We start from the raw sequence: 144,179 nt of genomic DNA, 5'->3' as shown, positions 1-144,179 counted from the left end.
ATCCTTGATATACACAACACTAGATATATTGTTGTGTATATAAATACTAAAAATAGGAAGATGAAATATAGTTTCCTAACTATAAATAGATCATGTTAGTAAAGCAAATGGATATTTATTAGAATATTCTATTTTTAAATTAAGTGATACATTTCATTATGACTATGAGACAAGTGCTATGCTCTGAATATTTGTGGCCTCCAAATTTCACAAGTTGAAACCTAACCTTCAAGATGGTATTAGGAGATGAGAGGTGATTAAGTCAAGAGGATGAAGCCCTAATGAATGGGATTAGTGCCCTTAAAAAAGTTTTTCGAGGCTCTGGGAGATACCTGTGACCAAGAAGAGAGCTGGCACCTGCTTCTCACAGAATAATGAGTGGAGAAAATGATCTCCTTATTTCAAATACATTCCCCTACTAACACTTGGGTAAGTGTGTTGACCAGTCTGGTTCAAAATGTTAAATTGTGTATTTATCTTTAAAGCAAATTATTCACTTCTTTTTAAAGATGTGGGGTAGCTGACAACAGATGAATAAACCCATCTAAAGAAAAAGAAAAGGCCCTGGCTGGTGTAGCTCAGTAGATTGAGCACAGGCCTGCGAATCAAACAACAGCGGTTTGATTCCCAGTCAGGGCACATGCCTGGGTTGAAGGCCAGTTCCCAGCAGGGGACACACGAGAGGCAACCACACATTGATATTTCTCTCCCTCTCTCCTTCTTTTCCCCCTCTAAAGATAAATAAATAAAATATTTAAAAAACATAAATTAAAAAAAGGAATAGAAAGCAGCATAAAAATACCATAGCAATAGCAGGCTTAAGGGGGCTATCTTAAGTAGATAGCATTTGGGGGAAAAAAGCATTGTTATCTCCAGAAACCAAACTACAGTTTAGGACACAACAGGGAGAGATGGGAGGCAGATTACAGGAGGTCTTAGTGAAAAACGATGGCCCGTATCACAGGTGAACATCTGAGGAGGACCGAGGCGCCTGGTTGCAGTGCAGACTGACCTCAGCGCACGCCCTACGCCCTACACGGGTTTGACTGAACAGTCACCACCGCACCTGCCCAGCAGGGGGAGAATAAACCCTCTTAAGAAGCAGGTGAAGTTATACAGAGCCTGTTCAATTTTTATGCACGATGTCCATATTTCAATTTTTAAAATGCACTAGGAATGTTGAAAAAATAGGCAACCATGACTGAAAATGAGAAATCTATGCATTAAACACTAAATCAGGTTTGATTCAGATATCGGAGTTAGGTCACCAGGACTAAAAAAATGGCTATGATGATGTGGTGCCTAAGAAACAGAACACCGGTGGGGACAAATAAATGAAAGGGTGGAGAGTTCACTGAAGAATAAAATCTATAAAATAATCAAATATTAAGAAACAAAACATTCTGTTGGAGAGGGCAGAAGTAGAGAGTCTGATGCAAGAGAGGAGTTAATACAAATGCCAATGATGATTTTATGTCTTATTTTTGTCACTGTTATGAAAGAATTAGGATTAGTCAAAGAACAGGAGTGAGTGACCCACAGACATGGACAGCAGTGTGGGGACTGATGGTGGGAGCAGGCTGTGGGCTGTGCAGAGAAGCACAAAGGAAGAAAAATTCAGACAACTGTAGTAGAATAACAATAAAGTGTTTTTGAAATAAAATAATAGAAGCAGGCAGAACTAAAAAAAAGTATTTTAAGAAAACTGCAATATGTGAAGTGGTCTTGACATCATATGAAATGAATAATATTAAATAGAACAAAAAAGAATTAGCTGTATACATATGAATGCAATCAGAGCACACATCATGGGGAGGGTCTCTGGAGGACGACTTTTGGAACTTTCAGCATGTGAGGGATGAGCATATGACAGCATTACATTGTAAATTGCAAACAAAGAAATTAGAGAAACTATTTATTTGTTATTGAGTTTTAAAACAGAAATGGGGGTTCACATCTAAAAATATGAATGAAAAGGAAAATACCTATAAATCAGGGTTTGAGAGGGGGAAATGACCCTGAATGATCCCTTCTGAATCTCTAGAGAAATATCTAACCCCACTGAGAGGAATTGGAACCCCATAAATTTTAATCCAGCTGTGAATGCACCTTGCTACCTCATGTTAATATTCCTGCCTCTCTTCCTGCAGGAAGCCTTCAAAAGTCTTCCCACTGGCTGATTGCATCCAGAAAAACTGCAAAAAGCATTAAAAACCCCCAAGAATGCAGTCAATTTTAATGGGAGAAAAGATGCTACAGAGACTTGGGACAATAAATAAGAAAAAATAAATAAATAGCTATACCTTAATGTTTATTCTCTACAAATATAATCTGAAACAAATAAACCTTACCACCACAAAATAAGTATATAAAAGTCACCATAACCAAATGTGTCAAACCAAAATATGGTCAATAACATTGAACTTTTTGCCATGTAATTAATCCTATCAGTAAAGAATGAAAAGGTTATACTTTTAAGACACTACTTGACATAATCTGTGTGGGAAGGAATTCAGTGAGATAAGAAGGAATCACAGTAACTCAATTTAAGAATAATACAATTACAGATGATACTCATCAGTCTAAGAAATTTCTCTCTGTAGTTAGATTATGGGACTGGTATTATCCACCCTAAAATCTTTAGCATTCTCTAGTTAAATCTAACCAGGGCTTAAACCACTTTGTGATTTAAAAAGTCAAAATAGAAAATCTAGCCTACACGGCTGCCCTGTAATGTTACTTAGAAACCTGTAATAGACAGAGGCCTGCTGGTGGTTTTTAAGAAAGGATTCATGATGGAATAACTGGTCCTAGGAGCTAAGGGCCCATATTTCAGGCTAAGCCATAGTGAGTACACTGCACACATAAGCCATAGGCAATCCTAGCAAAGTTTCCTTTTTGTCATCATAGGACAGCTGGGCTTGGTTGTCACCTAATGTCTCCCAGATGAAGATGATGGCGAAAATCTGGAGAAGAGCAGGGTTCCCCTATTTCCCTACCAGTGTTCCTAGGGTAGGGCGACTTCTAGATACCATGGGAAAATGAGTCCATTCAAAGATATCAATGATCTAATACTTGGAAACATAAAGGAAATATGCCTTCAGTGTAAACCTTGTGCCAGGTACCAACTGTAAGTGTGTTGGGAAAGCAAGATATGACTAACCCTGGTCAAATACTCACAAATACATAAGAAAATTAGTACAGGATGCCTAGAATGAAGGTGGCTCTGTAAGTAAATAAAAAATCATTCCTTTTGGGGGTCAGTGACAAGATTATTCGTGTAGTTGGCAATAACTTAATTTTTGTGTGGCTACTTAAGCTTTCTGAAGGTTATATTGCATATTGAAAAGTGGGAGTGATATTAATAACTCCAGTGAATACATCACAGAGTCTATACCCAACTAAAATGAGAAGAAAAGTATGCAAATACTTTTCAAGTCCTTGTTGTTCAATAGAAATATTATATGAAAACCATATATTTTCTTTCCATTGTCTAGTGGTCATATTAAACACATGTAAAAAGACACAGGTGATAGAAATGTAAATATTATATTTTATTTAACCTAATATATCTCAAATATTATCAGTTAACATATAATTAAAATAAAATATAAATTAAATATTGTACATTTTGTGTTTCATACAGTCTTTGAAATTCAGTACACATTATATTTTAAATTTTCAAGACATCTCGATTCAAACAAGCCATACTTCGGGCATTCCATGGGCACACGCCATCTGTGGCCATTGGAAGGGCTACTACGTGTCTAACACATAGAGTCACAAAAGGGTTCAAGAGCAATACCAATATGAATCTAGAGAGAAATCATAGCAGAGCTTTGGTCCATAAGTAGGGATATGAAATGATGTGGAGAGAGATAAAAAAGTGATTGTAGTCAATAAACTCAGCACAGTTTTTCTTTTCCCTTTCCCCCCCATTTTTGGCACATACTTAAATGTAGTATCATGAGGATGCTTCTATTTCTTTTCCCTTTGAAGATTATGTAATCCACATTGAAGGAAGAGCTTACGCATCTCAAACATGGTTCCAAGAAAACGGAGCCCATTGCCAATCTTAACATGTGCAAGGTAATCCGCTGTCTTTGTATTCTGAGGTTTGGTATCTATCTTAATTCTTTAACTTTCAGAGCACTCTACTGACACGGTGAGCCTAGACTTTTATTCTAAGATGAAGCAGATGTGCAATTAAAAATAATAATAAAATCAAGAACTTGTATTTGAGAGGAAATATGTTTTGTAGACGTTTGAGGAAGCTGAAGCTCCAAAATTATTAGCAGAGACTAAGGAGTTTCATGGGAGACTTTTGGGCAACATTTTACTAAAATGAGAGCTGATGGTAGCACATTTCAGACAGGAAGTTCAACCCTAATTACATTAAGAAGTAATATTTTATTGTGGCTAAAAGTACCCTGTTTCAAACCACAAGGCTACATTACAATTTTAGCTAAATTATTCACTAACTCTATGACACTGGGTGAACTGCTTAGCCTCTTCAATTATAAAAACATAAAACTATATACTTCAAAAAAGCTGCTTCCAACCTCCAATAAATATGTAACACTTCTGTTCACTACTCTTCTAGACAGTGTAAATCCAAAAGTAAACAACACAGATCAAGTCCCTCTTCCATGAGCATGCCTTCTAGAAAAAGAAGGCAGATAATATGTCAGGGACAAATGTCAGAATAAAAAATAAAGACATTATGGGAATAAACAGCATTAAGCAAAAAAAAGAGAAAAAGAAAGGAAAAACCAACACAAAACAAAAGCCTCATAGACAGACAACAGCACGGTCATCACCAGAGGGAAATGGGGGTGAAGGAGGCAGAAGAGGGTAAAGAGGGATAAGTGGTGATGCAATGGGACATGAACTAGGGTGGAGAACACACAATACAATATCCAGGTAATGTATTATAGAACTGTACCCCTGAAACCTATATAATTCTATTAACCAATGTAATCCCAATGACTGGGGGAAAAAGTCTGGCATGACATTAGACAAGATGGTCAGAAAATGCCTCTCTGTAAAAACAGAAGACTTGAGACCAGGGTACTATAGTATGAGTGGCACTGATAGGACCTTGAGTTTCATGCCCTAGGAAGAAATTCCCTGCAGGTGAACATCTGTTCTGCCACTTAATGGCTATGCGCACTGAGGGAGATTCTATTGTAACTTCTCTGTGATGTCATTTCCTGTCCAAGAAATATAGACAATAATTATACATCTCTCCATGGCTTGTTCCGAGGGTGGATTAAATGTTTGATTATGAGAAAAATCACTCAGGAAATATCTGTCACAGAGTAATAGCTCATATCAAATATTATATAAATGAAGTCATACCACATGTAACCTTCTGAAGTTGCCCTTTTTCTATTCAGCATAGTGCTCATGAGATCAAATTGTCATATATATCCATAATTTGTTCCTTTCAAGACAGGGGTGTATTCCATTGTATGTATGTAAACAGTTTTTTTCTAGCTTTATTGAGGTATACTTGACAAATTAAATATTGTGCACATTTAAGGTACACAACATGATTTTTATATATATTGTGAAACAATTAGTACAATCAAACTAATTAATGTATCCATTGCCTCAGATAATTTCTATTTGCAAACAATTGAGATAAACTCTTAGCAAGTTTCAAGTAAGAAAAAAAAACACAGTATGATTAGCTATACTTACCATCCTCTTCATCAGATTTCCGGACTTACTCATCTTGTGTAACTGAATACTTGAACCTTTAAACCAGCATTTTCCCACTTCCTTCAGCCCCTAGTAACCAGCAGCATACTCTCCGGCTCTATGAGTATGACATTTTTAGATTCCACATATAAATGAGATCATGCAGTATGTGTCTGGTTTATTTCACTTAGCCTAATGTCCTCCAGGTTTATCCATGTTGTTGCAAATGACAAGACTTCCTTTCTTTCAAAGATGGAATAACATTCCACATTGTGTGTATCTATTATTTATGACTATATATGTAATATATAATATCTTCTTTATCCTTTCGGCTGTCAACAGACACTTAGATTACCTTGATATTTTGACTATTGCTGCAACAAATATGAAAGTGCAAATATCTCTGTGAAATACTGATTTCTTTTCCTTCGGATGTAGGTCCAAGGACAGGACTGGGGGATCACAAAGAAGTTCTTTTTAATTTTTTGAGGACCTTCCAATCTGTCTTCCATAAGGGCTGCACCAATTTATTGATACATTCCCATCCACAGTGCATGAGGGTTGCCTTTTTCCCACATCTTCACCAAATTTATCTTTTGTCTTTTTCATAATAACGTAACAAGTGTGAGGTGGTATCCCATTGTGGTTTTGCTTTGCATTTCCCTGGTGATTAGTGTACAGAGGTGTTTTTTAATCCATTCACCATTTGAAGGGCATTTATGTTGTTTCCAGGTTTTGACTATTGAAAACAAAGATGTTATAAAGACTCCTGTGTGGGTGTTTGTACCTCTTTAAGATAAATATCCGGGAGAATTCCTGAGCCAATTGTTAGTACGTGTTTAACTTTATAAAAAGTACTAAACTGTTTCTACATTGGTTGTAATTGTTCAACATTACCACCAATAATGTGTGAGAGATCCAGTCACCTTGCATCCTTTCCAGAATCTTAGTATTTTCTATATATTTTTTACGTTTTCCATTAGGTTTGGAGCGGTATCTCTTGACGGCTTTATCTACATTTTCATAATGACTAATGATGTTAATCATCATTATATGGTCTTGTGGCACTCATATATCTTCTTCAATAAAGTGTCGAAGACTTTTGTTCATTTTCTGTTTGAATTATTTGCTTTTTTACTCCTGGGTTTAGAATTTTTATCCTATACTCTGGATGGAAATCTTCTGAGAGACATGTAAGTGGAAAGTATTTTGTTCTAGTTTGTGGCTTGCTTCTTAATGCTCTTCATAGGGACATTTACAGGGCAAGAGTTTTTTTTAATTTTAATAATCTGTTTATTGTGTTTTTTCTCCGTTGTCTACATGTTGTTATCTTGCTTAGAACACTTTTGCCTATCCCTACCTAAATAAAAAATATTTTCTATACTGTTTTCTTCATTTAAAAAATCATTATAGTTTGAGGGTTTACATTAAGATCTGTATTCCATTTTCAGTAAACTTTGCATAAAGTATGAAGTTGAGTACAGTAGAGTCTTGTGCTGGCACATCAATAATTTAGAAAAGTTGAAGAGAACTTTGGTAGATCAGTAAAGAAGCACACCAGAAACCAGTCTTTGGGGTCCAGAACTAAGCTATGGGCAGTGTGGGGTGTAAAAAATATTTAATTCATCAGGTTAGCAAAGTAGAGCTGAGCACACAGCACATTGTTATATTAAGAGGGGGAACTGTATTGAAATAATGAAACACTTCTATACTGAATAACCAATAAAGAATACTATTATTTCCTAAACAAGTGGTTGTTGGTAGAAATAAAAATAAAATAGAGACAGGGGAAATACAACCATGAGTGTCTGAAGAAATCATAATTCTCATTCAGGTTCAATTATACCCTTTGAACATCTGCTGGAACCTGGCACGGTAATAAGACTTCAAACAATTTAGCGTCCAACGTCTATGTATTTGGAATTTGAATGTATTCAAATCAGTGGCTCTGTTAGAGGAGTTCCTTTTCTGTCCACCAGACTAATGATCAAAGGAATGCCTTCGGTCAGTAGTATCCAGCCCTATCAATCAGATGTGTTCTTGCCTCATCAAATAAAGTTCTCCCCCATCACAAATCAGAGGAAACCATATGGTCATTTGTTTTTCATTTTTCTCAACCAGAAGCTAAACTGTTTCTATGAAGGGAAGAGCCTCCTCCCTCCCTCCCCCATAAACATTGTGAGTCTTAAAAAGGAACAGAGGACAGCACACATTATAAATATTAACACTGGAGGCTACCTACTTTCCAGGTCACCCTTGCAGATACCCTCAGGTTCCTGCAATCAGATTCACTTATCTGGAATTTAAATGGTTGTCTACACGCACAAGAAGAAAGGAACCCTCAGTCTTTTCCATCTTCACTGGCAGAATAACAGGAACAGTGTTTCTTTAGATGGAACTAGTTCTGAAGTTCAAGGACAAAAAAAAATCAGTCAAATCCTGACAAGAAAGCAGTATTATTTGTGAGAATGAAGATTATTGTTGATTAATGTAGACAGAAAATAACTGTATAGGGACATGAAAATCCTGATATAGGAAAAGTTACCATAGTACTTGATTAAGTGTAACAGCTCTAATAGCTAGAACAGGTTGTAATTTTTTTCCTTGGACAATTTATTTTTATAGTGTATGTAATGGTGGTGTTGTAACAAAAGCAAGCCTCAGGATTGCCAGAATTTGCCCTTTAATCAAATTGCTCTGTGTCTATGAATACACTCCATCTTTGAAAGTAGTTAAGACAATGAATTCTCCATTGCAGTAACTCAGATCTGACCTGAATCCAGCAAACATGAAGGTCCCCCCAAACTGCTACCCATCCACTGATGCCTGTAAGTGCATCCACTGGATAAATAGCAACCTTCAAAGATCCCGCAAGAAAAGCTCTTTTACGATAATGCCAACTCTCTGTCTTTTGGCCATTTAGTGTCTTCCATGACAGATTTCAGTCATCCCTATTGAGATTTCAGAGCCCAATTCAATAACATTGTTATACTTTAATGACCAGACTGAAGAGTCTATTTTAGTAATTTTCAAAACTACTTGCATTTTACTTTCCTATGCAATTATTAGTGATTGATAAAGGAATTGTGCTTTGAACATTCTCAGGGTATGTGGTAAAAGAATGGGATTCAGAATATATCACTTTAAATCTCTCTAAAAATCAGAGTGTATGTTGATTTCTGCACAATGTTGAGTATTAGTGAGAAGGAGCATTCTTGTTTATTCCTTATCTTAGAGGGAATGAAGCATGCACTCCCTAATTATCACATATAAAGTTAGGTATAAGGGTTTCAAAGATGTCATTCACCGGGTTGAGGAATACTCTTTATGTTCCTCATTTGCTAAGATACTTGGATCTTATTTCAGCAGGTATTGAAGTTGACGCTTGGGGGAAATGTTTACATGGATTTCTCTTTTATTCTGTTGATGTAATACATTCACATGTGGAACATGAAACCAACTGAATTTCAGAGGTTAACACCATCCTTTTGTAATAAAGTATTACTTTATACAATGCCGAAATTGATGTAAGGTGTTTGACATTTTTTTATGTCTGTATCCATTCTTTCTTGAAATATTTCCATCAAGGTCTGCTATCAGGAATAGGCTGATTTTGTTGAGTTGTAAAGTATTTTCTCCTCAATTTAAAAAAAAAAAAAGATTGGCAGTAATTCTTAAATGTTTAATAGAATGTATCACAGAAGCCATTTGGCTCAATAATTTTTTTAATACAAAGGATTTTAATTATAAATTTAATTATTTTCCTAACATAGAATACTCTTAATTAGTATGTATCTCTGTCAATTGTTGTAGATTTTATCTTTCAAGAAATGAGTCTATATCATTTACATTGTTGGAGTTACTAACACAAAGTTGTTCATAACATTACCTTATTGTGTATTTAGTGACTGGAAAATATGTACTGATGTTCCCACCAATGTTCACATGGACCATCGGTTGTTAGGTAGTGTGTTGTTTAATTTTCATGTATTTATGAATCTTGTAAATTTTCTTGTTATTGATTTCTAATTTCATTTTATTGTGTTTGGAAAACATACTTTGAACACTTCATTTCTTTTAAATTTACTGAAGGTTTTTCATGGCCGAAACACAGTTTAAATTGGAGAATGTTCAATGCATACTTCAGCAGAACAGGTATCTGCTGCTGTGGGTGAAGTGTTCTACAGATGTTTGATCATGCTTCAAGCCATTTAACCCATTTTTCCTGTGTGTACATTTTGTTTGGAGTGTTTAACACATTTATATTTAATATAATTACTTGCAAGTTAGGATTTATGTTTACCAAATTTGTATTTGATTTCTATTATGTCCTGTGTACTTTTTTCACTATTACCCTATTACTGCTTTCTTTTTTCTTGAAATAAATACATTGTACTGAACCATTAACTCACTTGTTATGTATTTACATTTTTTGTCTTAAGATTTTAACAGTTGTCCTAATTTTTAAAAAGTTAATTTTATAAGCTAATTTGTTTTATAAAAGTCAAGCTTTAATTAATACCAAAGTATTAATAATACATACCTAATTGTTACTACACATCTTTATTCATTGTCTCTTCTATGTGTTATTGGGAAATAAACTATATCTTTATTCATTATCTATACATCAACACAAAATCATAGATATTTATGTAGTCTTATAGATCAGGCAGAATAAGCAAAAAAATTTACCTATGTAGTTATTATTATTGCTCTTTGTTTCTTTATGCAAATTTGAATAACTTAGATTGGTTTTTAATTTTAGCCTGAAAGATTTTCTGAGGTATTTCTTGGAGGGAAAATTTGCTAGTGATAATCTCAGGTTCTGTTTATCTAAGAAGATCTTAATGTCTCCCAAATTTTTGAAGGATAGTTTTGCCAGATATGGAATCATTTGCTGACAGTCTTCTATTTTTAATCTCACAGGCTTCCAACTTCCATGGTTTCTGAATAGACATCAATGGTTAAATCTTATTTTCCTTTTTATATAGTATATTTTTATTAGTTTGTACTAATGCATTCTCATATTAAAAAGGCAATTTAGTACAAGAACCTTCCTTTTGATATTTGGATCGTCTGAAACAACACAGAACTGTACATTTAAAAATCCCTCATTTGGATAATGAAAATAAATGTTAAACAAAACATTTTTCTTTCTTATGGGTGGACATTGAAGTGCACCTAGTTTGGTTTTCTTTTTAAAAGCCTCCAGACAGAAGCAGCCCAAAACTTAATTAAAATAAATTGAAAAATGGTTTACTAAACTACCGGTCTCCAGCACCCTTTTCTGTTACTGCCGTTTTGAGACAGGCTCTTCTTTATTTCTTCTCTTGCTCTTTTTACTTGTCCAGATGTGCCATTTTTGTCACATTCATCATCACTATCAAATGTAGTTTTCTTGCCCCGAAATTGTATCTTTCCTTTAGCAGACCCAGTCTGGGCAGCTTTATTTCTCTTTCCTATTCCTTTCAATCTGCAACCTTTTGACTTCCATTTGTTTAAGGATTCCTGTTAATCTTCTATTACTATAGCAAATTAAAGAACAGTTAAAGATAAAAATAACAATACTTAGATTTTATAGATTCTACCAGGTACCAAGTATTATTCTAATTATACTACATATTTTATTTATATAATAGCTCTTTTGAGATGTATGATTATTATACATACTGTTTAGAAGAGGGAGCTAGAGTACAGGGAGAAAAAATAACTTGAAAAATTGCCTTTCTCAGGATTTTAATCAATTTTATTTGCAATAGTATAAAGTATATGAAATATGGACTAATTTTAAGTGAATACTTTGATTAACTCTAATTCACTCTAGTCAAGATTTGAAATATGTAGAAAAAGATAACCAATGTTCCAATCACTCCAGAAAGTTCTCATGTGCCCCTATGCTGTCCATCTCTTTGCTTCCCAGAAAACCACTAGTAATTTGATTGCCCTTGCTTAATTTTTCTCTTCTAGAATCTAAGTATACATACAGTAAGTATTCTATTGTATTTTGTTGTGTTTGGCATTTTCTGCACAACAAAATGCTTTAAGATTCATCCACAATTGTGTGTGCATATTGTGTATAGTTTGCTTTTTTAATTGCTTGGTAGCGTTACATGTTCTGCACACCACAGGCTGTCTATCCATTCATCCCTTGATGACCTTTGAATTTTTCCAAGTTTTAACCATTATGAATATAAGTGCTATAAATATTTTTCTAAGACTTTCCATTGAAATATCTAACCTAAACTGTTTACATCTCATGGACAAATGTCTGGGATTGGAATTGCTAGGCCATAAGGTAAATGCATTTATAAAAATTTATTAAGCTCCAAATTATTTCCCAACATGTTTATGCTATCTTAAATTCTCAGCAGCTAAATAAATGTTATAGGTACTCCACATCTGGGCCAGTGATTAGTATTGTTTTAGGCATTCTAGTGGGTGTAAATGATATTTTGCTTGGTTTCAGTTTGTATTGCCCTGATAACTAATGATGTTCAATAACATTTTATTGCTGGCCAAATTGGTCATCCTTATTCTCATTTATTCTTTCAAGAAAGGTCTGCTCAAGTCTTTTCTCCATATTTGGTTGTGCAGCATCTAGTTTCCAGAAATGGTTGCTAATGAAACATCCCTTCCAGTATTTATATCATTGATAATCTCCTCTGACATTGAATTGGGCTGGCCATGTGACTCATCTTAACCATTTCAACATGCTAGAAGTAATGATGTACTAGCCCTAGGTCTAAACCTTAGGAAGCTGAGAGCTGGACTTTTACTCAAGAATTCTGGGAATTTTAACACAGGCATTTTGGCCCCAGTCTCATCTAGTAATTGCACCTTTTTTTTTTTTTTTGCTCCAAAAATAGGACCCTATGGGAAGCAATCATTACACACTATTCTTGGATGTAAATTAAAAACTTCATACTTCTGTACAATTTATTTAGAATTTTAAGCTTGTAGATCCTTCTCTGTGATGAGAATAATTTGCCAGCCACTTCAACAGATAGCAGTGGCACTTTATTAACTGCCTAATGAAGTACAAATAAATTGTTATGTATTTTCTACCATGGTCATCACTTACAATGAACTCTGCCATCCCTTTTTCTTCCATTTCTGATACAAAAAACTGCAAGAGAACAAGTACCAAGGAAGAAGAGATCAATAACCTCCAAGATACCACAGAGCGTTCATTAACATTGCCCTTGGACTGCTTCCTTGAGATCAAGAGCTTGCTCGCATTCATCTTTAGAGCAAATACTGAGACATCTCCTTCTTATGTCAATTCATGACCCACTTTTTATGGCTTGGAAGAGCATTTGGGATTTCCTCAGGTGCACAAAAGCTCTGGACTGAAAACCAGAAAACACTGGTTCCAACTCATTGTCAGTACCTTACTAATCATTAAACTGAACCAGTTGTGTGACTTCTCAAAGGCTTGTTGCTTCTCTTCAAGTGACATTTTGGGATCTGCCATTGTTACCTTACAGGGTTATTATTAGGACAATGTGAATAAAGAATATAAACATAATTCTGAAATAGAAAAATTTTTAAATGTTACTGCAAAGAACAAAATGGCCCTGGTGGTATAGCTCAGTGGATTGAGTACAGGCTGTGAACCAAAGGGTCACCAGTTTCATTTCCAATCAGGACACATGCCTGGGTTGTGAGCCCCGTAGTCCACAGTAGTGAGTGTGCAAGAGGCAACCACACATTGATATTTCTCTCCCTCTCTTTCTCCTTTCCTCCCCCTCTTTCTAAAAATAAATAAGTAAAATCTTCTTTAAAAAAGGAATAAAATGTTTCACTCATCTCAAACTCTTTTTTCTTGCCATTTTGTTAGAGATTTTTCTAATAGAACCATCTAGTGTTTTGTCATGCAGATAAAATTTTCTATCTTGGCTGTACTTTCCTGTCTGCAAATCAAAAACTATATCTAAAACCCGAAATGAGCACCATTTATGTGCAAATAATGTGTGGTGATGGCCAGAGGAAAGAGGGGTGCTGAGGCTGGGCGGAGGTGGGCTTTTGTCTTGCCAGCCTTTATTTTACTTTAGAAAGATTTTCTTTTTTAAAAAAATATATTTTATTGATTATACCATTGCAGCTGTCTCATTTCCCCCTCTTCATTCCCCTCCACCCTGCACACTCCTTTCCCCCACATTCCCCCCTCTTTAGTTCATGTCCTTGTGTCATAAGTTCTTTAGCTTCTACTTTTCCCACACTACGCTTTCCCTCCCCCATTTTCTCTCCACCATCTATGCTACTTATTCTCCATAACTTCTCCCCCGCTCTCCTCCTCCCACTCCCCTGTTGCTAACCCTCCTTGTGATCTCCATTTCTATGGTTCCACTCCTGATCTAGCTGTGCTCTTAGTTTGCTTTTGTTTTAGGTGTGGTTGTTAATAACTGAGTTTGCTGTCCTTTCACTATTCATCTTTTTTATCTTCTTTTTCTTAGATAAGTCTCTTTAACATTTCATATAATAAGGGCTTGGTGATGATGAACTGCTTGAATTTGATCTTATCCGAGAAGCACTTTATCTGTCCTTCCATTCTAAATGAAAGCTTTGCTGGATAGATCAATCTTGGATGTAGGTCTTTGGATTTCATGACTTGGAATACTTCTTTGCAGCCCCTTCTTGCCTGTAAGGTCTCTTTTGAGAAATCCACTGACAGTCTGATGGGAACTCTTTTGTAGGTGACTGTCCCCTTATCTCTTGCTGCTTCTAGAATTCTCTCCTTCATTTTAATTGCAGGTAATGTAATTATGATGTGCCTTGGTGTGTTCCTCCTTGGGTCCACCTTCTTTGGGACTCTCTGAGCTTCCTAGACTTTTTGGAAGTCTATTTCCTCTGCCAGATTGAGGAAATTCTTTATTATTTGTTCAAATAAGTTTTCCACTTGTTGCTCTTCCTCTTCCCCTTTTGGTACCCCTATAATTCGGATGTTGGAATGTTTAAAGATGTCCTGGAGGTTCCTAAGCCTCTCCTCATTTTTTTGAATTCTCATTTCTTCATTCTTTTCTGTTTGGTTGTTTCTTTCTTCCTTCTGGTCCACTCCATTGATTTGAGTCCCAGTTTTCTTTCCATCACTATTGGATCCCTATGCATTTTCCTTCATTTCACTTAGTGTAGCCTCCATTTTTTCATCTAATTTGCAACCAAAATCAATCAGTTCTGTGAGCATCCTGATCACCAGTGCTTTGAACTGTGCATTTAATAGGTTGTCTACCTGTTGGTCGCTTAGAAGTATTGGCTGTGGGGCTTTAATTTGTTCTTCTGTTTAAGCCATAATTTTTTGTCTTGTTGCACCTATTACATATGAGGGGCAGAGCCTTAAGTGTTCACCAGGGCAGGGCAACCAAGTGGCTGGGTTGTGATGCTGTATGTGGGGGCAGGGTCTGAGAGGAAATAATGGTGCTTGCTCCACTCTCTCTTGGATTTTGGTCCCCTCTGCCACTTCCCACAAGCAAATTGGGCCCTTCTGGTCCTGGTTCTCAGGTGGTCAGGCTTGTGTATGTTCTAGGACCCTATGGGTCTCTCCAAAAAACTCTCCTGTGAGGCTGGGAGTCTCTCCTGGCACCTCAACTTCCACAAGGTTTTTCAATTGGTGCTTTTAGGCTTAATTTTCTGTCACTGGAGCCCTGGGTTTCATGGTCTGTCTCACTGCCCATTTTTTGCTTGGTTTATCTGTGCATGAATGTGTGTCCACAGTCAGCCAGCCACCTTGCACACCTTACTGGGTTTGCTTGTTGCTCCCCTGAGCCCAGGTCTGCCAACCACCGCTTGTTTCTGCTACAACCCCTCTCCACTGGCCACCAACTCTGCCCCTCTTACCAGTCTGGATGAATGGTTCATTGTTGTTGAACTTTGGTACAGTTCAATTTTCTGTCTGTTCTCATTGTGTTTTTGTTTCTAAATCTTTGTCGTCCTTAAATTTGGTTGTATGAGGAGGCACAGTGTTTCCACCTACACCTCCGTCTTGACCAGAAGTCTAGAAAGATTTTCTTGACTGACTGAAAACACCATCCCTCACACCTTTAACTCTGCTTCACCTATGTCTTTACTTTTAACATCATTTACTTGTTTGCAGTAGAAAAGTTTATGATCTTACATTGTTGCAAAAATGTCTCAATTGCTTAGGTGCTTTTAAAGAAGATTGGTATTTAATAAAATTCTAAATGCATTATTTTACTAAGTGAAAGAACAATCTGTCACATGATTTTACCTATGGCCACGAGAGACAGGAAAGACTCTAGAGGGCAGTAGTTAGGATTTAATAAGTTAAAAATACACATTCATGAAATGGTTGCTGCTATTATAAAGAACAATATCTTTCCCTAATGTCCCACTGTTATATGCCACATGGCAAAATATCTCCATCTCTCAAGAAAAGTTCCACTGGCACTTAGTTATTAACATTTACCTGTTCACTTGTTTACCCAACCTATTTACATGTTCTTGCTAGTGCCATTGATCTTTTCTTGTGTTGCAGCAGAGAATACATGCCAAACTACAGAGTTTGTTGGCAGAAGAGTCAAATAAGTAAACTTGGCTTTTTAAAAAATCCAAACCATTATTTAATGAAAGTTGGCTGAGTGATTTTCTCACTAATGTCCAGGCTCCTAAAAGATAAAAAGTTTACCTGGAACCAGAGATTTTTTACAATTGAAATGCAGTCTACAGAGAGCCTAGACTTTAAATTTATTCTACATGAGACCAAGGCAATCCACTGAGATATGCCAAGGAATGCTCCTGAGGTGACAACAGTGACAAGCAGGCAAGATTTTGAACTTCTACCTTCACACTGAGCAAAGCAGCTCCACTTTAATCTTTTTTATTAATTTTTCTCTTAAGATTTAACTTTAAAGTATGGAAGGGCACCAGCAGCATATGGGGAGAAACAGAAGTGTCTGGCATTGGGGTGAGTGCAAGAGAACAGTTTTCTCCTGGAAAAAACTCCAGAGGCCAGGCAGTGGCATCGTCTCTTTTCTGAACCCTCCCCCACACAGAGCCACAGAGCAGCACCACCGTATCTGAGACTCCATTAACCTGGTTCACACAGGTTGTTCTGCCCTGGTGATTACCTAAGGCTCAGCCTCATATAACTTACTGGTATGCTTTGCTACAATAGGCCACACTACTAAGACAGGGAGTCAAAACAGCTCTACCCACTACATTGAAACTAACATAGGGAGGCTGCCAAAATGAGGAGGCAAAGAAATATGGCCCAGTGGAAAGAACATAACAAAACTCCAGAAAAAGAACTAAACAAAATGGAGATAAGCAATGTATTATCTCCATTTCAAAACACTGGTTATTAGGATGCCCAAGGAACTCACTGGGTACTTAATCAGCATAAAAATACCCAGGCAGATATGAAGCTTACACTAAGTGAAATAAAGAAAAATTTATAAGTAACCAACAGTGCATGGGGATAAAGCCAATAATTAAATCAATGATTTGGAATATAAGTAAGAAAAATAATCAGAACAAGAAGAAGAAAACAGAATTTTTAAAAAAATGAAAAACAAGGCTTGGCTAAGGAACCTCTGGGACAAATTCAAACATACCAACATTCAAATCACAAGGGTGACAAAAGGAGAAGAGGAAGAGCAAGAAATCAAAAACTTATTTGAAAAAATAATGAAAGAAAACTTTCCTAATTTGGAGAAGGAAATAGACATACAAGTCCAGGAAGCACAGAGTCCCAAATAAGATGCATACAAAGAGGAGCACACTAAGATACATCATAATTAAAATGTCAAAGATTAAAGATAAAGAAAGAATCTTAGAAGCAGTGACAGAAAATCAGATAGTTACTTACAATGGCATTCCTATAAGACTGACAGCTGATTTCACATAAGAAACCTTGAAGGCTAGAAAGGACTGGCAAGAAGTATTCAAAGTGATGAAAAGCAAGGACCTACAACCTAGATTTCTCTATCCAGCAAAGCTATCATTTAGAATTGAAGGGCAGATAGAGTGCTTCCCAGACAAGATAAAACTAAAGGAGTTCGTCATCACCAAAGCATTATTATATGAAATGTTAAAGGAATGTATGTAAAAAAAAAAGGAGATCAAAACTGTGAACAGTTTAAAATGGCAATAAATTCACAACTATCAGCAATTGAATCTAAAAAAAAACTAAGCAACAGGCAGAACACAAATAGAATCATAGCTAAGGAAATCTTTTGGAGGGTTATTAGTTGGGAGGGGAAAGAGAGAGAATGGGGGAAAAGGTGCAGGGATTAAGTACAAATAGGTAGGTACAGAATAGACAAGGGATGTTAAGAATAGTATAGGAAATGGAGAAACCAAAGAACTTACATGCATGACCCATAGACAGGAACTAGGTGAAGGGATTGCTGGAAAGAATGGGGTGTACCAGGTAGAAGGAGACAAAGGGGAAAATTGGGACAACTGTAATAACTTAATCAATAAACTATATTTAAAGGAGCATAACATAGCCTTAACAAAGTTTAAAAATCAGTGATTGCCAGTCTTCTTTAATTTATAAATGACATAATGTAAAGACATGTTGTATCTTTTCTAGTGTTACATAGCTAATTATAATCAGTGGCAAATGTTTAGTATCACCTCCTGGTGTGGGATCTTCTTACAATTCTATGCCAACAACTCCAGCAACACTGCTCCAGGTTTTTCCATGTAGGATAACTGCTGAGTAGTACATGGCAATAATGGCAGGATATCCCTGAACTAACTTAGCCTTTGAACAGAAAGAGTTGAAATCTATGATGAGAAATCAAATACAAGAATAAGAAAGCTCCAAAAAACAACACAGAAGATCAGGTACTGGGCTGAAGAATTTCTGTCTGAATACACAGAACTAAAGAAATATCAAACGATGGTGGAAAAAGAAAAAAGAAAGTGATTCAAGAGACAGAGCCAAGATTAATTTCAAGAAAGCCATTTTATGATATGATGAAAGGACAGGATGCAAAATCCAATGAGGGACTGGAATTAGTATCCAAACTCCAACCACCAAAATACACAGGGGAAACAGTCTGGAAAGGAAATCTGTAATAATGAATGGTTCAATACCAGCAACACAGCAACACTTCATCTGAGAGCCCAGGATCAAGGTGAATTTCTGTTGGTGCTGATTTTATTTGAAAATTCAAAGAGCTAGAGCTTACTCTTCTGTTAGGTAGAAAGCCAGATGAAATTCATTCCTCAATTGCCAGGTGGTCTTAGGGTAGAGATCTTGGCTTGTGATGGATATGATAGAAGGCAATGTCTTGATTCCAACAAGAGCAAAGAGAATCCTTGGAGAATAGTAAGTACCTTCATTAAATCAAAACATTATAGTTTGATTTCCACATCTTGGCCCCAATGAATAATTTTCTTACTTATGTTGAGACAGGTCAACTATCTGAAGATCAATTCTGAAAGGCTGAGGAGCTGCTTAAATGCTCAGAGGTCAGGGCCACTGTAGGCAATAGCAGGCTATCTATTTTTGACAAAGGACAGGGAATAGCAGAGAATGTATGCTCACTATAGACAAGAACTGTAATTTACCTGTAGCTAAATATTATTCTGAAATACTTTGGCAAGGTCATTTTCTTAAGGTGGACTAATTTCTTCAATTTTACTTGGCTTTTATTACCTTCTCAAAATTTGGACATATAATATCAAACAGATGGCTTGAACCAGTGAATAAATAGGTCATAAAAGAGTTTTGTATACTTCATTGTTCTGGTTTATGGCTAAACACAGCAATCAAGCTCTGTTGAAACCTGGATAAAATTGCTAGTTTCACTTTGTTTGAGTTCCAGATGATCTGGAAGAAATAAAACTTCTCCAGGAGCAAGTGTTCTTGGAATCCCTTCTTTATGTAATTTGCCCAAGACATCAATTCAACCTCTTTGAGATTTTCCAAGCTATAGCTATTTTTAAAAAGTCCTAAGAGAATCATCATGTCTTTATTATTATTCATCCATAGCAAATATGCTAACTAATTAGTTAGCTACCATGAATATGCAATGGAAAGAATTCATATGACAGAGTGGGAGATAAAGTTATAAAAACTAGGTAGAGGTTGTGTGGACACCACAAATGCAGAGCTCAAATCAATGAAAACATATGATGAGCACCTACCAGTCCGAATTGATTCTCCCAGATGGCAATAGACCACATTCAAATAACCTTCTTTAAGGAATTGTATTTCCTTATCTCTCCACTCTGAGAACTGGATTCTGTATTAATTTAAAATTGTCAGCCATGGTCTAGGATCCTATGTCTAACTGAAGAGGTTCTTTACTGGGATTTTACGAAGACCATAGGAGACTGAGACACAAACCCATACTATACATTAAGCTATCTGAAACAGGCCCGTTAGGTAATATAATGAATTAGAAGATATTAGGGAAATGTGATGACAGTGGTAACCAGGAAAGTTCATGTTCCATCTACAGCAACCAATGCTGCTCACCTCTAGCCAGTGATGCCATGCATGTTGTATCAGAACTTCGGGTTTTTCAAGAGAAACCCAAAATATTGGTTTTCATATTCAGTTAGGTTAGAATAAGAGAAAACATGATTGACTACCCTTTAATTTTAAGTTAAGCTGCCCACAGGCAAACAGGTTATCTGAAACCTAGGCCTTAGGAGCCTCAAATCACTGAGTGAGCTCTGAGAAGAGCAATGAACCAAGGAGTATCCAAGTCGGAAGCAACCTGTGTCGTGACCTGGCCTGACAGTTCTACCCAGCTGCAATGCAATATCCCTAACAGGTAAATTGATTGTTCAACCATTGTGTATATGCCCCCAAGGAAATTTACTGTTGAACATATGAAATGCTTAGGTTTATGCACATGATATTCCCCTTGAAGCAACATGAACCACCATCAAGCCCTCTTACTGCTCAGACATAATGCAATAGAACCAAAAATTGATGGATTCAGTATTTGTATGCTCCTTGGAGAGATCTTTCTATCTGAAAAATGGTCACTAAAAGAAGTTTCCATTGAAAACCATATAATAAACTATAGTTTATATCTATATAATACTATACATTTTAATAAATACTATAGTAAATATCAAAATATTTATTTAATGCAATGTCATAGCTTGCATTGTATCCTGGAACATTCAAAACACTGTTCAAAATCCAAATAACATCTGTATTTTAGTTAATAATTTTGTATCATTGTTAATTATTAAATTATTGTGATTATTTAAGGTGCTGATATTAAGGTAGATAAATGAGGGGTATATGGAATCTTTGAAATATCTTCACAACTTTTTTGAAATCTTAAATTATTCCATAAGAAAAAAACAATATTTATATATGGTAAATATATGCAAATACCACAAGAATGTGGCATTGATTAACAGGAAAGTAAATTAAAACAAAATCTGGGTTGACACAGAAACATGAGAAGAGGTTACCCCAATAAGATAACCTGAGCTGTTAACCCCTGGCTAAATAGTGGAAGCACAAATTAATTAGACTGATAAATTCAACCAGGCCACTGTACAAATTTCCAGCTTCACCAGTTACTAATGAAAAAATTTATGAGGTTATTTACTTTCTATTATTAAATCAACCATTAAGGGTGGAATGTCTACTATTTGTCAAGATTTATTCTAGGCCCTGGGGGATTCAGAGTTGAATGACCTAAATAGACATAGGTTTCTGCCTTCATGGAGCTTAGAGCCCCAAGGGAGGACAAAGACATTGAACTAATAAGCACTCAAGTCAATTTGCATTAACAGGATAGCCCATGCTCCAAAACAGTTAGTGCACCTACAGAATCTGTAAGAAAATGTAAACTAGACTCTTCATCTCTTAATCATACTTTTCAAATCAATATATAGTCCACAAGGAAAGTAGGAAATTTCAAAGTGCATTATTCATTCTGTCCCATGATCTTTTCTTCTCCTGATTTTTTTCACTATTCTTTAGAAAACTTATACAACTCCATTCTCCCGATAGTCAGGGATTCTTTCCTCTTGGACTGTTTGTTACAGGTTTTTCATATGGAAGGAAAGAAAAAAGGAAGACAGGAGGAAGGAAGGAAGGAAGGAAGGAAGGAAGGAAGGAAGGAAGGAAGGAAGGAAGGAAGGAAGGAAGGAAGGAAGGAAGGAAGGAGAGAAAAAATGATAATATCCTATTTATATTTAAAGCCATACTTCTGGGGGGTTTTTTGTTTTATTTTGGTGTGGTCACTCTTATCACCTACTTTAAATTGGTTTACCCTCTCTGTATTGTTTGTATCACTATAAGCTTCTTTAAATCGTTTTTTTTTTTTAAAACTGGGAGGATGTCACCTTATCTACTACATTAGTTGCCTAGATCTGATATAATAAAATACCACAACCAGTGTAGCTTAAATTTTATTATCTCACACTTCTAGAGTCTAGAAGTCCAAAATCAACTGTACACAGGCCCGTGCTCTCTTTGGAGGCTCTAGAGAAGAATCTTTCCCTCACTCCCGGTAGTTGCAGACAATTTTTGGAATTCTTGACTTGTAGACGCATTCACTTCCATTTCTGTTGCAGTGTTCACATGGACACCTACCCTTTGCATGAATCTCTGACTCTGCATCTCTACACCCAAACTTCTTTCTCCCTTCTCTTATGATGGGTCCTATCCTAATCCAGTGTGACTTTATCTTAACTTTATTACATCTGCAAAGACACTATGTCTAAATCAGTTTACACTCACAGGTACTGGAAATTAGAACTTGAACATATCTTTTTGAGGGGACACAATTCAACCCACAATATTCAGCTACTCAAATGGGGGCATAAAAGCCAACATAGCCTTTCAGTTTTCATTGCTTCCTGTCTAAGCAGAAAATTTTCATTCTGATGTCATTCAACAATCATTTAACCTCACTGAAAGGGAAGCACTTATTTAGAATGTTTTGATATAATACAATGAAGTGAAAATTGCAGTGGACTTAGAAGCAGAAAAAAAACAGGGTTTCTGTCTGAATTTCCTATCTGCCATTTATTCTAAGAATCATAAAACATAAACCATATGTCAATGGAGTTAAATTTGGCCTGAACCCCAATTCCACCCTCTATCAAAGCCCAAAGCCCTCTGCATAACATTGCTTGATTCCCAGGTGCTTAGTTCCTCGGGTTTTTCTCCAACTTCGCATGTATCCTTCAAGGTTGTTGCTTCAGTGCCTCTCACTGTTAGAAAAACTTGTGAGACTTTCAAATGGGCAAAATGATCACCAGGTGTCCTATGCAGTGTACCCTTCTGGGTTACTGGGTCTTTCTCATCTTTCAGCTGTTTTACAATCTGCATCCCTAAGTTCTCACCACTAGTATGTAGTAGAATCAAAATATATCACTGTTCTACCTATCTCAAGACACAATACCTTTAAGAATTAGACTAAAATTTAGAATTAGAGGAATATGTGTGAAATGGAATTCTGACATTGCGCACACTGCTTGTGTACCTTTGTGCATATGGGTACATACACGAAGGGTGTCTTGTCATCAAGTATTACGGTTCAGTGGCAAGATCAGTGATAGCCTAGAGTTCTACCAACTCCAAAACATCAAGCTCCTTTATCAGTAATCTTGAGGACACTGGTCCCAAGATGTTTAAAAATGTATGTGTTTAGTATTTCCCAACATGGAGTGTCTCAATCCATGGTAACCCCTGTAGCTCTGTCCTAAGCCCCAGGGACAACAAAACCTCAAAACATTTCTGGGTCATTCCCCCTGTCAAGTTAGCACATTTTCACTCACAACTGGTTCAATACTAAAGAATTTGTGCTGGTATTTGTTTGCTGCTTTCATCATTTTGTTCTAGGGGATGCGGGAAAAGGCAAAATAAGTCTCCTTGATCTTCTGGGGTATTCTATGGATCAAGTGTCTCTGCCTGGGAGTGCTATGCATTATTGACATTTTCTTCCATCTAAGCCCTGAATTCCCATTGTCCTGCAGAGAAGACTTCTATTTTGTTCTGGTGAATGGCTTTCATCTAGCAACCACAGCGAGTGGTCTAACTTACCCTCACACCGGCCAAAGTATGGAGGCTAATTTCAGCCCTAACCAAGGCACTAAAAAAGTTAAGAGTCACTTGCTAGCTTCACAAACTAGCCATTATGTAAAGGTAAAACATACTCATATTTTAAAATCTTGGGAAACTAAAGAGATTGAATAAAGGGGCCTGAAAGGTCATAAACACCTGTCAAATGTATGTTCATGACCTAAAAACAATCTCTAGGAGTTTATGTCCTATGTTTGAATAATTAAAACTTATAATTTAACTAGCCAATCACTTTGTGGCTCAAGCAGTTAAATAGTTTTATGATAAGATTTTTAAAAATTAAATACCAAAAACCCTTTGGCCAAAAATAATTTTGGCACTAATATGGGAAAGCTGAAAAGAATTCTCCCCAGATGCATGTCTAACAAAATGAAAAAAAAAAATTATTGGGCTCTCCACCAGAGAGGCGCCCTTGAGAGCTGATGAGAGAATCTAACCCTCTGCCTCCATGCAGGAATGTAACAAGATCTGTATGACATTCAACTGTTGAGGGAAATGAAAGTATAGTGAACCACCAGGAACTTTGTCTACTTGACATCAACCATCTATATGTTTTAAAAATTCACTCTCCCATTTTTTTCAATCTCAGATTTCTTTTTTTCCTATGCACACCTTTATTCAATCTTTCAGTGGTTGAAAAGGCGAAAGCATTTAGATTCATTGCAACTCTAACATAAGAATTCTATTAGGAGCAATTCCTTGTAAAGTTATTAAGATAAGATTCATTTCCATGGGTCTTCAAATATCTAGATTTTTGGCATTAAGAAAAAAAATCAGATTAATTGTCAGCATTTTCCCCTAAATATCATATCCCTTATTTAACCCATTCAACAGTCACTTGTCAAAATATGATACATAAAATTTTCTAGGTATCTCAGCATGGAAGGCCAGAATGACTCATTCCTTAAGGAAAATATATATATACTGTATTTTGCCATATATAATGTGCACTTTTTGCCTGAATTTTTGAGGGAAAGATAAGGATATGCATTATACATGGGTAATACTGATTCCATATTCATATAAATGTTTTTAATTCCTTTATTTATTCTTATGCTGTAAAAGTATAACTCTAGAAAGCAATAACAATATCCATATGCAAAACAATACCTTGGAATATAGTAATTGGTTGTGTTTCTAAATATAAAAATATCAAAAATTGAATTAAAAAATTAAAACAAAGGATTTTTTTTCCCTGAAAGTTTGGACCAAATACATGGTGCACAGTATACATAGGAGTGCATTACACATGACAAAATATGGCATGCCCTTCAACAACAGGGGCTTACTAAGTAATTCCTCCTCATTCGGAATCCTATGGAAGTCAAGTAGTTAAAGTATTTTACTGATAGAGGATAGAACTGAAGAGAGTAAATGGTAGACTTTCACATTTTTACAATAAACAGTTTGATATTGTCTCAAAACTATCCATGGGCATGAATTATTTTCATAATCTTAAAAGTAAAAACAACCACAAAAATAGCCTTTTTTAGGAGTTTCCACCAACTGTGACAATCATCAAGGAAAACTTGTCTTTTATGAGCTCTTTTTGCTCTTAAATTTTATGAGTTACATAAATTGCCAAATCTCTGCTAGGTCTAATACACCGTGATTATTAGCTGTGGTAAGATAGCTAGTAACTTAATACAATTTAATGACCATTTATTGAGCTTTTACTATTATTAGACAAGGTCATGTGCCATTTGGGAGACACAAGAACCTTAAATAAAAACAGAAGAAATGAGTCCTACCATTGACACTGATGTCGCTGTTCCCTTGGAAAATGAGCGCCATCATTGATGGAAGGATTCTCCACCTGTACCAGCTTCCCAGGTAAAATCTAGAGGCAGGTCATTTCATTGTCTAAATCTAGATGACCAGCCCATGGCCCAGCTGTAAGAAGCCTGGGGGAAATGGCATCTGGAATTTCCAGCTTCTACAGTTGGAGGTAAGCTTTATTTTTTACCAAGATCACTATGAATTCCTCTTGCAAAGGAAAGAAATCCAGATGTTGGCATATTAAAAATTGACAGACCATCACCATAGTAATTTCCTTGGCCTGGCGAACATCAAATACGGCCCTCTTTCTCAGATATTTTCAACACATGCATACACGCACAGACACACTATGCCACTAAATTATATTCCTAATGAATACAATCATTCACCAAAGAAAGCAGCTCAATATTTTTGCAGTTACTTAATCTAGCATAAGACCTAAGAATAGAGAGAACAAAATACAAACACTCCAAAAAAAGCAAAAACAAATTTATTCAATCCCTTCATCAGACTACCTGACTATTTCTTGAAAGATCTAAAAATATATTTATTTCAAGGTTCTGAGCTTTGCTGACAAGGCTAACAATGACCAGGAAGAGAGATGTATGTGCTGGGGAAGAGATGCGTCAGACAATAAAGCGGTCCCCTCAGTTAACCTCTTCCCTCTCCACCTGATGCCCACAGCAGAGCACAACTGTTCAGAGCTGTGCTTACAACGCAGTGGAAAATTAGGGAGCAAGTGGCCAGATGGATTCCATGAGCAGGGGCAGTGGGGCAAAAAAGAGGTTCATGTCTTGAACTGTAAAAAAGACTCCAGTAAAATAAAAAGAGAAAAAGGGAAGTGTGCAAGAATCTGTAAAATGCTATTACTCAAGGAAATCAGGCCCAAACAGGTTTAACAGGTGTGACATCTCCAGCTGAAGTTTGACCCCCATTAGAGCCCAACATCCAACATTGCAATTATTTTTTTAAAAAAGTATATTGTCCCCTTTTCCTCAAAAATTAAACCCAGGCACTGACACTAGGCACAGTGGGCAACAGCCACTAAGAGAAACAGCCTGAAGGATAAAAAGACCTGACTTTGTAATAATTCCCATGAGAGATAAAAAACACACAACTTTTACAAAACATCTATATGTAACACATAGACAGACAACAGTGTGGCGGTAGTCAGAAGGACAGGCAGGTAGCAGTTGGTGGAGGTGGGCAATAGGGGGCGCTGTAAATGGGGACAGAAAGTTACTTTACTTTGGGCGATAGGCACACAATGCAGTGGGCAGCTGATATTTTGTTGAGTTGTGCACTTGAAACCTGTATGGCTTTTTTTTAACTTTGTAGGCAGTTTTCTTTTTTCTTGTTGTTCAAGTACAGTTGTCTTCATTTTCACCCCACCATGGCCCCCTACCCCACCCATTCCCACCTTCCACCCTGGGACCTACATCCTTTGGTTTTGTCTATGTGTCCTTTATACATGTTCTTCGATGGACCTTCTTCTATTTCCCCCCATTATTCCTCTATCCCCTCCCCTCTGTTTTTTTAAGCAATATCACCCGAACAAATTCATTTTTTTTAATGTAAGTTTAAAAAAACATACAGCCTGGTGCTATCTCAGTCCCCTAGAGCAGTGGTCCCCAATCTTTTTGGCACCAGGGACAGGTTTTTCCGTGGAAGGGGTGGGGGCAGCATGAGAGGGACAGGAGGCAGAGTGCAGGCTTCACTTGCTTGCAGCAGGGGGTTTCCCTCATGGCCAGGTTCCCAATAGGATCCAGTACCAGTCCAGGTCCAGGGTTTGGGGACCCCTGCCCTAGAAGAAGATGATCCTGATTTTTCAGAGAGCAATGAAGTGGAGGGCGAGGCCTTCACATGTCCTGATCTGGGATTCTTGTGTCTAAACAGACATTTTCTACTAAATAGCAAAGTAGGAATTTGAGACACCATTGAAAGAAAATCCCGAGCACATAATGGTTCACTCCTTGGGAGAGTGGACAAAGTGTTAGTTAAGTGCTGCCATCCGATGGGGCTGACTTGTCCATTCGAGTCCACTTAGCATCAGCTCAGAGGATGATTTCTCTGAACCTCCATAGCCAGAGAAATGACACACACTCTAAGGCAGGAAGTAAAGAACCTGAAAGTTTGGGAAGGGGCTTTTTCAATCATCAAGCCGAGCTCTGGTGTCAGGCTCAGTCATCTTTTCAGAAGATTTACAAGAATCTCATATGTTTTTTTCTTCCAAGTAGATTTCCATCTTATTATAGAGAAAATGCACTTCATTCAATGAAAATAGCCTTTGACATGGAATCAGAAAACTTAAGTATGACTCTAATGCCACTCACTATTCAATTATTTTTGGGCTTTGAGATCAACTTTTCAACACTGCATTTTCACACATTCACAGATAAAATAATTATGATAATGTGCTAATTATTTATGTGCATATTATGCTAAAATTTTTTCTCACTTTCTATGTACCACTGTGCTAAGGTACTAACTATATACACATCATCTTTATTTATATGGACTAAGTAACATCACCAAACTCATCTGACACGTGAGGAAATGCACAGAGAGTCAAGTAATCTGCCCAAAGGCATACAAATCAGTGGATTTGCCAGGACTGAACCCGAGTATGTCTGATCTCTCCAACCCATTTCCCTTGTCTGCTCTGCTTATCTCATAGATGTTAAGAGCCAAAAGATATAAAAGAGTTGCCTTGCCAATTATCATTCAAATATTAGATAGTATCATTAATATAAATAATTGTAGCAAACAAAAATGAAAATTATATTCCATTCAGAATAAGTCCAAAAGAACAAAATGACTACATTTATTCAGGCATTAAGCTGAATAGTAACAAAGCTACACAACAACAAATCTAAAAAGTACTGGAGCCCCAGGTGTTCGGTTGGACTCCAGAAAGGCTGCACTTGAAAATGAGGTTCACTTTGTCCTTACAGAAAGGGCTGCCATTGCTCTTTCCCAATAAAGTTTAAAAACAAGCTTGGCAGGAAAAAAAACAATTTGTCAGCAAATTAACTACATGCCAAGATAAAGCTCAAATTCACTAAAAGGAAGTCCAGACTACCAATAATGAAATAATTACAATGTCTCCCACATAATAATTTAATAATTTAAAGAATTATTTAGACATTGCAAAAGATAGAAAATAATTGTCATCATTTGGAGAGGGAGAAAAAGTCATTTAATACTGACTTAGCCCAGAAGTTGTAATTAACAGATAAAAAATTTTAAATGCTATTATAAATGTACTCAAAGAATATTTTTTAAAGGGTGGACATTATGAGTGAAGACATGAAGAATCTCAGCAAATAAATGAAAAGTATAAAAAAGTCAAATAAACATTCAAAGCCTAAAAACAAAATATGTGGAATGAAAAACTTCCTGATGAGTTTTAACAGTTTAAATATGCAGAAAAACAGATTCTTGTATTTAAAGACAAGACAATACAGAAATTATGCACACAAATTACAGACAGAAAGAAGACTAAAATATACATGTACATAAAATGGGTCTCAAAAACACAATACTGACCAAAATACCCAGACATAAAAGTGTACATACTGTGTGCTTATAGGAATACTTAAACCAACAAAAGGAATTTATGGTGATAGAAATCAACAAAGTGCTTATTTCTGGTGGAGAGGAGATTGACAAGGGCGGGACCTGGGGAACTTTTTCAGGTGCTTTTAATGCTCTGTATCTTGACAGATGTGTTGGTTGTATGTATACATTTATCAAAACTCATCGAACTATGCTCTCAAGGTCTATGCATCTCATTGTATGCAAATTATGTCTCACAAAAATTATAATGAGAGAGTAACAGGGACATGAAGTGGTCGTATAAATTAAATTGGTTTCGAAGAAGTAGGAGGATGTTTTGATTATTTCTGAGCGACATATACATCACTGATGAATTCTTAGGTTCCCCCATTTGACAGAGGAAATAAGTCTAATACTAAACTGAATATATTGGTAGGTGGGATTTGTCTTTGAAGTAATGGTGTATTTTCCAGACAGATGAGGAGCAGGCTACAGAGGGATGTGAAGTAGTAGCTTTGGAATCCCCATCTGCTCCCCACTTGGTATCCCCAGAAACATAACAGGATTTGGCACCAGGTTGACACACAGATGGAAGGGAAGCCCTGAAAACACTCTGAGGGGGAAGAGCCAGCGTGAGGCTTCTGAGCCCTACATACAGGATTCCTGGGATATCCCACAATCTCTTTAGCCAAGATTCCCCTTTAAAGGCTTCTCTTGTGCAGTCAATCCTATATGTTATGATTCATGATACTGCCCTTCATAATGATGCCTCAACTTCATGACTGTGTTATTGCCTAACAGGCCAGATTCTCATGCTCTGTAAAAACTCTGGGGGAATCCAGGATGGCCTGGAGCCCATGTTAGCAGAGCTGATTGCTGCAAATCTTTGTCCAAATGCCTGTGTCAATTTTAGGGCTCCCACATGATGTGGGTGGCCAGAAATACATTCTTTTGTGGCTACTAAGCCAACTAACTGCATGATTTCCCATTAAAATGTATTCCCTTAGTGACCATGAGTTGGATGCATCTAGACTAAGCTACTGTAAGTAAATGTAGCTGGTCTTGTCTACTGGTGACATGTGGCAAGTGATGTCTATAGAAATTCTATATTACAGAGCAAGGGGTAACTTGCTCTGATCAACTGGCTGCACCTTCCTGGGTTGCATTATTCATCATAGTCTGTCCAGACTTACAGCAAAGGAGATTGATTCACAGCGATTCCCACGTGGTAAAGTGGTAAAGAGAATGTCAGTACACCATGCTACCTATCTGCCATTTCTGGTACTATTAAGAGAGCACTGGACTTGGCCATGAAAGCACCTGAATTCTAGATCTGCATCTAACACTAAGTAGCTCTGTAACATGGGAAGTACGGCATCACTGTGGGTCTGATTTTATTCTCAGGAATAACAAATGGATAAAATAATAGTTGGTATCTAAACACCATTCCATCTAAACTATTCTGTGAATCATCACATTAGCACCTCTCTCCTGCTAGGGAGGCTCGTGCCTTCCTGCCTTTTCTTTCATCCCATAATGCTGATTAAGTTTATATAGAAACACAGGCATTGAAGGACAAATACCATATGATTTCACCTTTGACAGGAAGCTAAAGAATAAAACAAACAAGCAAACAGAATAAAAACAAAGACACTGAAATGGAGAACAAGTGGGCAGCGACCAGAGGGGAGAGGGATGGGAACTTAAGGGGAAAAAGGGGGAGGGATTTCGAGGAACAAGTATGAAAGACACAGAGATGAGGACTGGGGGGGGAGGGAATGGGAGGGAGGGGGGAGACCGGGCGGGGGGGTGGGGTGGGATGGGAGAAATAGATTAAAAAAAAATGTACTTGAAAAGTAACTAAATAAAATTTAATATAAAAAAAATAAAAAAAGTTTATATAGAAACAAACGCAATCAAAAATTTTTATATTTATTAACTTTCATATAATTACATTTACTCGATTTAAAAATCAACACACTTGGGTGAAATGTTTGGGGTTTGTTATCAATTATTTATCTGACCCAAATAGGGCTTATTTCAATCATAAAAGTGTATGAAGTTGCATGGCCAGTTATTATTATATCTCATTCTATAGGTAAATAAACCAAGCTTTGGAGTAACAAAGGCATTTGCTTCACTTGCTTTGGCTGATTAATTCAACTGCTAAGTGGCATTTCCAGGACTAGAATGCAGATCTCTTGCTGACCAACCTAAACATTCTTTGCTCTGTGAGGGTAGGATTTCAAGCCTTCTAACTTCAAGGCCAGTGGTGTTCCTGCCCCTTCGACTGCACTAGTTGGCTGAAAACCTAAAACAATTGGCCATGGGTCTGAAGTGATCAGAAGCTAAAAAGGCACAAGGTAGAGATTTGGTAAAGGGAATTCAAGCACTGAAAGAAAGGTCAAATAAATGACCTTTAAGGCATATTCAAAGCCTAAAATGCTATCATCAACTGAATAACAAAAATAAATATGCTTTCTTTCCATGTTATCCAAGTCATTTTTTCAAAAGTTTTGCAGCCCTTTACATTTGCTCTTTCTCTCTTTGCATTTGCTTTTCCTATAAGGTAGAGAAACATAAGTTCAGCAACTCACATGTAAAAAGCTTGGATGATCACCATGGCAAAGTCACTGGTATTGCCCATTCCCCCCCAAAATGAAACCACAGAGAAATTAGGAAGAATGAGGAGCTTCTATCAGCACCTACTGTTCATTGCCACCATCTGCCTCAGGGCTCTGACCCTCCAGGGTACAGAAGCAATGGCCTCACAGAAATAAGATTTGTATCTGTATGACTGGACAAGAGAGGAAAGGTCTTTTAAAAGTGCTTCTTGTTCCAAGACAACACAGACAGAAAGAGGGAGTGATATTAGGAGAGCAATAATTAACCTATTTAGCATTGTCTGTGTTACTTTGATCAAGTACATTTTGCTGAAATGCTGACATTGCTAGCATTGTCTAGACACTAAATGATGCCATCTCCTGGAACACAAATGGAAGATGGCTGAGACATTAGAAGACATCAATGGCTACTGCAAACGTATTTGTGTATATGTGTGTTGGCCATGGGGTGTGTCTATGGCTGTGTGGTTATTTTGGTTTTTTCCTTTAGAAAAATAAATTATTAGATGGAAGCGTTTATGGATTTGAAGAGAAACAAACCAACTCTCGAAATGTGGCCATTCTTCAAATGTCTGCTAAGATAACAAAAAAAGCTATCAAGATTATGGATGTTAGGTCTGAAAGAAAAAAATTCTTAAATGTGGGAAAGGCACCTTCAAGAAGAGGAACCATTCTGTTGATGACACGAAGAAATACTGTCTTCCAGCAAAATGCAAGAATGGCACATTAGGATGCCAACAAAGAGCATTCTACAGAGTGATGGAAGTGTCCAAATGTGTTAAGGGGATCATTTACCATTGAGCTATATGGTGGGAGGAGGTAAAATGTGAGACAATATTTATTTTATTATTCATATTTTTCCAGGTATAAATGAAGTCAGTGTTTAGACAATGTCTGCATTGAAAGCTGACTTCTATATTAACATGATTGTAGATATTGTCATCACATATGCCGGTTTTCATGGACAAAGCCAACCCTAAATATTATGTCATGTTGAATGAACCATTACACAAATGTCATTATTTCAGCAAAATGTAATTGATCAAAGTAATATAGACACTCTTTAAATGGAAATAAACCTAAATCAAAGAGATTAATAGCCCAAATATGGAGACACATAGCAAAAAATACCTCTATTATTGATAGACATATGTTCACAATGCAAACACACATAACAGCTGCATTGTTAATGCCCCTAATTATAAGTGTTTCACAGGTAGTGTTTATCTAATCACAAAATCTGAGCCACACTGAGTATAAATATTTTCATAACTATAACTTCAGTAATTGTATTTAACATGAAATTGTATACTGGGGGCTTTTTAACAGCACTGTTTCATTCAGTTTAGCTTCAGTTTAAAATTATTTTAAATATGCTTTAAATTGAAAGGATTTCCAGGCCTATGGCCTGTGCATCCCTGGCTATGAATGTGGCCCAACACAAAATCATAAATTTACTTAAAACATTATGAGGGCTTTTTGGTGATTCTGTGCCACAATGTATTTAATGTGTGACCTGAGACAGTTTTTCTTCTTCCAGTGTGGCCCAGAATTAAAGCAAAAAAAGAGATGTATCACCAGTAAGGCTTTCAAATGCACTATCCCTCTTCGAAGAAATGCAGAAGTCCACAGGAACATTTTTGTATTTAATGTTGCAACAGAATAGACACTGCTCAGCATGGGAAAATAGCACCTTCCATAATCACAGACATACAGTGAGTAATCTGAAAGCTCTGTAGCATCCAGAACTCCAAGAGACAATTATTTCTAAAAGACTATTTCTTTAAAAAAAATAGAGCCTAAAGTAAAGGAAGCATTATTTGAATAATATTCTTTAAAAACTGAATGAGTTTTATACCTTTGATTGAATCTTGGTAGAAAAATTAGACAATGGAAAGAGAGGGGCCTAAAAATGTCACTGGAGCCATAGAATGGGAAATTTTAAGTAACATATTAACAAACGTCGAGTGCCAGTGAGGTTGTGGAGAAAAGGCAACCCTAGTGCACCATTGGTGGAATGCAGACTGGTACAGCCACAGTGGAAAACAGTATGGAATTTCCTCAAAAAATGAAAAATGGAACTGCCTTTTGACCTGGCAATTCCACTGCTGGGATTATACCCTAAGTACCTTGAAACACCAATTTAAAAGAACCTATGCACCCCAATGCTCACAGCATCATTATTTACAATAGCCAAGTGCTGGAAACAGCCTAAGTGCCCATCAGTAAATCAGTGGATCAAAAAACTCTGGTCTATTTACACGATGGAATACTACACAACAGAAAGAAAGAAAGAAAGGGCTCCTACCCTTTGTGATGGCATGGATGGAACTCAAAAGCATTATGCAAAGTGAAATAAGCCATGTGGTGAAAGACAAATACCATATGATCTCATCTATAAGGGGAAAATAATCAACAAAACAAGCAAGCAAGCAAAATAGAACCAGAGACATGGATAAAGAACAAACTGACAGTGAACAGAGGGGAAGAGAAAGAGGAATAATAAGGGAAAGAAGGGAAAGGGTCAAGTCAAGGAACATGTAAAAGGACCCACAGACAAGAACGATGGGAAAAGGATTGAATGTGGGAGGTGGGAGGAGGGAGATGGACAGGGAAGGGGAGAGCAATGAGGGCGGCTGTGGAATGGGGACAACTGTACTGAACAACAGTGAAAAAAATTTTTAAATAAAAATAAATATGGACTCACTACTTTTATTCATTCATTCATTAAAAGATTTATTGAGCACCTACTATGTGGCAGGTACTATATGCTAGGGTGCTGTGGATGAAGTGGTGAACATGTTCCACTCAGTCATAGCCCAGCACTGCTTTCCTGGAGCTTTGTAAGTACAGAAACTGTAAAGTCTAAGAAACTTTCAGAATGAAATCCTGGTGTCAACATCAAGTAGTTTGTATCTGAACATCCAGTCAATCACTATTTCCTGCTTTTGACCCATTCTTAGCAGATATGGTAAAAATGGGAGCTGAGGGGTGGCAGGAGGAAAATTCTGTGCGGTGTTTTCCCAAGGTGGTTATTTCTGCTCACTATTAAAGTTTTAAATGAATAACTTGAAACCACACAATTTTCCTGTTACATTAGTTAACTTGAAATCTAAAATTAATGAATAACTAATTATCTACCATGTGCCAAATTTATAGCCACTCCAAATGACAAATTCTAAGATTGTAATAAAATTGACCTCAAATTACTTACAAAGAGATATGATCAGATTTCTAGCTTTGAAAATATCTACTCACCCACTGAACCAGACCCCAGTTTTCAACATCTGATATGATGAAATCAGTTAATCAAGTGATGTTCACCATTAAAAACAATCCCAGGGTGCAATGCTAACACTAACAAATTTACAGATCATTTACAGATCATCCACAGAATAAGGATGCTCCATTCTTTAGCAAAATAGGAACATGTTAACAACCAACACTTTCTATGTGACTGATTGGCTGCTCTTCTCCAGAGTAACTTCTGTCAGCACAGCTTTTGGTTGATGGGTTTTATTGTCCTATGAAAAAGCTAGTTTTTGTCTGTGAGCCTAAAGTCTCAGCATCTAGCTGATGGATAGATACATTTGCTCAAAAATAAGCAACTCCATTACTGAGCAGGATACTCCACATGGGATTATGGGTAATGACCATTTTCCAAGATTCCAGAATTTGAAGTCATCTATCAAAGCATCCTTGGACATTTCCAAATTTGGTAGCTACCCACAGCAAGCTCTTGTACAACAAGGCACCAGGCACTCTATGAAATCAGCAGTCAGTCTTTGTTGTGGCGAAGACCTCAAACCTCAGGCTCAGACAGGCTTTAATTTAACTCCTGGTATGCTCCTTACATAGTTAGAAGAGCCTGAATGAGTGACTTTAAATCTTTCAGCATCAGTATCTCCATCTTTAAAATAAGAATAATACCTTCCTTGCAGAGCTGATACAAGGTTTAAGTTACATAATGAAACACACTTGGAACAATACCTAGCACAATGTCCTGTGCCACGTGACTCTTTCTGGAGCCAGCAGGCAGGGCTGCCCCTGGCCTCCAACAGCCCTCTGTCCTATGAACACTTTATAATGGCACTTTATCACCCAAGATTTGCCACTTACCCCAGACACCAAAATAAAATCTAAATAAAGTAAATGGGATACCTCCAATGATAAAGAGTAAAAGGAATGTTTTTAAATTTTAATAAATTTTACTTAGTTATTTTTCAAGTACAGTTTTTTGTCTATTTCTCCCATCCCATCCTCCCCCGCCCCTTGCTCCCCACCTCCCTCCCATTTCCACCCCCTTTAGTTCTCGTCCCTGTGTCCTTCCTATTTGTTCCTCCAGATCCCTCCCCCTTTTTCCCCTTAACTTCCCTTCCTTCTCCCCTCTGGTCACTGTCCCCTTGTTCTCTATTTCAGTGTCTTTGTTTTTTGTTTTTTTTTCCTGCTTGCTTATTTGTTTTGTTGTTTAGCTTCCTGTTAAAGGTGCGATCATATGGTATTTGCAACAACATGGATGGAACTGGAAAGCATTATGCTGAGTGAAATAGGCCAGGTGCTGAAATAGTAAAAGGAATTTTAGATGGATAATTATGTGATTTCAACATGGTGGTGATATTATAGGAAGGGAATTCCTCTGCATTATTTTCTATATTTCAGCATTTTCTATAGTGCATTTCTTATTTTTCAAAATGAACAAAGTAATGCAAAGACAAAATCACTACTAAAAACACACTGCCTAGATTATGGAAGGATAATAAAATTTGTATAGTAACCTCTAACTCTCTCTTTTTCCTATTTTTCCCACTTAATAGGTAGTTCCCTATTATCTGACATATTTTTTTGCCATCTTAATTCTGTTACTTCTCTAATCCTCTGCACAGTGATGTCCATCTTCTTCTGAACATTCCCTAAACAGAGAAGAGAGTTCACATTGTACTCTATACATTGGGCTTCATGCCTCAAATGACCATAAAAAGTGCCAGTTGTGGTGTCTTTCTTCTAGTGCCCCCTAAATTACCACACTTCTGGTCTGACATCTCTGCCTCAAAACTAGCAAATTCCAGTTTCAGCCGATAGTACTACACTTGGATATATTCTCTAGCTTTCTGCTAACTGACAGTAACCCAGAAATGTTTCTGTCGATAATGGTAGAATGTCTAAAACAATCTTTCTAAGCGTGTATTTAAATTAGGTACAGGGGGCTGTAGCCTACATACCCCTGCTATCAGAACACCTGCCAAAAAACCCCATGGAGTAAGCAGCTTCCTAACCGGGGATGCTCTAGGAAACACACATTAAGTAATTAAATCTTCATGATAAATTCGTTTCTTGGGCAACTTTCCTTGAAGCAAGCACATTCAGGGACAGGAAACACATACACAATCAGGTGGAAAATATAGATCATCACTGAGAGTGAAACCAAACCAACCTTACTTTTTTTTTCTAGATATTTGTTCATTTTCAATAATATTCTCATAACCAGTTTTTGAGTCTAGAAATGTTTTAGATCAAATAATTCTGCTTATTAAAAAGCTATTTGGACCTAGAACTCGGGTCCAAATGAAGAAAGTCATAGGATTCTGGTCTAGGCTTTACCACACTATCCAACATCTGCCTGACATAAGTCAAAATACCTTCTTAATCCCTGGGTTACTTATGGGTACAATGAGAAGTTAAAGAAAATCCAAAAGGCCTTTGACAGCTCAAATGTGCTGAGCTTCAGTAGCATACTTACTTTAAATGACACCCAAGCAAGAGTTAAAATTAAAATAGCACATGTGATTTATAGACTCATATAATAAGAATTGTAAGACACCTCAAAGATTATCTAGGGATCATAAAATCTAACCTTGTCATTGGAAGATAATATACTTCTTTTAAAAAATATTATGCAACAAATAAATGTAGCCAAAGAATCTTAAAATTAAAACCATGTAAGAAGAATAGTTTTGGTTCTCCACTATTTTGTTTCTGAAAAATACCAAAATGGGGAGAAAGAAGTCTTGTCTATCATTTCACAAAGAGAACTACCCTTTACTTTCTGCTCATGATTATATGTGCATTTTCCCGAGTTTCTGACACATTTTAAAAATATAATCAATTTCAACAACTTTTGAGGTAGATGTTAAAATCTTCATATAATTGATCAGAAAAGTGAAAATTCAGAGATGTAAGGTAACACATGTAAGGTTCTTTAATCCAGTCAAGACTATATACCTAGCAAGTGGAAACCCTGAAATATTTAAACCCAGGTCTGTTTGACCCTAAAAATCGATGCTTATTTTACTCGATGACATAACTTGTCTTACTCTGAAATTTTCTTAACAATCATGCTTTCCCTCCATATGCAGCCTAGATATGGCTTAGCTTTGAAGCCCAGAACTAAGCCTCATTTTAGATGAGGCAGATGTCATTGCATTTTATTTTATTTATTTGTTCATTTCTTCTTTGGAAATACAAACCAGTTCACAGGGGAGATGATCTATTTAACTAGCATTCAAACCTCCCTAACTTCAAAGGTATGATTGTTTCTATAAAAGCTACTTCAGAGTTACATTGAAATCATTTGAAATTCTCATGTTTACCCTTCATCGGTTATTTCAAGTGTCTTAGAATTTCACAGTTATGTCAGAATGTTTATAGTCAAAAACCATAAGGGCATAAAGCCATATTCTTTAACTCCAGGGGATTTATATATACATTTTGCTGCAGTTCTGCATTTATTGTTTTATTTGGCATGTCCTAATAGCGCAAACTATACATAGTTCTGAAAATATCTTTGTGGTCATATGTGGACTAAGAGAAATCTATATCTCTGTTCACAGTCCTCTTAAGTCTGTGTTCTTTTTTCTTAATTATGTGGTTATTGAGAAGTTTGGGAATATAAATAAAATTATATCTGACCTTGGAATGCAAAGAACAACATATCTGAGAATGGAAAATATAAAATTCTTAGGACCACATCAAAACACAACAAGTTATCAAATTAAGATACTTATAAGTGAAGAATTTGAAGATTAACTTCTGGTTTTGGCAGTATAGGTTCCCTTGGATTTTGGAATGCCCATCATGAAAATAAAGTGATGAAGAAAATGTGTAAATGTATCTATGTATGTGTGCATATATATGTATAAAAGTTAATAGTAAGATTAAACAGATAATTAACATTAAATAAAACACACACACAACACATTCCTACACACACTATAGAAAAAATAGAGAACTCTAAAAAATAAAAGATATTTTAAAAATAGAGTACGGATCACCTAAAATCTACTGGTTATTATATTGACAGCTGACTTCTTATTAGCAACAATGGAATCTAGAAGATAGTGGAAAATTATTTTTAATTAAAGTTAAAGGAAAGTGACTCTACACCAATAAGTCTATACTGAGCAAAACTATCAAGAACAAAGTAAAAATATTATTATAAAAAGTTAACAATGGTTATTTCTGAATATTATGATTGTCATATTATGCTTATAAATAAATATTTATGGTAATATACAAGCAGTCAGTCCTAGCTTTGCACAATGGTGGAGGACCATAAAAATATTCTAGTTGAATTTCTGCAAAGCAATCTTAATAATCAATAAAAAAAATTGTAACTGTTTCATGATCTTTAACAAATGTGTGTCAAAACATGAAATACTTTCTTACTGTCAGTCATAAATATGTAGAGAAGTAAAAATATAGTAAAACTAATATTCAGTACACTGTCATTGAGTACATTACAAATATTGAGAAATAAAGTGTTTTACTTTTGATAAAAACTTATCAGGACTAGTTTGAGCATTGCTTGCCTTCTCATTTTATAATATTGACCAAACATCTTTATATGACTTGCTGAAGTGTAATACTCATTTCTAAGTTTACACCAGCTTCCCAAAGTATTCTTTGTCCTTTCAACATCATGAATTATCTCCAAGAGTTGGAAAAAGGATTGTGCTTCTGGCAGAAAGAAAATGATTCCAAATGGAAGGTCTGAGATGAAAGATAAAAGGAGAAAAATATTGGTAAATATATACATGAGTATCTTTTCTAAATGACTTTACTAAAAATGTGTAATGTGCAAGAACAAGACAGAATTATAATAGTTGACAAAAATTATCTTAATTTAAAAGGGTCATGATCAAAGGTAAATTGTTTTGATAGCTGTATTATACAGAATAAAAATACCAATTGCTTTATAAAAGATTGTAAGTATGCCAAAATAGCTTGGGTGAGCACTAAAAGAATAGGTGTAGAGCATGTACATTCCAAAAAAAAAAAAAATAGAGAAGAGAAAATAAGTGGAGAGAAATTAGAAATAATCTAAAGAAAGTAAGAAGGGAGGGGATAAATATAAACCAAAAAAATCAACCATAAAATAAAACTAACAATATCTATTTCACACTGCATGAAAACTAAATAATATAAAAGTGACAATTGCATTCCAGGCCTTTATCAGCTGTTTAACAAATGTAAGTTGAATCTGAATCAGAAGTTCATCATGCATATGCACTAGAACAAGGATCTCCCTACTTCCATATGTCTGAGATAGATATTGGACCCAGACCAAGCTTCAAAATAAGTGAAGGCACTATTCTACAAAATCAAAATGTGTGAATGTTTGTGTAACAAGTAGGATCTCTGTTCCATGTACAGTTTTCCTATACAGTGTATTTATGATGCATTCATTGATGTTGTACCAGCTGGCCATGATTATAATATTAAATTTTTAGAATACACAGACTCTGACTCTAAAAGTGACCATGAGTACTCCTCACTAGGCTGTGTGCATATCCAGTGGGAAAATGCATATATAGTGTCAACCTGCCCTTTCTTGGAAATTTAAGATTTGGGGCAAATAAAGTTTTGTTTCTCTTTTGGTGATGACTAGGGATTCCCACCTTAGAGTACACAAAATGACTTTAGATCTGGTAATGGGACTAAGTTCAGAGTAAGTTTTAAATAATCACTCAGCACAGCAGACTGGGTTGGAATGGACAACTGGAATAAGGCCCAGAGAAGTTAAAATTATTACAGTTGGGAAAAATAGCTGCCATGAGAAAGACAAAAGAACTTTGTTTGCTTATCCCAGGAAAAAAGGAATCAGCATGGAATGTGAGAAATTTAATAAAGATTCTCCACCCCACTGAAGACTCTTGGTAGATATTAAACAGCTTTGCATTCTCATTTGAGAATTTACATGGCAGTGATCTTTATAAGGCACTAAGCATAAATTCCTCGATGTAAAAATTAGCAAAAGAATGAAAGAACATAAAGCTCCTTCCTCTGAAGACTTCTAGGAAAAAAACAACCACTTTCCCTTGAGTACCTGTTCATTATGTGGCAAACTTTGCCATATAAGGTAGAGAAAGAGATATGTCCCTATCTTTGTATTTGTGTCTCCCTACCTATTTATCTTTCCAACCATCTACATCTATATAATTATTTCTACCTTTATATAGCTTTATCTACTGCTGTCTATATAGATGTATATACAAATTTAAAGTTTAAAACAACACTTTGAGAATGAAGAATTGTCTATTTCAGTTTACAATAAAGGAAACTGAAAACCAGAGATTTTAGCACTTAACACTTTGCTGGAGTCAATACTACTAACCAATGGAGAATCAAGATTCAAACTTGTCTCTCTGATGCCAATTCCTCTGCCTGTGACCCTGACCAATCCTGAAGGTCTGTTAGGGCTCATTTCACTGATTTCTCACTTCCCAGGGAGAGGTCGAGTGGTGGACAAGCTAAGCTTTCCTAAACTCACACTTGAAGGTTCTTCTAGTACAGGAAGTGGCAAACGTGCTCTGTAAAGAGTCTTTTACACTTCGCAGGCCATGGGGTCTCTGTTACAACTACGCTGCCATGGTTTCACAAAAAGAGCCATACAATCGTACATGAATGGGCATAGCTGTGCTCCAATGAAACCTTACTTACAGACACGAAAATTTCAATTTTATGTCATTCTCAGGCATCACGAAGTAGTATTCCTGTTTTGATTTTTTTCCAACTATCTAAAAAAACACAATACATTCTTAGTATATTAGGTATACAATAAAAGGCCATGGGTCACATTAGGCTCGTGGGCCAGAGTTCACCAACCCCCCTCTGGAACAAAGTCTACAGGAAGACATTGGCCTCTGCTGTTTCTATTGCCCAGTTTGTGGAGAATCAAAGCATTTATCCCTGATAAGACAGTTGAGAAAAATCTGGAGCAGAGCCTGTTGGAAAGCAAACCATTTTCATGAATAGTCTCCCTTAGGGTCTGGCAAGACTGTTTGCAGTCAGCCATGTTTCTTGAATTAAATTTCGCAGTTGGAGAGTAAACACACCAGGCATTGGTTCATTAGCTTCACAGTGAGACTCTCTTGGCATCAAATATTTAACAGTCTGATATGGGCTCTGCTAGAAAGAATGGACTTAGTCTTGAATCCTGAAGTCTTTTGAAAAATCAAAATGTCTATCTAAGTAAATATACATAAGAACTCACTTGTCAGAATAAAATAGTGCCTGAGTCAATATGAAATTAATGAAAATGAAACTTGGACAAGTATAGGCATATCCTGATCTTCTGGGAATTCAAAAGGAGATAGGCCGTTTTTCTTGAAAGGTTTGGGGATTAGGAAGAAGCACATCATCGTCAGAGTCCAAGTCCTCCGTGGTTTTCAAGTCTTTCAGCTCTAATTCAAACAAAACCTAAGACATGATTCAAGCCTCATGGGGTTTACAAGCAGGAAAATAGTCATTATAATTTTAGGTTTACCAGTTTGTTCACATCACAAAAGTTTTGGTATGTAATTATTATATAAATCCCCAACTCCTATTTAAGCTTCCACCTGCTGAATAAAATCATCTACCAAGTACAGTTTAAGATGTGCTGCTTCCTCTAAAATCAGAGTCCTGAGCCTAACCCAGTTTTTATTCAACAGGTACAAACAGCAATAACCCTGATGACCTAAACTGGGAACTACCTGTTGCTTATGCCTGTGGAAAAAGGCACCAGACCATTGCTGGCCTTAAACATCCCAGCTATGCATTCAATAAACATTTGTTGAACATCTACTGTGCTAGTTCAAACATATAAACAGATAATATACTTTATTACTGATACACAAACAGCTCATTTTCTTGCATTTGGCAGGTGTCTAACATTAATTGTTTAAATGAATAATTTGATTGAGTAGATTTGTGACTTCCCAACAAAAAGGATTTTGTTGCCAAGGCTGGGTATTTGGCAAAGGGTATACTATTAAAGCTGGCAAAGCTCCTCTTCTTACCGGAATTCTTATTCTTATAAATTGCTAGCAACCTCCTTTGTGCCAGAAACTCATTATCCCTGTGAGAGAGGTACTAATATGGTTCTTATTTTATAGATCGGCGATTGAAACTGAGAAGATAGGCAAAGAAGATAAGTGAACTGGCCCAGATTACACAGAAGGGATCAAATTAAGACTCCGAATTTATTTTCGTTTGAGTCAAAACCCTAGGGACTACTCTTGGTCCATAAACTTGCTAATTTTCTTCCTGGGAGAGCTGACAAGAAAATGATCACAAATACCTGCACATTGATTCTTTCACAAAGCCCGTTCACCCTGTTCATCTTCAGGGCATTTCTGTAGAAAACAGATGATACTCAAAGACCTGCTTAAATCCAAAGGCAGGAGAATAAAAGTAATTGAGCTACTCTCCTGGTACAGGAGTCTCTAGAATGCCTCCTTTTACTTTTAATGTTTTCTTCCATGGTAGTAACTATATATGGATTCCATTTGCCAATTTCCAATCCAGACCTGTCCTCACAGCTTTTTCCAAACATGCCTTTCTTTGTCTTCTTGGAGTTTAGTGGAAACAATCTGCTACCTTAAAATATTCCTCCTGGGCCCTGGCTGATGTGGCTCAGTACATTGAGTACCGGCCTGTAAAGCTAAGGGTCACAGGTTCGATTCCCGGGCTAGGACACATGCCTGGGTTGCAGGCCAGGTCCCACATGCATGAGGCAACCACACATCGATGTTTCTCTCAGTTTCTTTCTCCCTTACTTCCCCTTTTAAAAAAAAAAAAGAAAGAAAATCTTTTAAAAATTTTTTTCTGGAATGTGGATTCTAGTTACTTTTAAAAAAAGGAAAATCTCGGACCTTCCCCTAACTGCCTAAAAGAATTTAGATAGAGGATTTATTACAGGAAGGAAGGTATCATCATAGATAACTATAGTTTAATCTGAAGTAGACAGGGTAGACACAAGGAACCAAGCAAGGCCCATTTGATCCAAGTCCTCTCCACATCCCAGTGTTAAAGACGGTCCAGCAAACATTTATTTACCAGCAAACATTTATTTACCAAACACTTGCTTTTTCATCTACATATGAATTACCTTCCTGCTCTCTGATGTTCAAAGCCACAATCTCCCAGGCCCTTCTCCTTAGCTCAAGTTGGTGTATAAGCCTTAAATGACCAATGTGTCCTTGGGTCTCATATTTTTATGGAACCCCTGTATGTACATAATAAATTGGGTCATTTTCTTATGCTAATGTGTCCAATGTTAATTTGATGATTAGTCCAGCCAGATAACATAGAAGGATATAAGGAAAATTACTTTTTTCTCCACTACAGAGTTTAAGTCTTTCTTTTGGTCACTGAAGGGATAGTGGTAGGAAATAAAGAGGAACCATGATTCATTTTGCACTTAGACGAGGTCTAGCCAAGACTGGGATCAAAATCCATCGCATGGATCAGCCAAACATGCAATACATTTTGAAAGCAAGAACTATTTTTTATGTTGAGGGTGGAGTGTATAAAAAGCAGTAATTGTCTCCTCTGTTCTTAGGCATTTTTTTCCAGAAATAAGCTCATTCTTCCACAGAGAACGATTTGATAAACAGGGTGGGGTCAACACACCCAAATAAAGATACATTAGGCACCAAAGAATATATAGCTTCAGCCAAACACAACATTCAATAGAGATTTTTAATAAGAAATGAATTTAAAATATTGCTCCCTATTTCAGGCTATTATGTCCTCTGAATATTTTTTCTTTGAAGTATCTGTTTTATAGAATCTATATGATTGTTTTTGTACATTCTATGGGTTTGGACCAAATGTTAAAGGAAAAAGAAATAGTCTTCCTCAAGAAAGTTAATAATAGTACAATTATTCACTGTGCATTAATTAGGCAAAACAGAGGTCACAAAAGGTTAACCCTTTTGTGAGGTAACCCACGACCTTTTAGACTATGGACATGCTTTTTAAAGAACATGTTATTTTTTTCTCATCTGAGTTTCTAATGTTTAAAAATTACATAAAACTTCAGTTCTTACTTTTAAAAAATCTCTCACATGGTGGTTGCTGTGTGGCAACAAGTGGCAGAACTGAACTGAGACTGCCCCCTGCAGACAGAGTGGACATAGTGCAGGTCAGCATGATGCCCTGCCCAGTGAGGATATGCCCATCGCATGCCACGCCCCTGAAGAGTTTGAGTTTACAACCTCTGATGCCAAAAACTTAGGGATTTCTCATTAAATCACAGTCAGTGTGGGGAAAAGAGGAGATATCATTAGAATTTTAGAATTAAGTGGAGAAACTTTTCTCCCCATCTCTACCCTTGCTATATTGACTCCTTCCCATGTTGGAATTACTTCCATAAAGTGGGTCATATTGTTCAGGCTGATGGAAAAAGACTGAGAATGTCTTTAGATACCCCAATCAACCGAGAGATGGGCACACTTTCATATCTGTTCTTTATTCAGAATATTGAGGTAATAGCTTTACCTCAAGGATTATTGAATAAAATTCAGTTTGTGCTCTGGGTTTACACTGGCCGAGATGAGTTAACATGATTGCCGGGCACTTTGGGCTGATTCTAACACTGGGAAAGTAGCTTTTTCATAATAAAAAAAGTGAGTCAGAGCAATTGTTTGGAAATTTTTTCTATCATAGGAAATGTTTTCTCTTACAGAATCTTTTGTAGTCCAAAATGTAAGACAAATAAACACAAATCTGCTGTACTTGAACATGAGGGGGGACTTCCCACCTCTTTCGGAACACCTGCACAACTCCTGTGCTCAACAAATAACAGTCTGAGAACCATGGGAAAAGAGTATACATTATACTTTTAGGTCACTTTCAGTTCTAAATCTACAACTTATTAACACTGGGATCACATCTGTTTTGCCTAAAGTCCTCTTTCGACGTAAGAAACATCCAAACCTTTAGAGAATTTTTATGAGTTTTTTGGGGCCAAACTGATGACATATGCCAGAGAGCAAGATCTCAAGGGCTCCCAAGAATAACAGTTTTTCAGCTTCTTTTGTGCGTTTGAAATTAAGGAGGGGAGTAAGGAATATTACCTAGAAGTGGGAGAAAGCAAGGTAGGGATTGGATTACAGGCTAGTTACCAAGGTTTTTGTGCTTGCTTGAGGATGGTTATTTCAAAGTTCTGTTACCTGGATGCAGAGAAACAAGGGAAAGGGCTTGCTTAAGACAAAAATAAACCTCTTACTGAACAGGTACATGCCTGGGGCATGACCACCTACCATGGCATGCTCGGTTAGAAATTTATGATCAGATCATCCTGTGAGGTTACTTTCCATAGAACCCCCCTTTTCACCCACACCTATTACTACTCATGACACCTTAGGCAGGTAACAATGTCAGTGCACCTCCTTTTCATAAAATTAGGATAATAAAAGCTGACCATAAAATATACATACACGTACACACAGATTGAGTGTGTATATATGTGTGTTGTATATTTTGGGTCCATTTCCTTCCCAAATAAAGCTTTTGGCTGTCATTGCTATCTAGCAGGGTTGCAAAGCCATGGGTATTCCCTGAGCAGTACTGTGGCAGAACAGCAGAAATTTTAAAAGATCGATAGAAACTTAACCAAGGAGGTGAAAGACTTGTACACTGAAAACTATGAAATGTTGATAAAAGAAATTAAAGAAGACAAAAATAAATAGAAAAACACTTTTTAAATCCTCATCTGAGGATATATTTACTGATTTTATAGAAGGAAAAGAGAGGGAGAGAGAAACATCAATGTGAGAGAAAAACATCAGTTGCCTCCTGTATATGTCCTGACTAGGGATCAAACTCGTAACCTAATGCTCTGATTGGGAATCAAACCAACAACTTTTTGGTGTAAGGGACAATGTTCCAACCAACTAAGCTACCTGGGCAGAGCAATAGAAAAACATTTTTATTTCATAGATCGGAAGACTTAATGTTGTTGAAATGTCCATACTATCCAAAGCAACCTGTAGAATCATTACAATCTTTGTCAAAATTCCAATGGATTTTTTTGGGCAGAAACTGAAAAATAACCCTAAAATTTATGGGGAATCTTGAAGGACCTTGAATATTTGAAACGATCTCAAAAAAATAAAAATTGAAGACTTCGTATTTGCTGATTTCAAAAACATAGCAAAACTCCATTAATCAAAATGCTATGCTACTGGCAGAAAAACTGTGATACCTATAAACCCATAGGGCAGAATGGAAAGCCCAGAAATAAGTCTTCACTTATATGGTCAAATAATCTTCATCAAGGGCACCAAAAATACACAATGCGGAAAGGGTGGTCTCTTCAACAAATGGTATCAGGAAAACTGGATATCCACCCACAAAAAAATGAATATGGACCCTTACCTCATGCCATATACAAAAATCAACTCGAGATGGATTAAACACCTAACTGTAAAACATAAAACTGTAAAACTGCTAGAAGAAAACAGAGGGGGAAAGCTTAATGACACTGAGCTTTAAGCAATGATTTTTTTTTATATATATAACACCAGTAACCCAGGCAATGTAAGTAAAAATAGATAAATGGGACTAACGTCAAACTTAATGTCTACAGAACAAAGGAAACAACCAACAAAGTAAAAAGGCAACTTATGGAATAGGAGAAAATATTTGCAAAGCATAGATCTGATAAAGGGTTAATATCCACAATATTAAAGCACTCAATGCTTTAATTTAGCTTTCAAACTCAATGACAACTAAAATAATAATAATCTGATTTAAAATATCAGCCAAGGAAGGACTTGAATAAACCAAAAAAGATATACAAAAACAAGCATATGAAAAAATGCTCAACGCCACTAATCACCAGGGAAATGTACATGAAAGCCACAATGAGATATCACTGTCTATCAGTGAAAGACAGTCGATAAATAAATAAATGTATCAAGTAGCCCAAAGCACTCTTAGGCAAGAGGTTAATAGGCTGACAAGGGACACAGGCTTAGTCAATATCTCAACCTAATGCACGCATGAAACGATGCCTGAATCTTAAGAGGAGAAACAAAGTAAGGCTCGCGTGATTTCCATGCTGGAAATGCCAGTCTCCCATGTGCACAAAAGGCCCACACTTGAGAAATCAGCAGAGAAGAGCCAGGTAGAGATCTGCTTCACTCTAAAGGTATTGGTCTAGGGAAGTGAGTCTTAGGAAGCTTTCTAAATGCCGGGCAACCTGACAAGACAACTCATGGGTCTTTGAAATCCGGCACAACTTTTACAGTTGTAGAAAATGGGTAACATGACAATAAAGTCAACATGAAGCAAGAAAGAAGGGTGAAAATTTAGAAGGTAAAAAGAAGAGAAGGAGGAGGAGTTTAAAAAAATGAAGATTCAGAGGGAAATAGATAAAGAGAAGAAAACACTTATCTGTAAGTCATGAAGCTTCACCTGCTGACCAGAGAAGATTTTGCATTAATCCTTTCTTCCCGAGGTAGAAAAATGACCCAGTGAAGTCAATTGGATTTGGAGGCGGGGTCACCATTTTTCACTCCTAAGTCTGAAGCCTCAGGCAAGCCACAGCTTGGATGAGCCTTGGTAGTACAACCAGTGTAGCCAGTACCTCCTGCAGAGGATTTCAGAAAGTGTTCCTTAAAGTGGCAAGTGTGAAATTCATGACAAATGAGAGGGCTCACTAGGATCTACATGCCACTTATCCTGTCATTTGTCATTCTTCAGTGATACTTTTCTAGCTGCTGTTGGCTTCAGAAGACCCTCACCCTGCGATAAAAGGTTGATTTTTGTATTGTCAGCAACCAAGTTGAGCTCCAATTCACATTGTTCTCCATCTCACCAACCTAAAGCCCTACTGAAGTTATAATTATAGCATGGTGTAACACCTAAGATTTCTTTTTATAGTTTCAAATGGAGTATGGTTAAATTTTATTTATTAATTACATCCTATCTTGTTTCATAAGTATATCAAGTCTGCTTAAAAAACCATATATAGTAATAAAAGCATAAACCTAAAATTAATATAGCATGAGAGTGGAAGGAAAGCCAGGAATAAGGTTGTTGAAGTAGAGTCAGGAACCAAATTAAAAATTATTGTTATCACAGTACTCCAGGTTTCAGTTCTGAGCTTTCTGACAGTCAAATGTATGGCCCGCCATCTTCCAAAATGGGAAACCTGTCCATGAAATGAGAATGCAACAATTACCTACTGGAAAGATAGCCACTCTTGCTTCTAAGATCAGATGTGAAAATCTTGCCTGAAAGGACACTACATGAAATAATGATCGATGTCATTAAGAGACACACAATGGAAGCTTCTTCATAGAGTCATCAGTGTAGACTGTTGAATCACACCCAAATTAATTCAATAAAATCAATTCTGAGATGATGGTGGGGTAGGCCTATATTTTCATGTGCACCCAGATTATCTGTCACACTTCACTGAAATTCTTTTTGAGGTCATATAATGGTACTTGGAGTGGAAAATAAGAGATTTGCAGTGAGGCTGTTCTGAATTTAAACACCAGATTTTAGGTTCTCCCGGACAGGCAGTTTCTGGAAGGGCCCCCAGTGATCCCTGCCTGCTGCCCTTTATAACCGACCCCCTCCCCAGTGGAGTGGTACCCAGCGATTTGTTTCTAACAGATAGACTACAGCCAAGGGGACGGGATGTCGCTTCTGAGATTAGGCTACACGCAGTTGGTTTTCATGTTTCAATCTCTATCCCTCTCCTCTCCATCCCCCATCATTGGGACAAAGAAAAGGTTTGGAATATAATAGTGGTGATAGGTAAATGGCCTTATGAATGTATTTAATGCCACCCCAAACATTATATACATTTTATCACAACTTACAAGAACTTAAAAGACTACTAATGTAGAGTTATCATTTATACTCAGGGAAATTAAAAATCAGGTGCTGCCTGTCTGGTGCAGCTCAGTGGATTAAGCACAGGTCTGCGAACCAGAGGATCACAGTTCAATTCCCAGTTAGGGCACATGCCTGGGTTGCAGGCTGGTTCCCTGCAGGCCAGTTCCCAGCAGGGGATGCATGAAAGGCAACCATACATTGATGTTTCTCTCCCTCTCTCCTTCCCCTCTAAGGATAAATAAATAAAATCTTTAAAAAAATCAGCTCAAAATATAAAGTTCTATTCTTTTTTAAGGTGCGTGGCATCATGAGAAGACTATTTATTTATTTATTTATTGTTAGAAGATGGGATGGTGGAAAAAATCCCTCATCTCGGAAGTGAGGAGACCTGGATTCCAGTCCTAATTCACCATGTGAGCTTAAACACCTTATTTCACCTCTTTTATCCTCAGTTTCCTCATCTGTACATTCTAAGATTTTCACTAATAACACTAGAATCACTTGCAGTTGTAAATTTCCATGTTCTGTAATTCTGAGAATGATACTGAAAATCATTAACAAAGAGTTTATGGACAACTCAGATATAAGTATCATGGCCTTAAAACACAATTTTTTAAAAGCACTTCTTTCTGCAGAAGTACCAGAAAATGATTAGGCATGATATTGACTCTTACAAAGCATAGTGATCTGTAAACTATAGTCATAAAACACTACTGTTTTCATTGTTTGAAAAAAAACATGAAGATTTCAGCTTTTCTTGGGGGGAAATTGTTAACCTTACTTCCCAACTTAAGGTATAAGATGATTTAAAACAACATCCCTGTTTTCTCTCCTTCCTTTCTCCATCCCCTTTCTCATTTCTTATTTCCTAGTCTACCTTTCACATAACAGAAAGTTCAAATTCCTATCGCATGGTCAAATAAGTTTCAGGACCATTGTAATGCTGTACTTCCTCCATCTCCTCCTTATATTCACAATGAACATGAGAAAATTACAGACTCCAAATTATCTAGTTGTTTTTTTAAAAACTTCACTCATTCATTCAACTAGTATATAATGGGCATGCACCATGCCCAAGTGTTACTACATTAGGCAACAAAAACAAATTCTAGCTGGAGAAATAACACTTAAATGATGTTATAAAGTGATGCACAGTATATAACAAAAACACAATGTGTGAAAAAATTATATTAGAATATCATTTAAAGTATATTTATTGGAGATAGATGGAATATACACAGATAACAAAAATTATGAAAATTATACACAATAGCTAACAGTTTTGAGAACTTATCTGTGTGGCAGTTACTGTACTATGTTTTTTATTGCAACAACCAGTTTAAACTTCCTAACCATCATATCAGTAAATACTATTATGATCCCCACGTTAAAAATGCAGAAGCTGACCTCACAGCTATTAAAGTACAGGATCTGGGGTTTAAAAATGAGAGATTACTGAATACAGAGCCTGCATCCTTAATCATTTCTAATGTTTGCCCTGGTTCAAGCCCATAATCATCCATGGAGCAAGGAGTCAAGAGCTCCTATCATTAAGTGGAAAGGAAAGTAGTATGTCCCGGTACCTGTTACTAGGGAATGGAAAAGAAGATGGCTTCCTCACTTTCTTAAATGAACAAATTAATAAACGAATGAGTAATGGATGGCTAAAACCCCCCAATAGGCAGTAGTGTTGTTATCTCAAAAAGACCTGTTTCTAGAAGGGGCCTCACTGGCTACTTACTGCCATGCTCCTTTACCAACCAGAACATATTAAAAGCAATTAAGTATCAAAGATTACTTCAGACAGAGATAATTTTTGGATTCTTGGCAAGGAAGAAATAAAGATCATGTCACCCACTATACACAAAACTTCTCCTTTTTCTGGAGACTTAGAGGGACCTCTGCCTCAGTAAAGAAAACCACTGCTCACGAAGCCTCATTTCTCCCTCCAGCCACTGGCACACAGCTTGGTCAGCTGCGCAAGCTCTTTGCCTCCTGGACTTAGGCAGCCCCCAGGCAGCACAATTTGGGAGAACTATTTGTCTCTCTTCTTGGCCACAAGGCAGACCCCTCAGGCTCTCTCTTTCCTAATGGCCCCTTGAGTCCTTCTGCAAAGATGGCTGCTCACATCTGGGCAGGTATTCTAGTTACTTACTGGCATTTGCATGGCAGGAGACTAAGCTTTATAATGAGTCTGAAAGGCCTGTTGACTTACAGGCTCTTGGCAATACATTCCGGCAGTCAGGTCGCCTGATAACTTACCAGGTTAACGCATGTGTGTTTCTGAATCCATTTAAGACAGGGATAGATATTCCCAGAAGTAAGACTGTATGGATTAATTTGCAGGCACTTACCCCTTGCCTAGAGTTTCAAATAAAAAGAGATAGACAAAAATATCATAATGTGTCAGCAAGATACTTCCAGCATTGGCGGTGTTGGTTTCTAACGTACCTCTAAAAGACACTGATTTCTTCAGTGCTGAAGGCTGAAACAGTGGGTGCCTTTGAAGCTAGAGAGATAAAACTCCTTTATATCCAACACAGTTAATGGAGGCCAAAAACAGGCAAAAGAAAATAAAACGGGAGGCTTTATATTTCTCATCATTTGAGCTCTTTATTAATTAACTTCTGGAATGAATTATTGTCCACATATTGATAGATGTTGCCCTTGATTTTGCTACTGAGGGTTTTGTATGTTGGGGGGGCGGTGCTGAGGGGGAGAAGACTGGGACTCAGACCTGGAAGAAGAATCTTTTCCTGCCCCTTTCCTACCCTTCTTACATTTAGGTATTTTCTTATCACAGTTACTATCCCAAATGGCCAAGGCAACCAAGTTTTAAGGCCCTGTGAATTAAAAAAATATTTAAGACAATGGGAAACTCAATAAACCAAGATAAGTTAAAGTTTCTGTGTTGCACAGGAGACTGCTTAAGAATGGGAACGTGTGCAAACACCAAGCACACGCCACTTTCCTCTGAGCTGCCCCATAGACCTTGGCTGCAGTGATACAGGTGCAGGCTAGGAAAGCTCACTCTGTTTCACTACAGGCCTCTAAGGCAGGAATTAACATTCATTTTATAGATAAGATGTAAAGTTTCAGACTTCGAGAAAAAAATCTCCCTAGTGTTAACATAACTTAAGTAAATGCCTCTGAAGCATTTTCTGTTTTAAAGCAAGTGAGGGTAGGAGGTCAGGGTGGGTGTGGATGGGGGAGGTGGTGGTGGGAAAATGGAGACAACTGTACTTAACCAACGATTTTAAAAAATTTAAATCAAAAAGAAAAATCTGAGCATTAAATGAGAAAATGGAAGTAAAATAAATGAATATCCCAAAGAGAAGAAAAACATTGTTGCAACTCAATGCTCAGTAACTAGGGTACGACAGGAACTGTATGTACATACACACACCATAAACTTCATAAATTTAGTGATTTCTTTTTCCCTGGTTCTGAGCACAGTGTCTTTCGTATGGCAAGTGCTCAGTAGGCATCTGCTAAAAGAATTGGAAACATCACTTAGAGAGAGAGAGAGAAAGAAAGAAGAGAGAAGAATCTTCAAGCAGAAATTCATAAATGCATCTGGCAATGCTGGGCAATGGGGTGTAGGGTATGACATAAAAGACCAAAACTCGACATGTGCTTTTCCCATCAGCTATCCCTTTTGTCCTCTGCCTTTTGCATGTGGACATGACAGTGATTTCTGTGGCCAATGCCCAGGTTTCCTGAGAGACTTGTTGCCCCAATATGCTGCCAAAAGCTAATTGCCTTTCATGCTGCTCTAATAGCAATGACAACCACTTTTTTTTTAATGCATAATATGGGCCAAGTTCGAAGATGGGTGGTGACCCTCCTCAGTCTGTTCCCTGGACAGTAAACAGAGCCAAGGAGTGCGCCATCATATGGCTCCAAGTTATGAGCACTAAGTCAAATTCTACCACTAAGCCTTTTTCCTAGTCACTTTACATGGACTCAGGCGTGTTCTCTGCTTAAATAGCTGAAGTCAGTGTGGTAACTTGCCAGATGCTGCCCACTAATAATCAGTATTATGTCCATCTTTCTATGGCCCTATTCTACCTGGGGTCTGAGAACCTAGGAAACACATCTTCCTGTTCCCTTTGGCAGGTGACAGTTGGTTAGCTTTAGACAATGAGAGACCCTCATTGTCTAAATTTAGACAGTGAGAGATTTAGAAGGTGAAAGAGATGGAAACGCCATTCTCACCTCCTGACATTTCCAATGCACACACAATGCACACACATACAGTTGCACACAGCACACACTCAAGCACACAAACTCAAGCACTCCTCAGAAGCAAGGTTTTCATTGGCTTGTTTCTTCCCAAGGGCAAGGTAGCAAAGTGGATTCTTAATGATTCCTGAATCAATTGCTTTATTTTACTGATCAGGGCAAATTTTCTAAGTCTAACCATAATTTTGGCTAAGATTCATTAACCTACACAGGTTATCCTTTTTAAAAATTTAGGTAAAATCATCATATGACATTATATAGGTTTCAGGTATAGAACATAATGTAGCACTTGTGTGAACTACACAGTGCTCACTATCAGAAGTCTAGTTCCAACATCATCATACAAATGATTCCCTTCACCCATTTCACCTCCCCCGCACCAGCTCCCTTTCCCTCTGGTAACCACCAATCTGTTCTCTGTATCTATGCATTTGTTTTTGTTTTGTTTTTCTTATACAAAGTTATCTTTGATCATCAAGGAGATTTGAAACACAAATGTTCATTTCTGCTTTATTATTTTCTTCTAAGGTTACAGAATCACCAAACTCCCGAACACTTAAAAGACAGGGAGATGTTGATGGAGAATAAGAACATTTCAGTTTGACTGAATAAAGTCAGTGGAAATATATTGAATAAAGGCATGGAAAACAACAACAAAAAAGAATAGGAGGGGTTTTCCAGGGCCAGAGAGAATAAATGTGCATCCAAACACATTCAACTTCCTTAGGCAAGGCATTCTGGTCTTTTGACTCATGGCTCAAAATTGAACATCCCAGTATTTTAAGAATAGAAAAGAGATTTTTAAATGCAACTTGAACTCAATAAACCTGACATTTCACTTGTAAAATAAGACCTGCAGTAAGGAAACTTAGTCATTCAGCTTTGACCAGGATGGAGGGGTTCCAAAGACCCAAATTTTCAGTGCTGAAGCCAGGTATGGACTAGGCGAAGCAGGACAAGTCCGTCACCCTACCTGCAGGCCTGAAACAAACAGAGGCCCCATGATGTTTTGTTTCACTTTTATAAAAAGGCTAGAATAAAATTATACTCATGTAACCCTTTTTTCGTCTGAGTATCTTCATGCACCGTAGCTCTTAGGTTAGTAATTCCCAACCTTGACTATATAACAGAATTACTTATGGAGCTTTTTCAAATCTAAATGTCTGGGAATTACCCCCACAAATCAAATCAGGCATCACGTTTTGTGAAACTCCTTGCAGAGTACAACATGCAGCTGAGGCTGAAAACCCTGACTTTGGTTTAGCACTAAAGACTTCAATTTTGCCCTGGCTTGGGTAGCTCAGTGGATTGAGTGCAGGCCTGTGAACCAAACAACTGCTGTTCGATTCCCAGTCATAGCACATGCCTGGGTTACAGGCCAGTTCCCAGCAGGGGACGCACGAGAGGCAACCATACTTTGATGTTTCTCTCCTTCTCTCCTTCCCTTCCCCTCTAAAGATAAATAAGTAAAATCTTTAAAATAAAAGGCTTCAATTTTACAGAACATGGAGCTTCAGAGTGACTAGGGTCACACCATGATTTCATATCAGAATTGGAACATGATTCTTACTCTTCTGCAGTGATGGAGTTGCACTGACACCTAAAATTGCTCTGATTCAGGTAAATAACTAAGAATCAAGATCTTTCTCCTGCCACACTACAGCTTGTCTCAGAGGTAGATAAGAGGTTAAAGAAAGAAGTTCTCCTTTGGAAGGGATTTTACTAGATGTATAAATTATACACTTGAGGTGAAAGGGTAAGATTCCTACCTTCCTTCTCAGGAACCAAGAACATACTTCAGGGAAAACAAGGAAGTGCAGTTCTGCTAATGACCATGTTCATGTTTTACTGTGTGAGGTTCACAAGCTTAATTCAAAGCTGACTCAACTACAAAAAACTGGAGTTTTCAGAAAAGAGATGCAGCAAACAGAAGGAAGACGGGAGTTCACAGACAGAGCCAAGATGAGTGATGCTCATGGAGAGGATCAAATTGAAAGATTGGTTGTGGAATCTGATTCTGTTTCTCTGTCAACCCCCCAAAACCCTGCAGTAAAATCTTGTTCTCTTTTTAATGAGTTATGGAGTTAAATCAGTTTGGGGGATGCAACTATGTGGATGGGAGAATTGTCCCTCCTAGGTTATATTAGGAATGCTTGAACATTTCTATATCTGCTTAGTTACCAAGCATCTACCACGAGGCTCCAGACTAGTCTCTGGGAATAGGAAGGCATAGCATGCCTTCCTACTCTCTGCCCCAGGCAATGTTCTGAACAATGCAGTTTGGTAGGTCCATCTCCACTTCTTACTACAAACTAGTACATAATCATTCCATGTGAAATGAAAGATTCTTAGAGACCTGCACCACAGTTTCTGAAGAAACCAATCACACCTCAAAATGAATCGTTGTAGGCAATGCTGTTTCCCTACCTTGCTTCCATGTGCTTACCATGAAATATTAGAAAGAATTGGTCCATCAGCCAATCGATCCACTGAGGTAAACGCTGGCCTATTGAACCCAGAGCTTTCATACTTAGCCTGGGAAGCATGTGAGTAACACTTGGCAGGTGCACAGATTTCAGACAGAAGCTCCATGACAGCATAGCCATGAAGGTTGTGCAGTCTGGGCACTATCCAAATGCTGGGATGCAGCCCAGCCCCAGCTCTGGAACCTGGTACCCAGGAACAGGACTGCATCTGGCCTGTTGGGTTTTTTTTTCAATTCATCTAATTCACACAAAGGCTCAGTTTGTTGACAGCAGTTCCTGGACTCTGGTTTAATGTGATGTGCTGTAACAAAGATCATCTAAACATAATCCCTGTAAACATGAAACAGTGCAGAAAAGATGCTTCAGGAGCACAGCTGCCTGTATTAGTAAGACATTTGAACTCTACAAATCATCTCATGGAGTTTAAATTAAAGGTTATTTAGAAGCAAGTAGGAGGAAAAAGAAACATTCAAACACAAATACCATTATTATAAAAAAGTCTTTAAAATTAAATCTGTATTTCTAAAAAAGCATAACAATCACTGTTTAAACTATGAAACAAGAGTAAAAGAGTTATGGGTCTTCAGGAGCTTCCTAAAATATACAAGCTTATTGTTTTCAAAGATAAAGTTTCAAACTATAAGGGGTACCTAGAAATTGGATGCACAAAGTTCAAGTTTTCCCAGTAGTCAACAAAGCAACCATCTATTTTGACATGCCACTGGTTCGCAAGTTACTCAAGATCCTGAACCACTATGGTTACAGATGTTTTAAAATCTAACCATAGAGAAAGAAATTCTGGAATTTACCAGCCTTAACAAATGTATATCCATCATCAAAGATACATTATAAAAAACCAGGCACTTTATCAGAAAAGACTGCATACAACTATAAATTGGCAGAGGAGTCTTTGCTGGTCAAACTTTCTCTGCATTATGCTTTAAAAAATGTGACAAAGAACTAGAGATCATAAATAATGAAAAAACAAGAGCAGGAATGCTTTGAGACATACTAAGTCAGAAAATTATTCTAGAAATGAAAAGGGGGAATGTCCTCAGCAATGTACAAGTTGTACAGGTGACTAGGTCCTGGAGGTGACAGAGCCCTGAGCTGTCACAACTGGAAGGTAGATAATGAAATAGTGAGAAACTATTTACACACCAGGTAAATAAATTATGCCCATAGTTATTCTATATCTTGTCGGGAGGGAGTAAGTCAATGTCTTAGAACTAAGGTTTTTTAACAGTTCCAAGAATGTGTAACCTTAAGGCTACAAAAAATTACAAAAAAACCATAATTCTTAAAACATTTGTCACTTAAAGAAGTAATGTCATAGCAAGTTGACTTACCAGATCAAATAGACTATAACTAAGCCATTACCCACAACCTTACTGACTGAGATCTAATTTATTTCAACCAGTAGGCAGAGGTTCTTAAAATTAGGAACAGAGTTGAACACATTCCTTTTTGTAAACATTTAGTTTTACAAGTAAAACTAAGTGACTCTAGTAAATAAACTTTAAAACAACACAAAGTCTCACTTTGCCACTACACTATAGTTAGCACTGCCCTCAGAGGATCAAAGGAAATAAAACGTATAACGTGCCCGGGACAGCGTGTGACATACACCAGGCACTTAGCATTCCGTTTCTAGAATGTTGGCCCCTCAACCAAAGTACACTCTCATCTTCAATATCCCGTATCATCAAATTTTCTTTTCACTATATCTATCGTTTTTACTGTGACATGTTTAATGACTCAACTAAATAAACCCTTAGCTTTGTAAAAGTTGGGGGGGGCAGGTTGTAGGAGAAATTCTTGCTCACTTGGAACCTTTACAAAGTTTCCTTGTTGCTAGCCATGCAGTGACAGCCATTCCTTCAAAAAGTGGATCCCTGTCTTACTCTAAATGGTACGTCCATTCACTCACAGAGTACAACCTCTCACATGTCTCACAGTTGGGCTGAGAAAGTTCTTGGGAAGAATTTCTAGCTTCTTGCCGCTCTGTAGAAGCCTATGCTATTTAACTGCATTCTGGGCTGCAGTTGTTTGGTCATTTATTTGTTTAGTTATTTTCATTTCTTGTTCAGTATATTGTAGGTATGAAATCCATGAGGGAGTGAAATACTTTTTAAATCAAGTCTTGGACACTAACAAAAATATATAATACAGGATTCCAATACATACTACAAGAAATGCAGAGCACACTATGACACAAGCTGGAACCTCACAGGATGCAGAGAAGACCTTCACATGCAGAACAAGGCTGAGATGAAGACACGGGGTGGTGTTCAAGCAGAAAACCAGGTTGTGCAGAGTTTCTGCATAAGGAAGAAGCCACAGGTATTTGAGGAACTGCAAGGAATGGACTGCTCCAGGAAGGGAGTAATATCTAATGATGCTGGAGAGATCATGAAGGGCTTTATAGAACAGAGTAAAGACTTCTTTTTCATTCTAATTGGAAACATTTAGGAACTTTAAGAAGGAGCATTTTGTAACCAGATTTATGTTTTTGAAAGTCACTCTGGTTGCTGTGTAGAAAATGAGTTGATGGAATAAGAAAATAATTTTGTTATCAGACAGAAAAATCCGACCGAAAGTCAGTAAGAGACATGGGTTTAAATATGTTCCTATCATTTACTAGAGAATTTTTAAGTCAGGCTTGAGTTCCAAGTGGGAAAAAAACTGACAGAAACATAAACCCATAGAGCAGCTCATGTCTATATCAATGTATATTCAAAAACTATTGAAAAAAGTAAAGAAATTAGAGTTCCTTCTCATTCCATAGAGCAGAAAGACGTAATTTTCTCTCCACGTTCAGCTACCCCTTGAGAAATAGAGTGAGGTGGGCTGTTGCCATATTCTTTCCTTTAATTACAGATTCAGAGGAAATGGGAATTTGCAATAGTCACATGTGCCATTATTAACAGACATTATGTGTATGTTCCGGGAACAATGAGTAGTAACACTGGAAACAACTAAATGACTTATTCAGTATAATCCCCAGAGTCTCATACACACACACCCCAAGACTGGTACTTTTAGTCTCTGTGACCTACAGTTTTCCAGCACAGCCTATGAGTCCGGAGAACAGTTACAGGACCCATTACACATGCACCCCACCACGCAGCACCTGGGGTCCAAATCCAAGACCAAGCGTAAGCTACAGTATTCTACCCAGTAAGTTTTGAGCATGTCTTGAGAGTTTGTGATGTATTCTTCTGGGTCATAATTTTAATGAGATTCTTGAGAATCTTCACCTTTGAATTTGCACCTATCTTTGTCCTTAAAAAAAAAAAAAAAAAAAGGATTCTGCCCTGGCTGGTGTAGCTCAGTGGATTGAGCATGGGCCTGCAAACCAGAGGATCGCAGTTCGATTCCCAGTCAGGGCACACGCCTGGTTGCAGGCCAGTTCCCAGCAGTGCACCCATGAGAAGTGACCACACATTGATGTTTCTCTCCCTCTCTCCTTCCCTTCCCCTCTAAAGATAAATAAATAAAATCTTTTTTAAAAAATCAAAGATTCTTTTGTATTGGGGTTTATCATAATAGATGTACATAATACTGAATATTACCTAAGTGACACCTGAGTTTTGAACAATAAACTCAGCATATGCCTTTCTTTTTCCAAAGGTTTTATTTCTATATTTTTATTTTTTATTTTTTAAAATTATTTTATTGTTGTTCAATTACAGCTGTCTACATTTTCCCCTCACCACTCTCCCCCACCCCAGCCAAACCCCCCTCCCTCCCTCGCTTCCACCCTCCCCCTTGGTTTTGTCCATGTGTCCTTTACAGTAGTTCCTGAAAACCCTCTTCCCCATTATTCCCTCTCACCTCCCCTCTGGTTGCTGTCAGATTGTTCTTACTTTCGGTGTCTCTGGTTATATTTTGCTTGTTTTTTTCTTTTGAAGGACCTCCTCCCCTTTGTGACAGCATGGATGGAACTGGAGAGCATTATGTTTAGTGAAATAAGCCAGGTGGTAATGGACAAATACCATATGATCTCACCTTTAACTGGAATAGTTATATATTTTTAGAGACAGGCAAAGGAAGGGAAACAGAGAAGAGAAATATCAATGTGTGAGAAATACATTCATCATCAGTTGACTCTCACATGCACCCCCCTCCAGAGACTTTGCCTGCAACCCAGGCATGTGCCCTAACTTGGAATTGAACCAGTGACCTTTCAGTTTGCAGGCTGGCACTCAATCCACTGAGCCATACCAGCCAAAGCAGCACATGTATTTTTACTTCTAGACTTAAATAACTGTTCAAATAACACAGCAACTTTTGAATTATCTCTCTGTAGTGGGTAAGCCATATTTTTCATATTTTTATCGTTGTTCAAGAACAACGCTGCCATGCCCCCACACCCCACCCACCCCCTTTGGTTTTCTCCATGTGTCCTTCATACATATTCCTCAATGGCCTCCCCATTACTCCCTATTACCCCTCTCCTTCCTCCTCTCTGATTACTGTCAGGTTGTTCTTTATTTCAATGTCTCTGGTTGTATTTTGCTTGCTTGTTCATTTTGTTGATGAGGTTTCACTTACAGGTGAGATCATATGGTATTTGTCTTTCACTGTTTGGCTTATTTCACTCAGCATAATGCTCTCCAGATCCATCCATGCTGTCATGGAAGGCAGGAGCTCCTTCTTTCTGCTGCCTAGTATTCCATCATGTAAGAGTACCACAGTTTTTTTATCCATTAATTTACTAATGGGCACTTAGGTTGCTTCCAGCACTTGGCTATTGTGGATGGTGCTGCTATAAACATTGGGATGCATAGGTTCTTTTAAATCGGTGTTTCAGGATCCTTAGGGTATAATCCCAACGGTATTTTATTAGAAGATTTGAGGTTGACAGAGGCTAGCATAACCAAATTTACACATATAGCCATGCCAAACAGAAGAGCAACCTGAAAATTCTTATAAATGTTTTGACAATTGTTTCCAAGGTGAACTATGGTGAAGTATTATAAAATAATTAGAGTTTTATTTTCTACCAAAGTCCACCATCAATTGTGTTCAGTAATCACTGATAGACCACGAACATTTAATTAGTGCTCAAATAAGTCTTCAGAATCCCTTTTCAACAATTCCTCTGTGTAAAGTATGAAATCTTACAAAAAGATACTATGATAAAAGTTCAAAAATATCAGAACTCCATCAGACTTACCTTCTAATTTTCTTTTCTCTGTTTCAAATTTTTATTTGTTGACAAATACACTAAGATTATATTACTCTTTAAAGACAATGACCCCTTATCCCTTTTAATTGCATTGAATACAGGCATACCATAAATTTTTTTTAATTGATGGCTATTAACAATATGATCTCTGGGTGTCTGAAGTCATTAAAATATTTAGATTGATTCCAAATATTAACTTGAGAACTCAAATTGTTAAGAGATGTTTAAGAAGAAGCTTTGATTTATAATTTTTTAATTGCTTTTATCATATATGACAGGTAAAGGGAAAAGAAGGAACTATGAAAAGAGAACAAGAAAGTGAAAGAAAAAAAATAAGATATATAGTAATTCAGGGGGAAAACCAGAATGAAATTTTTAAAAAGTATTGGGGAGATGTGGCTATTTGGGACTAGCCATAAATATTTATTTAAGAAATAAATAGCTTTAATACCAACTATCATAACAGTAAAGATTTTAAAAAGAAAAACTCAGAGGAAAAAATAAATTTTAAAAAGTCAATGGAATTATCACTGATGCTAAAGAACATATTTGCCAAGTTATTAGGTTTCAAACTAATTGACTTTCTAGAATTCTAACTTGGCCTTCTTTTTTTGAAGACAAAAATTGAAAAGCCAACTTACTAATTATGTATTAGCAATAATCAGCCAGCATAAGAACATTTCACATGAATAATTCTTACACTATAGGAGAGAGCAATAATATCAATGCAAATTATTTTCCATTTAAATGCACCTTGAAAAACTTGTCACCAGAAGCAATTTTACTGTCTATCACTGATGGTTATTATTGGCAGATACTTTCTTCCCAACCTTGAATCTATACAACAGCTCTCTTGCATTGAAATATTAAATCAATGATGAGAACTAATGTTCTATTTTGGTTTTTGTAACTATGTTACCCAAATGAACAAAAAGGAACTTTTTTGAGACACTCATCAGATGGGTAATTACAAAAGTGGGAACGCAGAAAGAAATTTAATATTGGAATAAGAAGAGCAGCCTCACACAGAAGTCCCCGACAGCCAGAGGCCCAGTGCTCAGTCCCTGCCTCCTGCTATGATTTGACATGTGGCCCACACAGATTTCCTCCTGGAAGCTGGGACACCACCCACAGAAAACAGGTCCAAGAGAAATATCTTACAATAGGCTTAGTCAATGTTAGTCATAATCGTATCAATCACAGGCTGGCTCATTTCTATCCAATGTAACACAATAGTTTTTTAATGATTTTTGTTATATCAAAAGGAACCTTTCCCCATTTACTTGAAGCTTATTTCTCCTATCGTCATGTATTTGTTCTTACTGTAAGATAACTGTCATTCCCCTGAAAGCAGAATGGCTTGGTTAAAATCAATCACAGGATGATTTGTTTTGGTTTTGACCTTGTCAGACTTCTTTGGTGATTAACATTTAATCATTTGTGCCATTGGATAATTTCTCTATATTCAAAGACAAGACCAGGAAATTGGATTTGTCAGCCTCCCTCTGAAGCTTCTAGCACAGCTAATATTTTATGGGTATATTGGGTAAAAGGGGAAATCTCTTCTAACTCAAGGCAATACTAGCACCCTTGGATAAAAGGACTCTTCTGATATGCCAGAGACCTTCTTAGTATGTAGAAACAAATGAAGAAAACTCCCTGGATCTCCAGGTTTCTGCAACCTTATTTTTCTCAAGAACTGGAGGAAAGCTCATAAAGCCATGCACCCATTTTCTTCTGCTGGTAAGACCCTAACCAGAGACTTGCTAAACCCCTATTATTAAGGCAATTATTATATAAATAAGGCAGTAGGGGATGCTTCGTCATGTTTTCACTATTTCATTTAGTCAACAAATACCTTTTGAGTTTCTGTTATGTGTGAAGGGCTGGAATAGGACCTGGAGATACAACAATAGAAGAGATAGAAAAGTTCATTTCACAGAGCAGGGAGATAACTAGGGAATTCTAGTACTGTGTGATAAAGGCTATACCAGAGGAAGTTCAAGAGCAACCAGCAGGAACATCTAGCCCCATCCAGGGGTGGCAGTTAAGACACGTACAGTCAATTCTCATTGTTAGTAGATTCCGTATCTGCAAAATCCTCTATCACGACAATGTATTGTAACCTTCCCAATCAATAAGACACTTTCCTGGTCATTCACAGACATGCTCAGGGCAGCAAAAGATTTGAGGGTCCCAACTCACGCATTCCCAGCTGAGCTCTCCACTTCCCTCACGTCTCATCTCTTTATCTGGTATGCTCTTCCTACACCACTCTCAGCGCCGCAGACTACACCACGTGTGTGCGCGTGTAGGGTGAGGACAGGGCAGCCAGATGGTAGAGGGGCCTGACGTGACAGCTCTCCCAAACCAGCAGGGAGAGAACAAAAGAAGTGCTGATTGAAGAACACATTTTTGACATGATCGTCATCAGCAATAAAGTTAACGTCTAACGTTTTCTCTCATCGAGATTCCTTCAACTTGATTTACTTTGGAGAAAAATTACACTAAAGAAGGCTAATTTTCCTTTCAGTTTCTTGTCATTTGAATGTCTATAGCAAAAGGCATTTGGGGACAGAAACGGAACTGAAAAGCCAGGTATCTGGGGCTTTGTATTGTGGATGTTTCAGTCTTGGTTTGTCCATTCAATACACAGTTGAGGGTATTTCCATGAGCCAGGCATCGAGCTGGATGGGGGTAAGCCACAACTTCTTACATTTAAGAGGTTCGTGCTTTATGAGACAACAAATTAGGTATAGTACAATGAAAACTGCTATGAAAAATCTTTGTGCTATGACCAAGACAGCCTTAAAAATCCCCTCAGACATGTGGGCTTCTGGCCTCCTTCTTAGAACATTTACTTTTAGGAATTACAAAATAAATTCATCATTAGCTTTCATCGTAAATCTTTTCTTGGCCCCTTTCAGATGTAAATCTCCTCCCAATCCCCAGGGTTACACTCAGGAAAGTCTTTCTCAACAGTTTCGGAGCCATTGCTTTGAAATGCAATTAAGAGGGTGTCCCTATCTCCTATTTTCTGTGGGAAAATGGGAGTTTAAGTTCAATGAGCAATAATCCTCAAACATGATGCCCCAATCACATTGACCAGCCTCCTCTGCTAACATCCTAGTTCACTCCACTACTTAAAAATATTCCCAGCTTTTGATTCAGTGGAGTGAAGTCTCATGCCCCTGTCTCAATAGTCCCACATAAAGTCTTCCTTGCCTATAAACTTTGGACCAGTATAACTTTTCTTTGACAGCTACCAGCTTGGAGGAGGAACAGCCAAGTCATTGGTGACTGCGGAAGAAGAATGCAAACTTCCTAGGACAGGCGTTCAACCGGGAACTTTTGAAAGATGAACGGTGACTCGCACTAATTGGACAGGCTAGTACAGGTGTGCCAAGCAGAGGGTCTCCCAGCAGTTTCACAGACAAGCCTGACACTGTGTTTGGAAAATGAATTGAAATGCTGACAGGCTATGAAAAACTCGAAGCTACCATTGTGAAAGATTTTTTGTGGCTCTTGATTCTGTTCCACTTCCCAATTCTGGCTTGAAGTTTTCATTTTAATTTAACAGTTATCGTAATTGGGAAAAAAAAAAAAAACTGGATCTTCAATGGTCAACAGTGCTGCCCAGAACCCGGGTAATCCTAAGTAATTAAATGTTTATTGAGTACCAACTATATGCCGGGCAAACAGATGCAGGTGTCCTTGTTATAAAAAGGTTGGAAAGCATGGCTTCTGAGACAACTGTGTGACTGTGTGGCCTTGGGGAAGGGACCAGGCTTCTCATGACTTAGTTTCCTCCTCTGTTAAACAGTGCACATGATTTTCTTCTTTGTTATAAAAACTCAGTGAGTTAAAATGGAAAAAGCATAATGATGCCTGGCACATACTAAATGCTTAATAAATCCTAGCTACAATTTGAAATTTATTAAAACCAAGCTTAAGCCTTATTTATGGCAGGATCATGCTCCTGTCCTAAAAAGCACTAGTATTAATAGTAGAGCCTTCAGAGAAGTCACTACATTTCTTTTCAATTACAGTTGACATTCAATATCGCATTAGCCTCGAGTGTACAACATCCTGGTTAGACATGTATACAGCTTGACAAGTGAGCCACTGACAAGTCGAGGACCCACCTGTCACTGTACATAGCTGTTACAATGTTATTGACTACGTTCCCCACTCTGTCCCTTATATCCCCAGGGAAGTCACTACTTTAAAAATCTGCCTTTTGTACACCTCCTCTCTCAGTGTTCTCACATAAGAGGGAGAATCCCCTGCCAATGGCTAACCCCAACTCTCTTGGCCATAGACCCGCTCAGTTCAAGACCTTGTGTTAGCATTTCAGTTTCTTCCCAACTCTCCTCGGGGTTTCCCTCAGCTTCTACTGAGCAGGCATAGCCTTGCTGCCTAGCCTGTCACAGTTAATTAAGGAAAAACCCAACTTAGCCTTCTCGGCTCCTTTTGATCTATAAAATGTCCTGCCCCTTCATCTACGGTATTTCCTCTTCCATTCTACCATGGGAAGATAGGAGAGAGAGCAGGATGGGGTAGGAGGAGTGGAGAGCACAGAACCAGCATGAGCAAGCAAGACAATGCTCTGATTGACCCGGGAGCCCATCTCACATTGTGCTTAAGCTCACAGAGTCTGCACAGAGCCAGGCAAACCCAGGTCCATAAGCCATGTGACCCTGGCCAATGACTGACTTCTCTGATCCTTCATTTTCTGATCTGAAAATCATGGAAAATAAAAGTTCCCACATCGTGTGGTTACTGCAAAAAATAAGTAGTTATATCATATAACGCTCTTGGAATTGAACCTGACACATGTAAGCTTTTATCATTAATCTAATTAGAGTTCCCTGCCAACATTCTTCCCTTCTTCATACAAGCCTCCCAATCCTTTCTGATGAATTTTTCATTTGAAATGAATATTTTGAGTACCTTTCACTGAACTCAAATCTTTGAACTTTTTCTAAACCTTCACACAGACCAAAATCAATGTTACTTCATAGTCATTGTTCCCCCCACCAAACCTTAAGCTCTTTACTAGAGCTGGTAGTCCCACGCTTGGCACAAAATTGCCAGTAACTGTTGATTTAATTATGCAAACTTCTATTACTACAGATTTCTAGACTTACTATGTGAATTGTGTATGTGACTTGATAGAGGTGTGAGCTAATGCTAATGGTAGTAAACATTGCAATGTACAAATGTATCAAATCAACACATTGTATACCTTGAACTTACACAATGTCAATTATCTCAATAAAAATTACATTTCAAAAATATTTTAAGACAGCCCTGACTGGTGTGGCTCAGTTGTTCGGGCATCCTTCCTCTAAGCAAAAGGCTGCCAGCCTAATTCTTGGTCAGGTCACATGCCTGGGCTGCGGGTCCTGCACCCAGTAGGGGCAAGTATGAGAGGCAACCAATGAATGTTTCTCTCTCACATTGATGTTTTTCTCCCTCTTTCTCCCTCCCTGCCCCTCTCTCTAAAAGTAAATGAATAAAATCTTTTAAAAATATTTTAAGACATATCAGACTCATTAAAAATTTGGACGTTACAAAAATGTAGAGTAAAGCAAAAAATCGTTTTCATTCTAAGGAGTTTAACAGAAACAGTATACTGCATGACACCTATGTGTGAATTTAAATTTAAGAACCATATACATGATATAATGCATAACAGGTATTAGTTTATAACAGTGTGGAGAGGAGTGTTTTATATGTCATTGTTCCTGGGTCTAGTCAGTTCCAGAGGTTTCCGTTGTATTTAGATGTTAACAGAAGCTTTTCTCTGCCAGAACTTTGTAAGGGGTGAGGTGAGGCCTGCCCCCGTGAGCAGAGTGCGTGATGAGGGCTGCTTGTCGGAGCTGGTTCAGTTTGTGTTGGGCTGATGAGGCACACTTGGTACACCACAGCAAGAATGTCAAAGAGAACACAGTCTTTTTAAAAAAGTATTTTTCCATTACAATTTACATTCACTATTATTTTGTTTTAATTTCAGATGTACAGCATAGTGGTTTGGCAATCACATACTTTATAAAGTGCTCCCCCTGATTTTTCCAGTATCCACTTGGTACCATACACAGTTATTAAATAATATGCTATAATTTACATCACCATGACTATCTAGTAACTACTATTTTTACTTCTCAATCCCTTCAGAACTTCTTAATAAATACTCTCTTGAAATTAGCAGAAGAACCAGAAATGTACATGATTAATTAGAATCAAATAGTCTGAATTGGCAGAGCTGAATAAAAGATTCACAAAATCTAAAGCTTCCTCTTAACTGTCCATGAGTCAGGACTTTGGGAAGAATCAGAAAGATAATGGGAACTGGAGAAGCTTCAAACTGCATAAAAAGAGAACTGAAAAGATATTCCTATAAAGGAGACTTCAAAAGGATGACATAGACATAGTAAATGAACCAGCCACATGACTGAGTCCCAGACATCTGGATGGAAAGCAAAAGCTATAGTCAAACACCTGTAAATTATTAAGGATGAAATTGTATTAAAGGAGACAAATGTCTATGAGAAAAAGTCTGTGTGTAAAAGTGATGATAAAATCTGCTGGACCATTGGACCATTAGATTATGCAATTACGAGTCTTTGAGACTTAACAAAACAGTGACTACTGTTTATCACCAATTTACCCCCATCCAAATAATTTTTCCAAGGATAAAAAATTTAAAATTTAACATAATACACTTTGTCAGCTTTTTGTTCATTTCCTTAAAGAAAATGAGATATAAAGAGCTAAACCCATAATGAGATACAAATTGACCTAATAAATTATCTAATTCTTAATTTTATAGGAAAAATAACCCAGGAATCTAGAAAGTTTTGCCACCTCTAGGTCATAAAAGTTATACATGAAAACCTAAAACTTAGAATCCAAGTCTCCTAACTATTACACTTTTTCCCTTTATAACACAACCAATGATCAAATTTTAACACGGTCATTTTTCTTTTCACATATTTATTGAGTTTCTAAGACAAGCCCTACACTGTGTGTGCCAGGTATTGAGTTATCATCTAGAAAAGACAAAACTCTTCCCTCATAGAGCTTACAATCCAGTGAGAAGACAAACAATACCAATTAAAAAAAAATACTGCCTCATTCGAACTGCCCATGTGCCATGCACAGAACGATTCTGAAACAGAACACTGGGTAGAGAGACCTATTTAGACAGAACAGTCTGTAGAAATCTCTATAATTTAACCTCTGACCTAAAAAATGAAGGCAAAAAAGTGAGGGTGTGGGCAAAGAATACCATGGGGAAAACTTTGAAAAGTTTCAAAGACACGATGGAATTTGTCCTCAACTTGTTGGAAGACTAGAAAAAAGCACGTATGCCTAGAATCTACTCAGCTGGAGCCGACCAATGCGGAGGCTTCTAGGTCAAGATAAGGATTTGGATTTTATTCTATGATTTGGGTGTCAACTGATTTGAAGCTTGGAAGTGTCATGGTCATATTTTCTTCTGTAAAAGAACATTCTGACATTGTACAAAAGATAGTGGAAGAGGGAAAGTGTATTAAGAGGTTATAGCTGAAGTCTGGGTGAGAGGAGATGGTAGCCTGAACTGAGGTGGATATGATAGAGATGAAGGAAACTGGACAGACTCAAAAAAATTATGTAGGTAGAACTGAAAAATAATGCTACAAGAAGTAAATAAGGGGAATAAAGAGGGACAAGTCAAGAATAACTTCTCAATTTTTATCTCCTTTCAATCACAGTTGATATACAATATTGTATTAGTTTCAGGTATACAACATAATGACTAGACATTTAGATAACTTATGAGGTGATCCTCCAGTAAGTCTAGTACCACCTGGCGCCACACAGTTATTAATTGTTAGTGACTGTATTCCCTGTGCTTACTTTACATGGTGTGACTATTTTGCAATTGCCAATCTGTACTTCTCAATCATTTCATCTGATTTCTGTCTTGATTTGATAAGTCTATAATGACATTGACTGAGTTGGAGAAGATTGGGGAATAAGATTTCAAAAGAAATCAAAGGTTCATGTTTAGAGGTGTTAATAGTGCTTGCTATTCACCCAAGAAGACTTGACAAATATACAACTGAATATATGAAGTGCGCACAATGCAAGGAAAAGTCCAAATTGGAAAATGACTTTGAAATATATGTTAATACGTAGAGTCTTACAACAGATGGGACAACCTCATGACAGTGTGCTGAGAGGAGAGGAGGCCTGAATGTGAGCTTAGAAGAATAGCAACATTAATAATTTTTTACTTCTTTTAGATATTTTAACTTCATTGATATTTTAACTTCATTGATATTTTAACTTCATTGATTTTAACTTCATTGATTTTAACTTCATTGATTTTAACTTCATTGATTTACTTCATAAAGTAAATGCAATTTACTTTTAAAACCAAATAAACCAAACATTTTTATTTGATTTCTATCAATTTAGAAATCGTGATAACTAGGATATTTTTGGTGAAGATTACTTTTGTATTATATAATACAAACACGAAATATTTATCTTAGATAAGTATTTTAAGCCTCTTTTATGATATCTAGCATATAAAAATGACAGTGGTTATTGAGGATTTACTTTTGTGCCACATACTATGTTATTTTCTATGCTTGATTTATTTCATTCTTACAATAATTTTATTAATAATGTAATTGTTATTATCCTGAGTATGCAGATATAGGAATTGGCACAGGGAAATCAAGAAATATTACTTATGAATGTCTGGCTAATATGAGTAATTGAAATTCAACATATGATTTATAAATCCAGATTCTTACTTGAGGTGAATTTCGAGGTAGTGCCTTAAAACTTTCTGGCAAAGAAGAAAATATTGAATGTAGACTTAAAAACTTTAAAGCTCACAAATGGTATGTAACTTGCCAAGTGTACGATGTGAGTGCTGAGGAGAATATTATCCTCAGTGATGCTCCTTATCCACACTCATTTGGGCAAAGACTTCCATGATATCAGAAAATAAGTATGGTTGGAAGTACATCCAAGAAAGGCAATGGATTATGATTAAATAACTGCAGCTTCATCCTGCCTTTGTATTACCAGAAAAATCAAATGCCTACCTAAGTACCATAGGGGTATAAATAAAGATTTGCTCATAAAGATAAATACTGACATACCACCGTGTTTTAAAAAGCAAACAACTTCACTCTTTGCAATGGATAAGAAAAAAAAGGATGGAAGAGAAGAAAAAGACGTGTACTTGTTTGATTGAAAGATTTATACATACTCCTTCCTTGTAATAATAACCTAACTTCATTTTTAGTTTCATACAACACAGTGTTTTCTTAAAGAGACATGAAAATGGACATTGTTCAATAATAAAAATCTCATCAAAAGTGTTGTTTGGTCTGCTGAAGGCCAAATAACTAGCTGATGAATGAACTCTTCCAATCCCCATTATTTATTTAGGCATTGTAGAGATGAGTGATCCTTATTCCCTTTGAAGTGTCAGCTTCAAACAGTACCTTATTCTTAAAAACTACATTTACCTTAGTCATTAAAAAAATCAGTGGGTGAAATTTTGTAACACGCCTGGAAACCACTGGAAGCAACAACAAATTGGGAAATCCCTAGTGTAACTGCAACCTGAATCACTCAGTTGTTTTTTGCTGTAGTGTAGACATCGCCTTTGGGGCCAGTGATAGATGAATGATGGAGTCGGCCTGATTCTTTACAAAGTCCGCACTTGAAGTGGCCGCCAAGGTCCAAAGATGAAGTTGGCTGGATCTCGGCACCTCATGTACTGTTCCTGTTCTTTCAGGGGCTCTGGGGAGGCTCTCCAGTGTGTGTGTGGTGGTGTGGGGGCACAGGCTGGACACCAATCTACTCTTTTCCTACTCCCCCACTTAACATGCACCATTATCTCATTTTGGGGATAAACGCATCTGTCTGGTCACCATGTCAAACAAGTCACTCAGGTTCAGTGCCAGGACAGAAAGCAACTTTATTTGGCTGAGTTAATATAAATCTATTCAACACGCCCACGGAACAAAAGCAGTCTGAGTGAACCATTTCATTTCTTCTCCGTCTTATTTACTGGGAAGCATAATTTGGCTCAAATGTGTATAAATAAGGAAATCTATGTTTGTGGAGACCTGTTCTGAATGGGCCCCATTCTTACAGAAAGTCTATTATGCCAAAAGAAGGGGGGAAAGCCTGGTAGGTTGGAGAGAGTGGTTCCTGGAGAAAGATGTGCTGACAGCCCTGAATGAATGGTTCTCTTCCCCCAGGGCTGCACCTCCAGAGCATGCCCCCAGGCTCTGGGAGCTCACTCACCAGAGTCCTAGAACCACAGTCACATCCAACCAGGTGCTAGAAGTGGTTAGAGAAGAGAGCTCTTTCCTGAGGGGGGGGGGGGGGGAAACCCAGCCATTCAACTACCTACATGCAGTGGGTTTGTTTTTTTTTTCCTAAACTAAGAAGAAAAAGAAGTTTTAGCCTCCATGTTTAAATGTCTCCGATTTCTCCTCCTACAGTGGCTTCCTCCACTGTTTGGTTCGTGATGGGCCAAAGGGAGCCACCATATTGAAGCCATTATGAGCTGTTATTCAAGGGCAGACCAAAAGCCTGAAGCCTATAATGAACTGGAATTGGGTGTTATCCAGATGTTGTTTACCATGACAACAAAGATCACGAATAGAAATACAAACTCAGTATCAGGGCCATTTCCCTGGATGGGGACAATTAAGTTCTAGAGTCAAGTCCCGTGTTGTTGAAAAATCTGGGTGACACATAAGAAATTATTAAGATTATCTAAGCCTTCATCCAAGGGAGGAAATTAGGTGGTTTCTTACTGAATCTAGGCTGCTGGCTTTTCACTCACTTCACTATTTTATTTTTGTCTTCCATTGTCTTTAAAACATGGATTTGAATGCTTTAGGGTCATAAAACCTTTCCTGTTCTCCATAGGCCCCACCACTTCTGTTCGAATTTCATCCACTCCACCACACGTTTGTTAAACAAATTCTTACTGAATGCACACTACGTGTCAGGCACTACTGCAGACACTGAGCACTCCAACATCAAGAAGAGACAAAGTCCCTTCTCTCGTGAAGCTTGCACTCCTGTAAGGGAGGGCAGTATCAGACAATTATTAAATTAAAAGGTAATATATTAGAGAATGAATGTGTTATGAGGGAGAAAGAACAGAATGGCTACCAGAGACAAGGGTTGCAACTGCAAACAGGGTTGTTCTGAGAAACTGAAAGATCCATAGACCCAAACACACATTCACCCATTTCCACAGCAAGCCTTAAACCCTTCTTGCATTCTAGCTTCAGGAAATACCTAAAGCAAATCATCTTTACGCAGGTCACAGGAACAGAATTTTTGTTTCTTACCAGTCTAGTCATATGGCAGATAGACCAACTGAAGTTCCCCAGTGCTCAAGAACTTACAAGAAGGACACAGTTTCATTAATGGAGAGGTGGGAGGAGGATAGGCAAGGACCACTATCATATACTGATTTCCACTTGTTATTCATCACTGAGCTTTAACTCAACTGAGATTCCTTTATCGAAATGGCAAACTTGTGAAGAACTCAGGTGTAAGAATAACATACTCCCACTTATTCTCAACTGGTATCTAAATGCTGCCCATTTACAGGATGCTTTTTAGGAATCTTCAGACTTTCTCTAAGCTCTGCTTTAGGGTTTGAATGACAGATGTCTCTAGCCACTTCAACTACAGGGATGCTCCAAGTGCTGCTCCTTCCTGAGCCCTCAGCCTGTCCATCATCATTGCCCTGCACTCTGTGTCCTAGGAATGCTGTGGGCCTTTCTCTCTTTGTTTCCTTGACCAGTAAGTCAAATTCATCAGGTCTGCCTCCTTCTGATTTAGCTCTTCCTGGAGATGGTTCTTCAGCCAACTACTCCTTTGCTTCCCAGTGAGAAAATGGCACATGCCCCCGCATCCCAGATCCCAGTGTTTTCATATTATATCTAGTGAGGAATATGGGACAAAGTGCTGAACACGGTTTAGCATTCTTCCTCGTGCTCAAATTGCAGCAACACTTCTCAGCATCTCAGCTGGCTTTTGCTCACTGAGATGCCCTTCAAATCATCTCACGAGTTTAATTCCACCTCCTCATTCATCCTCTTCCTGATGTGATACAAGCTGCATCTCAGATACCTGCTCTGGTGTGTGTTTCTCCCATCAGCCTTCATGATAGACCATACCCCAAGCACAGTGCCATGGATGGCTGTGCAGTTTATGATGCACATTTGTTGCATCCTTCACAAAAGCATCTAACTGACAAGGGGGCCAGCAGGAGTCAAACCCTAGCTCTCTGCCTGCTCCTCAAACTCTGTGCTACATGCTCAGAGAAATGTCATGTTGTAATTTGCATGAAGGCACACAAATGGGCCAACAGTAGCACTGTCCACTAATTGGAATCACTAAATTCTGATTAATTTTCCTCTTAGAATTTTCCATATTTTATTATCATGACTTTATTGTGTTGCTTCCTTATTTATTTGCATGCCTATTTAAATCCCCTGCAAGTAAATTAAAACTAGGTCCTGTGTGTGTTTTATTCAGTATTGGTGCATAATGGTCACCAGGATGATGATGTTTGATGGGAAAATTCCAGCAGACACGGCAAGACTCCTGTGATGAAGGAAATGTGTGGCTCAGTGATGGCTCCACAGAGGAAGAGGCACAGAGCCAATAGCTGGTGAGAGGAGCCAGTTTCCTGGACCTTGCTGTCCTCGTGAGGATGCAAAGCCACCAATGATACTATTTGAAGGAAAAATAAGTATCTCCTTATAACAACTGCCAAGTATAACAGTAGATTGTGCTTTATCAAATCCCCCCAAAATCTTGTTCTTTATCACCACCACCCCCTTACCCAACTTCCCCACAGAGCCTTGGATCCCCTGCCACAGTGTGGTCAGGGATCCCTGCCACCCCCTCTGCAGTGAGGCCTCCCAATGGTTTCTCTGTCGGATACTGTGGTTTGAGTCCCCTTACTTTGATTCTAGACCCACTACAGCAAAGGGAGGAAAAGCAGGGTCCTTGCTAAGACCTTGTTTGAGATCATCTTTCTCTTCTCCCCCCCTCCCCCCAGCCAAGCCTTCCTTCAGAGCTCTTCTAAACCAATCTCATGTTGGCCAAGGGGCCAATAACAAACATAAACTTGCAACAAGAAAATGAGAGAGTTCTGGAGAGCTAATGTAGAATGCAGTCAGTGATTATAGTCAAGAATACTGTGTTATATGTACTTCAGAGATGCTAAGAGAATAGCTGTTCTCACTACAAAAAAGTAATAATTATATATCATGATAGAGGTGTTGACTAACTCTACAATGGCAACCAAACTGTAATATATAAATGTATCAAATCAACACATTGAACACCTTAAACTTACATAATGTTATATGTCAACTACATCTCAAAAATAAAAAAGATATACTGTTAATTCATCAACATCCCAGGTGGGGTGAGGTATATTGCAGATAACTTTCCATATTATTTGCCATTAAAGAAACTTTATACTCTTTAACCCTCATTTACAAAGGCCTGGACCATGATAGGCACTCAAGAAATATTTGTTGAATGAATAGAATGTACCCCGTTTATACTGAGGCATGGTGCAAGCCACACTCTTTCGTTCAGAGCTCAGTCACAGAGCCACATTACATGCAAGGGACACTGACAATGTCATCTAGCTGTATTGCAAGGAGAAAGGAGACATAGGTTTGGTGAAGAGCTAGCTAGTCCTCATCACATCCACGTCTCCCAGATTTCACAAAAAAATCTAATTGAAGGGTGATTTAACTCTATTTAACCATCTTGTTGCATCTAAAAAGGAGCCATGTATGTCAAAAATGTCATCCGAGAAGTTGAAATTTCCTAAGCCATAAGGAAAACTATATATAGGTCAACCAAGCTGGGAAAACTATTCCTCTATCTCCTGAAGAAAAACTAGTGAAGATCAATTATTAAGTCTTAAGGTACTAAAGGAAAATGTAGATAAAGATAAGTGGCTCTGGGCTAAAAATTAATTTAAAAAAATGTAGTTTCAAAAGTTGAAAACAGAGAAATAGCATAAAATAACATTATCAGCATGCTGTTGTCGTCTGAGGCAGACACAAGAATACCCTGAGGGGGGGCAAAGGTAGATTTACAGTTGTTCATATGGAGAAAGATGTGCAGGTTACAACTGTTACAGCAGCTTTATTAACTCTATGCTTTGTGTGCTCACAACTGTAAACCTGCTTTGCCCACCCCTGTGTTAAGATCCACGTGTTTTGTAAAAACACTTAATAATGACTCTAGAAAGCAGCATGGAAATTATGTTGTTTTCTTAAGCTGTCTCCAGTTATGGGTATGAGCAAAGATTGCCATGTTTTAAGCCTGGAAAATAAGGCGAAATAAAGAATCATGACTTATAAAAATAGTCATTGTGAAAAATGACAAATGAGTCAAGTGGGAAAGTTAAGCTCAAAGCCCAACGATGGAATCATGGGACAGCCTAATCTGACTCCCGTACTCCCCGGGCTTTCCCGGCAGAAACGCGTGGCACAGGGCATCAAACTTTCATTGGGGTGTTGAGTTGAGAAGTTATTCTGTAGTAAGACTCAAGCTGGAAACCTCAAGGATGAGAGGTTGTAAAGTCAGAAATCGCAAAACGATGGGCAGAGAGCACTGGTTCAGGAGTCAAGAAACACCGAGTCTAGCTCCTCATCTCACTTGTATAATGTGAGCATATCCCACACCCGCTCCTTTCACAGTCCAAGAAAATGTTTCAACCTTCTCTGAGCCCTCAGAATCTAGAGTTAACGACCTTCAATGAATAAATGGATCTAGTCATTGTTGGTTTGTGTGATGTCATCATTGCAACCCTTTTTAAAAAACTGCTTCTGTTCAAATGTATTACAGAATGTTCAGAAGTTTGAACAGAGGGCAATGGGCAGAGTTGAATTTGGAAACAACCTTAAGAAAATAGCATGTAAATATTTGTTATTTACCCTAACAGGAACAATAAAATAAAGATAACATACACTGGTAAAACTTGGAGAAAATCTTTGTCCTGATAGACTTATAGTTGTTCTGAGATGTATCTGACTGAAGTAAAATAGTTTATTTTTGACATTATGTTAACAATTTTGTTCATGACTTCAGCAAAGAACCCCTCCACAGCAAATGTGCTGAAATTATTATTTAAAAAAAAAAACTAGATAGAGGACAATTAACTCCATTAGGGAGATTCCTGGTTACTGCTCAAACCAGATAAATGAAACAGACCAAACCTGAAATGTTGAGATTACTTTTTGTACTTTTGTTTGAGAAAAACACAAATTACATACAATACAAAAATCAAGGAATCAAATGAGCAAGAATGAAATTTCACTAGAAAGTCTTAGAATAGGAAAATGATAATTTTCTCCATCTGTGTAAAGGGTCCATGACAGAGGAGAGTTTGCCTTAACCTGAGGTGTGTAAACACCTGGGTTCTGGTCTTGCTTTCTTTTCACAATGGATGTGTCACCTTGGGGCATTTAACTAGCTGTTCCTCTGCTTCCTTATTTGTGAAGTTAAGACAATACCTTCCTGTACTACAGTTCCTTTGTTAGGACCAAGCATGAACTCAAGAGTGCTTTGTAATTCTCACACAGGGTGAAGCCTCTTCTCCTTGATCCACACAGTGTTTACCAAAAAAAAAAGGGGGGGGGTTAAAAATCAGGATATTTTATATTACATTTAGATGTTTGGCTTTTCTTGAAAATGAAACATTCTGGCAACACTGACTCATATTCCTGTAGAACACAGTCGCATCTGGAAATGAGAACCAGTGGCTCCCTTGGAGAAGGACATGCTTCAGTTTCTGGAGCCCCTACAGTTCCCTGTTATCTTCTTAGGGTACGTGTCCTGTAACACGGGGTATTAAGTTTACCTGATACCCCAAAGCAAGGGGAAGGTTAGGTATTAAAACCAATAGTTAGTAGATATCTAGTGAGAATGGTTCAATGCACAGTTGTGACTTGATATTCTTTTTAGTGTATTTTTATTGAATTCATTGGGATTACAATGTTTAATAAAATTATATAGGTTTCAAGGGTACAATTCGATAATACATGATTTGTATATTGTATATTGTGCTCACCACCCAGAGTCAAGTCTCCTTCCATCACTATTTATTCCCCCTTTACCCTCTTCTACCTCCTCCCACCCCCCTTTCCCTCTGGCAATCACCATACTGTTGTCTGTGCCTATGAGTTTGTTTTCTTTTTTGCTTAATCCCTTCACCTACTTCACCCAGCCCCCTGGGCCCCCCTCCCCTCTGACAGTTGTCAATCTGTTCTCTGTTTCTATGATTCTATATCCATCTTGTTTGTTAGTTGTTTTGTTCATTATATTCCACATGTAAGTGAAATCATATGGTCTTTCTATGACTGACTTATTTCATGTAATACTTCAAAATCCAACCATGCCATGTGGCTTGATATTTTATATTGATCGCTTTATTGAAGAGGTTCTTACTGGCCATGAACAAAACAATCTGACCCAATTCTCTGAATCAATGCCATCCCTCCTCCTGTCAAACTTCTGCTGTGACAGAATTATTCTATCTGACCACATTCAAATGTTCACAGCCACTACATTCATCTAGATGCCACTGGCTGGATTAGATTTTAATCCTGGGATTGTTGAGGAATTATAAAAAGACAACCCATATACCACCCCTCATGCTATAAAACAGGAAACAAGAGTATGTAAAAAAAAAAACATACTTTTTAGAATTTAGTTACTCGGGCTACCAAACAATATTAGGAGATGGATGACTTTGCCAATAAGCATTGCAAACACTTTCCTAAATTTAACTGCAATTGTCTTCGGGGAGAAAAATGTCAAAATTTGAAGAACACATACTATGTAATTGGAAAAGTTTAAATTCCTATTAAAAATACTTAAAGCAAACATTAAATTTCAATCGATAAGAACTTTTAGCTTTGGAATATTAAAAACCATTAGGCATTGTTCTATGCAATCTAATCCCTAAAGAAAAACTTTTTTTTCAATCTTCAAATAATGTTTTGATCTTGAACACAGAAATTAATTTTTCTTCAGTACCCAAGCCAAAGCCTTTCAACTACTTCAATGGCCAGAAGATGTGAGGTTGCTTAGACTGCAGACAAGAAGATGCTAGCCAAAACCAGGGTTGTCACTTGGAAGCATTTTGGGTCTGAGGACAGAATTTAGCTACGCCACCTCTTCTCTAGTGGGGAGGACCGTGGCAGTTCCAAGTTGCCCGAAGTGAAGGAGAGGTCTTAAGTCATAGCATGAAAACATATACCCACCACAGAGCTTCTTTTAAAATTGAGGTCAATCCTCTCAAACCCTGCCACTGCTGTTTTAACTAAGTTTATGCAATAGTCTGAATACTTTGTTGTCACTTCAACAATCTTCATGGCATCTTCACCAGGTGTAGATTCTATCTCAAGGAACTCCTTTCTTTGTTCATTCATAAGAAGCAACTCCTTAACCATTCAAGTTTTACCATGAAATTGCAACAATTCAGTGATATCTTCAAGTTTCACTTTCTAGCTCTCCTGCTATTTCAGCCATACCTGCTGCTACTTCCTCCACTGGATTCTTGTTTGTGTTAGTACAAAATTTTGACCTCTTGCCATGAATCGCAAATATTCTAAATGGCATCTAGAATGATGGATCCTTTCCCAAAGGTTTTCAATTTACTTTGCCCAGATCTACCAGAAGAATAATTATCTATCACAGTTACAGTCTCACAAAATGTATTTCTTAAATAAGACAAAAACACAATATCTGTAAAATATAATCAAGTTGAAGAAAGAAAGAAAGAAAGAAAGAAAGAAAGAAGAAAGAAAGAAAGAAAGAAAGAAAGAAAGAAAGAAAGAAAGAAAGAAAGAAAGAAAGAAAGAAAGAAAGAGAAAGGAAGGAAGGAAGGAAGGAAGGAAGGAAGGAAGGAAGGAAGGAAGGAAGGAAGGAAGGAAGGAAGGAAGAATAAGGAAAAGGAAGGAAGAAAAAGAAAGAAAGGGAAAGAGGTAGAAAGCTCTGGGATGAAGGAGGCCCTGGATAAGATGCCCTAGCAGGTCAAGGAGACAGACAGGCAAGAGTTCCCAGGAGGGACATTCATCAAGAATGCAAAGTTCCTCTCTGACTACAGGTAAGTAGAGTTCTTCCAGCTTATGGGACCAAATGGACTCAAGTACAGTAAAAAAAAGAATTTATATATGTACATTAGATACATATATATAAATTTCACACATACACATATGCAGATAATCTCAGTTTTCAAGCTTCCAATTGCCAGTCTTCCCATAGGAGTCAGGCTGTGGGACGACACAGAGGACCTACCACCTGTGCTGGCCTCTCTGCCTCTAATACCACTTCTTACCAGAGCAGCTACTGAGGAGAAGCAGCAGTGAGCAGCCCAGCCAGTTTCTGCAAGTGGACACAGCAGGTTTCCCCCGCTTCCTGCTCCTCTTGCGGTGTCAAATGATGAACTCCAGGGCTCCATTTTCTGTTCTCAATTTTAAAGTCTATTTGTCTGGAAAGAACGGCCCCTCTTCAGACTCCCTGTACCCTGTCAAACAATCCAGGAGAGAGATCCCTCCACACCCCAGGACTTCTCCCAGTTTTCTTTACTTGGGTCTGCTGCTGGCCTGGCTCTGGGTTGATTGTTTCATTGATTGGTGGATTTAGTAATAAGGAAGCTTTTCTGGCTGTATATAACCTGAACTTGTTTTGTTCCTGAAGAGAAACCCAGGAAGGAATACAAAACCTCTCCCTCTACCACAAATGTGTACTCAGCCAAGTGCAAAAATACAAGATGCAGATCGGCAGGAGGAAAGAGGCATCAAAGAAATGAACACTCCCTGGGTTCATTTTATAGAATACACACTAATTCTTAAAATGTGGGCATCTTGGATGCCTCTAAAGACACCAAGGAGAACCATGAGCTCTCTTCCTACAAAAATGCACAATACTGGGCATTTAATAATTCTCCAAAGCCATTCATGGACTTTAAAAGTTACCTTTAAAAAAGGGGGGGGGGGTGGCACATCAGTCCACATAAGCATAGATTTTTGTTTATGCCTCCTGCCTACAATGTCAGCTTGGAATTGGAGGAAATAAAGGAATGGGGTGTGGAGGAATTGGCTGAACATTTTGAGCCAATGTCTTGCCCTCTCTGTGATTCAGTTTTCCTATTAGGTAACAAGAGGACTGCCAAATTGTCATCCCATTATAACAATCGCTAATCCTATAATCTCACCACTCTCTACTGACCACATCCTGGTCATAAAATGATTTACCTTCTGTCATTCAGTAATTAGCAAGCTACACTGACAAAGCGCACTGCATACATTTTAGCTTTGAAAGATTTTGCTTCCAATATAGTTTCTTAAAACAATAATGATATTATAGAAGCTTAATTTGTCAGTAAATTGACATTAAATTGTTTTCTCAGATGTGTGAAGTGACAATTAATTAGTTCTACATGTTTATCACACCGAGTGTGATTTATGATTCCTGAAGTAAACTAGATATTTTTTTCACTGGAATACATTTTAAAAATTTTTTCTGAGGTTATCTATAAAATGTATTACTCCCTTAAAAGCTTCCTTAAATGACTATATCAAAGTAGGAATGAAATTTTCAAATATACTCTCTCATGCTACTTCAAAATTGTTATTTCCAGTTGTAGCAAATTAAACAAATAGCATCCAACATATAAGCCTACATAAATACTCAGCTGTCAAAACCAGCCAAGCTGCTTGGAAATGCTGAGAGCCAAAAATGCATTGTCTTTCTGTGTGAGCATATTTTAGATAACCTTAATTGCAAAGGAAATTAGATCAGAGTCTGATTCTGTGAGAAAAGGCAGAACTGGGTCCAAATTTCCCCATGTAGTGGGATGTGGTATGTGTTCCCAGACTCAACAATCCCTAGACTTCCAATCAAGTAACTCACCATAGTCTCCTGCAGGACATATTCAATCCAATGTCATGCCCACCAGCAAGTATGACAACGTATGACTCATCCACTAAAAAGTGAAGCAGGAATTTGGTGAAGTCAGAAGCCTAAAGGAGTAGAGTAGTCCCAGTTTCTCTCAAGAAAACCCTTTTCACTGGATTTTCAGAAGTTTCTCCCAGGCTAAGAGAGAGAACCATATCATCTTTTCTGAAGAGAGATGTTTGAGTAATTTGGCTAGTAATGCATGTAGCAATTGAAAATAGATATTGGAAGCAGAGATGTTGCCACTGTTAAAAAAAAATTAAACCTTATCATAACCTGTGGGAAAGGGCAGGGTCAAATAGACTTTTGTCTGGGGCAGGGGAAGGGTTGAAAATTGGTTTTGGAAACAGTCTATACATATAACAATTTATAGAGATGTTCTGTGTCCTGTAGCATAATGCTTGTATTGATTAACACAAGGAAATCACAAGGTTGAAGAAGAAGTTTTCATCTTCGGGTTGTTTCTAAATATACAGCTCAAACCTATTTGAGTCGGAGTTTCAGTTATTCTGCTGTTAGAGTTGAAGGCAGCAGCTCTCACCTCACATGTGACCATATAGTGGATTGTCAGTGAAGGTTTGCTGAATGAATGGTGAAAACTCAAACCTATTCTATTTATCCAAGTTACACCCAGGTGATGCCTACAATCTCTGACAGCAGTCAAGGAGCAAGATGCTAATTGAGATGCTCAGAACAACTGAGACCCATGGGAAGATTTTTAAAACCTTACACATGATGGAAATGGGGGGTAGCAAGTGGACCTTTGAAACATCTCAGTCATTTGCAACATCTATGGCATTTTATAAGTGATAGCATGAAAAATACACACATTCAAGGTTATTTAGGTTGAGAAGCCATCACTTCCTATTAAAGAAAATACAGTAGTAGTAGCTACAAATGAATGAGTATCTACCAATAAAGAATTATCACTTAACCTGAGAACCTAATAATTATTTGATTAATCATAACAGTTTATATTTATTGAGTCCTTACATTGAAATAGAGTACCAAGTAATATTCATACATTATAATTTAATTCTCACACATGTTCTGTGAGGTAGGTATTATTATTCCCAGTTTATATATGAGGAAATTGAATCTAAAAGAAGTAATTTCTCTAAACTGTAAGTAGCTGAGCTATGATTCTAGCCAAGTCCAGTAGACTAAAAAGACAATTCAAGTACAGGGTCTGGCACAAGATACGTCCCTTTTTTATTACAAAAAAAATATTATAAAATGATAAGCATGTAATTCTGTAACATAACAATATCCCACTTAAGTATACCATATGATATTTTAGGTAAAATATTCAAATTAAAACAATAAATTATTACACCCATATTATTACCCTACCAGCCATACTCAAGTGGGTGTTACTTAAGCCAGATCCTGTATTTTCCCCCAGTAGAGTCACTTGAGAGACCTTAAAAATTATATATAATATAGACATTCAGAGATGAAAAGGAAGAAAGGCATTCTAGGCAGAGGGAATGGCTGTTACCTCAGCATGAGCCCAGCCCAAAGGAATGGAAGACAAACCTACAACCATCAATGTTGAAAATCATAACCACATTTATTCATGTCCATGATTATTAGCCTCTGTTCAAAAAAAGGAGTGCACACACATCTCTAGGTAGAATTAGATAGATATTATAGTTTGTAATTGCCATTTGGTTTGGATAACCAATTTTTGTCCTCAGTTTTCCCAAGGCCAAGACTGAGAAGCAGTAACACTGAGTTATGATGAAGCAAACACTCTAAGAAGAATTAATCAGATAACATGGGTAGAACATTGGATTAGAAGACACAAAGGGGGCCAATGTGCCCAAAGAGACTTGAAAGAAATACGAAGTCCCCATGAAGCATAGCCTAAAATTGACAGTTAACCAAGATTATGAAGCTTAGAACCACAATATCAACAGTGAGAAACACACTGTGGAATCCTTTGCTCCTCTGAAGGAAAATAGGTCAGTTAGACTAAGTTTGGTACATTGAGGAGGAAATTCACAAACAACAGGAGAACTCCAGACTAAGACAGAACTTGTGGATCATATACAGGAAATCGTGAGCCATACCCAAAAGTTCAGTACCTCAAGTGATTACAGATTTTCACGTAGGAGTGGCATGTTCTGGGTTTAACTACTCATATCTTTAGAATTCTCCATCATAATATGCTCTGAGTTGGGTCAGAGTCATTTTCTTAGGTAGTCTGGTCAATCCTTTTGATCAAAAGTCAGATGATTGTTCTTTAAAAAAATTTAAAAAAAAACAAAACCACCATGCCTTCCCAGAAGTTCTTGCCCAACATTTAAGAAATTAGAGGGGAGAGGGGAGAGAATTTCAGGGGGAAAAAAAGGGAAGGATTCACAGGAACAAGTGTAAAGGACACATGGACAAAAACTAAGGTGGGGGGAATGGGAGGGAGGTGGGGAGCATTGGGAGGGTGGGCTGGGATGGGAGTAAAAGACAGAAAACTGTACTTGAACAATAATTAAGTTTAAAAAACACACACAGAGATTAAGGTATAGACACCTTCCAGCCATCTGTGTAAATTGTGAAATTTTGTCTGGGTCCCCTAAAATAGGAGCCTTCATCCTCTGGGAAAGTAACAGAAAAGCCTCTGTCTACTCCACTCTCTCTTCCTCAGGGGAAGAGGACTGGTGGGCCTGGCTGACCAGTGTCTAGCTCAGCAATCTTTTCTGTTTTGAAATCTACCTGTTCATGGAATTAGTGCATTTGGTTCTGGTCTTTCACCCCAGAAAGGGAAAACTCATGGGTAGGGCTCACTTATAGAAGCTTTCCTTCCTATGACTAATCTACTGGAGCTTCCTGACTACTGTAAAGTGGTAATTCTGCTTGTTTTCTCTACAGAACCAATTCAATTTGCTGGCTTAACCCAATGTCTAGAATTAGCAGGTAGCAGTGTTAGAAGGCCCTCTTGTCTTAGTGAATCCAACAAACATTCTACACTATAACTCAATCAATTATAAAGTTATTTTTTTAGCTTGATCTCTGTGACTCCTGTACCTTTTTATTAATTTGTTCTAAACACAGAGAGGGTAGTCAGAACAGGAATTAATTACCACTCGTCCCCTAAAACTTATCCAACACCAAGATTCAAATTTAAACTCTAGCAAATTGAAAAAGCCAGGCACTAGGAATGTCCTTTGGGCTTTTCCGTTTATACTCAGATTCCTACCTTGGCACCACCTCGTCTACCTCTGTGATCTTGAGCAATGCACTTACTGTTCTAAAACTCCCTTTTCTTATCTATAAAAAGAAGATAATAGTTTCTGCATTAAAGGTTGACTTAATTGGGCTAAACACAATTAAGTGTGCTTAATTAATTCAGGGACCTAATTGAGCTAAGCAGAGTGGCTGACACATATTAAAGTGCTGGGCACCTACTATTAACAGAATGTGGCTGTTGTCTGAACCAGAAAAACTTGTCATTAGTTCTCCAACTGTCTGAACCCCCCAGGGGCAGAAGAGATTAAGAATGGGCATTAGAAACACATTGAAGACAAACAGAAATCAATTTTTATAATTGTCCTCAGTAATTCAACAGTTGACCTTCAAGAGATGACTATATCATGCCAGAGAAAAACATTCATTCATTCATTTGTTATTTCACAAATGTTTCTGGAGATCTGCTACTATAAGGACCTCTTTCGACCTTTCCATTAATTATTTATAATGCACAGATTTTCTTAGTTTCTTTTATAACATTATTATTACTTATTCTATTTATGTGTAGTTGCTATATAATATTGTATTAGTTTCAAGCATACAATAGAATGAATCAACATTAATATACCTTACAAAATGATCACCACACTAAGTCTGGTAATCATGTCACCATTTTTTTTTTCATATTAGCGACTATATTCTCTTTCACCTTTTTCATCCATCCCCCATTCCCTTACCCCTCTCCCCTCTGGCAACCATAAGTTTGATCTGTTTCTATTTTTGTTTTGTCTGTTTGCTTGTTTTGTTAACAAGTATGTATAAAGAACATGGTTTTAAAATTATTTTAGATCCATTGATCTAGTTACAGCTGGATATTTAATCTAAAAGAGTTGATTAAATGAAGCAGATCAAATTCATTCATTCCTCAAGTGATTACCAAGTTATGGGCCAATACAACAAGGACTGGGAAGGCATGCCAGCAAAGCAGAATGGTTAGAGTTCACCATTGCTTCTCTGGCTCAATGTCTGATCACTGAATGATCAGCACCAGCTCTCCCATGGCTTAGAAATAGCAGCCTCTATACAACAGCACGGTATTCTTAACCTTTGCAACTGGTTCCTGCAGGGGGTTGTCACTATTTTCAATTTCTTCTTAATCAGCCATAGCCAGTGCAGGGGTTGGAATGACTGACAGACTTTCTTGGAGTCAGAAAAAAGTGTAATGTGTATTCTATGCAAGACGTGTTACATAAATGATATATTACAAGTTTAAAAGAGCATTTTACCAACAGATGAATCTCCTTAAAAGATCATTCTCTCAATGTGACTGCAGATTGAGTTGGTAGGAGCAAGGGAGGAATGAAATCAGAACAATGATGTTATGGGATATTCCTAGTTGGTCCCCATTGTTCTCAGCAAGTGACCCCCATTGAAGAACTACCCATGGACGTAAGTCCCATGGTGTAAATCTCAAATAGTTAGCTTACAAAGCCACACAGAGGGAACTTGACTGCTAAGTTGGAAGCTACATGGAAGGAACATTTGATTGAGAGAGATAAAAAACACATTTAAAAATGAGGTTATTCTCTGCTTCAAATAAACTATATTTCCAGTATAAAAAGTGATTTTAAAAAACAACTCTCCCATGGCAGTAGCAGAAACTGTAGAAGGTATTCAAGGACAGATGGCATTTTCCAGAGACCCCTGCGGCTGCAGAAGTGTGACTCCCACAGCACTTGCTGTCATGGTACATGTGACAGCAATGAGGACACAAGTCACCAGAGGAGTGGAAATGGGTTGCTAGACATAGCTGAAGTAGAAATCTTGGAAGGATTGAGCTTTAAACATCATGGATGAAAAGCAATAAAACCCTCTGATGTTAATACACTCTCAGCCCCAAAACAAAAGTGACCAGCCTGCATGCATGTTATCATGGACAGGTGGGGCCACATCCGTCACAGGCAGTGATGGACACAGAGCCTTGGAGATGAAAAGAAAGGGAACCCAGACTAAATCTAGGACCAGTGCTCTCAGCTGAGGGCTCACCAGATGGTCAGGGCTTTCACAGGCCCATGAAATAGAGCAGGCGGCACCACAGCTACCTTTCATTCAAGGTTACAGTAAGATATGGGCAGTATTTTGAAAGTAGATTTGAGATTTTAAAACATATACACTTCAGAGTGATTCAAACCAGATTTACCCAATTGATTGCAACTGCCAAGGGCAATCATTTCTATCAAGATGTCTGTGTCCATTCTGGAAATGTTACAAATTTGTCCATCTTTCTTTTTCCCTAGCAAATGTTTTATGTGAAAGACTCAGGGTTTTTTGCTCTACTTTTTAGGCAACAAATTCCATCTTTGGTAAATTAACTCATGACGATTTTCTGATCTCTGCACTTCCTTACTCAGGTTTATGCAGGAAGAGGAGCAGAATAAATGCGTCTCCCTTCCTCTCATGCCCTTGTTCTCATCCGTCTGACCCACATTCTTTGTGTCAACTCAATTTATGATTAATATGTGTATACCAAAAATTAATACTCCTTTAAATGTGGTCAATCAGATTGTTCTTTTCTCTTGCTCAAAACTTTCCAGTGGCTTCCCTTCTCATTAAAAAATAATAATAATTCAAATCCTTACTATAGCATCAAAGTCCCCCAGGACCTGGCCCTCCCTTTGCTTCCAGCACTCTGGCCACCATACTAGATGTTGGGAACCCCCCTGCCTGGTTTCAGAAGCTGTAACCCGCCCCGCCCCCCATGGCTAAGGATGAGTGAGCAACCTTCAGACCATAAGCCACTAAGGAGACAAAGCTTATCTCCCTGGAGGGAGCACCAATCTACCCCTTTTACTTCATCCATAACTGGCGGCCAATGTTTGATCAGTTAGCCAATGAAGGGTAAGATTGCCCACAGGGAGAACAACCTAAGACAGGAACAATCATGGGGAGCCCCAGGGAAGACTTGGGGGGCTATCACAAAAGAGGGTGATGGACCCTTGCCCCTTGGCTTTGACATAGCCTGAGTCCTCAGTCTGTCTGGGAGAAGTCTCCTAATTTCTTGGCTGCCTTACTACCCCTGCCTGACTTAAGCCTGAAACAATGACAAAGGGTGGTGCAGCCCTGTGCTGGAAAGGGTGGGTTCCCTAGGGTGATCAGGCCTAAGAAAGAATATGTAAAATCCTGTGAAACCTGCTTTGTTTAGAGTGCTCTCAATTAAATGGTAAGGATACAAGCAGGAAGTGAGTTTGTTCCTCAAAGTTTTATGGCTCTTTAGCTATTTGACCCTGACTGAGAATAAGCCCTCATAGTTCTTTGAATTCTATCTATTGTTTGATCCTTATCTATATTCTTGTGCAAATGAACCCGATAAAAGCCCATTGAGGAAGACGCTCTTGGCCCTTCTTCTCTGAGAGATTGGCTTCCTTTCCTCCCCTAGCAGGTCCTGTCTTGGTAGACTTATTCTCATCTGTGGCAGCTGGGGGTACCCTGCAGGCAGAGCCTCCCCACAACTGGACTCCTTGCCTTTCCTCCAGCAAGCATGGTCCTTACGTTTATTGGGCCACTACCTGGAGTGATCTTCCCAGATCATTTTATTTGCTTTATGCTCATCTGTTTATTTTATTTGGGCTCTGATCAAAAGTCATCTTATTAAAGAGGTCTTCCTTGACTATTACTCTATATTAAGTAGCAGTCTACCCTAATCACATCTTTACCACTTGATGTAGTGGTTATTTGTGTCTTCATTGTCTCTCTCTGTCCAGGGTTATAACTGTTTGGATCATAATTGGTCGCATCACAGAGCCTGCACATAGTAGCTGCTTAATGAAATTTGTTGAATTAATAGAATGAAAAGTATCCCATTCTTCCTTCTCTATACATGGTATTTGACTCACTACTGCTATCCCTATAAATCATAAGCTGGGTGATCTACTTCCCCCTTTCACCTGCCCCCACAGGAGGACAGGCTAGGGGAAAACAGTCTGCCCCTGGCCTTATTACAAAATCTCACCAGAGGGCTCCTGTGCCATCCTTGCCTCCAGGATCAGATATACTCTCTCTCTGCCAAGACGTTAGAGAACCCCCTTGCTGTCCAGTCCCCTCTCCCAGGGATACTTCTCCCTGTGCCTGTGCCTGAGAATAAAAGTGTGAATTACTTGGTATCACTGGCCCTTGTGTGATGTGTATGGATGTGTAATACCTGAACCTGAAGTGGAAGGAAGGGCACACCCAGAAGCAGATCGACTTAAATGCAATACCCTGACACACTCACTGGGCCCCCTCTGGTGAAGAACCAGAAGGTTCCTCCCTCCCACTCATGGCCCTGATTTAGATCACCTTTCCTGAATCTTCCTCACTCTTACTTGCTCTTGCTTTCAATCCTCAGAGAAGATGCTGGCTTCACTCCCTTCTTCTCAGCACAGGAGCCAGTTCTACTTCACTTCTGTGGCCAGTGACCACACATGGTAGACATGGTTCAGGATTGCAGTTTGCTTGGCCCATGTTTTTGCCCCAAAGAGAAATTTCTTATAAGGGGACAGGTAGGAATCTATGCTTCCATAAACAGTATATATTTCCAGCCTTCAGTTCATGTTTAATCATTCTCAGTTCATTGTATTATTTCTATATTGTTTCTAAAACTAGAGAGCCCCTCCAGGTATTTCAGGGTCATGACTCAATTATCTACAGTTGCCACGTAGGTCTCACACATGCGAGCAGTGACTGGGTATAATGCATAGAGCTTGTTGAGCCTGGGGCCCGTAGAGAACACCAACCTTGACTAAGGCCTTTCAAATTCAAATTAACATTGTTCTGTGCCAACCCAACAAGACAGATCTTAGGTTAGATCCCATTCATAGGCTACTAGAGTTAACCCCTAAGGTATGGTTAATGAAAGATACCTAAATATGGTGGAATAAACCAACTATTATGGCTAAAGCAGTGTCACTAAACCTTGGCCACATACAATCATCTAAAAACTTTCCAAAAAACATTGATACCAGAGTTTCATCCTTAGGCATTTCTGATAGAATTGTCAAGGCACAGCCTGGGCATTTCAAACACTTTGAAAGATCCTGAATGATTCTAATGTGACCCAAGGAAGCACCAGTCCTTCCAAGTGACCTTTTAATGAAACTTACTATGTCACTGGAGGATAGGTGAAGTCCACACATACAAGGTGAAGGCCACTGGTACAAGACTTTCCCCAAAGAAGCAACCTTTTTAAAAATAGAGTATCATAAACTCTGGAAGAAAATCCAGTTGGTTATAAGAGAAACATAAACAGCAAATATTTGGGAGATAAGAGATTCCCCAGGAATGCAGAACATTACTAAATTTTTAATACAACACCTAGTTTCTAACCGAAAGTTTTCCCAGCAATACCTTACTAGAACGAAGTGCTTCAAAAGCACACAATGCACAAAGGCTCCCTGCTCGTCCAAAGGAACTGGTATTATTTCAGGAAGAACAACTCATCCCTAAGGGTCTGGGCAACATTTCTGGGATATCTTAACATGAAAAGAAACTATGTTTTCTTTAGAAGATTCGTGGGCATATATACCGGAAGGTTCATTTTAATCCAAGCCCATGGATTTACCCTCAGATGTTGTAAGTATTGACCCCCTCACTGCCTTGTGGTGAAAATGATGAAACTAAAATTTTTCAATAGCCCAAGGATAAGGAAATGGTGCTCTTCTAGTGGGGTTGTGGGATGTCAGTTTTCATGAGTTCACTTCTTTGTTTGCCTACAAGCCACATTCTTTGCGAAACAAAACCAACTCTGATTTGTAAGAATGTCTTTCGTAAATACTCAAGACTTCACATTCACAAATATTGCTACACTGAGATTCCTGGATCCCTTAACTGTGGGTGTCATATACTGTAGTGTCTTTTCAATCAAGTGAACCTCCTCCAAAAGTGAGAGGCCCTAAGCATGCAGTTCTCCGCGAATGATGGCCCTGGAAAGAAATGGGACATCATTCCTTATAATGACAGAATCACTACCATGCATGAATCCACTCAGGAAAATGATCATGAAAGGTCTTGTTATTTAGAAAAAGATTAAATAGGATGTCCCACAGAGTGCTTTGTGAAATGTCCTCAAAATAAGAAATGTGTGCGAAAATAAATTTAAGGGAGGTGAGTGACGTACCTCTGTTTTGTCGATTCACAATGCCTATTAGAACGACAAGGTTTCCGAATAGAACCTTTTGAGAATACTTGAGAATGTTTGAGAAATATTGAGAAATAGAACCTTATATTTCTCAAACAAGAATCCCAGAATTCTTTTTTCTTTTTTGAGTTTCATTAAGTATACCATTCCATGGAATTAGTGGATATCAGAGGGAAGTGCCTTTGACAGAACATTGGGCTGAGCAGCAGGAAGCAGAAGATCTGGTCCCATATTGGATGTGATTTGTTGTGTGACCTTGAGCAAACTGCCTGAGTCCTGTTTTTGGTCTGCAGAAACGTTAAGTGAAGGAATTTTGGCTCAAAGTTCTAGCCTGGACCTTGGAAATTTCTGGATTTTGATCATTTGTCTACCATTCAATGTTATTTCAGATCCACAGTCCCTTATCCACAATTTCAAAATACATAAAAGCTCTGAAAAACAAAAGGATTTTTGTAATTTAGTGCCTAAACCTAGTTCAAACTAATGGAGCCTGTTGATACATTTTTTCCCCACTTAGAATGATTGCTCATCTGACTGGCTGCAAAACTGTCAATACATTTGATTATAGTAACGGTTGTAGCTGTTACATAATCTTTTGCCTCATATCACCTTTCTAAAATCTGAAAAAGTCTGAATTCTACAACATATCTGTCCCTCAGTTTCAGATAGAAACTATGAACCTGAATAAACATTTCCATCATGCTTGTCATGTACCAGGCATTTTTCCCCATGCTTCACAAATATTATTAGCCTATCATTCCTAGGAGGTAGAAACTAGTGTTATTCCTATTTTCAGATGTGAACACCAAAGACAGAAAGGACAAATGACTGGCTCAGAGCAACACAGGTAACGAACGATGGAGCTGGCATTCAAATCCTAGTCATTTGTCTCCATAGTCCAACTTTCTGACCTCAATACCAGTCTGTAAGAGTTTATGAGTCTCATATAAACAAACTTTGATTTCTTCATCTACAAAATGGTATTAAGAACAACTACCCTTCAGGAAAAACTTATGGCCAACCCTCAATGGCTTTTTGCAAAGGGGAATCCATTAAGTAATCGGTAACTTTTCTCTGATATTTTATGAGCCATGGCCGGGACTGCAAGGGGCAATGCGAGTAACTGAAAGAAGTTCCTACGTGGTGGGGCAGCTTACTCACTTTAATCCAAAGCATTCCCACTCTCCTGTGTAATTTAGACACCTACATAAAAACGGTGCTATGCCCAGAGGCCCATTACAGATTACCTAAAATCACATTGCAATGTGCCGTTTAAAATTTAAATGAAACACTATAATCTCCAATCAAAGCACTTTAATATCAGGAACTGTGAAGTTTGAGAGCTCATGTATAATGAAGGCATTGAGTGAGGGCCCTTTTACCAGCAGCTGCTCTAACAGGCACCCTATGATAAACACCTAACAACCAGGCCTACAAACCGCCTGCCCAAGCTGGGGTCACAGCTGGACAAGCCACCAGGGAAGTGGAAAGGTAATAAACTAAATAAGCTTGATTTATTTTTATATCTCCCCAGGGCTCTGTATATTTTAAGGTTCAAGTACATTTTGCCTTCCAGGTGCATTCGGCTTCCATCTTTGAGTCTAATCTTTGAATCCACTCTAGTCTTACCCTCTTCCTTATTTCCACGCTACCTTTACCTCCAGTCTGTTTAGCATTACCCTCCTGACCTTAGGCTGATTGTCTTCAATTAAGCCCAAGGATTTCCTCTTCCTGGACCAAAGTCAGGTTACAGAGCAAGAATAATAAAAGACTGAAGGAGACTGTGGTAGCGTAGCCAGAGCCCCAGTGTCAGCCTTTTGAAAACAACCCGACTTCAGATGCTGCATCCCACTGGGAACGTCGCCCCCAGCAGCACTGCTGTCTACCAGTTTGGGAGAATTGGTATCTGTGCCAAGAAGTGTTTTCTCTAGGAATCTGGTTTCTCATTAAAACAATTAGGAGAGAGGAGCCAAGAAGGAAAAAAAAATATGGCAAGTTAAATAATAATAGAATATGTTACTTTAAAAAATCTACTGTGATTAATCATACTTCAAGGTCATTTCATGTGTTTGGAAGAAACTCAGAGCAAGGAAATGCACAACACCTTCATCAAATTTGGACTCTAAAAAAATTAATGTATAGCCCATCAGTTTGGAATGTTGTTTAAGAGGTTCATTAATATTCACCTTATGTGTAAGGAATTGCAGATTGATACAGCATAAGGAAATAATGGCAATTAAAATCATTGAAAGTAGAATCTTATCTATATCTTCAACATAAAAACCAGTGTGATTAAACATCTGTGCCTTCTTAACAGCAATGAAAGACTAAGCAGGCAATATTTTACATGAGGCACATTTGGACTTTATGGATAATGCTGTCAACTACTCCATCAGTAAAAATCTTCAGGAAGCTCTTGGGAAATGGTAAATAGTACAGAATATGTAGTTTTGATTCCAAAATTAAGTCTTATCCCTATAACCATAACTCTTCTCTCCCACCTCACGACAAAATAACCATGGGAAGCCTGTGATGGGGTTGGTGAGAGAAGGAAGGGATGGCTCAAGGCAGTTCTGACCCTTAGACCAGTAAACTCAATACAGTCAGATTTACACATGAACATTCTACACCCAACGTTACTTCATCCATTCCACCTCCTACATCCACGCCTTTACCCTTTGCTGCCCATTTGAGTATCAATCCAGTCCTAATGCCTCATATGTAATTAAAAATATGCCCAATTTTTCTTTGCTGCCTAAGAAGTGGCAGCAAAGAAAAATTGACCCTATTTTTAATTACAGATGTTTAGCCTCAACTGTGATAGATGCTGCCCATTCTGTAGAGTCCCTGTAATAAACCACACCCACCCACCCACAAATAGGGCCCCAAATCATAGTGCCTAGCCACTAATGATGCTACACTCTTGTCTGTGGGATTCCTGCAGGTTAGGTCTGTTTGCCAGCTTTATCGCTGTTGACTCAGTTTTCCTGATACACTAACCTCTGTCTTAGCTCAGGCTGCCGTAACAGAAGACCGTAACAGGGTGGCCCAGACAACAACTATTTCTCATGGTTCTGGAAGCTGAGAAATCTAAGTTGCAGGTGCTGGCAGATTCAGTTCTTGGTGAGCGCTCTCTTCCTGGCTTGTAAATAACCTCCTTGCTGTATGCTCCCATGGTGTAGAGAGAGAGGATTTTAGGGGATAGGGGTGGCAGATTTGGGAAGCAAGCTCTCTCGTGTGTCTTCTTAAAAGATCAATAATCCCATCATGAAGACTCCACTGTCATGACCTAATTACTTCCTAAAGGTCCCACCTCCTAATACAGTGACAGTGGGGACTAAGGCATCAACATGTGAACTTTGGGAGGTGTTCAGTCTATAACAGCCTCCTCTGCTTTGGGCCCACTTTGTCAACCCACTTCCTCAACTATTGGACAGGCAGCCTGGTTTTAGATTTTAATACTGAACTTGGCCTTGGCACCCCTTTGTAAACCATCTTCTAGACTCTATCTTCCCAGGATGAGGTGCATCCTGCTTCCAAGTCACTCCAGCCCCAGCATTACTCTCTGGCAGGCTTTTCCTCACCTAGACTCTGCCTACTAAAGGAGAGCAATGGGCACAATTACCAAATCTTAAAGCCAAAAGAGGTTTTCTTTGCAATGGACTACACTTTTCAGTTCCCCCTAAAGATGTTTGCTGTCATTGAGTTCACTGTCTTCAGACAGGAAAACATTTTCACCAGTTTATTTGGTCTGACTTCTAACCCAGATATTCAGATGGTTTAATTGCAACACTAGGAGTGGATTACATTAAATTACACTCTAGAATTTTAAAATGTGCCCTTGTAGAAATTCATGTGAAAACATGAATACAATCTATGACCTTAAAATCAATTAGCAACCTTATCAAAGCCAACATGTCTCAGTGGACAGGTCATTTCAAACTATTTCAATCTTACAAGATGCTCATGCATTGGAGGTTTTTTCATCTTCCTTTCTGAATTCTTTCTTCCTCTCTTTGTTTACCGCAAAGAGTCCAGAGAGTCAATTCACTTGCATGGATGGATACATGAGAAAATTAATAAGCTATTTTAACCAACTATAGAAATGGTCCCTGAAAGTGTAATCTTTAATAATAAGCTATTTGAAAGACAAGCCCTCAGGTACTTATGCATAATTCATTCCATCACTAGGGTAACATGCAGACATGTGCAAGAATACAGCATTTTTTATTCCACTATCTTGATAAATTATGCACTTCCACAGTCTAAGAATAGATGTTTAACTCTCCTGGGGGCCAATCGTAATTACCTGCCTCCCGGCTGGCACTTCCTTAATTGCAGTTTATTGATTAGTGAGTGGGCACCAATCCCTAATTAGAGCAATCATAATTTTTTCTCGGGATTTTAACTGGTATTAAACTACCACTGTGGTGGAAGCTCTAAGACGAAAAACTTAAAGCTCATGAATTAGAGGAAGTTGACAAGAGAGAAAATATGGGCACACAGAAAGAAGTGGAGATAAGAGAGAGTTCCAATAGCGAGTCTCTGGTCTCTAGTTCCCAAAGCCCTGTTCCTCCCACAGTCTGGTTGCTGACCCTACTTTGATTCCATGAGCTTATAAATTCTTCGTTCTAACCTATGTAAGTCTACATTTGGCTTGGCAAGTTAAACTATGCATGAGGTCTTTTTCGAGTGTATTTGTTCTGTGTAACAAATTACTCCAAAATGTGTTGTTTATGAGCTGGGAGGCTCTTCTGCTTTCAGCTGGGGCACTCCAGAACTCAGAGGCAACTGCTTTTCGGTCCCCAAACTGACAGTAGACAGAAGTAAAAATGGACAATTAAAGCTCAGCCACATAGGAAGAATGAAAGCAAGTGCGTGGCCCTCACACTTCCTGTTATAAAGTCTGAATGGAATCAGGCAACAGTGCACTGACCTGGCTCATACTAGCTCAATACGAGTCAATGGCTAGATTTTTAGACATTCATAAGACTCTTGTTATAAACAGCCATTATTTAAACTCATATAAATTACATTAAAAAACAAAGATAATATTAAAAATTCATCACTTTCTAATTATTTTATGACATTTTACTATTGTCTATGCTCTTGAAGTAATTTTTGTATCTCTGTGTTACACATACTATATCAGCAGTGATTATACCAGTCATGTTGGTTGCTTGAAATGGGCCGTGGTGGCAGTACTGACACCCTGGAAATCAGCCAGTGCTATGCTATAAACTGAGAGTGCCCCCCTAAATTCATAGGTTGAAACCCTAATCCCATATGATGGCATTTGGAGGTGACCTTCAGGAGGTAATTAGTTCATGAGGATGGAGTCCTTATGAAGGGATCCGTGTCCTTACAAGAAGAGGCCAAACAGGAAGCTAGCTGACACATTCTCCCCTACATGAGGATACATGAGAAGACAGCCATCAGCAAACCAGGAAGAGACATTGACCAAGAACTTCCGGCCTCCAGAACTGTGAAAAACAATGGTTTGTTGTTCAAACCCCTTAGTTTATGGTAATTTGTTACAACAGCCTGAACTAGGCATGCTCCAAATCAGGGCTTCACCACCACCAACACCCAGCTGTGAAATATTTATCAGCAAGCCACCAGATTAAGTCGTTGGAGATTAAAAGATTTATCAGACACTACTCTCTTAAAGTAAATAATATGTCTTAGGGAAAATAGACATCTCCACAATTAAGTAGAGATAGAAAAGACCAAAGCAATCTAATGAATATGTTTGTAAGATCATGAAAGGTTGAGATTAACTAGATGAGAAACTCTATATCTGAGAGAATTACAAGGCCAAAAGAATCACCAACATGGGTTAAAAGTGACCATGGTATTTGGGATTTAAAAACAAATTTGTGTTTCCCAACTCTCTAAATATAGACAGTAGGCTGTGAGAGCATTCAGCTCCTAAGTAGGGCATGGTCACCAATACCTTCTTTAGCTGTGACCAAAAGGAATGGAAAAGAATGAGCTCCTGGAGAGTGAACTGGAAGTTCACAGAGAACAGCTAAATAAGATTACCCCCATGCCCCAGGTGTAACCAAGGAACATTCCCCACCAACAACACAAAAGACCTTAGCAATGTCTGCCCAGTGGGATTCCAAAATTGCTTAGAAAACTGACTACTGAGTCTATCTCATTCATCCCCTGTATGAATGGAAGTGTTGCTGTTCTGGACCAAGAGGAACCCCATTCAAACCTGAGATACAGGCCACTACATACCTTCCCCCAGTGAAGAAACCACCTCACCTCACCCAGAGAGCCAGCCTTTCCAGCTGGCTGAAGGTAATGGATTGATTAAATGTGTGAGTGGATTCTTTTGGGGAAGGGAATTGAGTATTTTCTGAGTTTAAGCAAAGAGAGAGAACAGAATATTGTGACCAGAAGGGTAAATGGTGGGAGGCATGATTACTGTCTATCAAATATCCCCACTTCTTCTTCCAGGCTGTTGGTGTGATGGCGCTTTCACACCCTGATCATGGATGTGACCATACGACATGCTTTGGCCAGAGACATGTGAGTCTCAGTGGTACGGGTGCCTTCGAGAGCAGTGCACCCATTTATTACTTCTTTTTTCCCCTCAGCCACGTGACCAGCACTCTTCCCAACAGTGGCTATTCTTCCATCAGCATGAGTCCTGGAGAAAGAATGATGTGAAAGCACCCAGCCAACCCAGAGAAGCACAGAGCAAGAAATAAAACTTGTGGTTTTAAGCCACCGAGATGTTTGGCATCCTCTAGGCCGCTCTGACTGGTACACCAGAATTCCGTATTTTTTGGCAATTTAAGTTGATGAAGCTGTATTCCATTTGATCACTAAAACACATGCCAAAGGACTTCCTCTCACACACCACGCCACGCAACTGAGGACAGAAGAGTTGCCAAAGTCCACAAAACAGTTTAAAGACATTTCAAAGCAATGAAGTACGGGTGTGACCAAGTTATGCATCACTCAGGACTGCCATTGTATTGCCACACATTCATTTGTCAAAACGTCACAGTGACTTGAAACAGAAACTGCTTAACGTCTGGATGGCAACACATGATTCAAATGAGGGGAAAAAATCAAATAGGAAATGTGAAGAAAGTGTGAGCAGCTTGGCAAGTACAGAAGATGCTCGTGGGAACACAAAACAGTTGACTTTTAAAACATTATTCGAAAGATATGGATGTGGAAGGAAAGACATTCAAGGATATCTTCATGATACTTTTGGTAATTTCCTTATGTACTCAAAAAATTATATGTGATACAAATTCACATCAAATTAGTCTTAAAAAGCTCTTTTAACAAATACAAAATGAAATCCAGAGTGCTTGGGAAGCACTGTGCCACAGTTTAAATGGCAGCATTATTTGTTCCTTATTGATGGTATGCAAATAGTACATCTTAAAATCAATAGCATATTAGAATTAATAAAATGAATTATCAGCAAAGTAATAATAGTTGCCAGTGACAACCATCAGTTGTGGCTGGCTGACAAGTTATCATAATGTGTATCCAAATGAGCTGTTTACTGCAAGGGGGAAAACAATTAGAATCCCAGAGTAGTTTCCTTAGTGAAAGAACAAGGTTCAATTACATGATAAAAATTCTTTCTCCACATGACTATGGTTCAAATATATGTATCCACATATGTGTCTTTATGTAGTGTGTATATGGGACATACAATATGCACACATATGCATATGTATACATATGTAATAGAATATATTTCAGGGGGGTTGCAAGTAAAGAGTGAAGAGAAATGCTCTCCTATAAAAATACTCTTATAAGTTCTAAAGGGATAACATATTGGACTGATAAACTGGATACCACAATTTTACCAACCACTAAATAAGAACAGAATGAGTACATTTCTCCCCAGGAAAAATTTTAAGTGAAAGTGACAAAATGCCTTTGAAAAAGAAGACGGTCTCAAAGCCAACGCATCACTGCCATGAGAGGCGAACGGCCCCGAGACCTTCCACAGCGCCCCGGGCGAGCTGACGTGCAGCGTCCTGCACTCCGACCCGGGACGTTGCTTTCGAGAAGAGGCCCGCGCTTTGGCAGCCTCACACGCTGCGCACCCAGTCTGCCGTGTCAAGTGTGAGCTGATGTATTATTGTCTGGAAACAGACAGCCAATTAGTTTTAAAAGACAAAGGCTTCAAGTGGAACAGCCACTATGGAGTTTTCTCTCATCGCTGTGAGTTTCTCTGATTCACTTCTTCTCTAAACGTTTGTGAGTCCCCCAGGCTGTGTGCTGTCCTTTAGCACCTAATCATATTGGTCTCGGACATCGATTTCTTTTCTGTTCCTCTCCAATAGGAGAAGGGCTGGAGTGTGAAAAACATGGCTAATACTTTAAAAAACCTGTAATAGCAACAAGCATAGTAGTAGTAATCACAGCTAACATTTCTGGAGTGGTTACTCTGCGAGACTCACTGCACTGGGCTTTACATTTGTTCTCTTTCGATTTTCCTAACGGCCCAGCGGCTACTCATGGGGACTGTTCAGGGACTCATATCCATGTCCCCCCCATTACCCTGCCACCCATTAGGCTTATTTAATGCATATTAAATCTTGATACAGAGAAATGAGTATTTCAACACTGACATGCATTAGTAATAATTGCTGATAACTTTCTTTAACAGACGCTGCTTATCTGGTTGGCCACTCCACTTCAGATACCTCTTGGACAGTATTGTGAGTGTCTTTCAACTCAGATTTTTATGAAGCCAAAAATACAGTTATAATGCTAAACAATGCACTTCAGATAGACTCCCCCTGACTACATAACTTAGACTATATCAAATGCATAGCATATAGGTCCTTAACTGAACTGTTTATAAATTAAAGAATTACAAAGAAAAAGACAAATGGAGATTGAAGCAAAGATTTAAAACCCTCGGGGAGCTGAGAGAAGCAGAATTAAACTAGGCATTTCCAGGCACTAAGAGACAACCACTTACAGCGATCATGTGTCAGAGCATGTCTGTGCATGTACGTGTTCTACACGTTACGGTGGCTCAAGTGCAAACTTCCAATAGCCTCCCCTCTGTTCCTATTCTAAGAAATGTGTGCAAACCTTAGCTAGGTGAAGTCCTTATGCCATCCGCATCAGATTCACCCAAGTCGCTTATTAAAATGTAGATTCCTGGACATCACCCCAAATCTCTGGTACCTTAGCTTGGCTACCCCAGCAGCAGACCCCAAGACCCAAATTGGTATGGGAAAGTGAGACGAGGGCAGAAAGAAACCAACATGGAACGTGTTAATGGGCAGGTGCCTGCTTTGGACAGCGCGGGCTGAATCTCAGTGGCTCTGCGAAATGGTATAACAGCCATGCTAGACATTTTGGTGTCAGAACCTGTTTATATTCTTAAAAACTATTAAGAGCATTTGTGTGTGTTATAGCCATTGGTTCCTACCATAGTAGATATCAAAAGCTAAACAAAATTTTTAATAACAATTCACGAGCATACATCCTGTTAGCCATCAGTAACATTATATCCCATTAGCCATCACAGGAGTAACATTACACCCCATTAGCCATCATAGGAATAACATTATCATCCCTGGGAAGCTACAATTGTACCCTTGAGAGAAAAATCAGAGTAAAAGAGGTAAATAGTATCTTGGTACTAGTTCAAAATACCTTCAATCTCACAGACCTCCTAAAAGGATTTTAGGGTTCCCCAGAGGATGCTAGAACACACTTTGAGAACCACTAAAGTAGGCCATAGCTCCAAGTTGTAAGAAACTGGGATATTTATGTTCCAACTCCTATGCATGAGTGTTTGAGAGTATACTAACTCCCTGGAACTCCCAGCCTGCCATGCATGCAGGCTGAAGTATGTCCCTGCAGCAAGAGGCAAAGGCCAGGCGGAGAGTTGTAAGTGCTCGTACTGTGTGGTCCAGGGAGTCTCTGGAATAAACAGGAATAGAAGGTGCCCGAGGACTGTGTGCATGTGTACTGTGTCTGCCATACCCGAGGACCTGTATTTGAAACAAATTCCCTCCAGGATATTTAATGCCCATTAAAACGCTAATTCGCTAGGAGCCCCATCTCCTAGGTCCCTGGAGAATCAATCATCTGACTCCTTTTGATCCGTATTCCATTTTGTTTTCATGTTTCTAGTCTGCACTGCAGTGGTGCTACTTTTGGGTCAGGGCATCCAGTATCACTTTCAGAGAACTACTGATCTCTCAGTCTGCAATTGCTTGAAGTTCATACTTTATTTACTACAGGGTGGTTCTCAAAAGTATTTTATGAGGTTGATGTCTGCCAGTATGCTCTACAAAAAATCAGCACCTTTCACTTACAATCCCAGAATCGGCTGCCTTAATAATTCGCTGCAAAAACTCAACTGTTGCTTCAGTATCCAGGAAGCCAAGTCAATGTATCTCCACTATGATGGGAGAGAAATGTATAGGCTCTGGTGTTTGGGAGGAAATAATGTCTTCCAGACAGGGCGCAAGGAGAAAATGATTCCTCATTATGCAGAAAAATTGTTGTCAGCCTTTAACATCCTACTGTTTGTCCCAGAACAGGAAAGTGAAGGTTTCTACGTTTTGCCAGTCTAGTTCACAAAACTAGTAAAGGAGACAAAATTCAAGTCAAGCTCTCTTTGTCCAGAAATGCGTGAATTGGGGGGCTTAAGGTGCCCTGTGCTGGCAGGCCCTGGACACGTAAGCATAGAGGGCATTGCAGGAGAGCAAAGGAACAGTGTTGTGCTAAAGCCTACTCACACCATCTCACAAGAGTTGAGGGTGCACATTTTTTTTTTCAATTTAGCCAATCAGTGATGTCTCACTGGTAGCTAGAAACCAGTCATGGAGGAAATATGAGAAATATTTACACCATGACAATTGGCAAACACTAAAAGCCAGATCTTTTTTAAGAGAGCTGGTTTTTAAGCATTTACCAGCACACCACAGGTAAGGAACTCCAATCAGGTGAGGCTCTACCAGCAGGAGCAACTGCCTTCTGCTCGTCCTACTTTTGTCCCCAAGCTTATGCTCTCTCCCATCTGTGCAGGACAAACACAGCGCCTACCAAGTTCTTAAAATACTACAATTGTCTAGTCACAAATCCTTCAGCAATGCCCAATTCCTACTGTCTTATCCCTACAGCTCCATGGTCCCTAAACACACAGGGATGCATCTCATGTCTCCTTTATGGTAGAACCAGCTCTTCTCTTAGGAACCGTGTTCGCTGCTAATGGAAAAACAAAACAGCACCTGACTTCTTTTATTCACATTCTGTTGAGTATGGGGGCCTGCCTTCACCCAACGACTCCATCCTACTTATCCTAGAACAGGAAGAACATCTAGTTCACTCTAGATGAATCCCCAGTTCATTCTCCATCTGAACAAAATGGGGAAGGAGGCGAGACAAGCTATGGTGCTGGCTCTGGAAAAGGGAGTCATCACTCTCATGCCAGGTGAAACTTCTTCCTTCTTTGCAAATTCTAGGACTGAAGGCCTAGAGTGGCTCTGGTTTTGTTCTAAGTAGTTAAAGAAAGGAAGACCAGAACTCAGAAACCTGGCTATGGGTTACCAGAAAGACTTGCTTCTGTGCTCACTCTTAGGTTCGTGCCATCTCTGTGAGCAGCTGAATCCTGTAGAGATCTCATTAGCTGACATAAGGGTGAAATATCAAGAAAGTCATGGACCAGGGAGGTGAGCGTCCACAGATACGGTAGAGCAGGACCAAGTCCAGGCTCCAAATCAACTACAATTTTATGCTCCATAAAGGACTAGTCCCTATGAAGGAAAAACAGCTGTGGTCTGTGAACGATTCTGCTTCTTGCTTTCATTTGCTGGTATCTACCCGCAGAGTTGAAAGCCAAAAGCTCCTGAGAAATACCTTGATTTTATTTTTTCATCAAATCATGGTTTGTGGTGTTCTCTCATGGGTGCATGATCAGGAATGGCTGGCTTCTGTGGAGCTCCCTGTCTGATACAAAGATAATGAAAAGTAACTGTCTTGATCAAAAAAATAAAAGAAAAAATAAAATAAGTAGCCAAAACAGTTTAGGGGACTTTCTGCTGGCCTGAACTGTTGACACAGCCTCTGTCTCCCTCTATCGGCCATATCTCTCACACTCCAACACTGAACAAATGGAAATCTGTGGTGTCTCTTTCATACAAAGCTGTGATTTGGGAAGGAAATAGCTTTTCCATGAGTGGGCAAGATCTGAGAAAACACTAAGTTTACTCAGGAGGAAAACAAAGGCACAAAATACAGTGGAACCTTGGTTCTTGAACTTAATTCATTCCAAAGAACTGTTGGAGAAGTGATTTGTTCAAAAACCAAATCCGCTTTTTTGTTGTTGCCTGAAAGATGCATGACTGGTCATATACATAGCAGCATGAAAGGGCTATCAGGTAAAACTGAGAGCGTTTTGTTAGAAACCGAGACATTTTTTTCCATGAACAACTTGGTCAAGAACTGAATTGTTGGAGAAGCAAGACTTTTGAGAACCAAGGTTTGGCTGTAATAAAAGTTCCCAAAGGAGGGCAGACCCAGGTGAGACAGCTAAATGTATGATTTGCCCCACGCCTCCCAAAAGAAAGAAAAATCGACATGCTCTGAGCAACGGTCATGTCTCAATAAGATCCTTGCTCCTGATCACACTCCTGTTGGCTTTTTACGTGAGTAGATGAGCTGATTTCTGCCCGTGCAGTACCAAATGGTGCTACTTGCCTCCCCCCGCCCCCGACCTCGGTTATTGTAGAAATGGCAGCCCATTGCACAGCCTTCTCCTGACTGCTGTCGCGGGAAAGTAAATACAACTCCGCAAATCCTGTTTCACATGGTATATTCCTGCTTCAGGAAGGAAAAAGTCTGCGAATCTTTCCAGCACCGGGTCTGAGAGGGGCACCTACTGAGTCCTCCAGCCCCAGAGCAGCTCCTCCAGGTCAGGCCCAGACACCGCAAGAGGAACCAAGCACCAGGAAGGTTTGCCCTACGTGTGAGCGTCCATGTGTTTAACACGTGCTGCTAAAGGATTGAAGAAAGAGAAGGTTTGTATGTAGATGAATAGGTTGTACCCTCAAACCTTTTCTCAACCCAACTGCCCCACTCTCTCCATCATTTCCACACATATTCTCTTTGACACCACAAAAGATATTTTCCAAGGCTGTCAGTGATTCATTCTTTTCCGATAATATTTAGGTCAACAAAGTTCTCTCACAAAAGCGATCATTGGGGCAGTTCTCAGACTTGACGAAAATCTCAGGGCAACAGCAGACTGTTGACAAGAATGTTACAGGGACACTCCGCACAGCAAAGGAGAAGGGGCAACGCTGTGCTGTTTGAGTGCCAGCTCTGTACCAGACTATCTGTGGACCGTGGTCCTGGTTTACGCCATTGCTGGGCCTCAGGGTCCCACACAGAAAACAGACATTAATGCCTATGCATCGGTCTGCTATATGAGGAATAAGTAACAAGGCATGTGAGTTGAGAGCTGAGCCCCGGGTCTGAGAGCGAAAATAAAAGGCAGTTACTGCCCCACGTTCAACACAGAAGGCCCAAATGTGAATAGGAAAAGGCGGGTCCTCTCAAGGGTTGAGAATCTCATAATAATGGTCTGTTTCATTGTATGAGGTCAAGTTAGAACCTAAGAATCAAGAGAGACTGGAAGAATTCTATGAACAACTCTTGGGGCACCTGCGCAGCCTCTGGGACCCCACCCCAGTCACGGGCATGGCCTCCAGCTGTCACATCTGCAGCACAGAGCCCTGCCATCCCGTGTGGCTGAGCAAACTCAGTCAGGGGAGGACACTTGACCCCAGCCAGGTTGTGCATTTTGTCTCCCAAGAACTTAGAATCCCAACCAAAAGTATTGAGTTTGTCTCCAGGGGTGGCCTGGGACAATAAGATGTTGACCTAGGAATAAGCACTCAGCATGGAGATGAGAGAGCTGGTTGTCAGAGGGAGAGGATAACACGGCAGACACAGAGAAAGACTCGGAGAATAGAAATGAGAAAATGGCCATTTCATTCCTAAGGGCTGACTGTATTCTGCTTTTAGATTCCTCCAGACTCCGCTACACACACAATATAATATTTTCTCCTTTCTCATTGATTCCAGAGCAAACTAGTGTCTATTACTGTCTCAGGAATGATATCAGGTGGCAGGTTCAGCCTTTTTTTGGCCAGAAAAATGACCAGTTGAACAGAGGAGCCCAGGAGGCCATACAGAGGCCAGAGGCTTCAATGCTTCTGGTCTTAACCAAATATATTGTTCATTAAACTTCCTGCAGTAGAAATATTAGACCTTAATATCCCCATGTCTCCCAAATCCAGGCCAAACTTCCCTGAATGCCGTAGCTGTAAATGTAATTGCATAGTAGAATTTAATCATCATTATCAGCAGAATCATCAGAACTCTTCATTAAATATTTGCTAGAGAAGCAAGCATTCCACTAGGCATTTTACATCTAATTCCTTCATAAATCGTTACAATGACCCCCCCCCCATTATTCTCATTTTACATGTTTGGAAGCTACAGTTTACGGAGTTTCAGTGACCCACCCAGAGATTTACAGAGAGGGAAGAACCCAAGACTGTTGGAATCCACCCCAAAGTCTGAGCTCTTTTCTCTCTGTTATGTCTCTCAGGAATGTACCAAAGTTCCTCACAATGGACAAATTAAAAATAAACTCACCAAACTGGACATGTGGGAAGACCTGGTTTTGAATCCTGGTTTAATTTCTTCAGTTGCATGATCCAAGGCAGTCACTTAAAACTCACGCAGGTGCTTTTTTCATGAGCAACATCAGGACAAGAATACCTGCCCTAACTTACCTGTTCACCGGAAATTGTGGGGAGGAGGAAGTAAGATGACGGATGTGGAAGCACGGTATCAATGCTAAAGAAGCATGCTCATAATACTGACTCTCACCATTTAGTCTTTGTGGGTTCAGCATTCATTAAACTAAGACAAAAAAATACCTGTTCTTCATTCTGTTCAGAGTCTTTATGATGCATAAATGAGATGTGAAAATATTTTATAAACTCTACAGAGCTATGTAACCTCAAGGGGCTGGCATATTAATTTAACCTTGAATTTATTGCATGACTTTCTCAGGCTGTTTCAACACAGATATGGTCCACAGCCTCTTTAAGTTGGTAATTCTTAGAGAAGGCAGAAAGTTTAAGAAAGTACCGATGACTATGAAGCTCTAAGTGTAAAGTACACTTTCTTTTATGTCAATGTCCTTATCTTCCTCTCCTATTGATCTATGACTTGACCTTTACCTGAAGCCTTTTCTGAATCCTTCATGCAGACCCTTCCTGTGGCCTCAGGAGGCTTCATACTGAGTCTTGTACACAAGCCTTGTACGCAACTGTCAGACAAGAATTTGCTTTCATACCTGCTTGTTCCCGGACTGTGGTTTAATTGATAGCAAGGTGTAGTAATGTAAGTGGGCAAGCTTTTGATTACTGTAACGTCTACCTCAAAGACATCCATATCCAATAAACACATTGCCACCTGCACAACTAGATAAAACGCCAGGCCACCCCACCCACAAAATTCCCCTCTTTAGAAAGCCCTGGGTCACCTGATCTTTTGCATGACCCTGATTACCCCTTTTGGCGCTTTAAATTCACCAATACAGAGGAACCCACCACCCCCAAGCACCCAACCACAATACACAGGCTCTCCGCCTGCGACCCCCAGGTGCTCCGACCTGTCTCTACCAGCCACCCTGCTCTACCACAACTCAGTAGTTTAAATACAAAGCATTGCAAATGTATTATCTTACAGTTCAGCAGGTCTGAAGTTCAGCGTGGGTCTCACAGGGCTAAAAAGCAAGGCGGCAGCAGGGTTCCATTCTCTTCCGGAGGCTCTAGAGGAGACGCATTTACTTGCCTTTGCCAGCTTCTAGCGGCCACCCAACCTCCTTAACTCACACACCCTCTTCCTCTACCTGCAAAACCAGCAAGGGGCATGTCTCTGAAGAATACTCTGTCCTCACATCTCCTTCTGACTCTGCCTCTTCCACCTCAGTCTTCCCCTTTCCAACCCCACCCTTTTTAAGGATTTGTGGTCATATTGAACACACCTGGATAATGCAGGCTAATCCTGCTGAAGTCAGCTGATTACAACTTTAATTCCATCTGCAACCTTAATTACCCTTTGCCACATAAACTAACACTAGCCCAGGTTAGGGATAGGACTTGAGCATCTTTGAGGGCTATTCTATGTGTCACAGTGAGATTTAAGCAAAACCCTAAAGGGAATAAGGAAGCAAACCTTGCAAAAATTTGGGAAGAGCTTTCTAGACAAAGGGAAAAGTGAAAAACAAGGCACCCAAGGTGTGTGTGTTCTTAATGGAACATACCCAAGATGGAAAGGCTTGCACACAGTGTCAGTGTTAGTGCTGAGTGAATCCAAGCATATACAGGGATAGATTTATTTATTTTTTAATTACAATAGAATAAATTGGATACTTAACACTGTTTTTCTCAGAGGTTTAAAACCATTTATTTACACCACCTAGAACTAAAGAATGATAAACCTGAAAATAATTATTTAAAATCCACAGATACCAGCAACTGGCTGCTTTGTCATTTTACTCTAAAATCTCACTGAAATACATCATTGCTGTAAAAGTTTCCAGGAGACATTTTACACCTTAGGCACTGAGGACCTGGCACCTACTAGATGCTCAACGACTAATACCCTCAGATGAAATTTAGGAACTGTAGAACCACTGCCCTTCCACACACATTTCTAGGTTCCATTCCTCCTGCTTCTCCAGTTATTTCATGGAACCTGCCACATCCCTGATTTCAGGCCTCCCCCTCCAAGGCTGACTTATTTCACCATAAGCGTCTAGATCTGACATCACCTGGTTCTAATTGTTCCCAAGCTCTGATCAATTGCCGTCCTTCTCAAGTTAGGTTGTTCCACATTTTCTTGTAATCCATGAGCCAACTGATTCTCTTTTTCTGAGGTTCTCTCACAACGTAAAGACTTTCAACCTCAGACACACAGAGGGGGAACCTAAAAACCAGAACGTGAGTCTCTTGTTCATAGGTGATATCCATAATTAGCGAGAGAGCCAGAGCTCAATACAGGTTTCCTTCTTCCAGTGGGCTCCTGTTGGGATATCTCTCCATTGAATAGTATAATTCAAATGATGGACTCCACCTTCACACAATTTCCAAAAATTCATTCATCTCATTCCCAACACCTCCTCCACAGGCAAAGAAACCACCATTTTTCCCCTGGACTATTGTTTTCCACTGAACAAAAACAACAACAAAAAATACCAAAAAATAAAACCAAAAGTGCTTTTTTTTGTAATGCAATACTCTATAATGCTTACTGTTCTGAACTCTTTCAGCCCTCTCTCCATCTCACTCAGGCCCTAGAGTAGCTTTGTCTTTTTTCTGGAATGTTCTTCCTTTGACTCTAGTAACTACTTCCTCCCCTCTTTTCACCTCCCTGCCTTTTCCTTCAGCACCTATTAAAGTGGATCCTATCCTTTGTTCACTACCTCAGCACTTTGTATTTCTCATAATACTTTACTTATTACAAACAATTTGGAATTTGTGGTTAAAATTGTATTTGGTCTAAAAAATAAAATCTTCTAGTAGACTGTAAGCTCATGCAGATAGGGAATTTGTGTTCCTTACCACTGTATAACTAAGACTCAGACAAAAACCTAGCATTCAATCTGACTCCTCACTTTTTCTTACACAATACATCCAATCTATCAGCAAATCCTGTTGGCTCCACCTTAAAATTTATATGGCCATTTCTCTCAGTCTCAGCCACTACTACTGTAGGCCATGTCAACCTAATCTCTCACTTTGACTAAAGCATTTGTCTCCTAAGTCTGCTGCTTCCTCTACTGGTCTCCAAAAGACTACCACCCCAAAGCAAGATTCTCCCAAAGAGTCTTTTAAAACATAAACCATGTCATATCACTCCCTCTTTAAAACTTTCTGGTGTTTTTCTGTTAGACTTATATTTTAAAACTTGGAAAGAGAATGTTGTTTCTATGTGATAAGGTATTAACAAATTTACCTAAGAATTGTTTAATTATCAAGGAGAAGTCCCCTTAATTTGTCTTCGCTATTTACTTTTGATTAGAATCCAGATTCCATGAAGTTTCCTGTTATAAACTACACATTTCTATCTGATAGAAAAGATAATCCTGAAGTTTATGGTTGCATTGTCCTATAATATTAACTAGTGTATATCTATTAGTAAATTTACTTCAATATTTCTCTGAACACCACAAAGATGTTTTCTAAACTATTATATGTTTAAAATACCAGCAGTTCTGGGTAACCTCTGAAGTGAACCAAAAAAAAAAAATCACTTTAAAAAAACATTTCGACAGGCTAGCTACCATTTTTGTTCCTAAGAAATTATGGCTCTCACTTGAAAAACCTGCAAAAATGATCTCAATTACACTAAATCTCTCTTTGCAGGATTTAAAAATTAATGTTCACCCAACTTCTTGCCAATGCCCCAGGAAAATGTAAGTTAAGGTCTAAAATATGCTGAACATTAGATTCAAGTAATGTATCAGTCTGAATGGGGTGAATATAATAATCCAAGAAAATAGAACTTGAATTATACTACTGGAATCTACAGATCCACTGAGGAATTCTGGGATTTAGATATTACTGATAAAGGCCAAAGCAAGACTTACGATTTCAGAATCCCAACATTAAAAAGGGCTCATGTTTATCAAAAATGGGCTTGAAGTTCACTAAAATTGGAGGGACCTCAAATGGTTATGAACCTATGATCCCACCCAACTCTTCTACTGTCATAGAGGAAATATTAATGAATGCTGAACAGCCATATATTTGGATGATAATTATCCTTTGATTTCTTCCACTCGCAAATGATAATCTAAAATACTTCTGCTATTTCTGGAAAATTCTTTGCCAATAATGTTAACAATTCCTGTTCCAGTTTCCAATTTCTTAAATTACAACTCCATCACTCTGCTTTCATTCATATATATAAGTATATATGCATTCATTGTGTCCAAGGCATTTTTTAATATTTAGGATAATATATTTTTACTACCAATATGCCCATTGATATATTGTGAATAAAACAGATGCATTTACATACATATACTCATATATGTAAAACAATTTGTGATCAATGCTAAGTCATATTCCTTGTAGAGATTTTCTCTCATCTTTTTATTAGGCAACCGCTACCCTTCTCCTCTCCTTAGAAAAAATGCTTTCAGCTATACCTCTGTATGATTAGCATTTATCAGGCCTGTGGCCATTTTTATGGCTTAAAGCTTGACTCAGTGTCAGGGTGGACACAAATAGGCAGTAGGAGGAGTATAAAAGAAACCAAGGCATCCCCAAGACCAGTATCAAGAATTCTATTTTTGATTAGGATCAGAGGAAAGAATGGAGATCTGTTTATAACTTCATTGTATACTCATATATAGCTTTACCTCTAAAACTTTAGAAAATGAGATATTCAAACTCAAGTTCAAATTCTGTTCTGCCTCTCACTAAGATCTTTTTAAAGTTATTTAATCTTCTAAGCCTCAATTGTCCTCACTTGTTAAACTGAGTTAATAATATTTGCTGCATAATGTTGAAATGCCAAATAATGGAATAATGCATATAGAGTATTTGGTTAAATACCTGGCACATAATAAATAGTTAATAAGTGGGAGTCATAATTATGATTATTCATTCACCTATTCAACCATGCATTCCATTCATCTATTCAACAAAAAATAATTAAGCTTATGCTACCATATTTTCTCAATTCTGAGAACAACATTTTTCTATTTTTTAAATGGAAGTGACAATTATATTAAATATTCATAGTGTAGATATTTCCTGCAAAAATATCTGTTCATTCACTGATGTCATCTGCAGAAACAATGTCCGAAGACTAGCCACTGGGCTAGAAAATAGAAGGTGGCAAAAACAAGGATGCACCTGGCCTTCAAGGATGTGCAGACCCTGAATGTTTGGCAGAAAAGTCATGTGGCTTCAGTCTTTGTCTTCAAAGCCTCAAGCTGCTGCTGCCTGCTTCTGTATCTTATCCTAATTGTTCCAGAGATTTGAGGCACCACACACCACTTGGAGAATCTGATGCAAGTTATGGGTTTTCTCTCCAGGAGATGAGTACATGTATGTATTAATTTTACATAGAATTTTATGGGTTATGTAGACACTCCAAAGATAATTCATGATCTCCCCTAGAAGAATCTGTGAAACCTATGAAAAAGGTAAGAACTCCTGCTTACCCTGTTATGAGCAATCCCCAGTTACTCTGTAGGTCACTGTGATTCTGTAATTCTGTAAGTTTAAGCATAAGTATGTCCTGAATTTGAAGAGTGCCTTGTAGAGTTAAGAACCACTGGCTCAGAGAGTCCTTGACAACAGTTTAAGCTGGGCTGGTAGCCAAAAGAATTAAGTTTAATTCCTCTCCCAAATTTAAGAGGAGAGGAAGGGGGCTTTATATCAACCATTAAAAAAACAACCTACAACTTGTTACTTTTCTCATTTATTTAGTACAAGTCAACGAGCCACACAGTGTCAGTGTTTGATTTATCTTCGATTAGGATAACCCATCCTTCCAGACCCATGCTCATTACCCCAAATCTAGACTTGTGGTTTGGCTGTGTCTCAAGGTTATAACCATAAACGTCAATGTAAACACACATTTTCTAGAAGGATGATAAAATCAAAACAATCCATTTCCAGGAACCAATGTGCAAATGTATCATTATAATATATATTTTTTACAATTCATAAAACTCTGGTCAAAGCGTTGTCTTAAACGCTTTGAAAAAAGCGTTTTAAGCGTTGTCTTAAACGCTTAAAAAAAATTCCTAGTGAGAGGCCCACATGAGCCACTAGGTTCTGACTTCTTTAACAAAGACAATTCATCGGGCTGTACCCAAGGGCACCAAGAGTCTCTACTGGCTCTATTTAGATGAGGGCTTGGAGCATCCAAAGGATCCTCTGGGGCTCTATAGTCTAAAGAAAGGAGACCCCAATTCAAAAAGCCAAGGGCAGTGTGGAGTTACAGAACCTTGGTCTAAAAGCAGGAAGCACTCATTTGTAGCATTCTGGTTGCAAGAGCATAGAGATGAGCTAAGCCAGAAATCTCACACATGGTCTCCAAAGTCTTATTAGTAAGTATAATCAGAAAGAAGGAAAATTCTATGAAAGACCAGAAGTGGAAACTGAAGTAGTGTATGGTCAAAACTTTGGAACCAAGGAGGAGATTTAGTAGTTCTGAGTATATCAAGAAATGGGGGGAGGAGAGAGTGGGTGAGAAGGGTGGTAAGACCCCATGTGAGAGATGCTGTCAGACAGGCCACCTGGTTTTTGTACCTTGTCTTAATGATGAGCTGAAATGCATTGCTTATAAGACATGCTTGTGGACGTAGCTTAGGATCTCCAAAGGGGGTCATAAAGATACTTCTCAGTTTGCATAAATATTTTTAAATAGCAGGGTAATTTTTAGAAGCTATAAGAAAATCTCATTACACTTTGAATTCTAAACCAACACATTCGAATTTGGATTGCTTTGGCAGAATCTAACCAAACTGAATATTTCAGCTACATTCATTCAGTCATACAAATATGTCCTATTTAGTGGCTATGTGGCATCCAGTCCAGTAGTTCATAAGGCCAAGGTTTATTCTCTCCATCCAGAGCTCCTTCCTCCCTTAAAAAATATTTAAAAAATTAAATGAATAAAAATTAATTATATTTTGCGACAGCATTTGTTATAAAGACAAATACATTCCAAATACATTCCTTCTAATCTTAAAAAAAATAAGACATGTTCATGGGTCCCATGCATTGTATGCAGTGTTAAATTAATTATACCAGGAGGCCACTAGACTGAGGTGCTTCTACCACCTTAGCAGTCTACAGAAGCAGGCCCAAACCTAGGCATGTGAATGTCTCAAGGTCAAGAAATTAAAATCTGACAACAGCCAACTAGGCTTTTTCCAAATATGGCAACCACCCATAAAGTTATAACCAATCGTATCATTTCCTTGTTTTGCTTCTACTTCTTTTCTATAAAAGTCTTTCCCCCGACTCCTCTCAGGAGAGGGTTCCTAACCACTTCCAGTTTGGCACTGCCCAAGTAATTTTTGTTCAAATAAACTCTTAAAATGTTCAATATGCCTCCATTTATCTTTTAACAGTAGTAAATTGACTAGTTGTAAACACGTTTTTCAGTTCTCTGTGGAGCCTGCTCCCTGAGGCTGAGGCTGCCAACAGAGACTCTAGGATCTGCACTCAAGGAGTAAGAATTTTTCACATGGGATACACCGGTGAGTATTACCTACACCTGCCCAAAAAGGGCGGGGTAAGAATTTCTACTGTGTTACTAGCAATTCACAACGCAGATGCTCCTCAACTTAAGATAGGATTATATCCCCACAAACCCATCCTAAGTTAAAAATATCATAAGTCAAAATGCGTTTAATACACTTAACCTACCAAACACCATAGCTCAGCCTAGCCCACCTTATATGTGTTCAGAACATTTACATTAGCCCACAGTTTGGCAAAATCATCTTTCCTCCACTGCCCTGCGTCACAAGGGAGTATTATACTGCATATCACTAGCCCAGGAAAAGATCAAAATTCAAAATTTGAAGTATGGTTTCTACTGAATGTATATCACTATGACACCATTATAAAGTCAAAATATTATAAGTTAAACCATCATAAGTCGGGATCGTCTGAATTTAAAAAACAACCGAGGGCATGTCTAGAAAGTAAACGCACAGAAAATGCCTTAGCGGTGCTCCATCAGAAATGGAATCACCCTGAGACGGGGGAAGAGGGGCTTCTGGATATGTAGGAGGGGCCTGGTTGCCATTGGTGATCAGGAGAGGTGTACCACTGGCCCATAGGAGGCAAGAATCAAGGACTCCGAAGGCCCTACAGTGTGTGGTATAGGCGAGGAAAAATCTCTTTCCCTCTCCCCTCGTGGTTCAATGAGTGGGACCCACGAATCAAACTAAAAAGAGATTAACAAGAGAAAAAAACAGTTTTAATTACATATATATAAACACAGGAGCTCACAAAGAAAACCGTGGCTCAAGAAGGCAGCTAGATGACTAAGATTTATATACCGTCTTTGGCCAAACAGTGGAAAAGAGGCTTGAAGCTTTTGGGTACAGGGGCAAGTTACGGGAAGGTGAAGAGGAGAGATGTGTGATCCCTAAAGGTTGTCATGATATGCAGGTAAGTCCCTCAGGCATTAAGAGTTGTCTTGAGATAGCAGCTCTCTTCCTGATGGAGACTTCTTTACAAATAAAAACTTCCTTTATGGATGTACGTTTCCTTTAGGGGGAATTTATACTCTATTGTTAGGCAATTGGGGGAGGTAAAGAGCTTTCCCTGCTGGTTCTCAATGGTCTTTAGCTCAATAGGCCAAAGAGGTAGCATATTCTGGTACCCTTCTATGGCCCATCCCAGGAAATAAAAAGCACTCCAGCCCTCCAGGGAGAAATCAATCAGACCCATGTGGGAGGCAGGGCATAACAAAGAGGGAAGAACAAGAGAGACTATTATCTGCCCAGTGAACCCATTAGAGAATGCAAATGTACTTGAAAAATAATTAAACTAAAAAATATATAAAGGAAAAAAAGAAAATGCAAATGTTACACTGGAAGGTGACTAATTATTAAAAGTTGTGCGAATTGTTACTTAAGCTCCCTGGGTCTGTTCCCTCACCTGCAAAATGGGAATAATAGTAACTACTCCATAGGGCTGTTAAGATTTAATTGACTTACTATGTTCAAAGCATTTTGAATAGTACCTGGCACATAGCAATCTCTAAGTAGGATATTGTTTTTATGATACTGTTTCTAAGGAAACAAATAAAACCATAAAAATGTCCTGTGAAAACAGCTTTTATCTTTGCTTTTGAACAGAAAACAACTACCATTTGTTTGAAAAGCCTTGACATCATAATGACAAGTTTCTCCCTATCACTACAAATGCTTTTCTCCTCTTCAGCTTCCAAACCCCACCCATCCAAGGAAATGTGCAGTGAAAGTCCTTTCTACCAGCCCCCAGTGCTTCTTCAAGCAGAGGCTGTGCATCCCAAGGGGATTCGGAAAGAACACACTGTCTCTGCGAAAGCCTGGCTCCCAGAAATCATCAGACCTGCTCTGGCCCCAGCTGTCCCCTGAGGCTGCAACTAACAGGTAATTAGTGATGGCTCTTGCCAGCTCCCTAATTGTGAATCTCAGCTCCTCGTTCCACGCTGGCTGAAGAGCATCTGAGTCAACTGTGATGCCACAATGTATGGTCTTCGATTCCATCCAGGGTTCTTTGTGGAGGTTGGGTCTCAGACGGGTTTAAAGGGAGCTCAGCCTCACCTGTCAGTACCACACGTGCTTGGCTGGCTCTGGCACTCTGGTCCGGTCTGGTCCATCAGCAACCCCTCGACACTGACTACATCATCCACTGCCCTTTCTCATGGGGGATGCAGTTATTTGCATCTTCCATGACTCTTCAGCTGGTGATTGAATCAATCGCCAATGGCTAATGATTTGTTCAACTGTGCCTACATAATTAATCTGTTGTAAGAACTCTGAAACAATGCAGCAAAAGGAGGTTCTGGGCTGGCAAACACATCGAGATGCTGGGATGTCCTGTGCTTCTCTTCCATTTGGCTGTTCCTGAGTTGTATTCTTTATATGAAGCCAGTAATCCTTAAGTAAAGCACTTTTTTGTGTTCTGAGTCATTCTGGCAAATTATTGAACCTGAGAAGAGAGCCCATGACAACTCCTAACTTTGCAGTTGGCCCAGCAGAAGTGTGGGTAAGGTAGATACCGCATGTATAGTTGGCATCAGAAATGGGAGCACTCTCATGGGGTTTAGCCCTAACCTGTGGGGTCTGCATGACCACCAGGAAGTAGTATCAGAATTGAATTTGATTGTTGGATATTCTGTTGGCATCAAAGAACTGGAGAATTGGTCCAGGTTTGGTAAAATCAACAGAGTGTGTGTGTGTAATAAGGGATGGTGACAACAGACAATAAATAAGGAGATAAGTATACAGGTGGAAGAGGGGGAAAAAGAGTAAGACGGGACTCAGCACTATAGATAGATAAATGCTATGAAGAAAGTGATAGGGTGGTATAGGGAAGGAAAAATAATTTCCTTCTATTTTTAGTTGACCCACTGTGATAAAAGACAGATTAACAAGAGAAAAACAGACAGAACTTTATTAACAAGGATACTCCGTGTATACATGGGAGATACCCAGGGAAAATGAGTACCTCCCCGAAGCGGCTTAGAATGGCTTAGAATTCAGACTTAAATACCATCTCAGTAGGGAAAGGGGAGGGAAGATTCACATCTTGGGGAACACTAAGTGACTTCTAGGAAAGATGAATGGGCCCTTAGAGGAACAGATGGACATAGGAGAGTTGTGACAAAGTTTGTCTGGGTGTGGTGTCCACTTCTAGTCTCCTCTCCAGTGATGAGTTCATCTTCCTTGGTCAGTAAAACTGCTGGGGATGGGATTTATGACAATGGAGTTCCTTTTGGAGGACCTGTCTTTAGGCAGGTAAGGAAAGTTCAGAGAAAGCCGCTCTCTGCGTTTGCTGTTTTTCAAGTGCCTATAGCTCAAAATAATCACTACTGACAGGGTGTGTTCTGCTCTCCTCAGTGGTGTGCATAAGGATAACAGAGGCCGTGCCCCCATTTGATAGGGTGGCTAGGGGAGGCCCCTCAGAAGAGGAAACAGTGTACCAAGTACAGCACACACCTGGCTCATTGAAACCCTCTTCACTAGGCAGTATTTCCTTCATTTTATAGAAAAATATGGAAGGGGCAAGTCAAGGAACGTGTATGAAAGTCACATGGGCACAGACAACAAGGTGCAGAGAGGCTGTGGGAGCAGGGGATGGGGGTTTAGTGAGGCAGGGGAGAGCGACAGGGAAAAATGTGGGACGACTGCCATGGAGCAACAATAAAAAAATCTTCACATTTCAAATAATAAAACTAGTGATTTTAATCATATTTATGTCACAGAATTTCCAATAACAGCAGAGCGGCTTGTAAACAAAAATACTGGGCAGAGTGAGATTCAGTCATTTGTCATGGCCACGCAGTTAAAAAGTGGCAGGGCTAGAATTCTAGTTTTGTCTAATCACTTCAACATTCCTTACCTATTTCAGTCTGGTCCATGCTGTCTAACAGAACTTTCCACAGTGACAGAAGGTTCTCTGTCTGTCCCATAGTCCATAGGGCACCTGAACTGTGGCTAGAGTGAGGGACTGAATGTTTCATTTTACTTGATTTTAATTATTTAAATTTACTTGTTAATTATTTACATTTAAATAGCCTCCTATCACTGGTGGTTTCTATCTTGGACAGTGAAGTTCTAGGTTTTCTCCACTGGGTGATGGCTCCACCGTTTAGGTCTATTTTCCTGATGTTCTAGAGCTTTTTTGGACTCTATCTTCCTCCCAAGAAAGATGGTGTCATCTGGCAGCAAAACACCTGCTAAAGATTAGCTACATTAAGCCCCCCTAGGCCGGTGTCACACTAATTAGTCACTGCATCTCAAAAACAGGATATTAATTCTCTGTCTTTATTTCATTTTACATTTTATGTACATGTTTTGTGTAACATTAAAAAAATCCTGCAATGTTCCAGGCATATCCAAATGCCAGAAGCCTATTAAACCAAAGGTACATGGAGGAAAGCTGATTGAGACCACATGGACACTTTACTACTAAGGCCAGAGTTTGGAGAAGAGAAAGGCATCGTGAAGGGAAAGCCTCTGTCTTATCGAGTAGCTGTGATTTTACCTATGAACATGTACCAGGGGTGTCCCACCTTTTGGGTCTCTGGGCCACACTGGAAGAAGAATAGTTGTCTTGGGCCACACATTAACTACATTGTGATATGTAATCACACAAAAAAAATCTCATAATGTTTTAATTAAATTTATAATTTTGTGTTGGGCCACATTCATAGCCATCCTGGGCTGCATGTGGTCCACAAGCCACAGGTTGGACGCCCCTGTAACAGTCAGTCAACCTCCCCCAGACAGTCTCCATGGCTAGTAACTTACTTCACTTTTTTGACACCAAGACCTAAAGCAAAGACCAGCACTACAATTAAGGGGAAAAAATATGACAGTCTGAAACCAAGCTCTGGAACCTTTTCCATTCTTTCTTCATGAGTCAAGCTTTATGGACATCATACAGCTCAAGAAGTGGTTAAAAAATACATGTTTGGGGGTCACATAGACCTGGCTTTCACATCCAGCATACTGCTCTTCTGTTCTCCCCCATCCCCATCTTCTGTTTAAATTATAGTTTCAGGCCTGGCCCTGATTCTTCACTTGTCTGGGAAATTGCTCGATTTTGCCTTTGCACTAATCATTCAAAAGGGTGAGTAGAAGTTCCCAGGGTGGGATATGAAGGAAGATGTTCCTGAGGGGAGAAATAACCTCGGGTACAGAGGCTCATAATCCACAGTGTTTGGAGAAGTGTTGGAGGGCCCTGCAGCCTGAGAGAAGAGGGTGAGAGGAAAGAGGTGGGAAAGAAGACTGAAAACAGAGAGAGGGAACCATGATGATTATTTCCTTGCACATGAATTGACCTCCTAGTTCAGAGATTACCCAACCTTACTTTCCATGCAGACTAAAAATCAAACATGCAAAAACCAGAAGCCATAAAAAAGACTAAAATATACTTATAAAATAATTCGTTGTAAACAATGTAGTTGCCATATTTGCATACACATAAGAATTACTATCCATAATAAAGTGTTTCCCATGCAAATACAGGCAAAGGACATAAAGAAGTAATTCCCAGGTGTGAATTATAGGTTAAAAGATAATCAACCTAATTGGTAATCATAGAAATTTAAATTAAAATATTTAGAAGTCAACTTTACCTAATAGATTGGCTAAAAATCAAAAGACAGTTGATATGTTGTAGCGGAGGGAAACATTACCTCTACCCATCTTAGGTTTTCAGCCGTGGCTCTAACAGAAAGACAAATTAACAAGAGAAGAACAAATTTTATTAATTCCTGAATGCACCCCACGTGGGAAGAACCTGAAACAGAGAGTAACTCAAAGGGGTGGCCCAGAACTCCAGCTTACAAAGCATCATCCACAAAGAACAATAATTTATAGAGAAATGACAGGACAGGGGAAATGAGTTTTAAGTTTTCCAAGAGCTGCAAACTGCAGGAAGGTAAATAGATGGGTGGGAACTAATGGAATAAAGTTCTTTGCAGATTTCTCTGGTGCCATCTCTGGGCTGATAAGAGTCTTTCTTCGGCGCAAGGAGAATTTATGTCCTGCCTTGAGGCAGAAAATGGGGAGCATTTTCCTGAGTTTGCTGCTTCTTAATTGCCTTTAGCTCAACATGATTTTTCTGTCAGAGAGGCATATTTGGAGATGACATGTTCTTGTTTGCTTCAATGTTATTTTTGTAAATACTTTAGAGATATAGTCATTTTCACTGTTAGTGAAAATAGAAACTGGTCTATTACACTGGGAGGGCATTTGACATTGTTCATTGGAATTTATCCAATGCATCCTCTTAGTGGAGTAACTCAACTTCAGTGAATCTGTAAAATCTACCCTACCAAAATGCTTCCACTCAGACACAGAGATGTATATGTAAGGATGTTCTCTGCAGCATTGTTCCCAATAACAGAAAAGATGGAAACAATGTAAATGCCCATCAAGCCACGTTATGGTCACACGATGGAACACAACGCAGCCTTTATTAGAGAGTGGCCTTTCAAAACGAATAATTTTTTTATTGTCATGAACACATCCCCAGAATTAGTATTAAATTAAAAATTATAAATATTATTTATAGTATGACCCCATTTATGTTTTTAAGAAACTAAACATGAATATGTACATATATAGGCACAGAAATGAATGCAATGAATTAGAAAGAAGTGTGGAAAGATAGGTAATGAAAGAGGAGGTTGTTACCCCTGAGGAGGGAGGATGAGGGGAGCTGTGTGAAATGGAGCAGTGGGGCAGAAGGACAGACGAGGGGAGGGGTAGAGACAACACTTTATTTTTACTCTATATGCTTTGATAGTATTGGATTTTTTTCAGTAACGAGAATGCATCCATCATTATTATGTCATTTGTCAAAGTAAAGACAAATTAAAAGTAATTGGTTATATCACAGTCTAAACATATCACCATCCTAGTCACTACTGATTATCAAGACATCGAAACTGTGCAGACTGACCAGGCCTCATACTGATTTTGCCACTCAGAGTTCACTGAAGCACTTCTAGCTTCCTTAAGAACCACAGATCTCAGAGTCCTCAGGATATTAAAAGTCACTCACTCAATCACTTATTTAGTGCATGAGGCCTGAATTCCATAGGTATTTCTACAAAGTGACCTTCCAGCTCCTTCCTGATGGCTCTTCCAGCGATGGAAGTCGTTGCTCTCCATGGCTTCCTACTCTATCATTCAGCATCTCTGCTACAAAGACCACTTCTTTATTAAAGCAAAGGATTTTTTCTATCCCTAATCATATGTACTCCTCTGAATAGAGCTTACAAGTCTCTTTTTCCTCCAGGAAGAAAAAGAAGATTCCCTCTTTACCCTCTGAATGAATTAGAAAACCCTCTCTACTTAACGTTTGTCACAGCCCTTACCACGTTGTGTTACAATTATCTACCTACAAACAAACTGGACAAAATGTACCTTGAATCCCTAGCACCAGTTCTAGAGTCAAGCTCACAGGAGCTTTTCAGGAAATAGATGACAGATAATGAGGATGGAAGGATGGATGGATGGATGGATGGATGGGAGGATAGATGGATGAATGGGTTAATAGATCTACTTTTTAAGTTACTGTTTATTGAGCACTTGACACTTGGAACTCACTTTATCCACTAAATAAACTATGGAGTAGATATCACTATAATTATCTTCATTTTCCACTAAGGAAATGAAGGCTGAAGGAGTTTTGTAATTCGAAATAAGGATTCATATTTACAAAGCATGGGCCTGCAATTTGGGTAGATGATTACAAAATTTATACTTTTAACCACTGCATCACAGTGCCATGAATTAATGAACCAATGTGAGAATGGGTGAGTGAGCCAAACTATAAAACAATTTCTTACAGAATTCTGCTGTTTCAAAAACCCCCCGCGTGCTTTGGAACTCTGTTACAGCTTTCAAAAGAAGAGAGCATAGCTTAGATTTGACCGAAACCAACTTGTACTCAATCAGTTCCAGAAGAAAAAAGTCATCAACCCGCTACTACTCCCTACTTTTTTTGGAGGTGGGAATGTAGACAGGATTTATCTCTAGCTCCCCTTCTGAACTTGGGACAAACCTCAGGTCTCATCATGTGGAGACCTGAGAGGTACAACGGTAGAGTTAAAACCTACTTGAACTTCATGTAAACTTCATTTGGGCTCCTCCCTTCATTTGGAAAGCTTTCCTTTAAATTTTGTAACATAAGGAGAACATGCAATTTAAATTAAAGAAGTGGGGGAGGTTTGAGTATTTTCCAATCCGGGTCAGCAAACTCCAAAGGCCTGTAATTAGGTTTTCCTTCTGTTTCTTTTTAGTTTGATCATCAAAACCATGGATAAGAATAAAGCTTAATCAGACAGCTTGCCTACTCTTCTTTCAAGATGTACATCTATTAAAGACACGAAATTTCTTAAAGAACACTTTGCAAATACCTGCCAAATCTACTGGGTTTGCCTAATGGTTTTTATTCTGGTCTGTCCCATCATTATAACCGAGCATAAAATAATTCCAAGGACAAAAGTATAAAATAATTCTAACATTTTACTGATCCCACCTTGAAAAAAATGGCCTTTTATCATCTAATAGTGGATTTTCAAAATAGTACATTTCTTACGTTTATAAGAAGGGGGGAAATAAATGACCAATTTCAGGCCTGCATTCTATCTGATAGTGATATCAAAAGGTACATTTGGGTCAGGTAAATGAAAGCTATAGTTGGGAAAGTCATCTGAAAGGCCTATGTAATTTCTTTCTTTATAATTCACCACTTTTTTCAGCTATACTCATGTGGTTCATACACATCTGACATTCTCTGGAATGTGCAGGAGTCTGATCTGTCTGGTGAAAATATATATAGATAAGATTTTAATGCTTCCAGTTCCAGGAAACATTATAGAACTCAGATTACATGTTTGCCTAGTTTCCCTTATAAAATAGAGCTTTAATGATGTTCAGACAGGGAGAAGGAAATTACTCCCCTAAGACCGCTCACCGTGGGTTTCCACAACTTGTGTCTTGGTGGCAGCCAAGGGTCCTGTATTATTTCTCCTAATGGCTCCCCTATCCCTTCAGTACATGTTCACTATCCAACCACACAAGGGAGCCAAACACACAGTTATATTGGAGAGGGGAAAACCACCATGCTGGCCCTGGGCCCAAGGAAGAAGCATTCAATCAATCAGTTACAGATGCACCTGCACTGATGTAACGTCTGTAACAGACAAGCAATTTACCATCCATCCATCAGTACCTTTTATGGGCTTATGTTTCCCAAGAGTTCTTGAAACTTATTTTCATAAACTATATTGTCATTCAAATCTCTATGATAGTTACCATTGTAATGGCTCTATCTTAAAATTGTTTAAAAGGCAGTAAGGTGGACAAATAGTAAAGTACTAAAATTGAACATCCCTATGTAACTCGATAGTAATGTAACCACTAGGTGAAGGAGAGAGAAGCACACTTCCCTGGTCCCACTTTAGTTCTGCTGGTAAAATTCAGTTTCTTCATGGGAAAAAGTGGTGAAAATGTGACAAACTAAGAGACCTAGCTTGGAATAATTTACAACATAGCATTTTCTCATTTAATCATTCAGGACTCTCCATGCTATTGTGTGTAGGTTTAGAGCCAGTGTACATTGGACAGATAAAGAAACAGCCTCAGAGTGAGTCTGAATTAAGAGTCTTGCAAAGCTCACCCATTACAACTGGGAGACTAAATACTTCCTTTTTATTATTTCAAGGTCAGTAGTTCTTCCCAATGCCAATATTCTGACCCTTCCCACAATCAAAAGATAATTTGATCATGATGCTATCCATCAAGAGAACACTCCAAAACCGTTCCCACCTTCCATGATTGGCTTTGGAAACATTCTAAAGAAGATCAAGTTTAACTTTGGTGGCTCCAGCCTGTCTACTCTCCATTGTTTTCCTCCTCCCTCAGCTGCCATTTTTGAGATAAAGAAATTGAGGCTCAGAATTAACTTTCTGGAGATCCCAAAGCTCATACACATATGACTTAGGTGTCAAATTCCTGCCTTTTTTCAACCCATGATGAATAAAATGTAGTCATTAAGAACACTGGCTTTAGAATCAAACAAGCCTATTTCAAATGTCAGCTCTACCAACTACCAAATGCATGAACTTGAACCTCTAGGAACCTTAGTATCATAATTTGTGGTAGATTTTAAATGAGTTGATGCATACAAGATATTACTTAAAATGGTAGCTAGTGTCATAACTGTAATATATCAAAGTGCTTGTACCATGGACCACAGGATTTCAGGCATGAGAATTGAGATGAAATAGAGGAGCCCTCTCAAAATGCCAAGATTCACATCACTTAGAAAGATATCATGACATAAAGGGCAGTCAGAGATAAAACTATAAACAGGTCTCCAGGTCCATGCAGCCACCACCATGAGTCACCATCTCCTGTCCTAGAATGCAGCGTGACAGCATGGTGATTCCCTCCATCCTGAGGTCGCTGTTCTCAAAAATGTGGGGGGCTGCCAGATTTGGGGGGATGAGCCTGATATCGCAAAGACCGATCCCTTTAGTCAGGCTCTAGACTTAGAGAGGAAAGCTTCCCTCTGAAGGGGTCACCAGGATGGCTGTGGGCGCTCACTCTTGAAGGATAGTTTCATAACATGGGACACACAGAGACAGATTCCCACTGTCAGAATGCAAGAGGGCCCAAAAGAAGCCCTCTTGGTCTGCTGAGGTCTTCAGCATCCTAAGCATAGACCCAAAAGTAAGGATCTACAACACAAAAGGACTTTCTCATGATTACTTGCTCTTCCTGCCCCCTTGATTTTTAAGGAATGAATTCCTTAGAAATGTCTCTATCATTCCTAAAAATGATGCTGATTCATAATGCCACAAAAGCCACGCCATGGTCATCATCCAGCCTGTGATGGGAATGGGTGGATACTCATAGACTGGTATGGATGTGAATCCCAAGATGTGTTAACTTAAATAGGTCATCTAAGTTCTCCAAGCCCCAGGCTTCATCTTGCAAAATGTACAGTAAAAACATCCTGCTATTATTACTATCTATTGTTATCCATATTTTTGCTGACTATATGAAAAGAAACACATTGCTTAAAATTTACTTATCTGCTATACTTCTTAGAGTATCTCCTATATTTCCCATTTGCATCTCAAGATTCAATCTCTGCCCTTCTACTTTGTGCCCCACTCAAAATCCTCTATAAGCTTTATCACATGTTCCCTTGCTTTAGTTTCCAGCTTTTTTCCAGCCAGCATTGGAAAGGACTATATTGGAGGAGCAGCATTGGAAAGGATGGAGGAGGAGGAAGATGGGATGTCTAGTCTGTGGACACCCGCTCTGCTACACTGCTGTGGGTTAGCCATGGTTCTTTGTCAAAAGCCACAGTTTCTATGGGACAGCTCTCTTCACACATGACTCTCTCCAGATTATGAAGTGTCACCTCCTTTGGCCTCTTCAGTCCCAGGGATGGTAATGGCTTCATACTACCAGTTACCCTAAGGTCTTGCTGTATGTCTTCTTCATTTCCTTAAACCCTGCTTACATCTTTATAAAAAGTCCCTGGATTAAACGCCCCTCGATTGCTTAATTTGAATGGGCATCATTTTCCCTTGACAGATTCATCCATTAACTGGCTAATTCATGCAAAATAGCATTCTAGCATGCAAAGCCCAAGATACAGAAACAGAGTATCTTTTCTACTTATAATTTCTTCTCTTCAAAGTACCCACCCGGTCATGGAAGTCAGCTGTCTGTCCCCTAATCATGGCCCAGACACTAAACTTTTGTTCAATTAACTTCAGCTTCAAACATCACTTAACTTTTTTGCAGTTGAATCATCTGTTGAATTTCCTTTTTTCTTTTCAGAATAGCCTTTCTACTTCCTTCTATCTGTGACTGACTATGTCAACCATTCTCCCCTCCCTACCCATTAACAGGCCCTGTTTTGTGGAGGCACTGGGGTACTTGGGGAAGACTGTTAAAAGCCCATGAATGGATTATGATTGGTCTAGTTCAGTCATTGTAATCCCTTTTCTCTTTTCAGGGACCATTTGAGGTGGTAGCCATGTGACATCTAGGCTTTGAAGACTGACAGGAAGTTTGCAGAGGGATAGGGGAAACAGAATTTTAGGAGAGAGATTCCTTCTTAAGTGAAAGATACAAATGAGAAAAATATCCTTCTTCCATCCTCCCTGACTTTGACAGTGTTATGTGTTTGTTGTTTGGAGTTTAGTCAGCCATATTTTAACCAAAAGGGGGAAATCAAGAGAATTGGAGAGAAGCTGAGCCAGAGTCCTGACATCATTGAGCTCCTGAACTAGAGCCTCTCAAATCCACTCCCCCAGCTTTCTTGTTAATGAGATAATAAACCTCTCTACAATGATCACTTTTATTTCATTATTCCAGTCATTTCATTACTTATAGCCAGAAGAAAATTACACAAGACTAGCTGCATTTCCATGACTCGGGCATACCCCTCTCATCCATTGCCCCTGTTCAAAGCAGCTGGTAGCTCTAGAAGACATCAAATGCATTTAGAAATTCCTAATTTAAAAAAAAAATTGGTGCGAGAGACCCATTATGCTAGGTCCCCTTTATGCTAGGGCCCGAAGTCCCAAACAGGTAAGATTCTGGCTTCCTAACCCAAAAATTAGTGGCTTCAAATCCTTTATCTTTCCTTTTGAGAAAATATGAATGAGACCATTCTGTTCTGCAAATATTAACAACAGAGACCAAAATCGGGGCCAGCAGTGGCTTCATGCTCTTCTCTCCAGAGCTAGCATATAGATGTTTGTAAAAAATTTAAAAAAAAACTAGAAAGAATTAATCACAGTGGAAAGGATTAGGTTTGGCAGCAAATAGCAATACAGATAACAGTGTAATAAACAAAATGGAAAACTATTTCCTTCTCATGCAAATGAAGGCATGGGTGGAACCTCCACGATCAGGGGGCCCTCCTTCAGCCCGACCGTTCTGCTATCTGCAACACATCATTTTACCTTGTGCTTTAAGATTTCTATTTCTTTTCCAGTTCTAGCCATCACACCTGAATTCTGCCCAGCAAGAAAAAGGAGCAGAAAGCAGCAGGTCCCTTCTTTAAGGATGTTCCATAAAGCTACAAATCCACTTGAAGCTGCAGCTGGAAGCTGGATATTTTCTGTTTGTTCCTCCACCACATCCACTCACCACCAGTTTCCACTATTTTGTGCTTTGAGGGGCTCACCTGGAGGGGTGACATCAAAGAGCTACCTGGCCCCGTGGCCTCTGCTGAGTGCAGCTGATGGAAATACACTCAGGAAATAAGAATTTGGAGGAGAGTGATGTTGGGGTATCTCCCCAGCTTGCTCCCTTCCAAGTTGTTAGAGGTTGGCTGTATTTCTATCTAGTGCATGAGTGGGAATGGTCTCCTTTAGGTTTCAAACAATAAAGGGTATGTTGTCTGTAGATGACTTAAAAATAATAATAAATGAAAATCAACTTTCTATTTCTATTTATTTATTTTACTTTATTTTATTTTTTTGATTTTGTCTTTCTTCCCATGCACTGCTCTGTCTACTGCATACTGGATAGAGATGGCCATCCCTAACACTATATTGGAACTATTCTTGTGGTTACTAAAGACTTCATAATTCTCTACCCAACAGGAACTTTAAAATCTTTGTCTCAAACTTTTGGTAATATTTCAAGATGTTGGTTACCACTTTGTTCTTCAGGTGATGCATGGGTTTTTATAAATCCTCTACTGATTTTCTATAAGGCTTTTTGGCTCTATGTAGATAGTGAAGTCTTAGAGAACAAAAGGAAAGAATAGGGTACTATGTTAGTTTCCTATTGTTCTGTAATACCACACACTTGGTGGTTTAAAACACTAGGAATTTGTTCTCTCTCAGTTCTGGAAGCCAGAAGTACAAAATCAGTACCACTGGGCTGAAATCAAGGTGTCAGCAAGGCTGTGCCCCCTGCAGGGGACCTAAGAAAGAAAGTTTCTTTCCCCTTCTGGCTGACTGCTACTGGCATTCCTTGGCTTGTGATCACTACAATCTTCAAGGCCAATATCTTTAAATGTTTTATTTTTTCATTATTTTATTTTTAGAGAGAGGGGAAGGGAGGAAGAAAGAGAGAGAACAAAACATCAGTGTGCAAGAGAAACATTGATTAGTTGTCTTCTATACTCATTCCAGGGGACCAAACCTGCTACTCAGACATGTGCCCTGACCAGGAATCAAACTAGTGACCTTTCAGTTCATGGGATGACATCTAACAAACTTAGCCACACTGGCCAAGGCAAGGCCAGAATCTTAGAATCTCCCTGTCCCCACCTTCAAGCTGCCTTCTTTGTGTGTGTGTATGTCAAAAGTTACCTTTTTATTATTACTATGTGCAGACCATTCTAAACAATGCCAGGAATAAGCCACTCCTCCTGCCAGACACAGACTACACCCTCCATTACCTCTCCCCACCAGTTGCCACTGCCTTTTCTAAGGGTCACAGTTCCTGTCAATCATTCCTCTTCCTGCATGGACTCTCCAAGTTTGTCAACCTTTCTTCCTCCTGCTCCATAGACCTAGGGGTGGGACAGTTATCTGTATATTCTCCTCTGGGCTCCCAAACTTCTATACACACCTTTGTAAATAATCACTTTATTAAACTCTGGTCAATCATCCAGTTTAAATCTGTCATGTATTTCTTGCTGGCACCTTGACTGAACCCATCCAACAGCAAAGGAGTATTTATTCTGAACTGGTCATGGGCCAAAATAAAACTTAGAGGTTCTTCTAGATACTAGGAGACCAATAATCTCTAGCACCCTCAATAAATAATTTTTCCTTACTTGAACTTGGGGATTATAGATCTACCAAATGAAAATACTCTTATGATTGTTTCTAGTCACAAAGCTTCCATTCATTTAACCACTATTGCTACTTCCCCCCAAGGAAACCAGCTAAATAGGTGCCTCTACAAAGTGTATCCTGGTTGCTGCCCTGAAATCAAATAGAAGGAATTTGATTCAGTCCTAAAGTCTACTCAGAGGTGCCCTTCAATAGAGGTTGTGTTCACAGTATGACCTACTGACCAATCAGACTGACATCTGAACAAGTAAAATAGACACTGCTCGGTTTACCGTTTCAGTACATATCCACTGGGTATCTTCCTTTCCCCGAGGAAAGCTGAAAGAACAGTAGTCTGGCCTCATCCCTGTACCTGTAGTCTCTGGGCACCTCCTAATCCCATGTCTGTTTTGTGAAACCAGCCCATTCTTGGCTCCTGAGATGGATCAGCTTTCCCAACTAAAAGCCCAACTTGATGGCTCCTATTTCTTAACCATGAACTGCAGCCACACTCTTTCAGCCCGTCAGCAATCTCACGGCCATGTCCTTATGGTACCGGTTTTGTTAAGGGAAAACAATGTTTAGAGACAATAAAATGGCATAGAATAAACAACTAATTGGGGGAACTTTTACTTCCCTCTTTACCCCTCAAATAAAGTGCCTAGTAAATTTGGGTTTCATTGTCTTATTACAAAACACTCTGCTCTGGGAGAGCATTTCAAAAGAGTCTCCACAAGGCAATGAGATGCGCTTTTTAAAGCCATGTGCCACTGTCATGGCAATCAGCACACAGATCCCTGTGTACAGGAGCCCTGCTGCTGTGAGTGGGCTTCCAGGGGGTTGCTTGTTGCCACAACAAGCCCCTGAAAGAACTTCCAGGGAATCAATGTTTACAGTCCCCATGAATCTGGAATGCAAGTCTCAGTTCTTATGGTTGACTGGAATTGCCAAACTGAGACAAAGCCTCATGGAGGGAAATGTTGAGGGTGAGTTTTGTTTGGGCTAATTGCTTTTAATTTCTGTGCCAGACACTTCACACATACACATCACCCCTCTGATCTTCACAGGAGCCCAATGAAGTAAGTGTGACTGTCCTCATTCACAGAAGAGGAAACAGAAGCCCAGAGATGTAAGTCACTCAGAAGCTGGGAATCAGTAGAGCAGTGATTGAATCTCAGGTTGGTCCAATTCAAGCCCCATCATCCTGTCCCCAACTGTTGGCACCTTTCCCAGAACTGTGCAGATGGCCAGAAAGGAGGCCTATAGATATAATCCTTCAGCTCCAGCCCCCAAGGGTTGACATGGGCAGCAGACCAAGTTGATGCTTGATGAGGAAGAAGATTATATCATCATGGTAGCATCATGGCAATGCAGGCCACCTCTCTGTGCCAGCTGAGCAAGATCTTAAGCACAGAATAGGAGCTGGAACAAGTCGGGTTAATCAATTATATTTTGCTAATGACAATCTAATTCAAAACATGGTGGGCTAGAATAACCACAGTGTGTTATTCTCATGATCTGTGTTTCCACTGATAAATCTTCCACCACTGTCTGTCCCACAAATATCAGTCATGTGGGTGCTTCTAGATGACAGCTGGGATGGTTTGGAACTTCTCCCAAAGGTCTGGGCTGAGGAGCTGGCTGTCAGCTGGGATGCTTCAGTTCTTTTTTCTTTTTCTTTTCCAGGGTTTCTCCATGTGTACTCTCTCTCCAACAGGATAGCTTGGACTTCCTAACAGCATACTAGCAGGTTCTGAGCAGATGAAAGAAGCTCTCAGGCCTGTTAATGGCCAGTCTTGGTCACAGTGTCACTGTTGCCATATTCCATTGGTTAAAACCCATCACAGGTTAGGCCAGGTAGAAGAAGAGGAGGAAAAAGACTCCATTTCTAAGTGGAAGAAGCAAGATATACATAGAGAGAAAGGAGGACCTATTGATAGTCTTCTTCAGAGGAAATCTACCACAGTGGATGTATTCACAATTCCCTTTCAGAAGACATAAGCTCTGCAGAGGCAATGGAAAGAGGGCTTTCTCTGTGGCCACATGGTGAACAGGCTTCATCTAGAATGCCAGTTCTGACTGCTCATGACCACCTGGGGTGCACACTGAAGAGGATTCTGGAAAGAGTTTCTTCACTGAAACATCTGTCCATGCATTCCTCCTTGTTTCACACAACAGTTATTGAGCACCTGCCATGTGCCAAGGACTCTTCCAGGTGCTAGGAACAAAGCTGAGCAATGGAGAAGAAAAGAACTGTGATCACACATTCTGAACCCCTGAATCCAGCCATACCTGAAGGCAAGAAACACCAGCAGAGGGACATTCCTGAAGCTAGGTACACCAGTGTTGTGATTTCACACCAATACTGCTAGTTCACACTGCCTCCTATCACACTGAAGCTAAAAGATTCCCAGTTAACACTTCCTATTATAAGCGAAGAAACTAAGATGCTAAGAAACCAAGGAACTTGACAAAGTTCACATGTACACTAATTGGCAGAGTTGAATTCTACTCCAGGTATGCTCTTCACCATACCCTACAATGCCCCTGAGTCTTCTTCTCCCGACCCCTGTCATGAACAGTGATTTTCATACCTGCCTGTCTCCACTCGGGCCTTAAATGCCTTTAGATTATGGAACCCACTGGAGAGACATTGCCATGGAGCTCTCCCACCCCTTGCACTTCTCTTTATCATGCCCCTACATTGTCCTAATCTCTAAAAACTGGTTTTCACAGTCCAAACAACTCAAAGTAAGGCTGTGACTGGACAGTAAAGGCAGGAAAATAAATCTTACTGATTTGGGATACAACTACAAGACAAATTTCCACAATAGCCCTTGGAGTAAATGACAAGTTCTATTCTCACCGATGGCAGAAGGCCATATTTTGACAATGGTTTCAACATGAGCAGCCTGTTCAGAGGCCAGTGTTGGTGATGTTTCCTGAGAAATCCTTTTGAAAGATGCAATGTGCTTTCCCACTTGCCAGTTTGTTGAGAAAGTGTCACACAGGAAAAAAGAGAAAAATCAAACACTGATAGCCATTGATAAGAGCACAAATGTAATATGGGGGGGGGAGTAACATTTCTTTCTCCCTTGGTAAAAGTTTCAGAACACATCCATGTTCTTGGCCCCTGGAGTACAGGTTGTCTTGGCAACCAGATCCTCTCTTTGAGGCCTAATCAGTCCAATAAGAAAAAGAAGAATGGGGGATCCCCTCAAAGTTCCTCCCAGTGCACAAATACACATGTGCATGTACAGACACACAGCACAGGAACTTACCCAACTGTGGTGGGAGCAGAAGATAAATTGGCTTTGCAGACAGAGGAACTAGGGACCTCAGTTCTGTCACTTTCTGTTATGTGAACACTGAAGATTACTTAACCTCTCCAAATCTCGTCTATAAAATGGGAATAAGTCCTACTGCTTTGGCTTGCTCTGTAGATTCAGTAAGATAACATAGCTGGTGCCCCTTAATATAGTGATTATTAAGTACCCTCTCTTAAGAACTGCTCAGGTCAGGTCTCTCTCATACATCACCAAGCATGGCATAATGGTGAAGCTTTGGTTTCAAACAAATCTGGGTTCAAATCCTGGCTTAGTCAACCCCTAGCTCTGTGACTCAGGACAAGGTATCAGTTGGCTTATGCAGCAAAAGACATGATCACAAAATCTCAGTGGCATGCAATAATAAGCATTGACTGCCTGAAGCCTGTGGTTGGCCAAGAGTTGGCTATCGCACACTGGCTCTGCCAGGGAGCTCTGATGACTCCTGTTGCACCACCTCACACATCAGGAGGTTGGCTGGGAAAGCTCTCCTCGGGTGGCTTTGCTCCACTTATTTCCTATTTTGCTCCTGGGATTAGTAAACTGTATTTCCCATCAGCTGGGCATGTCTTCCTGGCAATGGTAAAAGCACCATAGCTGAAGCCTGGCACCTGCACACCATCACTTCTGCCACATTCTATTGGCCAAAGCCATAGATGGAACAGATTCCAGGATCCAATGGGATGTCTGTGAGTGAGGCTAAGGCTGATCCTAAAGGAGGCGGTCACTGAGAAGATGAAAGTACAATGTGTGATTCTAAAAGAGCAAGGTCAGTATTAGTACATGTCAGAGACCTCTGGAAACCAAACAAGGAGTGGCTAAGGCAGCCCAATCTAAAGTTCCGGTCTGTCCAGTGGATGCTTTTAAGTGTCCATCCCTTATTGTAGTAAATTTATTCCCCCAAAATCATAAAAGCCACCCAGAACCTGTTTCCTGCCTTCTTCTTTTTTTTAAGATTTTATTTGTTTATTTTTAGAGAGAAGGGAAGGGAAGGAAAAAGAGAGGGAGAAACATCAGTGTGTGGTTGCCTCTCATGTGTCCCCCACTGGGGACCTGGCCTGCAACCCAGGCATGTGCCCTGGCTGGGAATCAAACTGGTGACCCTTTGCTTCACAGGCCCGTGCTCAATCCACTGAGCTACACCAGCCAGGGCTGTTTTCTGCCTTCTTATCTTAGTCCTTGCTGAGTTGAGAAGTCTTCAGTCTGACTCTTGGGTTCACAGTTGACATGTTTTACCTTGAACCTGCCATTCAAGGTCTCTAGGACTATTTCTCATCACTGAATTCAAAGACCGTTATTATCAACAGCCCACCCTCACTTCCCAACTTAAATTTATTCACATAATTCTCCAATGTTCCCAACAGAAATTGCCCTTAATATATACCACAGGGAGGTCCTCTTATTTCCATAAATAAGAAGAAAATAGAAGAGAGAACAAACAATAAAGCTGAAGACATGAGGTCTGCCCGGAAAAAGTACAACCATTATTAATACAATGAGAATGGTTCATGCAGCATCATGTAAACTAGCAGTCAAGGAGAGTGGACTGGAATGTGCATGGGTGAACAATGATGACTTCACTGTACTGGTCAGTGTGGGTGGTAGATGCCATTCAGTGAGCATGTGTACTGTGTGCCTGTCACATTCAAAATGACTGAGTGAGAAGAGCCATGAATCTGCATCAAATTTTGTGTTCAGCTTGAACATTCCTCCAGGGAAACTATTCGGATCATACAGAAGGCTGCAGCTGGGGGCAACTGGTGACTGGCAGTTTCATCACAACAACATGCCCACTCATGCATCATGTCTTTTGCAGAGTTTTTTGGTGAAGCATCAAATCGCTCAGGTGACTCAGCCCTCCTACAGCCCAGCTTTATCACCCTGCAACTTCTGGCTTTTCCCAAAACTAAAATCACCTTTGAAAAGAAAGATATTTCAGACTATCCATGAGACTCAGGAAAATATGATGGGGCAGCTGATGGTGACTGGGGGAACTGTGTGAGGTCCCAAGGTGCCTACATCGAAGGGGACTGAGGCATCATTGTCTTATATACAATGTTGCTTATATCTTGTATCTTCTTCAATAAACATCTCTATTTTTCATGTTATATGACTGATTACCTTCTGGACAGACCTCGTATACATCTGGTGTCCATAGTGTTTTGGCAAATAATTTTGTCTTGTACTCCAAAGGTCTAAGGGAAAAAAAGTAGTATACCACAGGTCCTCAAACCATGTCATTTCATTCAATATTTGTTCATTATGTGTTGATGAGGTACAGTAGAAACTTAACTCTTGTTTATGTCAATCAGCCTATGATAAAACTGGTTTGTTTAAAAATGGTTTCACTGTATGTGGTTTCTACTAAAGTCACAGAACTTTTTCATAATGTTAAGTGCAAACTTACCTGGATTAGAGAAAAGAAGGAAAGGGCTCTCTCTGGAGAAAGAATAGCTCTGAAACAGGTGCTTCAAAAGACAAAAGGCAGGAAATGAGCCTTCTCTTCCAGCTCCAAGGGGTCCCCGTACAATTTCTGTCAACTCTGGGCATTGAGACCCTGTTCTGTAAATAGAGGAAACGGGACCAGGTGACTCTCCAGCTCCAAGTCTATGCAGAGGATTTTAACCTAAAACCAAATTGAGGAAGATTAGAAATCAAAGATCATAACTACAGGGGAACCCAAATGAACACTTTAGGTTTAATTTAGCCCCTTGATTGTTTCTTTGTTTTGTTTCTGTTTTTTCTTTCCTATGGAGCAATTTATCTTCTCCACAACCTCAAAAAAATTCTAATAAAAGTAAAAGTAAAGACTGCACAGCTTTGCAGGAAGATGGGACAAGGAAGAGCTGTTCTAGTGTAGCCTAGAGAGAATCTAAGCAAATTCATGTTCCCGGCTCACTTCCAAATGAGATGTGCAGGGCGATTATGGAATTTCGCAGAGGAGACCAGGCCTAAGAACCACCCACAAATCAGTCCCAGGACTGCTCTGGCCTGTCTCCTGTTGCTAGCTGGCTTGGCGTCCACTGTGTCAGTCAAAGCCCCGTGTGGTCTGCAATGCATGTAGATGCCAAGCCAGCCTGTCACTCAGAGTCTAAGGGGTTTCCTTGGCATGAGAAACCCTGGGAGCTACTTTGCAACAAAGGCAAAATCAGCGCTTCGGCTGGGAGCTTCAGTAAATGCCAGATTTTCTGCAGCTCATTCTCAAACACATCAGAAAATCATTTTTCTCTCCCAGTAGAAGATACCTGAATAGACCCCTCAAATTGCTTAGACATGTGGCTTTAGAATATTTGGACACTCTGGGATTAGCCACGAAAATGGAGTAACTGTATCTTACCTAAATGCTGCAGAAATTGTTCTTACAGGAAGGGAGCTCTTATTTACAGTGTAATTTATATGTTCTGTGCTAAGCATTTGATCCTCACAGCTGGCCTCTAAGGAAGCACTTTTTTAAAAAAAATCATAGACTTGACCTTTTTTTATTTTAGCAGTTTTAAGCTTAGAGAAAAATTGAACACACGGTACAGAGGATTTCTATTTTTCCCTCCACCCCCACCTTCATTTCCCTGATTATCAACATCTTGTACCTGTATTCACGGGCTAAATTTATCACAATTGATAAGCCAGGACTGATAGATTATTCTTAACTGAAGTTCACTGATTGCACTAGAGTTCACTCTTTGTGTTTTACATTCGATTGATTTTTTTCCCATAGAAAATACGTTGCCATTTATTCTAATTAACATTCTTATTATTGCCCCCTTCCAGCGGTTTAAGACCATACATGAGTTAGGTCCTAATGCCATTTTTCAGTAGTCCCAGTGATTCATTCACCTTAAGTGTTATAAACTCAAGTGTCTATAAAGGTGTCTAGCAGTGGTATGAATAAATGAAGACAACACGCTAGGAGCAATTGTGGCAAATTGGACAGCTCACACCTCCAAAACCAGCAGCCTCTACTCAGTCCCAGGCAATGCTGATGATCAGAAAGACTGTCCTAGTATTACCATACTGTCCAATTTCTCAAGAAGATAGAAATTTAGATTTTTCTTGAATCTCCTGACTTTTAAAAAGATTGGTACATTTTGTGCCCTAACATAGGGTTTGTCCTAGAAAACATTCCATGTGCACTTGAAAAGTATGTATATTCTGCTGTTTTGAGGTGAAATGCTCTGAAGATATCAATTAAATCCATTTGATCCAGTGTGTTGTTCGAAGCTGCTGTCTCCTTGTTGGTTTACTGCCTGGAAGATCTATCCATTGAAGTCAGTGGGGTGTTAAAATTCCCGACTATGACTGTATTTCTGTTAATCTCTCCTTTTATGTCCATCCAGATTTGCTTTACACATTTGACAATAATGCATGATGACATGTATCCCCATGACAGTCTCATACAGAATAGTTTCACTGCCTTAAAAATCACCTTGGAATGTGCCTGGATTTAGAGGTAGAGCCTTTAAAGGAGTGATTAAGTTAAAACGAGGCCTTGAGATTGGTGCTTTAATCCAGCCTGACTGGTGCCTTTATAAGAGGAAATTTGGAAACAAAAAGACACTGGGGATGTGCACCCAGAGGAAGGACTAGGTGAGGACATGCTGAGAAAGCAGCCATCTGCAAGCCAAGGAGAAAGCCTTCAGGGGAAACCAACTCTATAATACCCTGATCTTGCTCTTCTAGCCCCTGAACCTGTGAAAAAATAAATGTGTTTTTTTCAGCACCCTAGTCTGTGGTATTCTGTTATGGTGGCCCTAGGAAACTAATACTCATAGTCCACAAGTTAAAGCAATGTGCAAGCTTTATAAATGAGCCTCTAAATTGCCACCCCAAAGCCCCTCCTCTATATCAATGTTAACATCTTCCTTCAACTCAGTCCAGACTTCTATTTCTGTAGTCTTTCCCTCACACCACTGAGTTTCGAGCTAATCTACAGAATTTCAGGTTACACAGAGTTGGCAATACATCCGGAGTAAGATGTTGGAAAGTTGCAAACATCAGGTTCCCTCACCACTCCCACCAGACAGCTTCTTAACATTGGCCTCCTCACTAAATTGTCTGAATGAAGGACTTCACTGGTTTAAAAAATAAATTGGTATGGCACTAAAGATATCATAAAAGTGATTTTCCAAAAAATGTCCAAGAGATTCCAGTTTGGAGGCAGGTAAATGATCCACAAAGCAGTTTCATTTATGATAGTCAAAAAATACAAACCATCCAAATGTTCGTTAGAAGGAAATAAATAACAAATTGTAGCTTCACATTACAATTGACTACTACTCAGCAATGAATATTCTGCTAATACATACCAAAGCATGGATGTTATCTCAAAATCAACATGCTGGGAGAAAGAGGCTACATAGAAAGTACATATTGTCTGATTCCATTTATAGGAAGGCCTAAAGAAGCCAAAACTAGTCTACAGGGACAGCAGGTCAGTGGTTCCTGAGAGAAGAGCAGAGCAAAATGACTCAGATGGGTTGCTGCAGAAGCTACAGGTGATAGCAATGTTCTGTGTAGGTATACACACACGTGTCAAAACTCATCAAATGTTACCCTTCCAGTGGGGTTGTTCTACTCATGCGGATATACCCTCAACATTGACTTTATAAAAAGACGAAAATGGTCAACAACTAGTAGGCCATCCATCCTGTTTACTGCCCCACTCCATTTTGAAAATTTTGTATGTGACTTTGCATGGCTTTGTAACTATATGAGCAGAAAACTACTCATCTTATAAGCAAGTATGTTTTCACCTTGCTGCCCAAACAGGTGGCTTCCTTCCGTGCTTTTGCCGATATCTCTGTCCAGCTTCTTTTTGCCAATTTCCAGAGCAATTGCTTACACTTCTCCAATCTTATTTATGTTGTTTGTTCTTGTTTTGTTTTGGTTTGGTTTTGAGCCACAAAATCACAGAACTATGTCAACTATAATCCTTGCTTTAAGACATGCTATTATCATTGGTCCATGTACAATCATCTTTTATTGTATTTTATTTTTAGTAACATAATGAATACCCAAACCTACAGACTAATCTGAAAACTAGAGGATGACCTAGTGCTCTTACTCCTTCCCATGCACTTGCCTTGCTCCCCTTTGCCTCCTCCCAAGATCGAATTCATTGTACTTACTATTCTCTTCCTTTTTTCTTTCCTTTTAATTTTTAGTCCAGCAAATTGCCTCATTTTACTTATGTTTGAAATGTCTGAAACAGGTATTCTACTCCACTCTATTTCTTGGAGTACAATGTTAGTGTAATAAAGAATTTGTCTACTTTCACAGGTGCGTGAAAATCAATTATATATATGCCCAATATTTGTACCATCTCTCGTCTTGGGCATTTAGGATGTTTCCAGGACTTTGTGTTATATATAGCTCAGCTCTAAGGATTCTTGTCTGTGACCCCTGGTACACATGTACATGAACTGCTCTTGGGCATATATGCCTAGGTTAAGATTATTGGGTCATGGGGCATGGCAAGGTCCAACTCTGCAAGCTGTGCCAAATTGAGTCTCAACATTCTAAAGCTATTGGAGGAGAAAAAACTTTGGTGGAAAATAAATTGATAAACTTTTAGAGAAATTGATTATACCCTTACTTTGGTATCTTCTAGATATATGTAGTCATTTGTTAATATAAGATTAACAAATGTCAGAGAGGCCATGTCCTACCTGATTTTTCCATAACATCATATTTGGAATATTTGTGAACAATAAGAAAAATACTCTCCCAGAAAATCAAAAGCCATAATCATTGAAAATTATACAATATAGGATTAATAAAAGAATTATGTGATAATAATCATTTCTCTTTAACATTTTTAGAAATCTAAATGCACCATATCGCTAGAGTGGAGGTTCTTATCTCCCATGCATCCCTCTCAACCCCTTCCATGTTGACCATCCAGGTACTGGGAGAAATGAGTGGTGGAAACTGTGCTTCAGGTCCTGCAGTGTATAATCAGGCTTCATGGGAATTAAATTAGTTCCTACATAATAAATGTTTAACAATTGTTAGATATAATTGTAGAATATAAATATAAGAAGTGATTAATTCTGCTAGAGAAAGTCACTAAGTGAGCTCATAAGTATATCTAGGAATTCAACCCTCCCAAAAAAGAGAGAAAGTACACATTTAATATAAAAGTCTGGTGAAACATAAAGGTATGTACTTGGACAGGAGTTATATCCTGAAGTTCCTGGTATTCTTTTTTAAAATGAGATTTAATTTAACTAAGTATTTTAGAAGTGTGTTTGGGTGAGAATATGTGCAGAGGAGTAGGGGAGGGAATGAGTGGATTTGGGCAGTGAATTGGATGATGAAAAGTTGTCCTGGACTCTAAGCAAGGTGGTGAGATTACAGATATGGAGAACAGGTAGTTCTTCAAATTCTGTTCCCTCCAAATTCTTATTCCTTCCATGTGTTAGAATTAAACACGAGTGTGATTTGCTTTAGGACTCCCTACTACAGTGGGAAGATACTTTTCCATCTCACTGATGTTGGACTTGACTGTTGACTTGCATTAGTCAATGGAATATGGGCAGAAGGGACAGTGTGCCAGTTCCAAGCCGAGACCTTCAGAGGAATCACACACGCTCTGGTTTCTTGTAATTCATCATGAGAAGAATCTCAGAGCAAAAAGACATGAAGCAGACCTGGACTTGACCAGAGCCTGCAGTCCAGTCCGGCCCAGCCAAATTCCGTCTAAATCTTCTGAACCACCATCATCTTGCCAATCTGAGCATGAAAATAAATGACTCATTTAAATCACCGAGATTTTAAGGTTGGTTAATATATCAATGATATTGTAATAGCCATTAATTCATTCCATTAATACATACTAAGCTTGTGCTGAGTGCCAGGCACTGTTCTACAAACTGGAGATACATCAAAGAACAAAACAGACAAACATCCCTTTATGCATTTTGAATTCACCTGGCAGCAGTTGTTCAGGTGAAAAATGCTGAGGACCAATACTGAAGCTGTGTATTTGGGAATGCAGAGTGATAAATCTGATTTGACTGACTTGAGCTTTTGATGCAGTTTTAACAACTAATGTGACAAAAAATTGTCCAGTAACGACTTCACAAAATTTCACCCAAAGATGACTAAAGAAGGGTCACTTAGCAGACATACCAGGGATGCCATTAGAAGTATAAAATAAAGCCCTCATGTGGCCTCAGAATTACCCAGGGTATTTTAAACTACGGCAGTCCAAACCATACCCCACAGATTCTGAGCTAATGGGTAGAGAATCAGGCATCAGTTTTGTTTTGTTGTGTTTTAATCTTTTCAGGTGTTTCGAATGAGCCAACAGATTTGAGAACCACAGCACTGGATTTTCCTGAATTATATAGAGAGATTGCACTAGTGAGCCAGACATCACATGCAGCAGATGTAACCTTGTCTATATGGCATGGCTTCACAACTAAAACATGGAAGGACTGAGTTCAGAGACCTCTAAGTTCTCAGGTTGCAACATCTACAGTCACTGAACTGTTCCAACAACAGACACAAAAAGATCTGACATTTGCTCTTTTATTGCAACTACTTAAAATACTCCCGTCTAGATTTCTGTCATTGGTCAAGCAGTTGAAATTTCAAATTCAGTGAATTTGAGTTATTCGTGATATGAATTGATATGAATGACATGTTGCCATTTAGGATAAACATATCTACAGCTACGTCATTAAAAGCAAAGTGTTTCAACATGGAAGACCCAAAAATCTTTTTGTTATGTCAGAATTTTACCAAATGTTATTAAAGTTAGATTGTTGGCCTTGTTTTTTTCCCCCAAACAGTATGGAGAGTAGGCTTCTTGGGAAGCAATTAGGATAGTTTCTCCCATGTGCCAGGAAATGAGCAATTTTATTCCAGTTCTCATTGTCAGGAATGATTTTTCTAGTTGTGATTTGTTGACAATTCTAGGAATCAATGACTCTCTAGCAATACGGGCCAATTCAGAGGAATAGGTAGTGGGTTTTTTTTTACATATTGTTTCCTTCTATCTGTCAGAAAATTAGCAATGGAGTAGAGCTCGCAGAAAAAAGCATTTTGTATCTTTAAAAATAAAAATCCTTCCCTCTATTTCTTACAACCACAGTTGAATGTATATGTCAGCCTTGTAAATAACAACTAGCCCATAAACTGGGTTGTAGCTCATCAGTAACAAATGCTTGGCCAGTGTAAGCCCATTGGCTAGGACCTGAGAAAACCTTCTTCATGTTGGGATACTGCTTAGCAAGATTGTTTAATTATACCTGTCTTTTTTTCAGTTCCTAGATTGAACAGGACCTAATCATGAAAATAAAGTTGAAATTGCCAATACACACTTTAATTCTCTACTGTCTTTATTCTACTTTTGACATCTGGTATATTCCAGGATAGCTCTGGTCGTTGCTCCATAAGAATGACAAAACAGAGATGGAGAAGGTCCAGAAAAAAATAAATCAATGACCAAAAGATTTGGCGAGCTGCCATAAAAAAACACAGAGTCCAAAAAAACCTACAGGCTAAACATGGATATGGTTGAAATATATTAAACCATTACAGATGCGGACAAATTAACTATATATTGGTTCAGCAGATCCCAAGTACCAATACTAGAGACTAGAAAATACCCACCTTGAGTCCCTAAAGAAGAAATTTTTATAGTGAATTGGATAATGATTTCTGATATACAGAACAGTAATCCAGAAACTAAGGTTTAGTAACAAACAAACTTGAAGCTAAGACTTGAAGTGACTCACTCAAGTTTTCATAGCTAGTATATATAAGTATAAATGATAACAATAATAATAATCCCTAACTTTTTTAGGTTTTTACTATGTGCTGACTAATGTGATAACAAGCATTTTCATGTACCATTATGCCCTTTTAATCATCGCAACAACTTTATACGGTGGGGAAGATTAAACTCTTGAAGTTACCACGAAAATGTCCTAGAAACATGATTTGAATTAAGTACTGCTATTATCTATCTTATACAGTAAGGAAGCTTATCCTCTTTAAGTCACCATGTAAACACCTCAAGATTACATGGCCAGTATGTAATGGAAGGGATTTTGTAAACCAGGTCATGTGATTCCAATATTCACACTGATCAGGCCAACTGATTGCACAATCCCTACATCACTTTACTTCAGTGTATACATATGCACACATGTATTGCAACAAAGATTTGATTATAGAAATACACACTCAGTAAGGGGAAACCCTGAGATTAAAATTCAAGTCTTCTGAATCCAAGTCTATGATATTTCCTGTAAACCACAGTTATTTTATTTTGGACAAATAAAGGGGAATTTTTATATAGCAGGCAGTAAAAATCATGAGCCTTGTTAACTCCAAAAAAAAAGGTTTAGTCTGAAATATCAAGTCACTACAGGAAGAGCTGAAATGTACTTATATTTCACATAAGTTATCAAGAAAATCTGGCACACTGGAGCACATCTATAACCTATGACAGTAATATCGAGGAAGTTAGCTATGCCCTCCCACACCTTACCCCTTGCAAGAGAGGGAATACTAAATTGCCCTGCTCATGCAACCAGAACACAAAATAGTTCTCATAACTCTGAGGAACAAAAAGTCAGAGTTGCCTAAGGCCAAGTGGAGATATGAGTCAATATAGTTAGCTCAGGCTGTAGATAGGATCTGGTTTTCGAATCACCACAGCCCAATATTTCTGAAAATTATACAACCTTTCACTTACTTTATCTGTAAGGCTGCCTTGAAGAGGAATCAAGAAGTCCAGTGAACGGAAGTCCCTTTGAGGGACTAAGTTTTCTCAAGGCATATGCCTGTGCTTATACTCTAGTCTTAGACAATGGCTCGTCCTAATTCCTTCCTTCCTTCCCTCTGTTGATGGGTTAGCTCAGGGCCACTCTTCACCTCTCAATCTTCTCATGCTTCTTTACATTCTTGATTTTTTAGTAACTTTGATGGCTGACTGATTTCTCTTTTCTCATATCGAAAATAACTGCAGAACCCCAAGGGGTTTATGAACCCAGAAGAAGCCAATAAATACAACAGTTTGAGCAAAACATGTTTCTTTCATCTGTGGCTCTTGAATTTAAGGCTCATGTTTGGGAAGGTTTCATGGGATACATTTACTCTCTGAAAACATTTATTGTTTTTAAAGCAAAATATTTCCATTAAAAATATGGAAGAGTATCACTGAAGCTGTATTTATTCAACAGAAAAGGTAGGGAATACATGTGCTGTGCAATGAGCATGGCATTGTGGGAATAATGAAGATGAGCAAGATATGGTCCCCTCATGAAACACGCTATCTGGACAAAGAGATGAGGTTCTCCAGTGCAACTAGTCACTATAACTTGGAGTACAAAGTGCCAACAGGTGAGGCAATCAAACCTTGGTGTTGTGTTGATTAAATGAGATAATATCTATAAAATTAAATGCTATGAGAATTCAGAGAATAACATGCAACACCAAATATAAGGACCATAAGCCAGGGGCAGTGGGAGTGGCAAGATTTCAAGAAGCCATTTGAGACATAATTTTCTAAAATTCATCCATTATGAAAAAAGCTATTGATTCCTAAAAATTGCAATTTTCCCTACCTTCACTTCTCTCCTTACTCTGCAACAACCAGTCTGAAAGGCCCTAATGTCTTCTACAAATTGGCCTTCAATTCAGACAAGAATTAAATGGGAGATGCCTAGGCAATCAAAACGTTTAATGCAAGGAACATCATCCATTTATGAAGGTAGCGTAGGGGTCTTCATGTTTCGGTTGAAGGCCCAGGATTTAAAATGCCACCACATCTTGTAACCTGTAACCCATATAATAGGGGGAACAATGCAGAGGAGCCTTGTGCAACAATAATGTTGTACAATGAAATCCAACTCCAGTAGGCTCTACCTCTTCACCCCAGGGTTGGAGCATCTCAGGAGCCATGTGCATTAAACACCACTCTATCCACTATGTGTCTCCTTCACCTCAAGTCCTAATACCCAAAGATCTCAGAAACCTGGAGACACCAAGGAAGAGGGTTTCAAGTGGGCATTCAATGACACCAGCAAGCCCTGGACAGAAGCCTAAACTACCGCAGGCCAAGAGGAGGAAAGGTTTGAATGCAATACTCATTCTCCTCTCTGTCTCCTCCACCCTCTGTCTGTTCTATCCACAAATTATCCAGGCAGGAGACTTGAACCATTTGATTATGGTGTTTCTTTTCCATATGATTTCAACTGCTCTGACTAAGGGAGAAGAAGGAAATTCTGAAAGTAGCAACAAGTGTTTCAGTAGGAGTCCATCATCTACCAGAGACTCTTCATATATATCTCATTTCTCCTTTGGTCCTTTCAACACTCCTGTAGGGTCAGTTTTATTCATCTCATTTTATACATAAAGACCTGAGGCTTGGAGAGAATAATGGTCTTAGCCAAGGTGATACTATTAATGGGTAATACAGCATTCAAATCCCTGAACTTCAAACTTTACACTCCCTTTCTGATATCCCAAGGGCCTCTCAACTGAGATCCCCGTGATTTCATTTGGTTTCAAAAGCAATTGAGCAAGCAGGAACTCAACTCCTCAAGGCA

The sequence above is a fragment of the Artibeus jamaicensis genome, unplaced genomic scaffold (genome assembly GCF_021234435.1).
Source record: "Artibeus jamaicensis isolate MK-2021 breed Jamaican fruit bat unplaced genomic scaffold, CSHL_Jam_final scaffold_916, whole genome shotgun sequence".
Taxonomy (NCBI): domain Eukaryota; kingdom Metazoa; phylum Chordata; class Mammalia; order Chiroptera; family Phyllostomidae; genus Artibeus; species Artibeus jamaicensis.
Note: the sequence above shows the minus strand (reverse complement) of the source record.